This window comes from Parasteatoda tepidariorum, chromosome 2, assembly GCF_043381705.1.
Source record: "Parasteatoda tepidariorum isolate YZ-2023 chromosome 2, CAS_Ptep_4.0, whole genome shotgun sequence".
NCBI classification, from domain to species: domain Eukaryota; kingdom Metazoa; phylum Arthropoda; class Arachnida; order Araneae; family Theridiidae; genus Parasteatoda; species Parasteatoda tepidariorum.
In genome coordinates this window covers 69,196,320-69,315,701 of record NC_092205.1, presented here as the reverse complement: position 1 = coordinate 69,315,701, position 119,382 = coordinate 69,196,320, and the positions used below count along the sequence as shown (strand labels likewise).

The 119,382-nt window shown below is 28.0% G+C and overlaps 6 protein-coding genes across 6 annotated transcripts; all 6 read right to left on the bottom strand.

Annotated features, from left to right (window-relative positions):
• Positions 1 to 6,577: 6,577 nt before the first annotated feature.
• Positions 6,578 to 14,823, bottom strand: LOC107454129 (uncharacterized). The gene is made up of 5 exons (XM_016071200.3): positions 14,732 to 14,823; positions 12,777 to 12,915; positions 11,211 to 11,356; positions 8,067 to 8,202; positions 6,578 to 6,911 (listed from the first exon to the last, which is right to left on the bottom strand). The coding sequence occupies exons 1-5, from the start codon at positions 14,763 to 14,765 to the stop codon at positions 6,656 to 6,658; spliced, it is 711 nt and encodes a 236-aa protein (XP_015926686.1). The 5' UTR covers positions 14,766 to 14,823; the 3' UTR covers positions 6,578 to 6,655.
• Positions 14,824 to 19,036: 4,213 nt separating this feature from the next.
• On the bottom strand, positions 19,037 to 20,128 carry LOC107454121 (uncharacterized). The gene is made up of 2 exons (XM_016071192.3): positions 19,913 to 20,128; positions 19,037 to 19,678 (listed from the first exon to the last, which is right to left on the bottom strand). The coding sequence occupies exons 1-2, from the start codon at positions 20,126 to 20,128 to the stop codon at positions 19,037 to 19,039; spliced, it is 858 nt and encodes a 285-aa protein (XP_015926678.3).
• Positions 20,129 to 24,518: 4,390 nt separating this feature from the next.
• Positions 24,519 to 33,669, bottom strand: LOC107454127 (uncharacterized). The gene is made up of 5 exons (XM_016071197.3): positions 33,386 to 33,669; positions 30,150 to 30,288; positions 27,865 to 28,010; positions 26,188 to 26,323; positions 24,519 to 24,841 (listed from the first exon to the last, which is right to left on the bottom strand). The coding sequence occupies exons 1-5, from the start codon at positions 33,423 to 33,425 to the stop codon at positions 24,580 to 24,582; spliced, it is 723 nt and encodes a 240-aa protein (XP_015926683.1). The 5' UTR covers positions 33,426 to 33,669; the 3' UTR covers positions 24,519 to 24,579.
• Positions 33,670 to 46,031: 12,362 nt separating this feature from the next.
• Positions 46,032 to 51,463, bottom strand: LOC107454126 (uncharacterized). The gene is made up of 5 exons (XM_021145706.3): positions 51,304 to 51,463; positions 50,065 to 50,191; positions 48,789 to 48,931; positions 47,858 to 47,993; positions 46,032 to 46,507 (listed from the first exon to the last, which is right to left on the bottom strand). Exons 1-5 carry the CDS (start codon positions 51,338 to 51,340, stop codon positions 46,258 to 46,260), a joined length of 693 nt encoding a protein of 230 aa, XP_021001365.1. The 5' UTR covers positions 51,341 to 51,463; the 3' UTR covers positions 46,032 to 46,257.
• An 8,679-nt stretch (positions 51,464 to 60,142) lies between these two features.
• LOC107454122 (uncharacterized) lies at positions 60,143 to 70,324 on the bottom strand. Its single transcript, XM_016071193.3, has 5 exons — positions 70,219 to 70,324; positions 67,758 to 67,893; positions 63,843 to 64,009; positions 62,127 to 62,247; positions 60,143 to 60,441 (listed from the first exon to the last, which is right to left on the bottom strand). Exons 1-5 carry the CDS (start codon positions 70,256 to 70,258, stop codon positions 60,258 to 60,260), a joined length of 648 nt encoding a protein of 215 aa, XP_015926679.2. The 5' UTR covers positions 70,259 to 70,324; the 3' UTR covers positions 60,143 to 60,257.
• A 12,512-nt stretch (positions 70,325 to 82,836) lies between these two features.
• LOC107454125 (uncharacterized) lies at positions 82,837 to 88,915 on the bottom strand. Its single transcript, XM_016071195.3, has 5 exons — positions 88,460 to 88,915; positions 86,937 to 87,066; positions 85,608 to 85,753; positions 84,471 to 84,606; positions 82,837 to 83,165 (listed from the first exon to the last, which is right to left on the bottom strand). Exons 1-5 carry the CDS (start codon positions 88,494 to 88,496, stop codon positions 82,913 to 82,915), a joined length of 702 nt encoding a protein of 233 aa, XP_015926681.1. The 5' UTR covers positions 88,497 to 88,915; the 3' UTR covers positions 82,837 to 82,912.
• Between the last annotated feature and the right edge of the window lie 30,467 nt (positions 88,916 to 119,382).

The window sequence follows — 119,382 nt, the reverse complement described above, 5'->3', positions numbered from 1 at the left end:
AATCTAGTATATATATATAATGGCAATCATTTTGGTAATTTTGTTATGATACCTTTTAGCATGGTATAAAAACCATTAATTTAGTTAAAATCATTTACCAAATGTGTTTTAATAAGAACTGTAATTTTGAAAACCAGAAATTCCTATAATCTGTTAATATCTGAAGGGAAAAATTACCAAATGAATGGTTTAAATACCTTGTATTTATTAACTAGAATTATTGTTTATTTTTACCAGTAAAGCCATTGCCATAAAGAACTTTAATTTTATCAGAATATATTTTTCCGTGTTGCCTGAAGTAATTCCTAAAATCAGTAGACACGCCCTTATCGAATTTAAAAAATTATTCTGATAATTCATGTCCGAGAAAAAATTATAGTTTTATTTAATTTTTGTTACACGAGGCTTGAAGAATCTGATCATGAGGTGATATTTTAAAAAAAATAATAATTAAGTTCTGAAGAATAATGTATAATCACGCATATAATGTAAAAAAATTAGATTATCCAGTGATTAATCCATTTACTTAAGCTACTAGGAAAATAAATGTTTTGTTCATGCCACGAATAAGCATTATTTTTAGAAAACTTGCGTTTTTAAAATTTATAGTCTTTTATAAAATTTATTAAGAAAACTATTTTATGAATAAAATATAACATTTAATTGAAATATTGTGGAAGTTTTATGACTGATTCTCTTTTATAAGCAAATGTAAAAATTTATATGTTTGTACTTTTTTTAAAATTGTTCAAATTAAATTTACTTGTTGCATTTAAAATTTGTTGTCTGACTCATGTTTTCGCAAAATGTTCGTGCAGTGGATAATGCTAATATCTACAGTTCAACAACAGAATGATTATAGGCTTATTTTTGCATACGTTAAAAAAGAGAAATTCATAATTTTTCTCAGTATTATATTAAATCAATTTTAACATAGTTTACAATTAAAGAGATCCTAATTGTTTAAAATTAAATAATTTATATTTTCCTTCTTCATGATTTATAAGATGCAGATAATACCATTATTTAACTATAGTTTATTACCAATATCTATGAATTCATTGTCGAAAAAAAAATAATCCTCTATTTCGGCTAAATTTATAGTTGCTGAAAAATTATAAGTTCCCTAGCAACGAAATAACTTGGACCCTCATTGGACCCATATTTAAGAAACTTGGCTAAATAAAGTTTCAAAGGGTCGTTATTTTTCTTATATTGGCCCTTAACAGAATTGTCAGATTCATCTGATATTTTACAGTCACTTTACAACCGATATCGACCTTATAAAGAGTAATCAACATGTTCATTATTCAGCTAATATAAGCCCTATATTAGCCATTTGTCAGATATTCTAGGACCTATATTAAAAAATCTAGACATCCCAATATTCGGCCTCTCGGTTCACGTTCTTAGGGGAACCATATTGTGCCCAACTGGGGCCAAGGTAAAATTGTTGTTAGGGCTTCTAACAAGTATAAAATTCTACTGGATATTTCCTAAAAACTATAAGTTTTGCATTAAAAGATCACAAAATGTTAAAAAAAATGTTTTAATAATACACGAAGTCCATTTCTGGATCAATTCTCAAAACATACGAAGCAAAAAGTAAACTCAATATTTATCTATGGGTTTATTTATAAATAAATCTTAATTTCATTCATAAAACAAATTGTAAAATCTTACGCAGGGTAAACTAACCAGTGAAGGAACATTTAAGCTTCGTTTTCCTTTTAAATAAATCATATTAATTTCAAAATTCGTAATTTTAGTTAAATAACAATATCAGCATGTTTGTTACTAATTACAAATTACGTAAAAAAATTGTAGAGAACTTACTAATAATATTGTTTTAAAATTTTGGAGGTTCAAATAGCAAGTAGTAAGAAGACCAAGTGAAGGAACAGCTCTTACCCGTGAATGAACACCCAGTAAAGGAACACTTAATTTTGGTTATTTTTTAATGCTCTTTATGAATTTATAAAAGCCATACAAATATTTAAAAACAAGCCTATTCTTGAAATTATAACATATAAATACTTGGAAAATGCAAACTTTTTTTGTAATCATGAAATGAAAATTAAAGTGTCAACATATTAACACATACTGTTCATTCACTGGGAAATCTATGCCCATTATAGGAACATGCCTGTTCCCTCACTGGTTAGAAGTTTTTTTTCGTATTTTTAACATACTTTTGATGCGGAACATCACTAAAGGTACAAGAAAATTAAAGTTTATCTTTTATTTTCATTAACTTAGAAAAAAAACCAGTAAAGGAACACTTGTTCCTTCACTGGTTTTTCATCGTTTGGTGATCCAGTGAATAAACACCCCCTTATCTCAGTACTTTATTATGTTAACATGCTTAAAAAAATAAAACGTAACTTCAATAACTATATTTTGAATTCTCTTTTTCACGCTGAGAAAAATAAAACTATTGCATGCAATTAATTCCCCTTCAAACATATAAATACAAAAACTCACCTTATAATTTTTTCAAAGAAGCAAGGTGTTGCAGAGATAATAACAAATTCAAAAATTTTTCCAGAGAAGTCTATTTGACCAGGTAATCCAAAACATTGCTAGATGACTTCCTATTGTTTGACAGTAAGCTATTGTTACCAATCAATCTAAAGAAAAACTTTCAAATTCTTATTTTTAATCAATATATATGAAATGTTCCTTCACTGGTTGGTTTACCCTAAATAAGTTCAGTCAAAAGTTAATTTATTTGTGTTGCTTGTTCAAAGGCGTGTTGCTTGTTCTAAGGGAAAATGTGCAAAACTTGAATGAAAGTATAACAAGATAGATTATTTCACTATTGCACATGCGAACATAAAATACACTTGCTAAATGCAGCTTTGTCTTAAAATGAATTAGGCAAAAGAACAAAACAAAAAGAATGCAAGGAAGCGGGATTTTACATTACTTAATGGAATTTTGACATTATTTTTACTATGTAGTTTTGAAGTCTGAAACATAAAATTCGAAACGCTTTATGGAAGTTAAGTTTCCACAATTTTGTAACCATTAGCAGTGGGGTCAGCATTGCGCACGCTTTTTCTATTTTCTAGACAATTTGGTACCCATCAATCCGAAGCTGGGTGGGTTTCAAATCATCACTGAGTATAAAACTTAAATCTTTCACAATGACAGCTCAGTGCCTGAACCACTAATCCATCATGGTACAACGATTTCGCTTTTTAAAAAATTGTATTTTCTGAATTTTTTTAAACTTTTTAACTAATATTTTTTAAAGTTTGTATTTCAATTTTTAAAATTAATTAAGAATAATTTACGTCAAAATTCTATTAAAATCTGAGTTTCAGTTTCAATCTAGTGTTTGTTCAATTTATTGGTACCGCGTCTCATGTACATAGTGCAAAATAAAAAAATGGACTACACTGAATGAATGTCTTTTGATCTAATGTTTGGAATTTCGCGTTTTAGTACTCAGTCTTGCAGATTTGAAAGGGTGACCTCAAATATGCTAATCAAATAGTATCCACGATAAAGTTACGAATTCAGACGTAAAGATGTATTTTTTTTCTGATTAAACATACTTTATTTTTGACGGATTCGGATTTTTGACCTCCAAAATATAGGGTGTAACCGCAGTCAGGAAAATATGGTCCCCATAGTTTGGTCAGTCGAGCAGACTGTTTAATGTTAATTTAAATTTTTCGTATTACGTCATAGCTGATGAACTCTCTATGCGAATTCAAAAATTTTTGCACTCAATTAATAAAACCGTTTAACCAAAAATAATTCTATGCAATTTATAACTTTTAGTAAATATTTATGATTTTTTATTATTTTGTTTAACAACAGTCGAAGAAAATTTAAATTGTGAGGTTCAAGATTTTGTACATCATTTTAAAGGATGTAATTTCACACGAAAAAAAAATTTGATGGAAATTGGTTGAATAGTACCTGAGAAATCGAATTTTAAAAAAGCCGTATTTATATTTCTCAGGAACTATTCGACCGATTTGACTCAAATTTTGCTTTTTTTTCATGCGAAATCACATTTGTTAAAACGATGTAAAAGATATAAATCTTTCAATTTAAAATGTTTTCGATTATAATGAAATAAAATAATAAAAAATTATAAATATGCATTAAGGGTTATATTTTTCATGAAATTATCTTTGGGTAGAAGAATTTTATATTTGTTTTAGAATTCGCTTTAAAAGTTCTCAAATTATGGTGATATATGCAGAAAATAAAAATAACATTCAGTGGTTCAAACTTTGGACCGCTCTTCTGACCAAAGTATGGGCACCATATATCCTAGATTGCGGCTACCCTCTATATTTTGGGAGTCAGAAATCCGAATTTGTTGAAAAAAAAATCTATGTTCCAGAAAAAATGCGTTTTGTGTCTGATTTCGTAACTCAAAATATCGTCTGCGCTAAATAAATAGCATATTTGTCCCCCTCTTGAATCATTAAGATTGAGTCCTAGAACGTTAAGATCCTATCATTAAAACAAAAGTTATTCAGAATGGTCTGTTTTTTTTATTTTGTTCTCTGTATTTGTTCATCTCTACTTTTGTGACCATAAGTTTTTCTGTAAAAATGATTTTTTTTAAATTTTGTTCTCCTGTATATACATTGTATTTCTATACTGAAACAGTGGATTTTTTTTTGTGAATAACTCATTCATCAATTTTCATTTTATTATTGATAAACCTTCATAAATCATATTTTTATACTGAAACAGTGATTTTTTTTTGTGAATAACTCGTTCATCAATTTTCATTTTATTATTGATAAACCTTCATAAATCATAATTTGACAAACGGATTCTCTCTGATTTGTCATTTTTCTAAATATATTTGTTTAATGCGACATTTATTTTTATACTGAAACAGTGATTTTTTTTGTGAATAACTCGTTCATCAATTTTCATTTTATTATTGATAAACCTTCATAAATCATAATTTGACAAACGGATTTTCTCTGATTTGTCATTTTTCTAAATATATTTGTTTAATGCGACAGATAAATTTCATGCTGAAATTCTATTTTTAATGATTATTGTCTTGCTTTATATTTGAAGATATATACCATTCAAAAGTCACAGCTTCTAGAAAGAAACTTTGTTATCTTCAGTAATTTACTTTTTTCCTTATAAATAGATTGCTGATAACAAACTAGGAAAGAAATTATTTAAAATCAAACGAATGTCTGATAAATCAGCTTCTAATGATATATAATTAAATACTGCAGGTTTCATTCTTTTATCTCTTTGATTATACCTAAAATATGAATCTTAGTGCATTTTTCATCTCATCAATCATTTAATAATATATTTTTAAAAAGTAATCGCACTCTTTTACTTCAATCCTAGAAAATACTGCTTCTTAATTCGTCAACACATACTTTGTTTGATTATATATTCACGTAAATATAATTTTTAAATGAATAATAATAGTAATACTAAAAAAAGAAAATATGAGTAATAGTTATAATTGGTTTTTGAGAAACTAAGTAATAAAAATTTTGATAAATTGAGTAAAGAGAAGAATATAAGCCTTCATAAATGCTAGTGATATTTTATTCTTGAACAATATTTCATTTCGATATCATAAATTCTATTCATTTTTCACTAAGTACTCTCGTTAAAGCGCTCTTTACATCTTATTGCACAAAATAAATATCACATTGAGGATCACACAAAAGATTTATGAAGTTACGAATCATTAAATTTAAATGCTTTTATCATTGGCTTATAGGGAGCTTAAATGTTTTCTAAGCCAAATAAAGATTTGCCTCTAACATCATCATCCTTTAACGACTGCATTTTTTTCTTATTATGTATGTTGATACAATATAATAATTAGAGTGAGACTTTTTTTATACAATTATGCTTTTCAATTGGCAGACCATAATCTTGTTTTGTAAAATTATTTGGACTCCGATATTCTATAAGACCACAAAACATAAAATTAATGATATAAAGATGAGCAACTATTCGTAGAATAGCTTTTTCGTTTTTATGTTCATTGTATTAGTTGTTTTCGTTTTTTTTTCTGCGTATAACATGTCTTTTGTATATTCATTGGCTAATTGTCTTGATTAACAATTGAATACAAATAGTGCAAATTTTTTAATTCTAAACTGTTAAAAATAATCACGGTATAAGGTATCGACACTTTGAGTGTATCTGTGAAAGCCATTTCAATCTAAATTGCATTTTGACTGTAATTCCATTTCCATTTTAATAATCTATGAATAGGTGTAAAATATAATACGTAAAATTTTACAGTAATATTTTTTTCATTAGAGTCATTCTGTGATTTTATGGTAATTATTACTGTAAAAATTAAACTACATAAGATTGTTTGATCCGTAACATGTTCGCTTAAAAATGAATTTTGTGGAAGAAAGTACCAGCTTCCTGAAAACTGGTGCCTTTTATCGTAATCTGATGCTTAATTCATTACAGTTTAGCCAATGTTTGTTTGTCTCCGCAATATTTTATAATTTTTATTTTTTATTTTATGTGTTTCTTAAATTGATTTATTGAATAGAGTGTTTAATTACAATTCGAATGAGAGAAATGCAAAAAATATTGACATTAAACTATATTTTATCTTTTGTAACATCAATAGAATCTTCTAAAACAATTTGATAGTGGGTAGTAAATTTCATTCAATCCAGTTTCTGAAAACTCTTTTTAGTAGAGTATATACTTCTGTTCCTTTCAGGCTTTCCGATGGCGTAGATCCAGGTGGTGGTAAAACGGCTTTACATTTTTCTTCTTTTCCAGTAAATCCATTGCATATGACTTCAGGCAATTGACCAAATATCATTTCAGTAAACTCCTTGTCTGTTTGTACTGTTGCTTCGTCACAATTATTTTTCAACAGGTCTAGGCTATCGTGGTGTATTTTTCCATAAGCACTAAAATATATAAGAACAGTTGAAGCTGAGACTCTATAAACACGCAATTTAGCTACAAGTCATAAGATGATTAAACATAACATTAATAATTTTTATAACATTTTATTAGAAATACGTTGAAAAAAAACGTGTTAATTTTTAAAACTGTGCACTGCTATAAAAATTCCGAATCAAACTTCAGTATAAATTACCAATACTTTTAGTCATCCGATACTTAAATTATCCTTAAAATCTATTATACCGTTAAATTCACGGTATCGTTATATATTATTCCACAATTTTCACAGTAATATAGAGTGGTAATATAGAGTGATTCAGTGATGTTACGATTATTACTAGTTTAAAAGTAGTATTATGTACACCAATTTTTTTTTTTGTTTCGTAACATGATCCGGGGAAAATGGATTTTATAGTAAAATCTACCAGAACCCTGAGTGCTGATGCTTTTACTTTTATCATACCAAGTTACTTTTTACCGTAGTTTGAGCGGGTATTTTTACAGTGTTGATTGAGTAATTTAAGTATATCACCATTATTTTCAAAATGCTTGATATTGAGAAAATGACTTCATGTAATTGAGAGATGCATTTTTTAATTATATAACTCATCAATCCTAAAACCTTACCACTTGAAACCTATTTATTGCAATTTTTGAAAAGAATTTTGTATATCATTCATACATTTCTTCATATATTCAAGCTTTTTAAAAGATTTTTTTTATTGTTGTCCTTCAATGGAACAGCAAATATTTTCAGATATTTAGCAGTTTAGCATCACCTGAAATCATATAGAGTAACTAGGTTTTCACAAAAAGTATTTTTTAAATCTATTTCAATCAGATGATTTAGTGATCCAATGAATGAATGAATTAAGTCTATAAAATCCATTTTGAGCACAAAATAATAAATTGAAACCTAGTTAGAAAAGTGGAACGGTACATCGTGATTCGTTACATTCAAAACTAGTTTTGGCATTTATTTTTCTTTATTTAAAAAAATCATATATATATATATATATATATANTGCATATATATATATATATATATATATACAGATTTTTTGTTACGTAACTTTTTTCGGCTAAAAATAGATTTACCGTATTTCCGTATTTCTTTCATTATGGTAACATACAAATAAGAAGTGTTTTTAACTTACCAGCATGCATAAGTTACTTTTTTATCATCAGGGACTTCTTTAAATTTCTCAACGGCTGCTAGGAGATACAGCATGCCCTCTCTCACTTCTTTCATTTGAGACACCTTATTGAGGCATGGTGCATGAGCTATGTATTCTGTCAATAGATGTATTAAGTATTATAGTATGTTAAGTAACTAAGCTTTTTGCATTGTAATTAAAACTTAGTCTAAAATGTAGCAAATAAAATTTATTAACAATTGTATTTAAAATATACTTTTTATTGTTATGGAGCTACAAAAGAAAATATGATTTATTGAAAAATGTGGTTGACGGAAATAGAAATAAAAAATTGGAGATATTTCATTATTTTATTGCTTTCCATCTTTTTTTCATAGTGCACAGACTAGAATACATTTTTATTTTATAACCGTCGTTGAACAGCCGACCCAATTCCATGGGTTTACGACTACTTACGTTCAACTCCGTAGCCTTGTAATTTTGAACCAATCCAGAAGACAAGGAAACTCTTGGATCAGTACCCCCAAAGGTATTGATTTGTTGTGGGCACATGGAGGACTTTGAGACTCGACAGATTTAACGTGCATCAGTCACCATTTACTACCCGTGAAGTCTTCGGCCGGCGAGGATCGAACCCACGACCTCTTGGATATGGGCCCAGCGCCCTTCCGACCAGGCTATCCCGGCCCAGACTAGAATACATTAACAAAATTTTAGTTTGAACAAAAAAAAAGTTCTTTCCAAGAAAGTTTATTTTATTTTTATTTTTAAAGCATATTCTCAACAAACGCTTAACGTTTGTACTGACACTTAAAGATTAGAATTAAAAATATTTTTGAATATATTTTTCTGTTACGTTTTTGATATATTTTTTTAATTGCGTCATTTCAATTTCACGCTATGAAAAATCTGTGAGAAATATAGATTAGTTAAAAACATTTTTTTTTATGATCATTGATACTATTTCCTCTTTGAAGATGAATGTATAGACTTCAAATGCAAAGTGAAATCTAACTTAAAATTATTTCAAGTGTGTTAACATTTCTTTATCAACTAAAGCGAACCTAATGCTATAATCTAGGGGCAAATGGTGCTTAATGAAACATGGGAATCGATGAAACATACAGTCTAAAATCACTCAAAGATTTTTTGCAGTTTTGATATGCGTCTTTCGACTTCATTTTCTAGGTGCTGGTTAGATATTCATGTATCCGTCTCTTTACATAAGTAGCAAATTAAGATTAACTTACTTCCATTGGAAGTATGTTTCATTTTCAAAAATTTTCGTTTTTTTCTTATCGTTAAATATAATGATATTTTTTTGTATACATTTCAATTTTACTGTTATTATATACATGCATCCAAAACCAGAATTAAAAAAAATATCAAATCTTGGAAAGCAACTTTTTTACCAAGTTAATTTCCCCTGGGTATAATGAAAAACATTTCCAGATGAATATATTCATTTGAAATAAAATTTTATGGGTAAATATAAATCCAGTGAAAAAAACCGAATAATAGTTTTCTTTAATAAAATTAACTTATTTTCGAAGAGGAAATGGAAAAATCGAAACATGCATTTTGTGATCATGGGAAATTTGAAATTAGCTGTAATAATGGGAAATTAGATGATTAATATAAGAAAAAAATAAAAAAATGAAAAGAATGGTTTATTGTTTAAACTTTTTATAATTTTTTAAACTGTAACAGTAAAGGAAATTGCATAGTTAAGAATACTTTTTATTGCATTTAATATGTATTTAGTATAAATTGCTGTATTTATTATGCAATTTATTATGTAATAAAATGCCTAGAAATCAAGTAAAGATGTTTAAAAGGCAATTTTGATGAAACTGACATAAGAAAACTTTTAAGAATGTTTTGGATGGAGAGAACAAGAGCCTTTGCTTACTGCATGAATTGTAAGCATGTTATTTAAAGTAGGTGTAAAAAGTTTAGAAAATATGCTTTACTAAGCGAAGAAACTGAAGTATCTTTGAAGTTTTCACTGAATATAGCGTAAACAGTCTATATTTACCAGTATTAGCTGTATAGTTACAAAACAATGTGATATTTGCATTTAAAAAACTTTGCGACCAAACTAGATTTAGATCAATGGTACAAATGCTACCATTGGACTAGAAGGTAAAAAATTAGCTACCTGATAATTAAGAAAAAAAAAGATTGTAAAGGTTGAGTTTTTGGATTTCATAAACATAAATCAAGAAATCTCAGATACTTACACGTTACGCTATTACAGAAATTAAATGTGATGGAGTTTTTAGAAGTAAAGACGTAGACATAGATTGCAGGAGATAAATTTAAATTATGCTACATGTATAATTTAGACGAAATTGCACGGATCATGCACAGAACTTCCCAATCATGATAAAGTTCTCAGCTGAAGAAGCAAAAAACAAGAAGGGCAAGAAACATCTGGTGAAACAATGTGTGAATTTAAATATTTCTGAAAATTTCTTGGGTTGTCCTTTATTGTTGTTATTTATAGTAAGTTCAAAGCTTTAGAAGTCAAAGGAAATATCATTTAAGTATGGGAATTTATTACTGATTCGAAATATTGGTCAACCCTTTTTTGTTCATGGAGTCAGTTTCAAGCTTTCGAGAGCATGGGCGTTTTTCCGAAGAAAATGCAGTGAAGAATTACGAATCAATCATAATGATTTCCAAATTATAGTTTCTTGCTGTTTATTGAATCATTGTTGTTACCACCTCTGCCACCTCATGAAAGTTAAAAAGTTGAAAGAGTAAATATTGCGACTAACTTCATGCGGAGATAAGGCTAATCACCAGGATTAAAATTGCGCAAGAGCCCATATCCATAAATACCATCGTAATTCAGACTAGAAAAAATAATTGTTTTCATTTTGCAATATGTTTTTCTAAATTATGTTTATTTTTCAATGAAAAAACAATATGCTTCAATCTATAAAAAAATGTCAAAGAATAATATTATTGGCTAGGAAATACTTAATCACTTCTCTCAAAAGAATCACTTTACTCAAAGTTAAGATTCATAAATGTTATAATTTATAAACACAAGGAAATTTATTAAAAAATTCAATTACATAAAGTTAAATACAATAATAGAAATTAAATACAATAATAAAAGATTTTGAAGCTTACTTGCAGCCAGAGGAGAGCCCTTTGCACAGAATTTATGCCTAAAGTCTTGCAAACCTTCAGTTGTCAGAGCGATTAATTCTTTTTGTAATGGTGTTACGCACGCATCAATGAACTTATCCGCACAAGTAAAAGCCTTTTCAAGTTCGCTATTAAAAATTTTAGTTGTTTTATTTTATCAAAATGACTGTAACAGAAATAATTAGAAATTTATGGCAATGGTTTTTTTTTTGTCATTAATAAGTACTATGTAATTTTTTTTCTATACATATATATTTGTTTAATTTATCTGGGAACGATTTTGTACATACTTAGCACATACTTAGAAAAAAAATTGTATCAGTTTATTTCATTAAAAAAATTATTTTCCCAAGGATATTTTTTTTATCTAATTTGGAAAATTTCATAGTTCAAAATTCATACTACTTCTATTGACATTACATAATTATGTAAACAAAAAACAAAAAAAATTAACAATTTTTTATAAATATTAGTTTTTAATTATGCATAATTTATCTTTCAATTATTTGTTAGCAAACATATGATAAACATGAATATAAAAGTAACAATAATGGATCACATTTTTCTTTGATTGATAAAATAATTGAACTGATTAATTAATATAGTAAAATATTTCTTCAAAGAAAAAGAGGTTTGTTGACACAACAATACAATCTAAAGTTACTCAGGTTTTTTGTTTACTGTATGCAATGCTAATTAAAAAAATGAGTTCCGGTGAATTGTTATTTGACATTCTGAAACAAAAATTTCGTTATGAGGAAATTGATGTTATTCAACTTAAAAGAAGGCAATTTTAGTTTGAAAAACTAAATGATTAAAACTTAAAGTGAGAGTAAAATTTTTCTACTCACCATATTTTGACAAATTATGCCACAAAAAAGAATTGACTCATAATAATAGGTCAGAGGTAATTGTTAGTTACTCTAACAAATTGAAGAATCAAAAATTAAAAATTGACGAGTTATCATTAAGCTGTTTATCCACTTATTCAAAATTAAAAACTTAACGAACTAATCCTGCGATTAAAAGAAATTACATTTAATAGTGTATATAGATAAAAATATAACTTTTTGTCCTGGTACCCAGGCTCATATAATTATATATAGAAAAATATTTGTTTTAGTAAAAGTTTTATTCTATAAATATTAAAGTAAATGAGCAATAATTACATCTTTTGTTTTTTACGCTATTTTTTGAAAGATACAATTTTGAAAGATACATTTAATTTACGATATCAGTGACATAATTTAAAGCATGCAGCAAAACTGGACACTTTTCTGAAATTAAGAAAGAATAACTTAAGAATGAATTTGTATCAAATTATTATCAATTAAGAAGAATATACTCATAGACTGATAAATATTGCCTTTTGCTTGATTTTCTCTTTCGTTTTCGCTTGTCTATTTATATAATTTTGTCAATTTATTCATATATTTAAATACATGACTTATATTATAATTTTAATTTTGTCAAATGAATTGTTGTTGAAGTTTTCTATTTTATCTGTGATATACGAGTATTAGAATCAGATTTTTTAAATCAACTTACGTGCACATTGTTTCAACCTCATTTTCAGTTACGGGTATGGATCCTTTATCAAGTGTGTCTAACCAATCAAGTGCTATATCTACGCATTTGCAGAATTCACTTGAATGACAGTTATCAGACAATACCAAACAAGGAAATGCTGCAAAATTTAAGAATATATACATGTAGACAGTCATAATATTGAAAAGTTACTTTTTAAGTGTTCAATGCAATGAATCAAATATTATATCAAATATAGTTTTGAAATATTAAGCTCCCTGGAGATTGGTCTTCTAGTGATTTGAGAGAAGGAGTTTTTGCTGTGAATTCAGCTATGTTTCAACAAAATCAACAAAATCAAATATCAATAAGGAAAATTCCAATTTTATCTAATTCTTAGAAAAAGAAAGTAGTTTCTAGGTTCCAAAAAATTGAATCATGGAATGAATTTAAACAAAGGATAAAGAAAAAAAAATTTAGGAAGCTTGACTTAAGGAAAAATTAAAGTGGTGCTTATGAAAATAAAGTTAGGGAAATCTACAATACTGTTATTGTACTATAATAAGTTTTGCTTATATTGTATTTTCTATAGGAATTAGACTTATAATATTGCATTTTATACATGGAACTACAATATAAAATTATATATAATAAGCATACAATATTATATTTATAATATTTTACTTAATATTTAATAAACTCGGATCAAATTACGAAAAAAGGTCAGGCAGTCACATTGACTGCATTTTTTTCGATACTTTCAACTTTTTTTCTAGTTCAATTATTCAATGTTGGAACTTTTGATTTTGAGTAAGCATTTTTCTACTTTCTTCAGTTAATTAGCCACTTAATATTTGATTTTGAATAAAATTTTTCAGCTTATTGTGATTACATGAAACTAGTTTCAGTTCATTTGTGGGGAAGAGGTATGGCACATTTAAGTCTTACATTCAATTAACGCTTTTCATTTTTTTAAAAAAAAAATGATTTATCTTCCACTTTGAAGAAATGTTTTTTTCTTAATTGGAGAGAGACGTATGATTTAATTTTATATTTTAATTACATCGCATTGAATCATATTTTCAATTAGTGCATTTTAAACTACCTAAAAAGTTAAAGAAAAAATTTACAAAATGTTTTATTAAATTGGTTTATTGAACGTTTGAAATCATTTTCGTTGCTGTTTCAAAATCATTAAATACGTAAAAAAATAGAATAGTATATGTGCGTGTTATTTGAGAAGAAAATGTTTAAGAGATATTTGCTGAATCTTTTTTAGTTGGTCAGCAGCGAGATTGACCAGCAACAATGCAGTACTAAAATTTTAGATTGATAGCTGACTTTATTATATAGTTTTATTCCTTTTTTTCCCTTTTAAGTATCTATTAACGTACACATTTAGAGCAGTATACTCGATTTTGGTCATCGTACGACTTAACTTTGCATTTAATCCCTTTCTCTTTCACTGTACGACAATTGAAAAATCCATATACCTCACCTAATTATAATAACTGTTTTCTAAATGATATCGAAAATAAAATATTTTTACTATTAAATAATATGTGATCATGAACTGTTGAATGATACAAGCAATTAAATAAACATATTTTTAAAGCTTATTATTGAATGTTTATTAAGTAATAAGCATTTGTTGCGGTGATGTATTTTATAATGACATAATGAGAATTATATTTTTCATAGTGAGCAATTATGTGTTTTTTTCTAACTAAAAACAAACCGTACATTATACTTTTTACAAAAACCCTTTATATTCAGAAATTATGCAAATTTCAAGCAATTTATATGTGATATCCTCAAATAAAAATTAAACTAAATGTCTTTGCAAAATTTTTAATCTGTAAAATGATTACTTCGCAAAATAAATAATATCATATGTAAGAAGGAATTTAAAATTTGAAGCAATTCATTATACAAAAGGATGCAAAGATTAAAAAAAATCTGCTTAAAATACATACCTATTGCAATTCCTAAAATTAAGAACAGTTTCATGCTTATACAACGAGAAATTTTTACCAAATAATTGATTATTAAAATGAGAAAGATGGTTTTTATATGTATTTCGCGTAAATATCATTTAATTGCAAAATTGGCGAAAATATCATTTGATACATCATTTGATACAATCATGTTATTTGAAAAATCATTCATGCATTGAAAATTTGAAAAGTGAATATCATATTTTATCTTATTAGTCATATTTGAATCAAAATACTACCTTGATTTCTTTTTTTCCTTGTTATTTTACTCAAAACTTCAAAATTGTTCGTTACGATTCCATCCTTTGTCTTAATTTTTAATGTCTCTAAAGTCCAGACAAACAAATTTGAGAAATTACACAAGAGAAGCTTTTTTTTTAATGTTTCATGAGATTATTTTATAAATCTTAGATACTTTCGTATCATTGATTGCAAATTCTGATTGGTTTCTCTCTCCAATTAGCACTTTAATGACATTTTAAGTCCAATTTTTCAAAATGCACAACATAAAAACGTTATATATTACAAGGGGTAGCATGAATGTTGCGACAAACTTCTAGGGGAGTTAGGGCACGTCATTAGGAATAAAATTACAAATAAATTTATGCACGGAAAAGTTATCATAAGCCACTGACGGCCTTTCCCTATTATAAACTGTTTTTTCGTATGCTTCTGATTAGATCACAATAGAAAAGTATCTGCGAACGATGACATTATTGGACATGGGTTCCTAGGTAATTTTATTCCTAGTAATGCATTCTAACCTCTAGAAGTTTGTTGCAACATTTACGTTACATATAAACTTTTAACTTCCTGTTATAACATTAACCTGTTATAATTTTTAACCTGTTATAACCTGCTGCACCATTTACATTATATATAAACTTTTAACCACCTGTTATATATAAACCTTTTTACCCACTGACGTTTTAGCGAAAGGGCTCTAATTGGGAGAATATTTCTCCCCTATACATTATTTCTCTATCAGAGTACATGGAAAAACAAGGTTTGTTATGCGGAGAAAACTGAAGTTTAAAATACAACTTTTTATGTGCAGAGCCATCTGTGGGTTAAACTTGCACATTTCGAGAAAAAAATGGACTAAATAAATCACTTTATTAAAAACTATAGCTTCATGAGCAAAACCAATTGTAGTTTTAAATACTCACTCCCGAATTAGGTAAGAATAATTATTCAGATAAATGCAACAAACAATTTGTTCTCTAGTGTTATCAAGCAAATTTGTGAAACACAATTTTATAATTTGAGGAAATTTTAAAGCAAGTAAATTAAAAATAATAATTGAATGTGATATAGAATTAGAATATTTGAATTACAATAGCAGTGAAAAAAAGAAAAACTGAATTTTTTTTTTCTTTTTTGGTATAAATAAAAAAATCAAAATTGTCCTAGGTAGAATAAATGGTAAAACTTTAGAAATACTTAGTAAAAAAACAAGTATTAAGAAATTGAAATGCAATTGAGTAGAGCATCACAACTGTTAAAAAACTATGTTTGTTTAAAATAATAGCCTATTAAAGCATCGAAAGGCAGAAGTTTTTTATTCTATCGTTCTTTTTCCTCATTGAGGTTTTCATCAGAGGATCTTTGCCTCTTTAAATAATATTCAAAAGTTTCTAACTTTGAAACTTTAAGTTTTTCTTTTTTTTTCCCTTGGATGTGTTCGTGGAAACCGAAAATTAACAAAATTTTCATCACACTTTTCATAGCATCATTACTCCTTCTAAAACAGTCATCTCATTGAACATATTCCAGCATTCTGATATCGTTTATAAAATTCTACGGATTCATAAGGCTCCCATAAATATAAAATAATGTAGTTGCTTACATTTATCTTATATGAAAAAATATTTCTATTTTTTTAATTGTCAACTGCCAGTTACATTAGCCGTTAGGCCATTAAACTTCTTGCTTGCCAATAGCGTTGGAATATACAAGAAAATTCTGTCAGTGCTTCACACTCGTCCAAATGTTCTGCCGTTATTGGCCGTCCACTATCACATATAACACGCAAAGGTGAATCGGCTAGTCCAATGCGAAATAAATGATTCTGTAGACAGTCATGCCCCGTTAATAGTCTAAAAGATGCAACCTCAACTGATCGCGGGTGGTCAGGAATAAAAGATGAGTTTGTTAAAAGAACACTCCAAGGCTTGCCAGCGCAAGCCCGAGTGGCAAAATTTCTAAAAGTCATTTGATATATGAGTGATGTCAGCAGTTTAATGGAATGGAGGCTTGCTTTAGTTTTGGGCTATTGGAGAACTGCAGCTCCTCTTTTGGCAAGCATATCTGCCATCTCATTTCCATAAATACCGCAGTGTGTGGGCACCCATTGAAAAGATATCTTGTGGGAAAGTCCTTTTATGATTTCTTGGCACTGCTTGACTAACATGTTCTTACACTCTTGATAAGAGGATACGGGGCCGACCGGCCTGTGTAGGGGGCAGGGAACTATCCTTGCATCAGAAAGGTCCTGGGTTCGAATCCCGGGAAAGGCATGAATGTTTCTTCTTCTCTCCCTGTGTTATATGTCCTTTCTCCTTTGTGTGTGAATGTGACCCGCCCTATAAACGGGTTGTGGTTGTGTAAATAGCGTGGCAGAAGTCGAATTCCTGGCCATAGATGGCGCCACTGAAAAACAGGAACAATCGCACCCCCACTGCTTAAACAGGCATACGACAATAAAAAAGAGGAGATGGCCTGCATTGCTGAAGTTAAATCTGAAAGGATAACTGTTTTCTTGAAAGAGTTCTGTATCAATGATAGTTGTTGAAGAGCCATCTGGAGGGCTTTCATTTCCCGATCAAAATGCGTGGAGTAAGCTCCTACGGGTAAGTAGAAACAGGAAAGTTTGCTAAAAATTCCTTTGTTTGCCCCTTGGTCCCTAAGGGTCAGAGAACCATCCGTGTATATATGTATCTATTCCTCAGCAGGAAATCGCTGCTAAATTGTTTCAAACACAATAGCTTTTATTTGCTCTGGACTCATTTCTTTCTTATCTACTTTTATATTCAGGTGGTCCAACTCCACATCAAGAAAGCTATAGTCCAAATGGTTTGCCAAAAACAGCAGTGCCGTTTTCAGTGATCTTATGACATTGTATTGTTCAATGCGAGAGACACACTGCAGGAAACCATTTTGCGTCTTCAAATTTCTTTGTCTATTATTATCATAATTCCTCCAAATAGAATTACTTGGCAACCGAATAAGTCTCTGAAGGACAAAAGCATTTTTCTGAATTAGGTTGATCATTGGTTGGTTTGCCGAAAGCAACTGCATTGCCAAAATGGGAGTAGTTTTAACAACTCCGGTTATAATGTGCAATGCCTGATTTTGAAATACCCCCAGACGTTATATCACATCTCCCGTTTCCGAGATCAATATCTCACAGCAATAATTTAATATTGGTCGAATATACATTTTATACGTAGTGTTCAGAGTCTCTCTATCACATCCCCACTTGACGCCTGCTAAGCGTTTAAGAATAGGTAGCATACGTTCAGCCTTAGAAACAACATGCTCTGCATGCCTTCTCCAGCTTAAACGCATGTCAAAAATACAGCCAAGATAGGTAGCACCACCCGTCTGCAGTAGAACCGAATTCTTATACATTACACTTGGAGTAAAGCTTTGTCTGTTAAGAGTGAAAAACTGACGCGTGGTTTTCCCTTGATTCACTCTCATATTGTTAGTGGAACACCACTTCTCTAGTCTCTGGAGCGCAGAGTTTAAGGTTTGGTTTAAACCGTCTTGTTCTTTTTTAGAAGCTCTGGCCCATACTACAAGGTCATCGGAAAAAAGGGTGGTGTTTACGAGCCCCTCTGATTCTAAGATGTCTGGTAAATTGTTGATAAAAATGTTAAAATGAATGGGGACTAATAACTGTGCCCTGAGGCAAACCAGTCTCAACTTGTTTATATTTTGAAGTACTGGTGCCATAACGAGTAGCACACAAACGTTGGGTCATGAAATGTTTTATCCAAAGGAACATTTTTCCTCCAACACCCAATGTTTGAAGCTTTCTGACTGCTTTTAACCTCCAAACTTTATCATACGCAGCTTTGAAATCCACATAAACATCCAGTACCGAATTTCGTTCATCAAGTGCATCTTTAATAGACTGGCTTAAGGATACGACTTGTTGGCTTGTAGAATGGTAATTTCTAAATCCCGCTAGTTTGGGAGATATGAGGCCATTGGTTTCCAAGTACCATTTAAGACGGGCAATTATCATTCTCTCCATTAACTTTGACAACACACCGGTCAAAGCAATTGGTCTAACTCCTGCTTTGGTGTGTTTTCCTTGACAATTGGAGTCAAGATGACCTTTTTCCAGACAACAGGAACAGTCGAGTTCCAACTCTTATTATAGAGCTTAAGGAGTACATCCAGGGTGTTTACACCAATATTCTTTAAAAACTCGGGGTGGATATTGTCTGGACCTGAACTTTTTTTGCCTTTCATTTGTCCGATAGCTCCCCGTAATTCTGAAATAGTGAAATATCTATTAAAAACTAAATGTCTCTGAGGGCATGAAGAAAATTCCCTGATGATTGTTTTCCTAAGGGTCTTCTGACTCTTCTTTAGATCGCTTCTCAAGCGTTGTCTTTTGCAATAAAGGGAGTTAAAAGCATAGGCAATGTTCATGTCATCCGTCAGTATTTTTGAGCCCACTTTCATAGGTTCTCTTCTCACACCACTCTCCTCCCTTTTCACTTCATTGACAAAATTATAAATCCTTTTTCCCTCCTTTCTATAATCCATATTATTAATGAAATCAGTAAAACACTTTTTCTTTGCCGCAGTAACTTCTCTTCTAAGGATAGCTACATCTCTTCTCCATGTTTGGACGTCTTTAGAATTTTTAGTTTGTTCAGCAACATTTCGAGATTTAATGGATACGCTCTTTAATTCAGTCAATCTATCATTTCAGAAAGCTCTGAACCCTGTTTGTTTACCTCTTGGCATCCACTTCTTGGCGATTGTTAAAATCAATTCAGAAAAACCAGAGAATGATTTATCGACGCTCATCTCAGGATCTAGAAATTTGGGTGCCTGCAAAAGGATAGCCTCAAGCTCCAAGCAAAAGTTTTCCCAGTTTACTTTCCAAAAATTTCACCTATTTCTGACTTTATTTACTAAAGGGAAACAGGACTGTAATCCAAAGCTGGTCGTAATCATGCGATGTCCAGAACCTGGATCATAGATGACCTCTCTTCTTGCATCTCCAGTTAAATCAGCAGCGACTAATATCAGATCGGAATTTGTACCATTTCCATTATAATGAATATATGAAGGAATATCCGTGTTCTGGAAAATTATTTCTATTCTGCTTGAGTTGATCAAGTCTTCCATTATCCTCCCTGCATGGTTATAGTCATTATAATCCTATCGAGGGCTGTGAGCATTGAAATCACCACGGAGGATAATTTTATTAAGGTAGGACAGGCCCTGACAATTTAATTTATTATTGTTAGGTGGGCTATAACAAGCATAGATGGTGAAATAAGATTTTTGTTTCTAACGTCGATTTTGACCAGCTCAGCCCCAATAAGAGAGGCTAAATCATTGGCAATGTTGAATTTGGATGTCAAGTTCTTTTTAATACCAACCAAGATTCCACTAGCGATTCTTCTTGATTTAGGCAAAAAATGTAAATAGTAATTATCAAACATGAAGTACTTTACAGTTTCTGTAGATAAATTTGCCTCAAAAATAAGAAATACATCTATTTGTCGGCCATTTAATTCAGTCATAAGCTGCGTTATCTTTTATTGAGAAAAACCACCCGCATTCCATTGGACTATCACTAAGCGCTGTTTGTTCTTAGAAGGACAGTTTGAAGGATTTCTAGGAGCCATTGGCAAGCGGCAAAGCTGTAGCAGATTTTGCGTAACCCAGGGTGCATCAACGAGGTGGCCTGCTACTTTACACCCCCTGGTTGATCTCACTTTTGAAGAACGGTGTTAAAACTGATTAATCATTAAAAAAATTCTTTTTTGGATAAAACTCAGAGTTAAAATACGGAAATATTACGAAGTGGATTTAAAGTTGTTTGCTTAGGAAAATACTAAGCAAAAGTATTTATTACCTTTCCATTTGCACATGGAGTATTTTTATTTCTTGAATAACCTTTGACGTTTATTATAGAATTTTTTTATCCACTTTTTATAAGTCCTGAAAAAGCAAATCAGGCGGAGATAAATTAGTTGAAATCCATTTTTCAATCAGTTAAATGTGTCAAATATATGTAAAGACGGATTTTAACTTTTTAACGTAAATATTGATTAATTTGGCTGTACTTTCTTTCAGTTTCTAAACAGCGCCATTGATGCTTAGTTTTTGCTTTGAAAGGTATTGTGCATTCTTTTAACTTAGAAAAAAATTATAGCAGCTTCCTTTTAAAAAAAAAAGATATAATTTATTGGTTTGCGAATTAATCGTTGCAAATAAGTGGTCAGTTCGATTTTGGAAATAATGCTATGATTTGATTTATTTAGAGAAAAGATTAATTTTGGTACAAAAGATGTATTTTTTTAGTGCCGACAGAAAGATAAAATTTATATTTCACCCTTATAGTTATGTTGTACTTAAAACATCACTCTTGTAATTCTTTTCAATTATCTTACTACAAATTTGGAATTATACATGAAAAAGTGCAACAAATACCCGTTTACTTATAAAACCATGTTTTGAATAATATCCCCTTGAGAGGGTGTCATACTATGGGAGAAACTTTTCATTTCAAATTCACCCCCAGAAGTAATTTAAAATTTAAAACATAAAAAAATGAGTTCAGGCAAACCTACAGTTCGTCATGAAATTTCAATTGCTGAAAAATAAACTAAAAATATCAAAAGGCAGACAAATTCCTGAGAGAGAACTTCTACATTGTATAATACTAAGCTATCTTCTCAGAACTTTTTTTTTTTACATTTTGATATTTTGAAAATTTCTTTTCAGTATTTGAAACTTTAAATCTTACTCTTAGTTTTTCTGAATTCCCTTTTTTATATACTATAACTTTTCAATTACTTATGGAGATAAAAGGGACTTTGCAATAAAAAAATTTTCACATGGTATAGAGTCATCTTAATTGTTTTTATCTTCTTTTTTTTAGTTTTGGTACATAGGATATCTTGTATGTGCCTGGCTAGAACACAAAAAATGAGATTTTTTTCTGTGCCAGCAAAAAGATAACATTTACACTTCAGCCTTAAATTATGCTCAATTGTAATTTTTCCCAGCACCCTATGTTTTTTTTTAACCTGTAAAATATCATTCCTTATAAGTTCCTTAAAAATAATATCAATTATCTCAGATTTTTCTGCTTTACATCACGTTTAATATTTCATAGTTTTGCCACCGTTACAATAATATTTAATGATATAATGCATTACTCATATGTAATTCAGTATTTGTTTACTTCAAAACTTGCTGTGTTCGTTAGGTATTGGGATATTGACTTTAATAGAGCCATGTGTCAAAATTTCGTCAAACATTCATTTTACTGTTTGCCTGTAAATTAGCACTGTTGTTTGATGATACCTTTAATTTACTCAGTCCATGTGTTTTGCATTCGTTTCCACTAAAACTTTATAAAAGGCATATCTGCCACACTTTCTGAAATGCATTTTGAAAAAATAAATAATGAAAATACTCTGTTTAGTATATTAAATGCTGGTATATTACATTTGTCACTGTAATCATATAGGGATTTCAAAACAACTTTTTCATAATCGTTTTTTTTTTATCGCTCTACGTATTTCTTATCAAAACTTACACAACGATTAACACAACGATTAACGTACGTAAACTAATAACTGTTTCCAAGAAAAAAAGAAAGAGTACTAAATTTCTTTTACTACTTACTAAATAGTTTGCCACATTATTTATATAAATATATCTTTAAATTATTCTACTACTGTTTTTGTAATTCTGTAGCCTGTTTTAATTCTAAGAAGTTCCACCCATGTTAGTATTTTTCGCTGATTCGCATGTCCTCTCGGAAAAAAATGAAAATTCGACAATTCTAAGCTAAATTTCGCTGTTTTCAAGAATTCACGTGATTCGTAACGAAATAGGAGTTTTCCAATCTATGACGAAAATATTTCTTCGTCTCAAAACCTCATCATTGTGGATTGTGGAAGATTGTTAACTGGAATGACGAAACTAGATGAAGATTAGACAACCGAAATTTAAGTAACGAATTAAATGGTGAATGTATGGTGGTCTAGGAGTTGGCCTCGTATTAGAAAGTTCCCGGGCACAAATTCCCCTTCGGTTAAGGGATTAATTTGTTATTTTTAAATATTATTGACTCTGCTATATGGTACTCAAGATAGAGTTATAAATAGAAATTTCAGATATATTAGTCATAAAAAAGGAGATATTTTTTTTTTAAAAAAATTAGAAAGGTGAAATATTATTTTACTATTGACGAAATTCTTTTCCTCAAATAAGTAATGATAGTTATTTCGTCATTTTGTGGAAATATTCACTTGAAGCATATACCAAGAAACGGTTTCGTCAAAAGCCAAAGAAGTTTCCTGAAATTTGAGTTTTCATTTTTTACAGTGTGATTACTTTTAATTACCCACCTCTTAAATATATAAGTTGTTGGCAAGATTGAGGCGCATTTCAAACTACCAGACACCAGCAATCTTTCAAAAAACTATTGTCACATTGATGATATTGTTATATGAAAGATTACATGGGTTAAAATAAACTAAATAATGTTTTTTTTTTTTAAAATGAGAATATTATATCGAATTTAAATGCATAGCAGTTTTATACAATGAGCAGGCTAGCATTAATCTATTTTAACTATTATTATTTATCTCCTATAAATGTACAATATTGAAAAAAATAAGCGGACCACCCCGAATAACTTTTGATTTAACGACGTTTTAGAACTCATGGTTCGAAGAGGTAATTTTAAATATGTTAATCAATTAATGCATACAATATTTTAAGTAACGAAGTCAAACACAAACGCGTACTCTGAATAAACATACTTTTTTTCAATGGATTTGGATTTTTGACTCCCAAAATGTAATGGGTATCTGTGATCTGGGACGTAGAATTCCAGTAGTTTTTTAGGAGAGAGGTCGAAAGTTTTGACCCCTTAATGATAATTATATGTTCACGTTTTTTGTTAAATATCGAGAACATTTTAAGCAAACTGAAATACTTTCGCACGCAGCTATAAAATTCGTTTACACAAAGATAAACCTATGCAAAAAATAGCTTTTAGTAAATATTTATTATACTTCATAATTTTATTTCATATTCGGCAAAATTATTTTGTCTTGTAAAATATACATTTTTTTACATTATTTTAAACAATGTAATTTTATATGATAAAATACAGAGTTTAAATGGAATCGGACGAATTGTTTCTGAGAAATTTTTTCTTAAAAAAGTCGTGTTTTTAAGTCTATTAAAAATGCTATTATTATTTTGCAGTTAATTAAATAGTTTTCAAAAAAAAAGATTTGAGCCTTAACTCATGCAATGTGTAATGATTTAACAACCACTTTTAACTTTTACATTAAATTTAACTATGATATTCAAGATGTTTTAATTAAATAGGAAAAATTCAATGTAAAAAGTGTAACCAGTTCCAACAGAAGTTTGTGATTCCCTGTTTGCATGTCATTTTTTATTTCTGTATGGTTGCTTTACATCTTTACTTTGCCCTTGTTATTTTGAACCCCTTATAGTAACAAAGAATACGTAAACGTTAGAAAAAAATAACAAAAAACAGTTTAATCACAATAGCTTAGTAAAGGATGTCACAAAACTCAAATTTCTGTGATATCGTTTAGGTACATAGAAACAAATGACTGTGCAATGTGTGAGTTCTTGAGAGTTCCTTTCGGTTGTGTTCCTGGAGGTGGAAGAACAGCCTTGCAAGTATCTCCCTCAGGATCGAATCCGGAACACAGTACATTTGGAAGAGTTGAGACAGCCATTTCTACAACCTTATGGAAAGAATCAACAGCTCCTTTTCCGCACTTTGCTTCGCCAAATTCTCTTGATTTTTCAGTCATAAGAGCATACGCACTAGACAGAAAAAAATGCTTTATTAAATGCAACAGATTTAAAATAACTCAAAGCAAACAACTGGGTGTTTCAGCTGTTATAAGTCACTGCTTGTGGATATTTCTCATTGCTACGGTAAGTATATAAATTTATAAATTTTTACTGAAATTTATAACTATATAATTTCATTTTAACTAATATAGCACTATGTATAAATTTTTATTTTGAATTAATTGTTTAATGTCCTATTATTTTATAACTATAAACTAATAAAATTTCATTAAGGATAAGAAAGAGGCTTTGCTTGGTATAATACATTTTTAATAAATTTTTTATAATCGCAACAACTAAAATTTTGCTAAATGGTTAAAATTATTAAATAAGCTTCTCATTAAAATTAGCACCTCTTAATCTATTTTATCTAAGGCTAATGACGTTGCCATTGTTACATATTCGTTAGAGAATATTTTAATTAATTAATCTTCCTCACTCCGAGGCTTGTTAATTTTTCATTTTATTTTTTTGGAGAAAATGATTGTGTGTGCATTATGAAATTAAAAATGAAAGGAAAAAAATAGGAAAGTTTTACTCTAAAGATTAGAATTTCTCCTGTGTGATTATTGCAAACTAATTTTTTTTTCAACATAGAGAAAGAAAATAAAATAGAAAGATTTTTATTTTTTTCCTGTGAGGAGATTATAGTGGGAATGGCAATTAAAAACTATTTTTAAATAATAGCAATATTTTTATGCATAAAATCATTTTATGTCTTGAAATCGCTTAAATCCTCGTAAAGAGTAACTTTAAAGGTATCCGATTGGATGGAAATCAAATAAAAAATCGTTTTGTTTTTTTTATATATTTTCAATCTTCAAAATCAATCATTAGCTTACGAAAACCCTTAAAAAATTTTATCTCTGAATTTTAGATAGGAAGTTCCAGTTGTTGTTTCGTAATATGACAGACGAAACCGAATCGGAACTAAACTTACGAAAATGAAAATAGGATTCTGTTTTGTTTGGTTTATATGAACCCCTATTCATTTGAAGAAAAGAATATTTTTAAGAAAAATAATATTCATTTCCATAAACTAATTTTTTCGTGGTTAGAAGTTTCTTACGTTTCAGATTTTTCTTGCTTTTTAAATTGGATGAAATTTTAAATTAATTAAAAATTTTATCCAATGACGGTTTTACAGTTTTTTATTATGGATGTCAAATGATTTCAGTGTGTTACCTCATTTTAACTTGGAAAATCAACCGAAGTTTAAACCGGGCATAAATTCATAAAATTTAAAAAAATAATATATTTTTAAATAATTTTAAATATTTGCAACACGTGCTTGGTAATTAAAACAAAAATCTTACCAGCAGATTGTAGGAAGTCGATCCTGAGGGGCCTTCACTGACATTTCCTCCAAAGTTGCTTCCACGTATTTGGAATGTTCCTTTGCTTCCGGTGTCTTTGAAGATTCGTCAATACATGGTGCATTCTTCAGATAATCTGTTAACACGGATATTTAAGGGTAAATTTCTTTTAAAAATCATTTTGGAAAAATTAATTACTGATTTTTATCATAAATTTTCATTATTTAGATTTCCACTCACTAAAGAGTAATATTAATGCTCGAAAAGAACGAGAAATTCTTGAAATATTCCAATTAATTAATGTTGTGCTCTTTCTAATATCACATGGATAAACCAAGCTCGCCAGTCATCATCATTTTGTGAATTAGGACAAAAAGGTGCTCTTTCCGTTTGACAAGAGAGCACCACAAGGGTGAAAGTATGCTTTAGCACAGAATCCAATTGATATTTGGCAGCACTACTCATTTGTCAGGTCATTTCATCAATTCAAACATAGATCTGAAGATAATGAAAATTTTCTCATTCCTGTACAACACATGACTTTCAATAGTACGGAGGACTTTGGATTTCAGAAATTTTATGAGCATGTACTCGGGCTAATTAATTAATTATAACTATTAATAGTTTCATTATTCGATGCAAAAATCTTTCTATTGCTAAAAATATTTTTCTTATTTATAGCTGCAAATGGTCCAAATTGTGAAGTTGGGATTGCGAAATATTATTCAGAAACTTCAAAAACTTTTAATTATCAAAATTTTAGATTGTATTGTTTTTTCACTTTTAAGTGAGAGGGCATGAAATTATTTTCATGAAATGCAAGAGATACAATACCACTGCATTTCATTTTTTTTTTTAATTTTTTGTCTAGAGGTTAATTTGAAAGTATAAACTTTCAATGTTACTGAAGTTGAAAAAAAATCCTATAACTTAATTAAATACCAGAGCATTTCTTAACTTTATTGATTTCGGATAACTTCAACTGCTTATTTTTAACTTTCCTTGACTGTTTATTTGTTGATTTACTTGTGAATATGCTTAATATGCCATTTGACACTCTTGAAACTGGAGGATCACTTTAACTGACAATTATAACTCACATTTTGCTGATTGCCTAGAGATGTGGTATTTTCCCAAGCTTTGGAAACATGCATTTTGTACTTACTAAATCGTACGATAATGATCTGCTATATTGTCTAAGCAAATGAAGTGTCAGAAAAAAAGACCTAAGCCATGCTTCAAGTAGGAAGATAGTGTAGGCTATTATCTGTAGCCTGGATCTTTTATTCTATCAATTAGAAATTAAATGGGTAAAAGCAGGGTATCCCAACCTCGGGTGCATGATATACCACTTTAGATGCCCAAATTGCATATCATTATGGTCCACATAATACTCTACTGCTCCACCTACTAGAGTTTTTTTTTTGTGTGTATGCTCTTGTTTAAATTTCTGAATATACTCTGCTGATTTTCTGAATGAATCTGCACATCCGACTGAGTTGGAATAAAATTAATTAAATCAACCATGCTCTCAATAGCTAAACAATATTGTAAAAAAAAGAATTAATAAATAAATAGAACGAAAAAATTGATTCCTCCATTTAACATATTAAGTATTTGATATTTAAAATAGAAAAGTTAAATTTATAGCTTCTAAATACTAATGAAATATCTCACCAGTTCTAATTTCTGATCCTTCTGTACAGAAGTCCTTATATACTTCAAGAGATCCTTCGGTCAAGAAACTCATAGTCTGAATTTGCATTGGTGTCATGCATTTCTTTTGAAAATCTTCTGCACATGTCTTTGATTGTTCGATTGCACTGTTGAAATAGGAAAACAAATAACTTATTTTTAACTAGACATTAAAAATAAATCGCCCCCAAAAAATCTATCTATTATATTTATTTATTTATAATATTTTACTATTTTAAATCAAAAGTGAATCATGCTTATTCTTATAAATAAATTGTGAATCAAGAATTTCTTTCAACCAACAGATTTAGGGATATTTTAAGAGCAGCTTAATGATTAAATATTTTGTCTTTTAATTTACCTTTTACGCTATATTGATTTTCAATCCAAAGAAATTAAACTTCTACTTGAATTGTTTAAAGAGATATCTTAGATTCATTTTTAGTTTACCTTGAATTCTTTCGTAATTTGCAGAGTTGTCAATCGTTTCAGCTTCATTTTTTTACTCAACAAGTTCGACATTTTCCTGGCTCTATGTTACCTTGACATTGAAACTTTAAAGCTATTGTTAGTTTTTGTTAGTATTACCTACTGTTACGCTTCTGCTTGATATTTCCAGTAATTTTAAAATATCAGATACTTTCCTTCGATTGTGTTGCAAAAGCAAGATCTGCGCTCTTTTATACTCACTAATATGTCCCGTAGCTCATCTTAAAACAAAAACTGACAGTCTTACGAAATCCAAGGAGTCGTAAATTTCACTAACAGAAGACGTTGTTTTTGACATTAATTTTGAAAGGTAATAATGAAAGTTTTCAATATTTATAATTTAAGGAAAACAAAGAATTACAAAAAAAACGACAGGTAATAAAATATTTTTTTGGTGCTGAAAAATAAATTTTAAAATTTGGGAAAATAAATTAAATTTGATTCTTTGTCTTTCATTTTACTTCCATTTGTACTATAAATTGTACTTTTTCATGCTGTTGTTCCTTGTGTTGCAAATTAAGCAAGATTTCAAGCTACGGATATTCTTCTAAAAGAATTATAAACAGTTAGTAATTTATTGTTTTCACATTAATGTTTATTTTTTGCATATTTTTCAATGTTTTTTCAAGATCTACTGCGCATGTCTAAAACAAGAATATTTTTAATTCATATTTAAATTTTTTTCTGTGTTGAACAGGAAAATCAATGATTTGTTTCAAATTAAACTATATATTTATTTAAAAAATAATGAATTATACAAATTTTAATATTTTTTAAAGTGTAACAGAGAAGTAAATGATTTAAAGAAAAAACAGAGAAGTAAATGATTTAAAGAAAAATACATTTCGATTGAAACAAAAATACATTCGATGCATTTACAAGATTTTGGTTTTCCCAGACAAATTGCCTTCAATACCTTCAATAAGCCAGTAATTTTCCAAAAATGTTTTTTTAAGCCCTCGACAATTGAACAAGCAGATATTTGGGATGCTCTTACATATTTCATTTTAGCATCAAATGAGGATATAAACTTTTTTTACTCGAAATTAACCTGGTATTTATGGTTAAAATTACATTTATGTAGACATTTCGGATACTTAAACTTTGTCTTAGGAGTGTTTCGTAGTTATCTTGAATTTTTGCAAATACCTCATGTTTCGAAATTTCAAACTGTTTTTTGTTATGCGTATTGCATAATGAGTTACATTCTTGTCAGATTGTAGAACTCCTAAAGTGCATCATTAAAAAATTGGATTAAAGTTATATGAGTAACATTAATAAGTTAAAAAGTGTTATAAAAATATATTCTATCTGTATGACCTAAAAGGACATGAAACATAATTTTTTTGGTGTTTCAAAACTGTTTTTTATCTTCCAAAAAATTGGTTATGGAAATGTTTTGACATTTATTCAGGTGTTTTGTGCGTGACTATAGTTAAATAAATTGAATATTTCTAATTACTTTTAAATTACAATCTAAATATTTTTCCTCTCCCAGTAAACTTTCTCCAGCACAAACATGCATTGTGCACTGAAACTTCTTGAAAATTTCTCTTTTTGTTAAACTATTTTACATATTATAAGATTTTTAAAGAAATGTGTAGTTTTTGAAACCCTTTCTTCATTGCGTTTTCTTAAACAAATTAAAAAAGTAACAGAAGAGTAAAATGAAGTTTATTATTTGATGAATGATTCCGTGCTTATTCAGATATTAAATTTTAGTTTTTTGCTACAGCGCTATTTTGAGCTATTTTTCATAGCTATTTTATTATAGATACCTGCATAATTCATTGACTTGGGCATTGTCAAGAGGGAAACTTGTTCCCATCTTTTTACGGAAGTCTGATATAGGGTCTCCACATGCTGCTAACACCGACGAATGGCATTTTTCAATGGCCGCTCCAAGTGTCTTGGCAGCTGAAAAAAAAATTAAGAAACACATTTTTTTAAACTTTTACACAAAATAAAAATCTTAGTCACTAATCTAGAAATAGATCATGATAAGCAAATTTTTTTTAAAAAAAAGCGTGTTTCCCGGGCTAATTAATATGCTATGAGCCACTGGAAAGTTGGAACATTTAGTTTGTCAAGTCTTTCAATAAGAAGTTTTATAATGTGAATATAATGTTTCATTTTTAATTTCGGGATTTTTTTTAAAGTATTTTATAGCTGAATCCTTCAAATGCTTGTGATGTCAACTTTAAAAAATTTTTTTCAAATTTTTTTAATGTCGTTTGCGAAATAGTTCTAAGAGGGAGTCAGAGATAAACATTTGATACATGAGTACAAAAATAATTTGTGAAACTATCGGTTAAATATAAAGGAAAATACAGCATGTGACATTTTTCATAATTGTTAGGCTATACAAATCACTGTTAATTGGTGGTTACATAAAATATGTTTTAAGAGAACTTTACATAATTTTTTTAAACTTTTTTATTCGTTTAAATTTTATCATCGGAAGGATTTAAATTTTACTATGCACCAGGAGTTTCGTTAATGATGCAGCTTTTCTTATTCTTAATCAAAAAATTGTTTTTCAAAACATGAAAAAAAGTCTCAAGATTAAGGAATTATTGTTTATTTTACCAATGTCTATTTATCTTTGTTAATTATTGTTTTTACTGTGAAATCTTCCGTGATTTTAGGTTGTGACTGATTTTTCAGGCATGATATTGAGTCTTAAAATTTAATTTCCTTTCTATCTATTTCAAATAGGGCAAAATAATTTCAAACGAAATATATTTTAGTAATTCAGTTCTTATTTTAATTTACTGCACAAAACTTTATTAAAAATTTCAGCAATGTCATTAATCCGTTAATTTTAAATGGTAAGAATATATAAATAATTAAAATTGATAATAAAAGTTAATAAATAATAAAAGTTGATATTTTTAAATTTAAAGCGCAATTCTTTTCGCAACTCATTTTACAGTTTAATTCTTATTATGGAACTGCAGTTTGTTGTTACTACGAGTACCATAAATGATTTACCTAGACTTAGTGAATACTTTTGAAATGTCTTGAGAATCTTATTTGTTGAGAATCTTATTTGTTTAACCGAATACTTGTAACATAAAAATATTTTTTGCTGACCTTTTCGGGCCAGGTGTGGGCATAGAATTATGAAGAATGTTAAAATTCAATATGAATGTTAATATGTTAATATGTTCAATATGAATGAGAGCAAATTGCAATCATATATAAAATATATTTATTGAAAAAAAATAAAACAATTTCGAAGATCATTTCACTGAGAAAAAAATATACTCGAAACTACTAAAGTATAATTAAATTTCCAGAGTTTCTGGTTCTATAGGAACACTGAAAGTCTCGGCACTTTTTACCGAAGGGTTTTTAAAATGTTTTTGGTGAAATTTACAATGAAATGTGATTCAATATTCTATGAAAATATGGGCAGTTTATTTATAATACCTTAGTGTAAGGAATAAAACTATTTATTCGGTTTAATTTACTTTTTTATTTATTTATTTTATTTTTTACTAAATGTGTGGTAATATGAACTATAATTTTTTGAACAGGAATTTTAGGTAAACCGTTCCCATATATTATTATTTTTAAATACACTTATATTTCATGTTTTAAAACTAAAGATGTGTTTCCCTTTTTTTCTTTCAGAAATATCATGTCCATACAGTACGATAATTATATTAGAATTTTTTTTCTCTGTGATATTATCAGTTACTAGGCATCTTTTTATTATAAAATAAATAAATAAAATAATTTTTTTAAAAATTATTATGACAAATTTCTTGATAGTTAAAAAGAAAAAGTAAAGCATCAGTTTCGGCATTTTGATCTACACTGTAAAAAATCCCACATCAAATTGTGGCAAAAATGTCTCCCAAGATGTCAGTATAATTTACCGGAAAATTTTACCATTTAATATTTGATCCGTAATTTTTACAGTAATATTTACGGTAATTTTACTCAATTACTGTAATTAAATGAATACTGTAGACATTATGGTATAAAATGTTGCAGGAAAAGTATATGATATAAATTTTACAGATGTTGCGCTCAGGGTGCTAGAATTTTCATCGTAATTTGATCTCGATTTTTTACAGTGCACTAATATTGTTTAATTTAAAATTAAATTTTATGCATGACGTATTCTATAAACAATTCAATTCATCACTTTTATTTAAATATTTAAGTAATAGACTTTTACTAATGAAAATTAACTATTAGAAAACATACCGAACTGCAAATTATTATTAGATGTTAAATGCATGTGTAAAAATTATTTTTACACTATATATTAAACACTATATAAAAATCTATTTTTTAATATGAAAGCCTGATTTTTTTAAGCGACGAAATATTATTATTCAGTCGACAATACATTTTTTGCATTATTTGCCGCACTTAATTTTATCTTTATACTAATTATATCTATTATAACTTTATACTAATTTACTGCTAAATTTTAACAGACTCAATACTTTATTAACCTTTTTAATGTAGTAAATGATCTATAAAGTGTTTCAAAAATGACTACATATTTAAAAAATTCCAATCAATAAATTTTATTTGGCTACAACCGAATATTACTTTATAATCGAAAATACCTATTGCAATTAAAAATAAGTAAGATTATAAGACTATTTTATTAAATAATATGACATGAAATTAACTTGCAATAATTTGATTTGATTTTGGGGAAAATAGTTATTCACATTATTCTCAAGTTTGACATTATCTAGAAAACATCAGTAATTTTTACGTCAAACTATGCATACATTGTAGTTTAAAGGATTTGTCAATTTGAAACTTTGGAATTAAATGTATTGTGAAAGAAATGTAAATAAATCCAGTTTCTTTAAACAATATTTTATATTTGATACCTAAAATGTTACTTAATATTTATAATTATGTGTTTTATAATTAAAATGTTTTTTAATTTCTAAAACTTTTAATAAAATATAACAAGGACTAATTATAATAATTTCTTAATCATTCATCTAATCGATAATCTTTGATTATAACTTACCAAGGCCAATAAACAAAACCTGGAGTATTAAAAGTTTCATATTGATCCTAAAGAAGTAAACTACTGAACTACTATTCTAATGCTTCAGTAACATTTATATAACTTTTAAGCAATGGATGGGGATGATATCATTAAGGCAAATTAAAAAAAAAAAAGACAGCCATGTTTTTTGTTAGATTCTGTTTGAGGAAAAGAGTGATTGTCTTTTGTTATAATCTACACGAAATTTCAATAAAAGGAGTAACGCCCGCAGGTCTTAAAGTCGACAGGATTTTCCTTAGTATGACCACGTGAGGCAATATTCAGTTAGTAGATGATTGCGCAATTTCAGCGTTAATGAATGCTGTTGTTTAAATATTACTTTAAATGTCCCCTGTCAATTATTTTGATGGGCATTTTTTTTTCTTTTGCTAGGTGTTGCAATTATTAACATTTATTGAAATTATTCTATCTCTTTGTTACTGACGTCAAGATGTTTATTTGCTTTTTCAATGTAGTTTTATTTTTTTTATTACGATTAAAATTTATATAAAAAGGGCTGCGTTTGTACATTATATTGCATCTGAGCAACGGTAATTTTTCAGAAGATTATTATTAAATTTCCTAACATTAGAAAAATATTACTATTTTATTGCTTAACTACCGGTCAACACATGAATTGCTAATGTTTTAGAATAAATTTTAATAATTATACATTAAAAAATAACAACTGAAATGAATTACTAATTGGATTTGGTATATGTTTCTAAATCAGCTATATGGACATGTATATTGAGAAAATATTTAAATAATGTAATTATATTAAGGTTACTTCTCATCAGTTAGTAAATAAGAAATTTTTCATTCCGTATTTGATTGTATCTCGATAATCTATTTAATTTTTTAAGCATCTGTATCCACATTATCTCAACATATCACCATATATTTAAACAAATATATGATGATATTTAAGATAATTAAACACAATTATCTATGTGTTTAACATGAAATATTTATTTAAATATACACGATTATAATATATTTACGTTTAAACAACAATCCATATTTCTATATAGCCAGGTTCAAAGTCAATTTGAGTGTTTTCATCAGTTGATGATCAATTTCTAAACATTTTTGATGCATTTTTCTAACGTAACTTTTATCTTTCTTTTCTCATTTAATAACATATTCGTTTATTAAGGAAAAAAACCATAATAACATTTTAAAACCTACGATAAGGGCAAAACACATGATAGATATGATCATAATTTAATAAAAAGTGCTTCTAAAATTGCGCCTTTTTTAAAGTATTGATCTCTAAATGATAATAGTATTTCATCGCATTTGCTGGAAAAATGTTATAGCAAAATACCCAAAATAAAATATAATAATTCGAAGGCCATAAGTTTCATAAATGAATGTCAGAAGGAATAAAGATAGTTGAAATAAACAAAATCTTAATTTTTTTCCGTTATGCTTAAATATCACTAAAGGAAAGCTAGATAAAAATCATTGTTTTTTATTGCAAACTTAGCGTAATAACTTAACTAAATTGACTTATTTTTTAAGAAACGTTTTCATACAATAGCTAGTAGATAAAAATATTGGAAAAGGAAAATAAATTTCGTGATATGGTATGGAAATCAGGAAACTTACAGCATTCGAATGCAGTTACTTTAAAAAAAAAATATTAAGAAATATTGTGTTTTTCCTTTTCATTTCATGATAAAATTATGATAATTGTTATTTCAATTGTTTGAAATAAATTTAAAAATTAAATATCTGAGTAGCAGAATTTTAAACCGATATTTACTCAAAACTTTTTTAAGAAAAATAAAAATAACTTAACATTATTTCTTGACGTTGCTTTCAGACTCGCAACCTTAATTTCCATTTTGAAAAAGGGTGAATATTAAAAGGAGAATTTTTGGCAAACTCAGTAAATAGGGACCATTATGTATTGTTTTAATTGATAAATTTGAGGCCTATATATGTTTATTTATTTTATATATCATCTATTTTTGCTTATTAAATAATTTTAAAATTAAACATACCTTTCGCTTACAGCACTTAGCCAGTCATTTTGATTCACTTGCTGCACCAGTCGTAAACAAAAAGTTAATAAGCAAACAAAGCAGTAATAAAAATGTTTCCCTGACTACCCAATAATTATTTTGATGTATACCGTCACATCTTAAGATAGTTTGCTGCCTAAGAATTTCATTTCTCAGATTATGATATTGTTGAGATCCATCTTTTCCGGCTTTCTTAGGTTTTAGGTTAGCTCATAGTTAGACAAAAATTAACAATTTAATATTTGATAATTTTTGTCATACTAATAATATAAAAATGACTGTTATCATATTCTGATATAAATGCTACATTGGCTAAACCCTCACTAAAAATGTGAATGTTTCATACTAAAACAGCTTATCAGAAAATTCTGACGGTATTATATTTCTACTAAGAGTCCTCTTTTCTCGCCATCTCACAGATGACAGGTTAAATCTTTGATTTTAGTTTTTTTAGATGTTTTATTGCTTTTAACAAACTTTTAATATTAGTATGTCGTATGAAAGTTTGATACTTTTCGATGCATGTGAAAAAAAAGGATTCACTTTTTTGGATTGGGTGCACTAGCATTTAATAATTTTTACAGTTCCTACGGATTTTTCACCAAAATTTATTGTTGCAAAATTAAGTGATTAGTAGCTATGGACAGGTAGTTTTGTAACACACATTTTTCTGCATTTCAATTTTTAAAAATTTGCATTTTTTGTTTGAACTGTCAAAAGCAGTTTTAAATTAAACTAAAATCTTTCTTAACGTAAATTAAGCTGCACGATAGTATTTTGTAAGAAATTGTAATTTAGACAAATTAATGAAATTGAAATTTTGTTATAAATTGTTTTATAATAATTTCGTTGAACCATAAATCTGATAAAATACTAAAATACCAAAAATTTCTGATTAGCATTAAAATGTTTGGTTTGGATTCGGTAGCAACTATGTATTATACATTTTTCGAAAGATATAGCCGTGGAGATGAAATAGAAACTATCAATTCATTTGTGGAAGTTTTAATGCATTTGTTTTCTAATCAAACCCTTTAGACAGTTGAATTTGGTCAAGAAGGGAAAAAAATCTTTCCAGTGTTGTAGTGGTTACATTTTCAGTGGAGAAATATTAAAAAAAACCAATGTTTTATTGTAATAAAATACAATAAAATAAAATGTAAAATTTTTTATTACTTTTTGTATTGGATTTAAAATTTTCAAAATTATATCTAACTACTTTTAAAAAAATGTAAATATTTTGAAATCTTCTTTAAATTCAAAACAAAATTTAGTGCTGAATAAGAAAAGAGCAAATAATGGTAGCACTCATAAAATTTTTACTTTTTAATCATCTTTAGGGGTGCAAATAAATATATAAGTGGACAGTAATAAACATAAAAATAATAAATTAAAAAAATTACAGAAGATAAAAAATTACGGCGATAAAGTAAGTTTACAACAGACAAAAACACATAACAAACGCATAAATATTCCTAAAATATTCATGGAAAAACCGTAAAATTGACGAAAAATTGAAATATTTATAAAATATTTACACAAACACTGTAAATTGACAAAAAAGAGAGATTTTCTCGAATAACAATTCGTTTCCTTGCGTACCCCCTTAATAATGGAACTTCTCAATCTAAAACACGTTGTGTATTATTGTGTTTTACTTTCATTTGTATCTATTGTTAGTTTTCTGACAGTTTTCTTTCCTGCGAAAGAATAACTTGAAATACAATATTACAATATATTGACATTACAATAATAAAAAAGTGAGAACAAAAATTAATCTCTATAAACTCTTACATATTGTATTGTCAACTACACCCCTCATATAAAGTATCATTTACTTGGGAATGATGTTAATTCTTTGCTAGGGTCAAATTGAACCCCGATGGTGGTTCTAGTACCTATTCATTCAATCGTTGTGATACTAGAAAAATGCATTTTTGTTTTATCTGTGTTCAATGAAAAGGTAAGGAAAAAGACTTAATAAATCACAGCACCTTATTGAGAGATAAAAAACAACTTTAAGTTACAGTAACCGCCCTTGAAAATTGTTGTCCGGTCGAAAACCTGTTTCATACCATCACGAGATGAGAATTATAACAAGTGTCAAAAAGGCAATGGGGAAAAATGGTTCCAGGTAAGACATCTATGTCCGAAACAAAAGAACATTCTACAGAAACCGAAACACATGATGCTTAACTGCAACTTTCGTTGTATAGACAATATTCTTAATCACTAAATCTTTTGGTGAGTTAATCATATTCTAGTTTTCTTCCTGCAAAGTGACCTTCCTTTGACTGATTCAAGGTGCTTAACCAAAAGTCCTTAAATCTTTTGACCTCTTTGTCCCTTCGGATTGCCTACTAAGAAGGAAAAGTGACGAAAAGTGGTCTTTTTCTTTTTTTCGTAAATTGTGATGTTTTTGTCTGACCATGAGTCAATTTGATGATCTTTGATATTATTTTTCATTTGTGTCACTTAACTGTGGTATCCAATTAGAGTTTAAATAAAGAAACAACAGACATCGTAAGAAATATAATCGTTAATAATAATGGTATGAAAAGTGAGGTATAATTTATTTGATATTCTCACAGACACAATTCGCTCATTTATACTATCGATACCTATCTTCTAAAATAATATTGCTTATTATTGTATTTTTTTTAAAAAATAGTCGATATTTTTATTATTTCATATTATTTAATCTTATGTAACTATCTGATTGCAAGAAATAAAATGAAAACAAAAAAGACAATAACTCTCAGAGATTTAAAAAAGATTGCGCAAATATATGTTTTAAATTAATAAGTTTTCATTCAATCCTTTTAAACTGTTAGACGGGTTTAAATGAAAATAGAGTACTTTACTATATTATAAATTATAAATATACTCTATTATAAACGAACGTAATAAAAACAACCCGATGTTATACTCTTTCTTACAGTTAACAAGTTTTTATGGATTTATTATAATTTCTTAAAATATCTATATACATATGTATAAGTTAATTTTTCAATTTATTTTATAAGTTCTATTTACTTTCAACTTATGCTTCAGTAAATAAAACTGATTACTGTTTTTCAAAATTTTCTTCGTTAAACTCTCTTTTCTTTCATCCTTTTTGTCTTTACTGTGTTATAAGATTTCAAACTAAGTTTATCGATGGAGTTTCAAAGGTAGTCAAGCATATGATTATTTTTAAGTTTGGTCCGAATAGATTCGGATGTCATAAATAAGTTAGGAAAATATTTTTGCAAATTTTATTATTTCAAACTGCTTATCGCGAAAAAAGAAAAATAAATGGGAAAGTAGAGAGAAAAACCTGCTGGGGGTAAAATTTTCTCAATCTAATCGTTAATTCAATCATATGAATAATTCATAATTTCTTTTAAGGACAGAATTGGGATTTAAATATTTCAAATTAAATAAATAAAATAAAAGATATGTCATTAAATTTTCAGCAAATGTAAAGTGTTGAAATATTTTAAAGAAAAATGAATTTTAAAATAAATGTTATATGTCAACGAAGAAGATCATATTTGCTAACTAGGTTTCCATGCTTGGTATTAAAAAATAATACTTAAATCTAATAATTGCTTGTTTGGTAATTATATTTAAGACTAATATATTGAATAATTTAATTATCTCATCTAATAGCAAGCATTCGATTAGCTCTAACACATCATACTCCTTAATCTCCATACACAGCAAAAAAATTGTACAAGCTGAAAAGTAACTATAATAAAAGGCTTATTTAATATATTTATTAATTAGCTGAATATCCATTCTTCGAAATGGGGAAAATAACAATCAATGAACCACATAAATTTAAACAATTATGCATAACTTATTACATCTATATTTATTTATAAACACAAAATAGAAGAATTGCTTGCAAGTTCACTTTATACTAACGTGCAATTTTGAATCGATTTTAATACAAATTTAGTGTACTTCCATTCAAATGCATGAAAGTAATCACTTTAAAATGAATAGTGCAATTGTGTTCTGGTGAAAAATAGTGAGTCACTCTAATTAGTTCTCGAGACTGCAAGTTCACATTATACTAACGTGCAATTTTGAATCGATTTGTATACAAATTTAGTATACTTGCATTCAAATGTATGAAAGTACTCACTTTAAAATGAATACTACAATTGTGTTCTGGTGAAAAATAGTGACTCACTCTAATTAGTTCTCGAAACTGCAAGTTCGCATTATACTAACGTGCAATTTTGAATCGATTTGTATACAAAATTAGTGTACTTCCATTCAAATGCATGAAAGTTATCACTTTAAAATGAATAGTGCAATTGTGTTCTGGTGAAAAATAGTGACTCACTCTAATTAGTTCTAGAGACTACCTTAAGTATGATAATCAGTTAGAGCAGGCGATACTTTAAACTACGGAATTAAACACAAAAATGTAATTTCTCTGGATAAACATGTCTGTTTTTCGTCGGGTTTGAATACTTGTCCTTCAAAATATGTCATCTAGAAAGTATGTCGTCTAGATATGAAGATGTAATACAGAAAATGAGACTATAATAGTTTGGTCAAAAGAGCTTTGAAAGATTGGACATTTAACGTTTTAAATTTATTTTTTAAGTGTTTAGCTGAATGTCGAAATTTTTTAAGCGAATGAAAAAATTTTTGCACATAATAAAACAATTTTTTGATCCAAAGATAAAAAAATTTTTTTTTTATAAGTATCATTGTATTTATTAATTTATTTTAATAAATACAATTATATTAATTAAGTGCCAAAAAAGTTTTGAATTGCAAAATAAAAACAATTTCATAATTTAACAGAAATTAAGTTTAAATGCCAAAATACAAAATTTGGGTCTATCTGTCGCATAGTTACTGAGTTATTTTATCCTTAAAAAAATTGTATAGTTAATGCTACTCAAATGTGATTCGACTATTTCGTTCAAACTTTTTATTTTTCCACGAAACTTACGTTCTTTAAAATGATGTAAAAATTTGTATACCTTTAGGATCAAACATTCTTCGACTAGTATAAATAAAATAAAAAAAATTAATAAATAATTAGAAATATTTTTACATGGGATTAGCTTTAAATAAATGTTAACACAAATATGAGTTTAGCTAATTAATTATAATATTTTGTGATTGATTCTCGAGCCAATAAAGTATCCATCGTATAGTGAGCAAGAAAAAAATATAAGGGCATGCGGAAAATCACCAATTCAAAATGTTTTATTTACGGAATCGTGGGCAAATCTTTATAAAATAAAAATATACCAATTAGTTAAAAAAGAGTAAAATTAAACTGTTTCTTGTATAAACTAATTAAAATTTCCAAATATGAACCTAGTTTAAAATTACCTTCAGATTTTTAAATCCAAATGATGTGGGAAAAAAGCATAAGGATATCGTTTTTCTGCCCTAATTACTGAAAAAAAATTGCATATTTGAAAATAGCAAATGGCAATCAAGATTAAATAATTGGTTTGTGAAAAAAATTTGTCCTCGTCAACTTTCAACTTGTCATTTGAGTGATGCCCAAAGGAACTTATCTTTGTGATATGGAAAGGAAAAAGAAAAATTGTGAACCTCAAAAATGTGGATTAAGTGGATCTGAAATTTCAAAGAAAAATCAAGAGATATAAAGCAGTAGTTTATAATTTTCTTCGATCAAAAAGACCAGAAATTTGCACTCATCAACAGTAAAGAATGTTTGCCAGGAGAGCTTGCCAGAAAAAAAAATAATAAACTGCAAATGAGGTTAGACAAAATTTGAATTTTCCATGCTCATCAAGGACTGTTCAAAATGTTTTAAATAAACATCCTCATCCTTTTGTATGGAAAATTAGTATCACGTCACTTCTTACAAATCAACATAAGAGATGAGTTTACTTTGCTAAAAAAATACATTTCTCTCCGTCAAAACTGGACTGATGTCATTTTTTTTCTGATGAAACCTGGTTGATGATTTTTATTACTTTTAGTTTAGTCCAAAGAAGCATTTTCCAAACTTAAATATGATGGCGGTTCAGTGATGGTTTGAGGCGCTTTTGTGGCAAATGGAACCTCTTTAATAGTATTTATCAAAAGTAAAATTAATTCCAACATATATGCTATGCGAAACTTTGTTACCAAAAGAGCCACTAATTACTTCAGAGGACTATATTTTTCAGCAGGATAATGCTGCGATACACGTTTCTAAGAGCGCGAAACACTGGTTTGAAGCTTGTTCTGTAAATTTAATTGATAGGCCGGCTAGGAGACCCGATCGTAATCCAATCTCTTTAGACGTTTGTAAAAATGGCACCCAATATCAATGCAAACAGGATTTTGTCTACGATGTCAAAGACACGTGGGAAAAAATTCTGTGGACGGTATTAGAAATCTTTCAGGATTCATGAAAACGCAGCTTATTTAAGTGATTGAAAAAGTTTTCTTGATTATCGATGTAGTTTTGAATATGTCCTTTTTCCATATTCCCTTTCGTGTTAATTTTTGTAAAATTCATATTTCAAAGCCAAATTTTATTTTTTATGCACTATTAGTGTTAATCCAAAATTATGTAACTGAAGTCAAACAAATAAAAATTTCATATAGATTAAATAAAAAAAATCATTTAATTTAATGCTGTTATACTTTTTCGCACACTGCAGTACGTAAAAATCCGATCGTTAGACCAAAAGTTATTCAGGACTTTCATTGCTTTCTCGTTTCGCGCGCTGTTTTTAATTTGTTGAAATGATTTCGAAAAATTATCCGACTAGAATTTTTTTTTAACTTAAGAAATATAAATATGAACTTAAATTTTGTTGTCAATATAATATAATTTTAAAATTGTGAAAGTGATGCCCCTGATGAATGTGATATTTTAAAGTGATGCTTTTAAGTTCAAGGCGTGAAAAAAATCATTACTTTCATGCAATAAAAAGACGTATTTTTTAAAGTAAATTCTTATTCTAAATTTTTATTTTCAGTTTCCTTATTTTTTAAATCTTTCTTTATATTTTAAAATGGTACAAACAAATATACAGTGCGTAAAAAAAAATTGACGACCCTGAATAACTTTTGATCTAATGATTGGTTTTTCCCGTTCTAGGACTCAATCTTAATGGCTCAAGGGGGTGACTTCAAGTATGTTTATTCATAACTGAAGACAATATTTTAAGTTACAAAAAAAGACACAAAAATGTACTTTCTTCAAACAAAAATAATTTTTTTTGACGGTTCCGATTTCTGACCTATATAATATAGAAGGTAGCCGCAATCTGATAAATATGGTCATAATAATTTGTTCAGAAGAGAGCTTCAAAGTTTGGGCCCCCTAATGTTAATTTTACTTTTCCATATTTCTCTATATCTCGAGCTGTGTTAAAGCGCATTGAAAACTTTTTACACAAAATTATAAAATTTGTTTACACAAAGGTAATTCCATGCACCGACTGATTTTGCTCAAATTTTGTATCTTGCCAAGTAAAATTGCATTCTTTAAAATGATACCGAGTAATTCAAAATTTCTTCGACCATTCCTAATTAAAATAATAAAAAAAAAACATTTACTAAAACTTTTTTTTTGCCGGAAATTATATTTGGATGAACAAATTTTATAATTGTGTGTAAAACGTTTTCAATTCGCTTAAAAAATCTTGAGGTGTAGTGAAATACGCAAAAAAATAAAATTAACATTAAGGGGTCCAAACCTTAAACCGCTCTTCTGACCTAACTATTGGGACCATATTTCCCAGATGGCGGCTTTCTCCTACATTTTGGGGGTCAGAAATCCGAATTCATTGAAAAAAAATTTATGTTTATTCTGAGAAGGAGCATTTTCGTTCCTGAATTAGTAACTTAAAATATCGCTGTATGTTAATGGCAGCTTTGGTTAAGAAAAAAAGGATAATTTTGGTCAATAAAACCATAGTATTTGTGGATAATAAAACTGCATTTAAATTTATTTTTATATTTTTTCCCTTAATATGGTTATAATTTGCCGGAAACTCTGGTATTAAAAATGTTTGTTTTTATTACCACACTTTTGGTAAAAAAAAAAAAACAAGAGTGAGGAAATTTTTTAACCAAATAAATGGATTCTATGCTATTCTCTAAACTATCACGATAAAGTTACCAAATTTTATCACACATTATGTAACCATATTTTATTTTTCACTTTTATCAAAATCTCTACCAAAACGCATTGATTAAAACTACCAAAGTTTTGGTGTTCCCATAGAGCCAGTAACGTGGCTAATTTTATCATATTCTGGTTGTTTTGATCCTACTTATTGCCAAAGTGCAGTTCCATAAAAGTCTACTCATGTCTTATAATCATAGGCTATTTATAGCATCAAAATAATTATTTAATATATCTTATATACTAAATACATAATAAGTTTAGGAATTCTATAACTGTTTCAGCGATTTATTCTAAGATTTATAAATTTTATTACATCTCATTTATTATAATATTAATTTATAATTATAACTGTTTTTTAATATCTCATGCGATGTATTCAATACCTATAACAAAAAAATGCGAATGAACATTTTTTTAAATAAAAGAATTGATCTCTTTTTTTGACGTAAAATAATTGCATCCTTATTGTATGAATATCGCAGTATTTACTATTATGTGTGTTTATAATTTTTCATTGGAATCTGAACAGAATTATCAATATAGTAACGTTAAAAATAATTTTCTGTGAATATACCTTCATTAAACAAATTTAATTTACAGTAATATGTGATTGCAAAATAACTAATGATGCATATTTTTAAAAATCTAACTCTATACTCTAAATTCATTTTTATACAAATGTATAGGTAAGTTATTCTATGATAAGAAATAGCAATTTCTAAGTGCATACTTTCTTTTCTTTTTAATTATCTAAAGAACGTTTGTTTTTGATTTCATAGATGAAGTTTTCTTTTTATAATTTTAAGTCCCAAAACTTCGTTATTAAATGTGTTTAAAAATCATATTATTATATTTTGTAAAATATTTTACGGGATACAAATATTTATTTGTTAAAAATTAATGATATATTAAAATAATAGAAATAGGCTCAAAGCTTTTGTTTTCTTTGTCATTTATTGCATGCTCTTTTTGACTGAATGCTTGGAACTGTTGCCCCATTAACGCGACTGATATTTCTAAGGAAAAAAATCATTCCCATAAAGTTGATTTAATAAACATGCACAAAAATAATAACATAATAAAGAAGTAGCTTTCAGATTTTTGTCAGAAGATACGGAGAAGTTTGATGTGGTTAGTCTAAACGTTTAGTTTAACGGAGAAGTTAGACATTAGATATTTATTAAAAAAAGACGTAATATTTAATTTCTTCTTTTGAGAAATTTCCATTGAACCATATTACTTTAAGAAGTTTAGACACGAGTGTTTTCGTAAAAAATTGGTTTTTAGAAGGCGAAAATATTATAACAATAATTTAGAAAATTTAAGTATATGAACTAATAAATATATTTGCCTTTGACGCAGAAGATTTTATATTCATGCTCAATATTTGTACCCTTGGACGAAAGACGTTGCACACATGAAAAAATATTCGAAATAAACCCAGAAGGTAAAAGAACTTAACTATTTAATGAAGTATTTGAGTACTTTTTAACGAACTATTAAGCATAAATATTCATAGCTTTAAGTAACCGACAGCCTTTTCAAAACCAATTTTGACTGAAATGTCAATTTCGTTTTGCTTTCGAGATAAAATAAAGCTATGGACCTATCTCTTTCAAAAACATTTGAGTTTTCTTTCTACGTGAAATGGAACAAAAATTATGATCATTTAAAAGAAAGAACATTTATATTAATTATTAAATTGATACTATGTCTTTTTTTTTAGATATTTCTTAGAACTATTTTTTTAGTTATCTTCCTTCATTTTAAGTGCAATATCTTAAAATATTTTAGTTCAAATTATTTGGAATTTTTCCTGAATGCTTTCTTTACATAAGTCTAGGGATTACGGACTAATAAATTAAACTATTATTTTATGTTTTATAGCTAATGTAAAAGTAATTAATCGCATTTTTTAGCCTTTTCTGTTAAATAAATTTCGATGTATGCTTTAAATTATCTAAATGCAAATATTGTGTATAATGCTTCGTCTATTCCCTAAGTTTTGAGTTTATAAGTATTGTGAAGCTGGAATAATGAAAAAAATTGAACAATGTTTCATGATTTTGAAAAAAAAGTCAATTTTTGGTCTTTTTTTATTAGTTTTTCCCCTGAATTTTTTGAATATATTTTTTTTTCATATTTTTTTAGTTTTCATACCATGTTTAAAGTATTATACACGCGTCTAAATGAATATTTATTTTATAAAAAATTAAAAACTTTGTCTTTCAAGATATTAGGTGAACTTAAATTCCTACTCTTAATTGAAAATTTTCTGTTTTTTGTCTTTAAGAAAATAGATGAAATCATTATCCGTTTGAATTATAATTTTTTCGAAAAAGCACTGTAGAAAAGGATTTTGTTCACATCAGCTCACTTAATAATACTCAAAACTTTGCACTATACATGAAAACTTCATAAGACTGGAAATGTAAGTAAGGAAATTATTTCTAAGAAAAAAATTAAAAACAAATTTAAAAATTATGAGTTTATTTATAAAATCAATGCAACTATGACTAAATTTGAATGTAACAGAATGCTTACTATTTACAAACTGAGCAATGATCAATTTAAAAACAGAAATATCAGTTTCAACAAAAGAGAACAACTATCACTATCATAAACTTCGATCAATGACTTCTGAGTTTCCTTCCATACGATAATTGTTACTTATTGTCTCTGATATCAATCACAGATTCTTATATATTTCCGAGGACGGTATCCAAAAGTTTGGCGATTTGGGACTTGCTTTCTCCACCCTTTGGTGTGGTGCCACTGGGCTTCAAAATAGCTTTGCATTGATCGCTTTCTGAATCGAATTGTTGGCAGACAATGTCGGGTAGGTCGGTGGTTACACTTTTCATGAGGTTCTTAACCATCAGAACAGCATCTTTTCCGCAGTCTCTCTCAGTATTGGCATCAATATTTTTGTGGAATCGATGGAAAGAGCTGGAAAAAAAAGTAGAAATGATTTAGTGAAAAGAATAAAATCTATAAAATTCTTATCATATTTTACAAATCATTTAAAATATTAAATGTTATTTTCAATACAGTCAAGGTAAAATAATAACCTGCTACTGTTTCGTAATTTAATTGTAATTTTAAGGAAACGAGGTACAAATATATGATTTCAATTTAGGTTTCTTTTAATCAAAATGTCTAATGCTTTTTTTCCTGGACTCCAAATATTTTGTTTATTTACGATATCCGATATCATAAAACTATTTAACACTCTTTTTTTAAAAAAAATGCAGAAAAATAGTTTACTATAATATTTTTAGTAATTATTATACGTGTTGTTCTTTTTAATAAATTTACGATCCTCTGTCTAAGTGAACTATGTGATATTTCAGTTCGTTTGCAAAAGTATTATTGTTACTAATACATCTAGTTCAATATTAAATTTTTCTATATCTACACAAATTTACTTATTAGTAAGTTTTTTTGAAAAAACTATTTTATGGTGTTTTTAATAAGAAAAAATGTTGACAACAGAGAACAGTGGCAAATTTTGAACTCTGAAGTACCAAGCAATATTTTAAGTATCAACTCCTGCTATTTTAAATTATTGTTATAAACTTCAAGATTGAAATAAGCCAAATCCATTCTGAAGAGAATTAACTGTTAAGTTACGAAGCATGTTCAAAGTGACAAGTTCTAAGCTGAAAGCTTACTTTTTACTATAAAATTTATTCATCAGTAGCACAAGGCAATCAAAAAATGAAATACCTTATTTCTAAATTAATCAGTGCCACCGATAGTTTTGTACTAAGGTAATTAAGTTAAGATGAGAGTTATATATAGTAAGAATTAAGTTATATAAGTACCAAGTTTAATTAAAATATTTACATTAATTGGTAATTTTATAAAATTTAAAAAAAAATCAATATCTATGCAAAAAAAAAAATCCAGGAAGAAAGGAACTTCAGCAATAAGAAAATAAATCTTCAATTTCGATATTTAAAATATTTATGTCTAATGATTGTTCTTTCTAATCAAATAGCTGCACATGAATCTAAATTTAAAAATTCATGTTTTTTTATCAGAAATAAAACATTTACGATTTAAAAAAAAACAATAAAGTAAAGAGTTAATTTCAAGTCCTAACTTTTTAATTATTTTTCAGAAACGTGATCAGTAAATATGAAAACAATTTAACAGTTTTTTTTTTCTATGCAATGGGCCGATAATGTGGTGAAAAGATTATGGGTGCTTTAAAATACAAATATAAGGCAACTTCAGCTCCTGCAGCTAATTTCTTTTGCAGTTTAATTTGAATAAGCTAAGATATTCTCTTACCAGCACATCAATTGGAACCTCTGTTTGAAAGGAACATCGAACAATTGTTCAACCATAACTTGTAAATCTCTGACTTGAGTCTTGAAATCGTCTTTTTCAGCTCCATCAGCAAGGCATTCAGCATGAGCTAAGTAACCTGAAAGTGAAAAAATGGGCGTCATTTAAATTAGTTTCAGAAACTATTGACACGTGCGGGTAATGGCTTCTTTTTTCTCTACTTTAATTTTTTACTTAAGTTATTATACTCGTGATCATAGAATAACTTAACAGTAAATTGAAAAAATAATAATAACCTATTTAACAGATTGGTCATCAAATCTTTTACAGAAATGATATTTTAAATCACTATATAATTAAAAAGTTAATATGTATTATTTTTAAAACTATATTTAAAATTGTTCCAAAAAAATTATAATATATTCGTTAAATTATAATTAGATATACTTCGAAAATTGAGAAATAAAATGACATATGCACTGTAGAAAAATAAACCCGGATAAAATTACTGTAAAAGTACCAGCACTCAGAATGCCGGTACTTTTTACTATAAAATTTATTTTCCGAAACATTTTACAGAGCCAAAAAAATTAGTTTTAGTAGGTTTTACAGTAATGATTACCGTAAAATCACTGAATCACTTTTATTGTATAAATATTACGGTAAAAATTAATTCTGTAATATTTTACGATAAAAATAGTTTCATGCACCTAAAGTGCAGGTACTTAATTTCATGCGGAATTTTTTGCAGTGTGTAACATTTCGAGTAATACCGTTAATAAAAAGTTTTTTAAGAAAAACTTTATAATAAAAATACTAGGTTTTATTTGTAAAACTTTGAACGAATTAATGAAAATTATTGAAAAAAATAATAAATGAAATATTTAATTAAAAGAATACTATTAATGATATATTTCTATAAAAATATTCATACTTGTTCTTTCTTCTGATCCGGCAATACATAATTTCTTAGCTGGCTCTTCTGATCCGGCTAAAAGACTGATTAATTCTCTTTGGACTGGAGACAAGCATTTGGCTGAGAAATTTCCCATACATTCTGTAACTTCCTGCATGGTTCTAAAATATAAAATATATAGTCATATATATATTCATTTTTCACTTATAAATTTGGTTAAATATAAAAGGCTTAAAATAATGAAGAATTCAAAGTATGTACATAGAGAAAATAATTTGGTATATTTGTTGTTCAAAAGTTTACCGAAAATTCTGGTTTTCGAAATTATAGATCTTATTACTACACATGTAGTAAAAAATACAACACTGATAAGTAAATTGCACTAAATAAATGGATTTTATGCCAAGCGCTAAGGTATCAAGATAAAAGTATCAAATTTTACTACATTTACCTAATTTTTTCACATATTATAAATCCATATTTAATTGTTAACTTTACAAAGTCCATTACCAAAGCGCTTCGGTGAAATATACAGAGCTCTCATAGAGACAGTAAATTCCATAGTAGTCAGGTAGTTTTGACCATACTTTTTTGCCTCAGTGTGAAAAAAAAATTATTACAGAATCAAAAAAATGTGTATTTCGTGTAAGAATTAAAATATTATTAATTTTTCTTCCCTAAAACAGATTCCTAGATTTAAAAATTTAAGTAGCTTATAACTTATATATATTTATTTTAAACTTAAATAAATAACAAAGGAATTCGGAAATAATCTATTTTGGTTGGCGATATTATTTTAAAGCATTGCCTTTGAGTTAATAAATTTGATGACGCATGTCCTAAGCGATTTAGAGTGTTACTTTGTATAATTATTCTATTTTGTTTAATTTGTATTTACTTTCGTTTTTTAAACTTATTAAATGGAAATTTCTTTTGTTGTTGTTATTAGAAGAGCAACAACATAATATGAAATTTCAGACACACGAGATATCTTTCGAGTTTTTTAAAAATACTAATTTTTGGCCATACGAAACTAAGGACTTTTAAAAAGTATACAACTAGTACTGACTGAAGATAAAATAAGGCAACATTTTTTGCTGCTTGATCAATGAAACAGTTCATACAATATTAATAATAAAAAATACTGTTAAAATATTTGTGATAACTGTTTGATACATTTTTAAATAGTTTCTAAGGAACAATGCCAGGAAGTAAAAAAAAAATAAGTGGAAATTAGTTCAAGATAGGAATAGGAATTAGGAATAAGTTTCTAAGATTTTTAAAAGATACTCACTCGCACCATTCGTTAACTTTTTCTTCATCAGCTGGGACTCCATTGCTTTGATAATGGAACATACCTATGGCCATACATAGATCCACTTCCCGCATATGACATGCTTGGGAATAGACTTCTGTGGCAGCTGGAAAAAATTATTTCATTTTCAGTCTTGCAAGAGATTAATTTAATTTAACGATTTCTTAAATAATGTTCCAAAAGTTTAAGCTTTTATACCATAATAGCATTTTTGTCTTCCTTTAAATTGCGATTTTTTTTTAGAATAACAAATTTATTTAGAAAATGAACATTTATCAGGAAAAAAACATTGTTCAAAATTAAAGATTGAAAAATACAATTTCTCTCTATGCTGATCTGTGAATTGTTAAATATAATAGTTACGTTTCGTATGTCACATAATTATGGTGTAACTCAAATATCTCCAAAAAATGATAAAATATGCCTTACGGAAGTTCTTAAAACTTCAGAGAAGACTAAAAACTTTAGTAATTATATCGAGTTAATAATTTAATTTTTAACGAGCATTCGAATGAATATTCATTGTGTAAAACGTTATTTGAATGATAATTCCTGGTTAAAATATTACAAAAGCTAGTTTAAGGATAAAATAGAATTCAGCATCTTATCGTTAAAATTTTAACTTATCCTATCTATCTCATATCTCATGTATTCCTCTCTATATTTTTAAAATATCCAATGTTTTAAGTCAATAATTTGCATCCAAAATTATGTTTTTGAAGCCAACTAACTATGGAATATAATTTTTGTAAATGCTGGATCGTCGAATTTTTTTGACAATAAAATTTATATATTGAAATATTTTAAATTTTTTCTTTGCTTTTTGAAGCTAAACTAGCTACCAAAATATGTAAAATGTTAGCATATATAGTATATTACGTTGAAAAGTCTAGATGCTTGGAAAAGAAATTTTTTTGTTTTACCCTATTATTAACAAAATGAATGTTTTTAAATATTGTAACGTTGCAAAAATTCGATGCTAAAATTTTTCTGTAAACAAATTATTTAACAGCGATTAAAAGTGGTTTCATTTAAAATATAAAATTAATTTACAAACTGTCAAAATATTTTTGAAAATGTTAAACAGAGCAAATGTTACACGTAAGCAAAATAAATAATATTCCTTATTTTTAAAAAAAATGCTGAAAATCTGTTAAAGATATTCTTAAATAGGCATACTAGCATTTTTCATCTAGCTACGAAAGATTCAAAACTTACCAACGGCCAAAAGAATTCCTAAAATAAATAACTTCATCTTTAAATAATTAGATCAGTTATCCGAAAATGATGATTCTGAAATTCCAGCCAGCCGCTTTTATACTCTTTCTTAGATGTTATTCTATTTATTTATTCAATACGTCAGAAAATTTCACCTAAGAAAGTAAAGCAATTAATATAAAATAAAAAAAATTCGTGCAAGCTATCAACGTCACAAGCTGTTATGATTCGTCACTTTTTGAAAAGTTAGAAAAAAACTGACAAATAAGTCTCCCTTTGATCCCTGTTGGCCACCATGTATATGCAGTACATACTCTACTGCCCCTCCCATACGTTGCGCAAATGTCAAGAAATATAACGATTGCTTGGATCAAAAAATAAATTGTTTCTTGGCCTTAGGCCCTGGACCTTGAGAAAGTTGAAGATAGCACATTTGATCTTCTGTTAGTAAAGGGGTTGACCTTCCAAATACTTGCACTGTTCTTAGGTTGGTACATTAGGCGAGACTTTTGACTTTCGTCATACTTAAAAGGTGATTGTGTTTCAGGCAGATTACAGCTAAAAAAAGAATTGGATTTCTTGTAAGAGACATGTCTTTATCATTGACATTGAAGATTTAAACATTAGTTTCAAAGTATGGCCTCATAATTTTAATGATGTCCTCTAAAGATGAGTTTTTGTTAGAAAATGAGCCAAATTGGCCATTTAATGAAATAAATGCATGTTGTGAAATGCTGGTTGAATGCCATTAGAGTTTTAATTTAAAAAATTTCATATGAACTCATTTTACTGCTAATGAATTAATTTAGTAAGAGTTTAAAAATCTATGCAAAATTTAATTAGTATTATCTACTCCTTCAATTCTAAAGTCAGATACGTTCTAATTATTTATAGTAAGAATTAATTAAACTTATTACCCAACATTTTCTAATGTTATTAAAAACGAATCGACCTATTTTATGAATAGTTTTGGAAGAAATAATTAGATGTTTAAGGATATAAATAAACAACTGTGGTGAAAGTTAAAACCAATTATGAAATAAAAATGTTTACCAAGAAAAATATTTATTAATGTCAGATAGAAAATGACCATCTGTTAAGTCCCACGAGTAAATAAAGATCTTTTTTGAACTATTTATGCCTCAAATTAATTAATTTTGCATACCTAGAGTACGGAAAAATTAATTAAATCTTATTTGCAATCATAGTTATTGTCCATCTGGTGCTTCTCAGTTTTTTTCACGCAAAGGAATTATAGTTATGCGAATAAAATCAAGTTCCTTCTTGTAACATCATAGTGGAATATCGTTTTTAAATGTTTTGTTTTGTATGGAGTATAAAGAAAAACATAGAGTTAAACACCTACATATATCGATTCTCCAATTCTCTTTGCAAACAACTTTTGAAAATAGTTTTTTTTCCTTTAAAAAAATAATTTAAGAGATTTACCTTATAGATATTTTTTTAAGCAATAGTGTAAATAAGAAAAAAGTATGGTCAAAACTACCTGATATGATAAAATTTACCACATTTCTGATTCTATGGAAGCACCAGAAGACTCGATAATTTTTGCCAAAGCGCTTTGGTATTGATTTTTGTAAATTTAATAGTAACATATGGTTTTACAATGTTTGATAAAATATGGTAATTAGTGGTAAAGTTTCTTAATCTTATCATGCTACCTAAGGGCATGAATTAGATACCATTTATGTGGTTAAAGTTACTTTTTCGTTGTGTGCTTTTCAGTAAATGCTTGTTAATACGAACTATTATTCTTAAAACCAGAATTTTTAGCGAACTGAAAAAACTGCCAAATTAATGGCTTAAATACTATATGTGTTAGTTTCTGTACGGCTGTAAAATGCTTTATGTTTGTTTATAAAAAAATAAAATCTTCTGAAAAAGCATAAAAATAATATAGCCACACGCTGGTGCACTGAATAGAATATTTTGAAATTAAGTACTTTTATATTAACTCGCCATAAATTTCCTTAAATTTGAAAATAAATTTGGAAGTAGTTCAAATTTAACTATTTCTTTATTTTTTAATGAAATAAATTATATTTGTATGTTGTCTATTTCGTTATGATCAATTACTATGCAAAAAATAATTTGGAAAAGAATGAATGTTAACGAAAATAATCAACGTAATGAAACGTAAGTAACGGAAATTATTACGTTTTTTAAAAAAATTATTCAAGATCTCAAAATTGTCATTCCAACTTTCACGAGCAATTACATATCTCTTTGAATAATACAATCACAGGGAAATAAAAAATTTTCATGTCCGTTGAGTTTATAATTCAGACACGACAGTTTAACTTTACACACAAAAGCACTAAAACAAATAAAATATTCTCCTAAAAATTTCTTTCCTTAGGATTTTTGGAAATAAGTGTCTACCACCCAATGTATCTAACATATTTCTATGACTTTTTTTTGTCTCAATCCACCCTGTAATTTAACAATAGTTTTTTATTATGACTTTTATTAAGATAACTCAGATAGCTCTGAATCACCAGAATTACTGAAATTGCCAGTATTTAATTGGCAATTTCAGTAATTCAGTTTAAGTTTACATTTAATGATATTTATCTAAATTTATAATAATTTGATGGAAAATATAATCATTTGATGGAAATACTATATGCTTAAATCAACTAATACTGAATAAAAAATTTTTAGCTTGGAATTATCTTTGGATAAACGAATTTCATAACTATGGACGAAAAAATTTCAATTTACTTGAAAAGTTTTTGAGACATAGCGAAATACGCAAAAAGTAATATTAACACTAAAGGGTCCAAGTTTTGGATTGCTCTCCTGACCAAACTAGGGTGACTATATTTCTCAGATTGCGGCCTCCCCTATATTTTGTAGAATCCGAAATCCGAGTCCGTCAAAAAAAAAAAAATTTTTATTTAGAGAAAGTACGTTTTTGTGTCTGATTTCGTAACCTAAAATATTGTTTGCGCTGGTTAATTGGCATATTTGAGGTCATCCTCTCGAACCATTAAAAATGAGTCCTATAACGCGATGATCTGATCATTAGATCAAAAATTATTCAGGATGGTCTGTTTTTTTGGCTCTTGTAGAGTGTACAAAACAATTAATGGTCCACCAGAAATCACTTTTAATCTAATGATCGGATCTTCACGTTTTTGGACTCAGTCTTCATGGTTTGCGGTAGTACCCTCTAATATGCTATGATGATAAATTAATGCAAACGATAATTTAAATTTCAAAATCAGAAACACGTACAGTCCGCAAAAAAAAAAAAAGATATCACCCTGAATAACTTTCGTTCTAATGATCAGATTTTCACGAACTAAGTGTTAATCTTAATGGTTCCTGGGGGTGACCTGAAATATGCTAATTAATTAGTGCTAACTATTAATTANTTGCACAGTGTACAAAACAATTAATGGTCCACCCTAAATTGCTTTTGGTCTAATGATCGGATCTTCACGATTTTGGACTCAGTCTTAATGCTTTGCAGTAGTGCCCTCAAATATGCTATGATGATAAATTAATGCAAACTATAATTTAAATTTCAAAATCAGAAACACGTACATTTCAGTATTAGCATTCTTTTAGACGGATGACGTTAACTAACCCCGAAAGTATAGGGGGTAGCCGCAGTCTTTATATGGTCCCAATAGACAGGAGAATCCAAAGCTTGAACACCGTCATGTTAAGTATTTTTTTTTTAGTATTTCCCCATGTCTCAAGAAATTTTCAAGAGAGTTGAAATAATTTTGCATTCAATTGTAAAATTCCGGTATCCGGAGGTAACTCCAAGCAAAAAATAATTATTTGTAAGTATTTACCATTGTTCATTATTTTATTTGATAATAGTTAAAAATATTTTGAATTGTTAGGTATTCACTTTTTTACATCAGTTTAAAGAATATAATTTGAAATGGCAAAATACAAAAAAATGTCCAAATTGACCGAATAGCTCATGAGAAATCAAATTTTAAAGAAGTCATATATTTAATACAAAAAATAGATACAAATAGCTGTGGGAAAAAGGATCTGCTGCTCTGTTTTGTATATTCTTATATCTAACAGAGACTATCTGCTTAATAAGGCTGTAAAAATATTCATTTTATTCTAAAATTTGTTTTTTGTTAACATTATTTTATTATAAACACAAAATGAAACAAAAACAATAGAACTTTCTCAAGGGACCATTCCTTGCGATCGACAGATGCGGGAAAACGACGAATTTGTGCCCATGCCAAAACATAAAAGGGATATATATGAAAAGTACTAATGAAGTAACTGAATCAAAAATTAGTAAATTTGCAATCAGTATTAAAAATTTTAATTGAAAAAGTTATGTACTTTATTCTGAACTATTTCTGACAACATCTGCTTAATTATGCAATTTGACCTCAATTACTAGTAAACAAATTCTTTATTTTTCGAAAGATTACTATTTAGGAGATGGAATAGGTGAAATAGTCTTAAAGAAAAATTTTTGAAATCAAAATTTTATTTTCATTTATTGTAGTATCCAATTTTTTTGTTTAATTCTAAACAATGGAAACTTTATCCAGTATAAAATATAATTTGTTTGATTACCTAGTTTAATTTCCTTAGGCAGAAAATCTAAAACATTTAAGACAATTTTATTGCATGTTTTTCTTACTAATAAATTGCTTTTTTTGAAATTTTTTTTTTAAAATTAAGTGTTAAACATTGTTGAAGAATGGGAAAATGAATTAGATTCAATTCTTAAAATTTCACCCCACATTCACCTATCACAATTTTTGAGTGCTCCTTAAGCCTTATTGTCATTCATATTTTCCTAAGACAAAATAAAATAGACATGAAATCAATAACATTTAAGAAGAATTTTTAATGCTTTTCTGATCAATAAAATGTTGTTTTTTATTTATAAATTTCCAGAGAAATGAAGAAAGTGTTTAAAATTGCTAAGGAATGGGGAAGTGATTTAGATTTAATCGTTTAAATTTTGCCCATCAATCATTAATTGCAATTTTTGAGTGCTCCCTATACCATATTGTCATTCATATTTTCAAAATCTGCACGACATAGGAATCTCTAAATTAAAAAAAAAGAAATAAACAGCCTCGGGTTGAAAATTACATATTGGGAGTTCCCATTCATATTTTTTTTCTAAACCTTTTACTGAATTCTTAAGTAGCATTAAAACGTCGCATTGTAGCCTTCTTTCTACGTCATTTACAATTTAACCTTCTGCCTTATCACTACAGGTGACCCATTCATTATTTTGCTGCCTCTGATGTTTCTAGACGGAGTACATTATTATTATATATTACAGACGTGTATATAGTTTTAAAAAAAAGGAAGTGCATAGTAACAAAATAATATTCATTAAAAACAAATTGCCAGTTGATTACTGAATTAACAGTGAGCAAAAAAATATTTAGGTACAGTATTTTTTATTATACACGAATAGACATTTTTTTAATGTTAAAATTAACTACTGTTCAAAAGTTTTGCTAACTTGGGTAAGTGAAGCATAGCATGAATCAAAGTATGGTTCAACTTAACACTTTATTAAGTTGCAGAAATCCGACGTCTCATTATGGTTCAAGATAACAATATCATTGTTTCAAATTGTTCAGTAGGCGAAATTAAAAAAAAATGGGCCACACTGAATAACTTTTGATCTAAAAATCGGATCTTCACGTTTTCAGACTCAATCTTAATGGTTCGAAAAAGGTGACCTCAAATATGCTAATTAATTAGTTCAGAAGATATTTCAGGTTACGAAATCAGAAACAAAAACGTACTACTTTCTCTGAATAAATATGCCTTATTTTCGACAGATTTGGATTTATGACACCCAAAATATGGCCGCAATCTGGGAAATATGATTTGGATTCCTTAATGTTAATTTTACTTTTTGCGTATTTCACCACAACTCGAGAAATTTTTAAACGAATCGAAAATTTCTTGCACGAAATTATAAAGTTTGTATGCCCAAAGATATTTCGTTATTAAATATAACTTTTAGTAAATATTTATTATTTGTCGAAAAATGTTTCAATTTCATGGTATACAATTTTCTGCCCCATTTTAGAGGTGCAATTTTGAATGGCAAAATACAAAATTTGAGTGAAATCAGTGGAATAGTTTCTCAGAAATTAAATTTTAAGAGTACGAAAAAAAATACTTGTATCAAATCTTTTAATGATATGCTGTTTTTCATCAAAGATTATTGTATTTGGTGAAGCAAATGAAAATATGAATATCTCAAGAACTAAGGTAGAGGAATTACGCAAAATTATATTCTGAATTGCACAGGGTTTTGTATTTTTTGTACACTAAGCTGCAAAGAAAAAATAAAATTCCAACATTGGCTGATTTTTAGGCAAAATTGCATCCGGAATCTAAATATGACCCCCATTTTTAATTATAAAGATCCATTTTTTAGGACCGACCCATGTTTTTGATTATTTCACAGACACGAATTTGATTTGAAGGAAGGAAAAAAAAAATTCGCATTATTCTTCTCAGAGGAGTAAGAGCGGTTAAAAGTTCTTGCAAATAACCATTTCTTCTTAAATTTTTTTGCAACTTTTAAAATATTTACCTGCTAATTTTAAATTGCAGATCCTCCATTCTTTCCCATATATCCTCAAATAGCAAAAATACAATAATTTTGGCTAAAAGTAGGGGTCAGGAAGCCCTCTTACAGTGAATCTTCCAAGCATTCCGCGTGAAAGCTCTTGGTTTGTTTTAAGTATTAAACGATTAATAATTAAACGATTATTATTTTAATAATTAAACGATTTTAAGTATTAAACGATTAATAACTATCAATTTTTATTATTATTTAACTGAAAATGCTTATTTTAATAATTATATAAAAATATTGCTGAAATTAAAATGATAATTTGCAATATTAAAATTTTATGAGGTGAAGCATCACTTAAATGCATCACATTTTTGTAAGTGAACAAATTTTGAGAGGATTTGTTTTTCGTCTTTATGAGGGGTAGGGGGGAATTACAATGACTGATATTTTCTGTTTTTTTTTGCTTCTGCAATATTTAATTTCTTTTAGACATTCAAAATGTATAGTCCTTTTTTTGCAAACCAATCTCCAACCGTAAACAAGAAATATTTAGTAGCAGTTTTGACTAAATAAGGGTGAGGATGGAAAATTCTCGAAACTTTTCCGAGAAAGTTTGAATGATTCACTGTTTTAGAACTTCCTGATTCTCCACCTTATTTTCAGCAATTGTTGCGAAATATTTTTGTTATCAGAGGGTATTAAGGGAAGGAAAGCAGGTATGCAACAGGAAATTGTAAAAATTAAGTTCAAAAATTTAAAAAAACAAAACAAACAACACTCATTTTTATGACTTTTTTCCCAATTTATGAATGTGATGCTTCAGAAATATATTATTTTAAACCTTTTAATATCTCCTCTTGATTCTTGTATGAAGTTTGGTGTGCCGAAAAAAAGAGTGTTGTTAAAACTACTAGAAAATGGTTCACTTTGCTATAATTCTGACTCTACTCCAACATCAGAAAGCTCGGTGATTTTTACCAGTAATGATTTCGGTTTAATTAAACGTAAAATATAGTTACATAATATTTGATAAAATATAGAAAATGTAGAAATTTTATCATTATCTGAATTCATTAATCTGATTGTATTTACTTTTCTGTTTTGTATTTTTTTACTAAATGATTGGTAAAAAAGAAACATAATCTTAAAAACCTACATTTCCAGCAAACAGTTATCTTATGAACTGAAAAATTACAACAAAAAAACGGTTTAAATACTGTATCTTTTGGCTATTAATGTCAGAAATATATTGCTTTTTCATACCAGAAATGATATTACCGTAAAGTACGGTAATTTTACCAGATTTTTTTTCTTCGTGTGAAATTGCACTTTTTTCTTTCATTCAAATAAATTTTATGTCCAAACAATTATCGAAAAGTGATTATCATAGAGGGAAGAGAGGATGGCTGATTAATAAACTGAGGATAATTGGGAAGCATCGTGGTCATATTCGGATTCAAATGGCCATTTTATTCAGAAAACTACAGAAATGACATTTTGTGTTTCTCATGCAACGCATGTTAATGGGAAAACATGAGGTAAATATTAGCCCCTTTTTGCTTTTATTGTAAAAAAAAACAACAAAATGAAATATTTCGATCACGCTTGTAAAGTATCTAACATTTATATATTAGATGAAACAAGAGTGGAAAATTAATAATTAGATGACTATTCAGTCAATTTAGACTATATAGTCATATTACTACAAAAATAAGAACAATTAATTTAAACTAGATAATTCCTGAGGCATTTCAATCAACAAGCAATTGAGCCCAAGTTAAAAATAATAATACCGATAGCATCCAATTCTGTATAGCGTGATAACAGGATTTGAAATAACAGGTCCAAATAACATATATTTCCTACAATGAAAAAGGAAAGTATGGTGAAATTTGCCAAAATAAAACGTGTTTCTAAAACTATGGTAACACCAAAAAGCTGGGTAAAATTTAACGAACTTTTTCAGTTATGCAAATTTTACTAAAAATGGGGTAATAAGAATAATAATTTAGAAAGGCGAATTCAGATAAACCATAACTATTTGAACGGAAAATTTGCCATCCCAATGGTTTAAATACCTTATATTATGGCTTTATTCAACAGAATTATGATTTAAAGAAATGTCATTACCATACATCAAGGTAATTTTACCAAAGTTTTTTTAATTCAAGTAGTGTTATGTATATTTTTTTCAATAAAAAAGTATTAAAAACTTCACTTTTAATTTTAATTGTGTATGCACAAAGCAAGGAACTTAAAACATCAACTGAAAACTTTTATTCAAAAACATTTATTGACTATTCACTTCATATATATTTTTAACAGCTTGCTGCACAGTTCAGTTTTTACACTGTATTGTTCTTGTGACAGTTTAAAGTTAATCTTCCATTTCAGCTAGACATTGCTGGCACACATCCATATCAGAATCTATTGGGCCACAAAAACCTTGTACCATTTTCTTTCCAATTTCGTCAACTGACATAAGGATAGTTTGAGACATCTGATCGCAGTCTTCTATCAGTTTGTCTTTCTCATCACATTTTGACAATTTCGAAAGGGCGCTGAAAATATCAGACAAGATGTCAATCATTAGCATGGATTTTATTTCATTGTCAGCTATGAACACTAAATTCTCATAACAGAAATGTATTTATATAAGTTATTAACACTAAGACCTTCTAATTTTGAATCCAATTAATTTAACTATGTAGAAGAGTTTTGAAGTATGAGTAACCATTATTTTCATTGCACGGAAACTTCGCGCTTTCTGATAACGATGCGACTTTAATCTATATTTTGTATACTTGGGGGTGCATTTTATCTAAATGACTTGCAGTGGGAAGGTATAAAATACAAACACTGTGGAAAATGAATACACAAATTTCACTGCATACACAAGTTTCCCGGTATATGCTCCGAGCGAACGTTTCGTCAGAGTGACGAAATAACTATCGTCACTGTTTTGAGGAAAGGAATTTCGTCAAAAAAAAATATTTCGTCATTCTATAGTTTCCAAAAGAAAATAAATAAAATCACCTACTTAATGTAGAGCAAAATTGAAAGTAAAAAAAATAAATAATTCTAAAAAAAATTATCAAACAGCAGCAGTCGCCACAGCAACGCATGCAATGACGACGCATGTGCTCTGTTTATTATTACTCTTGAACACGATTGAAAAGTATGATGACGTCCAAATAAGGCGTGCACGTCAATGAACCCAAAGCAATACCCATTTTGTAAATGGGTAATAACATCATGCGGCACCAGTAGTACCTCATGGTATCTAACTATTGGTATCTAACATTGATTCATCATACAGGTGAATCAATGTCACGCCAATAACACAAGGATAGATAGAATAGAGCGAGAAATTACACCAGCGCCTGAAGGAGAATTTGAACCCAGGATCTTTCCGCTATAAAGCAAACTCCTTGACCAACCATACAGCCGGTCGGTTTGCTTCGCACATTCTAGTTTCATTCTTTCATTCTAGTCTCCATTCTAGTTAACAATTTACCACAATGCACTGTGATAAATTTTCGAGTTGAGGATACATTTATTTATACATGCATATTTTATACATACATTTATTTGTGATACATATATTTGAGAGTTCGCGTTTCCTCAAATTACGAAATTTCGGGACGAAATGATTCTCAAAAAACATGAAATGCAGCTCAAGGATTGTTGAATCGTCAAAAGTGAAGGCTTTATTTCTGAGAGGGCAGAAATCTATTAAAAATTAAATAACGAGCAATATTTCCTCATTATATATATACTATATATATATATATAGCACATTTCAAATTACTTATGCATACTTATATGGCAATTTTGACTACCAGGTGAAGTAGTTTTATTTGATTTTAGTATTAAACGTTTAAAAGGTTTAAAGCAATTCAAAGAAGAAGAATATATACAGAGCAATTCAATTGCCCTATTTAACTCGGGTGGCTACCACGGGCGATTGAAAAGACAAAAACTGTATCATGTTAATACATAATGCTTAAACAATCCCTTACGTTACTGTTTACTTTGTATTCCCTTAAGGACACACAGAAGCATTAAAAACCTAATATGGGTACGAGTTAATGATTAAAAACCAAAGATAAGTAAGAGGGGAAATTATATCCTTGTGGGTCCCATTGTCAAATGCTGCAATGCATTGCTCAAAAATGGGAAAAAGAATAGTAGTTTACTTCCGATAGCATAATGTATGACAGCGTACCCAATGTATTTAACTTACCAACATATTGGTACGTAGGCTTTTTCTACTGTTCGGTGGATAAACGCTTCATATTTTTGAGCCTCTTTGTATTCTTCTTTTTTCTTAACTTCCATGACGCACTCCATTAATGGCTTTGCACCTTGAAATGAGAAGAAAATAACTATTATGGCTCTATAATAGTAATGTTTTTTTCAATATTAGTGATGTTTTATATATATGTAAATAGTAATGTTTCATAAATATTATTGTATGTCTACAATAAAATCAGAACTGTTATAAAAATAGCATTGTATGTAGCGTTTTATAGAAATATCCAGGTTTTTTTTTTTACAAAATAGTAGGCAAATATTTGTCTATGTCCTAGAATTAAGAAGAAAAGTAAATGTTATAACTATGAAAACTGATGGCTGGAGCTTCTATAACCATTAATTTATTATGTTATGCGAATTGTTTATGTTGTGAATATAACATACCGATTAAAGTATAAAGTGAATTTTAAAGTGGCTATGCTACTAGAAATAACAAGAAAATGATCTAAGAATTATTTTATAACTGTTATGTTCTATCTACAACAGAATAGTATGTGTTATGAAAATATTTTTTTAAAGATTTTTCTTCATTGTCTCATTTATTTATGAAAATAACGTCATTTACAAAAAAAGTTTTTGCAATACTACTACTACTAATTTATACTAGAAATAACAACAAAAAAAACTAGGAATTATTTTGTAATTATTATGTTCTATCTACAACAGAATAGTATATGTTATGAAAATAACATTATTTACAAAAAAAGGGTTTTTACAGACTATTAGAAGAAAGTTAGAAAGTAGATATCCACCTCAAAATAAGAAGACAATGCTGTGGCTATGAAATAGATATGAGTTAGATATATTAACACTAGTTATATATCTACAACAGAATCGTGTATGGTATAAAATGCGGCTATGAAATAGATATATTAACACTAGTTATATATCTACAACAGAGTCGTGTATGGTATAAAGATAACATTGTATACCATTTTTTAAAACAAAATGTAAGGAAAAAATGATTTGTGTGCTTTAAACCGTACTAACTTGTTCAATTTACTAGAGAAAACACACTAAAAAGAGCAGACAAAATAATGTTAATTATAACAGCTTAGTATGGGTTTGCCAATAAACGCTCTCTTAAAGAAACACGCAGGACTGAATGCGTTTTATCAAATGAGAAACTCAGTTGGTGGATCAATTTTTTCAGTTAATTTGAGACGATAAATGCATTTGTTAAAGCTTTTCGTTCAATGAAGAAGTTATACAAAAACCGAGGAGTCTTTTTGCGGATAAGCCAATTAAACCCCAGTCCACGATTCATTTGGTAAAAGACAACTTAACTGCAAAACTTCAATGCACATAACCTAACGAAAATCCTAGCTCCAATGTCCAGTTAAATTTCTTTCTTTACGATTCATAAAGTTGTAAATAGCTGAATACAGTTAATAAGTTGTAAATGACTGAATACGGTTAATAAGTTGCAAATGGCTAAAAAACCGTGTAATTTTGTATTCATGCTTTTTAAACCATACTAGTTGTAAACGTTTTCAAAACCGTAAAGGTAAAATATGATCTTTACCGTCAACTTTATAGTTAATTGGATAAACAGACTACTGTCTGTTGCTTTACCTTAATTTTAGCCTAACAATTCCAATGCAAGAGAATTAAGCGAAACCAAATGTGACACCAAATGACATACTTTGTGTGAATATTTCAAGTAATGCGCACGATTGCTCATCTGTCAACATATTCTTAATATCTTCCTCTTCCAATATCGAAAGTATTAGTTTTTTTGGACCTTCTGGCATGGCATCGATACATCCTTTTTCCATATTCTTAAGGCAGGGATGGAGATTATGGACAGCGCTATAAAATAATATGTAAATATTATGTATTGTTAAGAAAATGTACGAACTAAAAGTGCTGTAATTTTACTATTATATATTTGCTGAACAAACACAATTTTTTTTAATCAATTCCCATTCCCAATTGAATTTCCATCAAATTGTCACCACGACGAAAGAAATTAACGAATGAATGGTTTAAATACCATAAATTCTGTTTCGTCTTATGATTTTTTTTACTTGAAATATCATTACCATACAAGTACGGAAATCGTACCAAACTTTTTTCTACTAGCTTTATGAATATCAAAGCAAGGTGAACTTTATTTTGCGATAAGTAGAATTTGATCACCATTCAAGTAAGTCCTTCAATTTTATTTATTTTGTATTTTTTTTTTTTGAATTTGTTATATTTTTAAATATTAATACTTCATTAATAAATAATATAAACCGGCATGTTTTGAAATTGAAATTTATGCTCTAATTTTCTTCGAGAATGCATTTTTAGATAAAATTTGAGAGGCTATAAAGAATAAATTTCCACATTAGCAATTAATAATCTCAATTTAAAAAAATGCATCGTTTTTAATGGTAATTATTTTTAAATATGATTAACAATACGATTGTTTAACATATGTTTCTATAGAACATTCTCGAAGCTATTTTATTTAAATATCAAATCTTTGACAATTATTGAACTTCATGAAATAAAACAGCCATAACTTCTGAGCGGCTTGCGCGATGATCTTCTAACTTTGTGGTTTGACGCAGGGCATGCTGGGAATAAGTTTGCTCATACGCACTCAACCAACTTGCTGTTGTCGACCATTTTCATGGGGAAATGTCACGATAAGGTTTGCTAAAGCGTATATCGCTTGTGAAGGCCTACCATGTGAGCAATAAGCCCGATTGCGGCTCAAAGGAAGTTTGAAACCGTATAAAAGCTGAAGACGTCTGGTTCAAGTGCTCTAACAATCAATAATTTAATTCGCAGCTTGAGAGAATTGGTAGTGTTTGTGACGAAAGTGTTGGAAAAGTCGTTCGGCATGCAAGTGCCAAAGCACCTGAAAATATCAAGAAGACACGATCCATGTTTCAAAATAGACCAAGGAATTCGATCAGACGAGCTGCACTACTGGTGACAATAAACCGGGATACCCTGCGACACATTGTAGCAGAAGAGCTCAATTTCTTTCAAGACAAAATTCAAACCTATCAGCCATTTAAGCTCATGATCATAGAACTGCGGTTATGTTTTGCGAACACTGCTGTCAAGAGAATTAACGAATAGGAATTTGATGTGAATATGGTTCGGTTTAGTGACTACGCCCAAGTAAATTTGGATGTAAAAATAATACATCAGTAAGCAAATAAGCAAAAGCAAATTTGCAAAATCAATTGTAATAATACAATCCATAAGCAAAATCAACGCATTTGGGAGAATCCGCGTTTCACGATCATGAAATCGCAACGCGTGACTGTGTGGTGCGCAATATCTAATCATGGAATAATCTATACGATATTCGTTGACAGCATAGTGACAACTGAATGATACGTGAAGGTTTTGGAAGGAAGGTTTCCATCCCCGTTATCGTAAGCACCCCTGATTTAAGATTTAGTTTTCTGAAGACGGAGTTCAAACTCATCAGACCAAAAGATTGTTTGCGATCTGGAGGAGCACACTTTTGGGACCGTATTCTGGTGCTGAGGTATTCACAGTCCACTAAAATGGAACTCACTTGTTCGTCCTATTCTCCTGATCTGAACACATGTGACTCATTTTTGTGGAGCTATATTAACGACAATGTGCACAGAAATAAATGCAAAACCATTTTTAAGCTGAAAACTGCCACTCAGGAGGTTAAAGACAGCATTTATGTTTCGACACTTCAGCGAGTGATGCAAAATTTTGCTATACGTATGAAACCACACCAAACCCAATTTTGGCATTCATATCAAATGTTGTAACCTAAATCCCGAATCTGAATATTCGTGGCAACAGTTACACGTTGAATAAAGTTTGTGTATACAGTAGTTTTTAAATAATCTACTTTTTATTTCAATAATTTCCACCAATAATTCTTTTCAATAATTTCTACCCTGTTTGCTTTATATTATATATTTACATTTTGGAAGCCAAAGTAAAAAATAGCCCATTTAAAATAGCTCTGAATCTTCATTAGAGACTTAATTTTAAAGGAATACTTGTTTGTATTTTTAAAAAGTAACACATTTTTTTTAAAAACTGTTATTGCATTCATTAAGTAAGGCGAATTTCTAACACTCAAAATAAAATTTCGTATAAAAAAGAATGAAAAAACCCCCTTTTTTTTTAAAAAAAAGACGTTTTTAGATTTTGATGCACCTGAAAATATTATGCTTCGATACTAAAATTACATAACTTACTTTGAATAAAAGTATTCATCAAATTTCAAACAGTTATTTTTTATTGGTTATGACGTCTATTGCTTCATAATTGAAAGAAAAAAATAGCATTTGTCATTTTAATATAATTTTAACTTTAATATGGGAATAAAATGGAACCAATTTTTATCTCGTATTTTAATTGAGATGGATTGACCATACGAATGATACTATACTTTAAAAGTGATGATGATAGGTAGAAAAAGGAAAACAATTGTTCAGCGAACTTAAAACTAAAATAGCGGGAAGTTGAAGGTTGCTTACGTCTTTGCATGAAAGCGATAAATGAAACTTTACGTATTAAGGAAACTTTTTAGCAGTGCATAGAAAAGTGAAATATTTAGAGTTCCTAGTTATTGATAAATGTTATTGGATATTGTTAACATAAATTGTTCATTTATTTAATAAAATAATTTTATCAGAGACACTCTTTCTTAAATAATAACTTAAATTTTTTTTAAAACATATTTTGTTTACTTATTGAAGATTGGGAAAAAGCTATTTCAATTTAATTTATTTTTATTTATTAAATTTCTTTTTTTCTGTGTTTACATTTACTTGTTCTTTTATGTGTTGATTGATTACTTTTACTAACAATATAGTTGAATATCAGATATCAAGTCAATTAGACCCAAAAATTCAAATTTTCGGTTAGTAGCCAGTGGCCGGTAGCTAAATAACTTAGTAGTCAGTTTTTCTCATAATTTAAAGGAACTTTGACTGATATCAATAAGTCCTTTTTATTTTAAACCCCTTTTTTCAAATTTTTTTTATTGCTTGAATTAAATTGCATTTTTTTAAAAATTCTATTAGAAATCATTTAGGGCAATAAAATGTTAACTCATCGGCAAAAATGAAATGAATCTGTGACAAAATTTAGTTAAGCATACTGATTTTTAAGAACTGAAAAAATAATTTTAATTTGTACATTACAACTTTGAAATACTTCGATTGTTAAAGAACTCTCCTTCGACGCGAATCTTTTCTTAACAAATTGCTGGAGTCTGAAGGATCAAAGTTTTGAAAGGAGAGATTCCTTTTTCCAGAGTTTTTTTGCATTGGTGTATTAAGATCATTAAACGTTTTATTATTAAAAAAAAACGATAGAGTAAATGATGGGTTGCTTTAACTGATTCTACACGTGCTGAGTGCTTATTTTTAGGTCTTATTAGGTCTTTATTACTTTATTCTTGAAGTTTACTAAGTTTTTAGTACAAACTTTTCTGCTCTTAAACAAGGCATTCAGGCAAAAATTAGCTCAAGCTAAGTTCTTTTCCAAGAAATATATAGCATAGGATAAAAAGCATTCAGAACCTTAATATATTAAAATTTAATTTTCAACTTACTTGCATATGTCCATATCACTAAGTTTCTTCATGAATTCTTCCGGTGAACCGCAATCCTTTAGGTCTTGCATCATTGGATCATTCATCATGCAGTCTCGAGCTTCATGCCAATTACAGCTTTGAACAGAACTGATGACTAAGAAAATACACAAAGCATAACATTAAATTATTTCACTCATTTTTGAAATATTAAAACAAAATTAAAATAATATATCCTGATTTTAAAAGTTTTTTTTTAAAGAATGTTGAAGTTCTAATGACGTAATAAAAGCGCGCATTTGGTTGAATAATATCTCACACAGCTGGTAGTGAGTTCGATCCAAGTGGCTGACAAAACAACCAGTGTTATACGCAGCAGGTTGCAAATTAAATCTGTCGTGGCTGCGAGTTCTAACGTCAGTTGTGGTGTGGAAGCTTGGAGAGAGGAGTGCCAGTTTAGGCACTGTCCACGTCGTCTGAAATGGATCAAAATAACGTAACGTCCTAACCATGGCCATGATAAAGTCCTGATTATTGGGTGACGTGCTTGGCCATATTTGGGAGATGATGATGCAATATCTGTTTGCAATAATATTTTTGCAGAACGTATTACCTAGGCAATTTTTTAGTCTACATAACATTTTCTTAATACCATTTCTCAGAACAACTTAAATCTACTTTTGAATGTAACATTTTTAACTTTAATAAGTTATAACAAAGTGATTTCATGAAGTTCTTAAAAATTTTTTTAAACTACTTTTAAAAATAATAACAGTTACTTTACAAATTTAATAAAAGCGTTTTTTAGTAAATACTTATAAAATATTTCTTTTTTGAAAATATCCTAATAATTATAAATTACTTTCCTTAAATGCGCTGAAGGTTTATTTGAATAACTTTAGAAAATCTCGCAGAAAACCACGCTTCAGATCAATAATTTTTTTTTAAGAAGATCTTCCAAACAAAAATCCTTTGGGCCTCATTGAATTAAATTTTATTTATGTCTCAGTACAAAAAATAGGAAATTAATATTAAATAGACTATTAAAAATAACATGCGATGTTTTTAATGAATTTAATATGTTATGATATTCTTTCTAATGGTATTCCAAAACGGTACAACATCACCTGCTGTCATTTCGTAAAACATAATGTCAACATTGTGTTTCGATGTTATTTAGCCAAGTAAAAGCTATAATTTAAAGTTATAGATAAAAAATTTTGCCGCTAAGAATTATGTGGGCTTTAAAACGGACAAATAGCTTAAATATTTACAAGTAATTGAATATTAAAAAATGCAAATTTGGAGAAATTTTTCCATCCGGAATTAATGAAATCAATGAATAATAATTCAGTTTTGTAATTTTTTTTTGTACCTAGATCATGCAACGTTGGAGTAACTTGATACTAAAAATTAGATCAAATACGCAATTTTTATTTTCATAAAACTGCAACTTTTCTTCGTATTAACGTTTTGCACCATTTTCAGAATAAACATAAATGATGCTGGGTCATGGATGAACTAAACTTGACCAAAAAGTTGTGAACAGCTGTTGCAAACTTGCAGCTGATGTAAAAAAAAACATATTCGCCAAAACGCGTTATTTCATGTTAAGACACAGCTTTCAAAGAACACTCTTTAACTTAAATTAATAAAATGTTTTTCTTATCGTATTTGATTTGTTATCTTTTCTTGGGAGCAAAAATAGGCTGAAGAGGCAAAGATTTGTGTGAAAGTGAAGCTAATGTATTCAGGCATGTAGTTGGGTCACTAATCAAATAAGATCAAATGCAATTGAACAGTCATATTAAGATAAGTTTAAATATATTTTTATTAGTTTTATATTCTTAAATTTGTCATTTTTTAATACCTCATAAATAAACGTAATTATTTATGCTTTTTCTCAAAAAAAAAGTTATAAACAAAAAATTAATAATTAAATAAGGATCTAAAATTAATTAATAATGTAGATAATTAATAATATAAAATGCAGTGTTAATTCATATTTTATCATAAACACGTTGAAAGTTATAAATAACATTGGGAAATTTCACGAAATTTTTAAAAAGTTATTTTTAATATCCCAAATGAAAAGATTACTACTGAATTTAACTTCATTAACATCATTAGCTTCCCAAAATATCACATTAAGTAATATTTTCAGTTACGAATATTAATTCATAACACAGTATATAATATTTTTAAGCTTTTCCTTGTGATTACCTTAGTTTATGAAATCTAAGGAAAATTTCGTTTTTTTTTTAAATTTCGAAAGAAACTAAACAAAATTCCAAGCAATTAATTTTTCATAATTATACTATCTGTAATATATCAAGGAAGTATTAATAGTACATATTATAATCCATTATAACGTTATAGTCCTGTTAAATTTAGTATTAAATTTTGTATTTTATGCGAAACTCTTAATTATAGTATAACAATAATCAACGTGAAATAAATATTTGGAAGAATATAGTCTTACCAAAAGCAGTGAGCAAAATTGCATTGAATAAAGAATTCATGTTTGAGGTATGGTATTTCTAAAGAAATATCAAATAAAGTGTATCTTTTTTGAGAAATTTCTTGATTTTTATAGCCAAAAATTTTCTAAAATTTGTTTAGCTGCTGAATGTAAAATGTACGCTCCTTTTTTTCTACTGAATGAAACAAAAAAATTTGCATGTGCTATTCATATAGCATGAATTTTTGCTTTCAACATAATAGGAATATATTGCGTGACATTATAAAAATATCGTAGTCAAATATAAAGGCCTTTATTATCAAGATAGATTATCATTTATTTCGTGAAAAAACGGAAGGAATTAGAATAAAAAACTTTTCCTTTCACTATTCTAAATATAGATCTTGCCTCTCAATAACAATTTAGTTCCACATCATTACTTTAAATCTACAAAAAGATAGAAAAACTAATTTACAATCAAGACATTTAGAATTTTTTTAAAGTATAAAAAATATTTTTTTAAGTGAAGAGACTGTAGGAATTTGATTAAATGAATGTGGGAAATAGGAGTATATGCAATTATAAAATTGGAGTATGAGAATTTATGATAGGGAAGGAAACCAATCAAGGGAATTGTGATGTTTTTGAGAGTAAAAAACAAAATTATATATATGTATGTATTTTTTTACCCTAATAAATTTTTTTTCTCCACTATTAAATGTGCATCAATATTTTGATAATGCAATTACATTGATATTGCCCATATGTCAATTTTATTTTGTCATGTTCAACAATAGTTATATTTTATTTAAATTTTTAGCACTTATTTCTTATGTTTGTTTATTTTTTAAAAATCAATTGATGTACAGTGAACAAAACAATCTCACTCTTAACACAACAAATTTTGATCTAATGATCGAATCTTCATTCTCTAGGATTAAATCTTGATAGTTCAAGGTGTTGATCTCAAATATGCTAGTTATATAAATATATTCTAGACAGATGGATGTCACTTTTTTGTTTATAAAATTCTAATTATAGAACTTTGAAATTTATGCAGATCAGTAACATTTCAATTTCTTTTTTAGCTTTAAAGTTATACAGATATTTTAAACTTTGAACAATTATTTTTTTACGATTCCTCGATGAAAGCTTTTTTTTTCAAACTTTTAAACCTACCGGCGAAAAAAGTTTATTTTTATTTTTTTATTTTAAAAATGAAATTTCCAAACCATAAAAACTCAAAAATTTCAGAAATTTCTAGAGTGCCTGGGTTTGTTTGAAAATTTTCACTACTTATTTCAATAAATTTCTAAATTACTATTCAGAAAATGTTTGATTATGTCATCAGTTATATATATATGTATATAAAGTCAAATATATATATAACTTTAAAGTTATATATATATTTTAAATTTTGACCAATTATTTTTTTACGATTCGTCTATGAAAGTTTTTTTTCCTTCAAACTTTTAAACCAACCGGCGAAAAAAGTTTCTTTTTTTAAATTTTAAAAATGAAATTTCTAAACCGTAGAATTTCAAAAATTGCAGAAATTCTTAAAGTGCCTGGGATTGTTTGAAAATTTTCACTGTTATTTCAATAAATTTGTAAATTAGTATTCAGAAAATGTTTCAATATAGTTACATTGCTTTCTTATGAATGAAAGGAAAGTCCTGGGTTTTAGACGAAAACCAAAGCTTATAATCTACTACGAAATTTTAAAACTTCAGCAATATTTATTATAAAAATTTTTAACATCCATTTTAATTCAGTTAAGAATTTTACAGATCTCTTCCAGTTAAATAAAGAAATAAATTTCTAAAATTGTTTTCAAAATTCAGTAAACCGCAACCGTCTAATACATCGGAATTTTTATAGTAATTAATCAACAAAAAATCACTGAGTATGTCTAATTAAATAAATATTACTGCAAAATTTAAGGTATAATTTTTTTATGGTTAAAATGGAATTTATGTTGAGATAGTTTTTACGAATGATGTACCTAAAGTGCCGGTACTTTAAACCATAATTTGATCCAGAATTTCTTACAGTGTCTGTCATTTACGTCGTTTCATAATTTATAAATGAACTTTTATACGTTATTAGTTGCTCTGGGCAAAGTTATTTATGGGTCCTCTTTTTATTTTTATCACCTGTGACTCCAACGCCCACTTTATTTTAAAACCTTCAAACTTTCTCAATGCAACTCAAATACATTGCCATTTTTTGCTTATAATTTAATATTGTATTTTTTACCCCTTAAAATTAGTTCTGAAATTTTAACTATGTGGAATCATTTCTCTCTTAAAAATCTTCCTTAAATATTTTATTCCTAAAAATTTGAGTTTTTTGCATGTTTTGATTTTATTCTACTTAAGGTTTCAACTTAATAATTATTTCGCATTTACATCGAATAGTTTTGCTTAAATTTGAGTACGATAGTTTTTTTTTCTTCCTTAAATCATTTAGAATAGAAAAATTTTCCGAACTTTGTTTTATTTTTTTATGATAACTATACAAGTTAACTGCGTGAAGTATTTAACTTCTTGATTGAAAAATTAACTATTTAAAAGTTGTTTTTTCATTTGTGTAGGTTTTACTTTGTCAGAAACGTTTTGATTAGTGAAGGTCTCGTGTATTTCTAGAAAAAATTATTCAAATCTCAAAAACTCTCTCTTATAGGTGAAGTTATATTTTCTAACAGTCGACTGGCCTCTTATATGGTCAGAGGGCTGATCTCATGTCAAAAAGCTTCAGCGGGTTCGTATCCCAACTGGCATGGATGCAATTTCCCTTTGTCATATGTCTCTTTCCTATATTGATGGGATGACGTAGGTCTACCTATGGGGTGCCATGAAAAAGAGATCTACTTTACCGACAACTTAGTACTGCAATGATATATGTTGCCAAATGTGGTTGGCATTGGAAAGGGAAAAAAATACTATTTCTTGTGAAAGCAAATGAAAAGCAATAATAATTCACTACTTTTCTGTATATAGATAAAAAATAATTTCAATAATGACATGTAAAGTATGAACAATTTTGCTTCCTTTTAATGTAATTCGCAATGGGCGAATAATTTTAAAAAAAATTTTGAGTTAATTAATAAATTATAATTTTTTACCTTATAATGCTTTCGTATCAACGTAAATGCAAATAGCTTTTGATTTCGAAATGAACATAACAGATTAAAACGTTTACTAAATGAAAAGTAAATCTCAGTACGCAGTTGTTTTTAGTTATTTCGAAATACGTTTTGACAGTTTGCTTCTAAAATATTGACAACTAAACAATCTTCATTATCATAAATATGACATATTCTAATGTAGTTTTTGTTTTCTTTTTTGACAAAAGTTCCTGTCGTATAAACGTTGAGAATATTTCAAAAAGTAAATAATGCCCGAAATTCATTACAAATTTTGCAATTGTCCGAAACTTTTTTTCAAAAAAATTGATTTTTATATGTAAAACCAACGAACTTCTATGAACTTAAATGCTTTCTTAAATAACGAAAAGTATTATATTTGTTTATTTATTCAGAAAACATCAACATATCATAAGGCATTTCTAACAAAATGCAAAGATGTTTTATATATTATGAGTTAACATTAATTTCAGAAAAAAATAAAGATTGTCGGTGGTCCGGGAGGTTAGACCGGGTACCTCAATTGCCTCGAAATAAATTTTTTTTCTAACGGATAAACTCTTAATTTCACTTTATCAATAAAAAAAGAAGGACCTACGGCATTGGAGTATTGTTGTTGACTAATTCATGACATCTGGATAGATAAATTTTTTTTAATTTGCGAGCTCTCTAATGTTTCGTTGCTTCTGACTTCTTATTTATTGTTCGTCACAGTTAAAAAATTATTTTTCGATCAGCTTATTGGACATGATTGCTTAAGATTAATACCTTAACAAATAAAAAGAATTTTGTTCAATATTAGTACTTTTCTGTTACATTTCGATAAACTCTGCTAGACCGGAAGCTGCCCGGTTTCCCCCCACACACACACACAATGCTAGGCTTACGAAAAATACAATACAGTAAAGGAAGAATATAACCACATCCAAGTCTGAACAAAAGCAAAAGTTACTGTGGGATCCTTCCTCAAAGCACAAAAGTTTTATTATATTTTTTATATTTGTAGAATTTTTGAAGACCCTTCATATAAAATTAAAGTTTTTATATAGATTTAACGAAATTCTCTGCAATTTTCTTTTAAGAGAACCAATTAATAAAAACTATTTTTTGTAAAATTTTTGGTACGGCCCTAAGCAATCCTGGGCCTCGGGAGAATACCCCATTTCTCTTTTACAGCCACTTTCGAGTACTGTCCCATTGAGAACTATCTCTCTTTTGAGTGCATCACATATAAATTACATGCATAATTTTCTTAAATTGTCATATAAAAGAGGAATACCTGCTACTTCTTTTACTGAAAATCTCTTATTTCTATATTTTCCATAGAATTAATATGTGTATCCGGTGTTACCCCATTAGCTGGGTAAGAGAAGAAGATTTGAATTTTTTTACGAAGAAAATTTCTTAAGAAAGCTGTGTATATCTAGAAATTTCAAGGAATATATTGCACACAACTAAATAATGTATACCATGATTGAATCTGATAATTTTTAGGTCGAACAGTTTAGCTCCAGCAGGTCTGCGAATCTTAAATACCCTGTCTTTCCCTATTTTCCCCTATATTTCTGCATTTTTCCTACTTTTGCTCTGTCTGGCGTCTTTTCATCCATAAATGCTCATGTGGGTAATATTATTCTGTTCATTATTGGTCATATCTGCTTTTATAAATTTCCTTTATTTAAAAAATTGTCCTCATTGATATCGATATAAAGCCTTTTTACTTAAATATATTATATTAGTAAACACTTATTTAGTTATTATTTAGTTTAAAATAGATAAAAATATAATTGAATTATGAGTTATACATAGTTTGTTCCATTTTTAAAAAAATGCAATTCTCACCAGATGAATTTAATGTAATATAGTTATTTGCCTTATAAAATTCCTTATGTGACTTATTAATATTTGACTTAATATTGCTTCAAATTCAAATATTTTACGCTGTTGAACCACCCATACGAAATTGAAATACAGTTAAAAAAACAAATTTAAATGCGCAAGTGCTTATAGTTCTTTTTGCTTTCAGCTTCTCTACAATTACTCAAATTTTACTTTAAAATTTATATTAATTAAACTTATCATCATAAATATTTGCATCTTCTTTAACTCAAATAATAAAAAAGGAAAAGCGCAAAAGAAATTATATTTTTTTAATCCTTATAAATAACTGAATTAAACTAAAAAAAACAGAAAGAAATTAAGAACGAAACAAATGAAATGTAAAAGAAGAAAAATTACTTAAAAAAATATATATTCTTTTAATTGCAGTATAAAATATCTACTCAGAATGTCTGTTTCAAAAATGATTTTTGTAAAGAATGCTTTTTCTTACTATTCTTTCAAGGTATATCCCATTTCCATATTAGCTCTAATTAAAATCCCATTAATATTTTTTCTTACGCAAAATTAAATTTTTGGAATATTTTAGGGTTCTTACACTGAAACTCATTTTGTTACAGGGCGAAAACTAATTAAAAAATATCATTTAATAAAATATTTTGATTCTAATTTAAAACCTTTATTTTCTAATTTAGAATCCCCCATCCTTTATTTAATGGATAATATTTTTTATAATCTTTTTAATTGCACACAGCAGCTGAAGAGACGTTAAGTTTTTTTTTTATCCCTTCAGTTTTTAAAAATTGGTATTAGTGCGCCGAATATTGACTCAGTTTAATTCGATGGTTCCAATTGAATTGCCTCCCATAAACACCAATCATTATACCGGTTTCTCACACTATACCAATTTAAACTATATACTGGAAAAAAAGGATTTCTAAAAATAACCAAAAATGTGGTGAAAATAGCTTCGAAACAAATAACAATCGAATTTGAAAACCGCATGTATTCAACATTGTACACCTCAATCCAGTGAGAATTAGGAAGTTTCCTAATGAGGCTACCGCAACATTGCATCAAGAGACGCATTTATTTCCAATTTCAATTGTTCAAAGGGCTTTAATTTTGTAAACATGGTCCCTATAGATTAAACAGGATATTTTTTTTCATTTCACTTTTTGATTACTTCGCTATATCTTAAATCTTAAGCGGATGGAACGTATGTCAAAATGAGTCTCTGCAGTGGCAACTATAGCCATCTAACTCGTTCTGAACTGACGTGACCAACCTTACAGCATTCTATTCGAACATAGAGGTACGTGGTTCGAAACCTGCAGTCAGCCAACGTTCGTCTCTACTACTTATTTCCCCCTCCCCACTCACTTTTGTTTCAAAAAAAATCCATTTTTGAATAAAAGTATTTTACATGTTATTTCCAAGTTGACTACATGGAGTTTTCATATTCGACTAATATTTGTTTAGGAGCTATTTTGACACATTTCTGTTGAAACATTTTTTGAAGTGCAATGATCTGTTCAAAAGAAAGTGTTCATAATAATCCTGTTATACCTATAGAGTTTTTTTTTTCATTTATACTGGTCAAATTGAATGTTAATCAAAACTTATTTTCGGAATGCATCGTATGCTAGCTTTTCAATAGTTTTTACGTAGTTTCTTTGGGTATTGTAATTGAAAGTATGAAGACACAAAAATGAATATTATTACTTCAAATCATATATTTAGAAGTACCCTTTTATGCATTTATTTATTAACTTTTTTATTAGTGCTGCTATTAAATAGTGCAAAAAATGCCATTTACAAATATCATTTTTTTTCTTATCATCAACACTGTTAGAAATTTCTCGGGAAAAATGGTTAAATAACTATTTATTGAATGGTTATTTTACCATATTTAATAAAAACAGTCAAATAATCATAAATTAAATGGTTATCAAACTGTAAAGTTTGAGAAAAACTGTTGATAACTGCTTTCACCTAATACGGTTAAACAACCAGAATTCTATCGCACCAACTAATGAAGCTACTTAGTTCCTTGCAACTGTGTGCATGTCAAAGCGGAGCGGGCTTATCTGTCAATCTCATGACAGTCAGAACTGGAGTTCGAGTCCTAGTGTTGACACCACAATATTTCCTCCATTCTCTTGTACACATGAAGAATTTCCAGTGCCCAGCACTCTCCAATGCTCATTACTTTACGAAAAGCTGAGCTCCTATGTCTAAATAAATCAAATAAAAAAAAAATTACGTTTTTGAAAATTGCTAGTTGTAAATGGTTAAAAAAAACAGTATAGATTTTTATTCATGGTTTTATAACGATATTTTTAGTAAATGGTTTCGAAACCATGAAGGAAAAAAATGCTCTTTACCGTGAACTTTACGGGTAATCGGATGGGCAGACAGCTACCATTTATTTTCCAATAATTTTCGAATGAAAATTTTAACAGTGTAATTACAATTATCAATTCTCCTACATTACAAGGTTTTGTGAATGTGCAATCATTTCTTAAATATGTTAAATTTGTTCCTGTAGTTAAGATTAAAAGTTTAAAATCATTTGGATTTCTTTTTTTACTAGGCAAACAAAGTACAAAAATCTATCCTTTTGTTGTTCCACTTTCCACTCATTAAATATTCTGCTTAAAAAGCAATCCAATAAGGAAATTAGATAATTTAAAATCAAAATTTTTTTTTTCAATACTTCATTTTCCGTCTGTAGAGGAAAAGTAATGTTTGAACAGCTTTTTTGATTAGGGATGAATCAACTATTGCCACTTTAAATTTCCTGGAGTGGCTATTGCTTGTCTATTACCAAGGTTATTAAAATCACGCGGACCTCGGCATGCTACTTTTTAAACAAATTTTATGTTATTTTTAATAAATCACACTTAATAGTTTTTAGAAATGATTAATAAAATTGTATACAAAACTTCACCAAAATGTTTAATCCAATAATAAAACTACTCATGTATATACGTATGATTAGCTTATTTGATGGTTGCCTTAAAATTAAGAAGACACATTGTAAAAAATCCACAATTGTAAAAACACATTGGAAAAAATTCAAGACTCATTGTAAAAAATTCGGGATCAAATTACGGTACTTGAGAGGCAGTACTTTTTTAGGTAAAAAATATTTTTCCCTGGGCGTATTTGGGAACAAAAAATCTGATTAACCGTAATTTTTCAAGTAAGAATTACCGTTAAAATCACTGAATATTAAAAAAGTCTTGTTTTTGTACCCGGCATGGTTTCTGGCATAGTACCCTGAGTATTTTATATCTTAAGTTGTCTTAACATTAGACTTGGCTCACTGGAGCTCAATATAGCTTTAATAAACTGGGGTAACTTTGCGGCTTAGCCAGTGAGATGGATTTTATTTTTAGTTGAGTGTGAGAAAATATATCTCTTAAAGTATGAGAGATATATTATTGCTTAAACAGATGTACCATTGATATACATAATATTGATATATTTGATTGAAGATATCTTACTCATAAATTATACTGTCATCAAAATTTTTATTTTTCTCAAATCTAAAATTATGTAGTATGTATTTCATTCAGAAACTATTTGATTATTTTGAATATTCTGCCTCATCTGAAGAATCATCGAAGAATATTCTCTCATAAATAATTTCACAAAATTATTCTAGTTATTGAGACGCCTTCTCTTTTGAGATATTTATGATAAGTTTTCACATAATGTTTATTCAGCAAATAATCATATTATTTTTTTCCTTGTATTCTGTGCAAATCTTTCGATTTATGTATCAAATTTCACAATATTGAATTGTTATTTGGCGTGCAACATAGAAAAATTAGTAAAAAACACGAATGTTGACTAAATTTTATTTTTTATAAGCATGGGGATAATTATTTGAACACACAATAAAATGCATCAGTGCCTTCACAGAAAAATTCTAGAAAAATTACCGCACTGTATAGTAAGTGCATTTCTGGTAAAATAAATAAATAAATAAGTAAATAAAAATCATAATTTTGGTTAATAAAACTAAAATGTACAGTTTTTAAACCATTTTATTCCGTTTCGGTAGTTTCTTTTCCGTTCATATGGTAACGGTATATCGAAAATTCAGCCTTTGAAAATTATACTGCATATTTTCACAACTTTAGTATAAAGTACGAAGCTGAAAATTAAATTTAACCGAATAAATGGTTTTTGCGCCGCTCCCTGTGGTATCATGGTAATAGCGTTACAAAATGATCAAATTTTCCCACATTTACCAAATTTTTTCCCAGATTATAAAACCATATCTTATTATTAAAATCATTACTAAAGCACTTAGGTAAGAATTGTCGATTTCTTTATGTTCCTATAGAGCCAGACACATAGTACGCAGACGGCATTTACGAAGTTTTTAAAACTACAATAATATGGTATTTTTAAAACTCTATATTATTTACTGTAAGCCGTACGAATAAATTTCATTAAAAATTTTAATCAGTCGGAAATAAATCTATATACTTTATTATATATTTAAAAAAATTTTTTAACAAAAATGAACGATCTCTAATTTGATTGTTAAATTAAAACGTTTGAAAACTAGGTTTTGGAGATCACCAAATCCAAATAATTTTTAGAACTTTGCAGGATAATTATATAATTGTTAAAAAAAATATTTTTTTCCCTTGTGGTTCTATAAAAATTGTGAAACTACTCTGGTTTTATAAATAACTTTCCGCTGTTGTTTATAAATAATTATGAAGTTGCATAATTAAGGTTTTAAGAACTTCATATCGTGATAAATGTTTTTCAAGCATCATGTTAATTACCTAACGTAATTGCCTTGAAATACTAGCCTTATGGAAAGAACTCAAAATTTATTTACATTTATAACAATTATTTACAAATTCGCGTTTACAAAATTTCTCTAAGATGAAAAATTAAAAAAAATAATAAACTACATAAACTACATTTGGGTCTTTTTTCAAAATATAAAAAATGAATTTCCCAATCTTTGCTAGCACCTCTGGTTAATTTTATATCTGTAGATTCATATATGACTCAGTGCTTCGAAATTATGGGTTTAAGTCTCTCAATGGGGCAGACCAGCCAGTGTAGGGGTTAGGGAACTGCCCTTGCATCAGAAAGGTTCTGAGTTCGAATCCCGGGCGAGGCATGGATGTTCCTTCCTTCTCTGTACTATCTGTCCTTACGGTGGGAGCAATATTCACCCGCCTAATACGGTGCCCCTGAAAGAGTGGCCAACAAATCTGCACTTCAGGTGCCTGTATGACCTAGGTCATTATTCAGGTGGGTATTGAAAGAAAAAAAAAGTCTCTCAATGGGTATAAGTTTATCAATGTTCAGGTGCGTACTCCCTAAAAACAGTATCCCTGATTTAAGAGATGAAAGTGTTACGTATTTGTCTCCGTATTTAAAAGGTACAATGTTCCTTTAAAATTTAACGGCAGAATGTGCTTCTAATTTTACACTCTCGTACCATTTATTGAAACTCATATTTCAAAGGTACAATATAAATATGTCCCTCTTAATTTGTGTATGTTTTTAAGAGATAGATTGTACTAATAGTTTTAACTCATTTGCATAATTTCGCTCCTTTTTTTATAATCAGCTGCATTGGCTTAAAAGGGACAAAACTTCGCATAACAGATTTAATAAATAAGTATTAACTCACAAAAGTTATACGGTGGCTAAATTCTCAAGAAAGTTTCACATTATAGTTCAATGGCAATGAGTTTCTAACCTATGATTCGTCTATTATTGAGGATATTTAACATTTGCACTGTGGTAAGTATGTGTCAGGATCAGATTTGAATCTACCAGTTACAGCTGGGATTCGAGCCTACGTCACCTTATTGAGAGTCAGGCTCTTTTTTCTATCTGGTACTGAGCCTTGCAAATAATTATAACTGAACCAAAATTTATTCATATTAAATTAAACTAAATTAAAATTAGTGAACTGAATTAAAATCAGTGAAGAGTCTTTTTAAAGATTTCCCAATAGATCTTCGCAGTGTGAATCGTGACACGCTTGTTTGCTTTATATCACTTGTTACATTTTTATAACCTTCGTTTTTAATATTTTGGTAACATTTGTAGTAAAAAAGATTGACTAACATTGAAAAGCCTTAGTTAGCATTTAGAAAAGAGTATCATGCCTTATCAATTATGTATTCGTAAGCTAATGTTCAATGAATTAAAACGTAAAAAATTTATTTTTTGTTTCGAAAGTTAAAAAAAAAAAAAAATTGATTGAATTTTCTCAGTTAATTAAATTTACCTTTTTTTTAAATTTGATATTTATTATAGTTTATTTTTCGGTATGAAAATAAAAAATAGGAAAAATAAATTATTAATACGATCATGAATATATTATTTTTTTGAAAAATAATTTCTGCGAAATAAAAAATAAAAAACATTATCATGTTATCGTTATAAATGTACGAAAAAAATAAACATAAATTTATTACTTTGGTTTATTAGTGAAACAGAAATTTACGATGCTTTTTAACAAACTAATAACTGCCCTTTTAAATTATTTGGGCTTAAATTGCGATTTTGCCCAAAAAACTGTTTCAAAAAATACAGCTTTTCTAAAACTTCATTAAAAAAAAAAAATAGGGAGGTTATAAATTTTTGAGCCTGCACTTTGCTCTTTACTTACATTATTAATTATTTTTTCGGATCATGCAACTTATCAAAAATTTTGTCAAATTGAAAGAGTAAGCTGAGATTCAAGCATATAAGCAACTATTTTATTTTACTTCATATAATGATGGTTTTGAAAATCGACTAAGTTGAGAAAACTTTTTCTATATACTTTCTCGTTTTTCTACCGTAATTTTGAACTGAATTTCATTGAAAACGTCATTTAAAATTAAAAATTTAAAAAATTGTATAAGAAAAAAAATGTTCTCTAATTTATGTTCAGTGCACATTTATTTTAGTTACTGTATTGCAGTAATTTGTGTTATGTACAATATTTTACCATTTTTTAGTTAAAAATTAAAAATGAATGAGATGTCTGAATTAAACATTTTTTCAAAATAAATTGAGTTTAGTTAATCTTAACTTAGTTTTTTCTAAACATTTTCAAAACTAATCAAATGCTTACTTTTAAGACAATATTAAAACTGTTTCTAACAATAACTGCACTATAAAGCAAATATTGGGTAAAACCAAAGTAACTTTAACTATTCACCTAAGACTTCCGCAAAACTATCCTTTGGGGAATTATTAACTTAATTAGAATTCATTTATTTATTTCTCATGAAAAACAAAAATTGCTACAGCATTTTAAATTATTATGAATATTATAAGTTTCATCAAATCATTAAACAGAAGAAAATATTAATGTAGTGAAGTATAATAAAAAATGTCAGAAATATTTTTATGTAAATTAAATTAAAATAATGAAATATTACATAGAAAAAAAACGTTTTATTTGTTCAAGAATCTTTTTATTCATTAACAAATTCTTGTTTGATCAAAAAACCACAGTTTCTCTTTTTTTTAAAAAAATGGTTTTTATTGCCAGTTGGCTATGTTGGCGATATTTTCAAACTAGATGATCTGAGTTTCAGACTCTCCGTCTTTTGAATGTGTACCAGGTGCTATGTAAATTAAATTAGAATAACGCAATCATATAGAAAAAACAAAACAATTTTTTATTTGTTCAAGATTGGAAAAAAAATCACAGTTTCTCTTTTATAAAAAAGGTTTTTATTGCCAGTTGGCTATGGCTGTATTCATAAACTGGATGATCTGAACTTTAGACTCTCCGCCTTTTGAAGGTGTGCCTGAGGGTGGAAGGATACCATTGCATTTTGGAGAATCGGGTTCATAACCTCTGCAGAATATATCTGACAAGCTAGAAACTGACATGCCAATCAGCTTGTCGCCTTCTTTCAGAACTTCATCTCCACAGTTTGATTTCACTATACCAAGCATGTTATTGTACAATCGTTGTAGACCACTGAAAAAACGAATTTATAGTTAGTTCAGATAAGTTTAAAGAAATGTGCAAGAGTTTAGAATAAAGTTCGATACAATAAAGTACATAATCACAAATAAAAACAACTTGTTTGGGAAAAGCAGTGTATCGAGTTTGCATGCCTATAATAAATAATCAGCACTGTATTTAGGAAATATTTTTGCTTTTTTAATAAATAAAAACATATACAAGTTCTTATGTAATTGGGAAAAGCAATCTGTGGCTTTTAAAGTATTAATTGTGCAAGTTTTAAGTACGATATTGTTCCTAAATGCAAAGAAAAAAAAAGTAACAATAATAATCCCGTCTTCTTAAAATAGATCCGCATTGATGGTATTGTTAGAGAGTTTATTGTAGGGCTCTCAAGTTCAAAATGAACCTTGCAAAAAATTAATTTTGTCATGAAAAACATGGTGTTTACTACTTTTCATTTTTATCTAGCGCTACGTAAGATTATTCATTTAAAATACATCTGTATATAAAGGTTTCTGAAACATCTAAGTTTATTGGTTTTTGAAACGAAAAAAAAATGTTCTGGGAGACCATACTGTCAAAAAGGAAAATTTTACAAACTTTCATAATTATCTCTGATCTCTATAAATTGCACTTTTATACATTTCACAGAAAATTTTTGTAAAAATATTTATGCATTTAAATAAAACGTTGCTCATAAATAATACAAACTCTTTCGAATGATTTTAGATTGCTTTACTTCTTCAGCATCAAATTACTTATTATCTTGTACACTGATTTCTGAGAATCTTCTATGAATAATATTTTTTTTTCAAAAAATAGCAGAATTGTGCAACTTATTTATAAATTTTTTGTTATTTACATTTTTGTGACATACATATAAGTTGTTGAAAACTAAATAAAGTTTCTTTTCATCATTTTTGCTTTTTAATACACCATTTTTAATCTTAAAAAATTGATTAAGTACAAAAGAGGAAATTCAACAAACTGTAAGAATTTTATATTATTTATATTAAAACAACTAAAGCAATGCTATCTAGACAGTAAATTGTTTTAGATAGAAACAGACGTTACTAATTAATTATTATAAAATCAATTGACTTTACAGAATTTTTTGTTAACACTAACTTGGTGGCTTCCAGCTATACTCATTACTTGTTTCAGAAATTAGTTTTAAACAGCTGTTTGCATGTTCATAAAAATAACAATTTATTCGAGTGTTTTCAATAGTTTCTTTCGACTGAATAGTTTTGAATAGTTTCTTTCAACTACATTATTTGTAAGTAGTTTTTACGATTTTGTAAAGATACATACCAACACATAGTGGGGACTCTTTGTTGGAATTTCGCTTCTGCAGCAGCTTCAAGAGCAGCCATTAAATCTTCTAAATGTGGTTTTACATTATCGGTTGAAAGAGCCTTTTGGAAGCAAGGTGCATGTTTTAGATATACTGAAATGGAAAAGGAAAAAAAATTAAAAATATTGAGACAGTTATTTTACTATTCATTATTCCTTTATAATTCAGTATTATAGTATCAAAATAAGATCACTAAATCTGAAATTCAAACTTGAGTTTTTAAATATATCGTTGCAAATAAATAACTTCATAAAAATTCTAAGTACACACCTTAATATCGTGATATTAATGGAAATTAATTTGTCTTTTTCATAAAAATCTGACGCTAATTTCAGACGAACGTGAATCAAGGTTTGAATTATGTAACGTTCACAAAACATTGAGGCACCATTTATGCAATTATATTGCAAAAATAATAACCGCATAGAACAGTAAGTCATTAGTATTTCCAATTACTTTTGTTAATCGTTTGAGTTTAAAATTTAAGCATTTAAAGAAATTATTTAGGATTCATTGGCATTGAAAGTTTGGAGCAATATAGTTATACATCACTTTTTTTCCAAAAAGATCAGTTTCTTATTTTTCTCTCAAATTTTTGAATTTTAAACGGGCTAATTTCTCGCCATTCCTGATCAATTATTGCAAAAATATCTTAATTGTTTCTTTCATCAACCATTGTATATTTTTATGAATGCAGTTACAAATTGAAATTGCTTAATTTCCATAATTTAAATTTTTTTCATGCTATGACTACATTCAATATAATTTTACAGTGCATAAATATAACATAAAATTGAACTGTCTTAAGGCTTTTCGCTCTCCTCTAATTATAGAAAATTTTTTTTAATGGAATTTGTAATAAATAAATTTCAAGTGTATTTAAAAAATAATTTTGATGAATTTATTTATTATCACAAAGAGGGAAAAGGAGAAACATTCCTTGAGGCAATACATTTTGTAAGTAGTTTCTTTATATATATTTTATATAGTAAGTATTCATATGTATAAACAGTTTTAGAAATAGCTGTATTAATGGTGTGCATTAAGATTGGAAATAATTGTATGAATATGTATAAATAGAAAAATAAACTCACGTGCTCGCTCATCAGTTCCTCTTGAGCAAATTGAATTTTGATATTTCTTGGGTTCTGCCATTAGCATGTCGTAGACTTCTTGGAGTAATGGTGTAAAACAAGAGGCGGAATAATTACCCATACATTCCATACCCTCCTGAACTGGCCTAGTAAAGGGAAGTTTAAATTTTAGATTTCATCTAAGTTACTGTATTATTCTGTACTATACTGTAATTTTGCAGTAAGTTCAGTTAAAATAGTACAAGTCGACAATTTTGTCTTAAATAAACTGCAAAAAAAAATTACTATATCAGAACAAATTCGTATTTTTTCATCAACTAATTTAAAAGGAAAGTTGAAATGTGTGTTAGATTTATGTTTTATTAAATGAAAAAAATAATAAATTAAAAGGATATGTTTATGTTTTTTTCTGTTTCGACGACGTTAATAAGATGTTATTTAATATTTAATTTAATAAAATTATTTTGCATATTGAAAAATATATAATAAAAAATAAACTAAAATACATTGCTAGTTGAGATAAGAGCAGACTTAATGTACTGAAAGAACTCAATTGACTTGAACGTTCAAATAATTTTCGATTGCCCAAAACCAATTAAAGTGAACATTATAAATTTCAAGGTAATATTAAATTAGCTGACAATGTTATAAACCTATAGCAAGTTATATAAAATTCAAGACGAATAACTTAAATTTCAGGGTAATATTATAAGATTCAAAAGTATGTTTTACGATTTAAAGATGTCTTTAAATCCTAAAGTAATTTAAAATATTAACAGCATAGTATTTTTGTTAAGAAAAAAATTAATAATCGTATATAATAAAATAAAAAATATCGTTAGAGAATTTTTTTCTATAAACAACATATACTTTTAAAATACCAATTAAGTTGTCATAGAGATGTGATTTTTCAAGTTATATAAATACAATATCATTCAGCCTTTACCTCAATTACTAGTTTAGCGTTTTAACCAACAAAATTTTAGTTCACAATGCTAAGAAATATTAACTAAAATTATTGTATTAAATCTTGCAAAACTTTTTGAGGTTCATATTATAACACTAAAAATAACATTTTTGTTTCATTAAAATTTAAATTTCAATATTTTTAGCAAACTATTTTCTCAAAGATGTAGACTAATGATAAAGTTGAGACTTGCACCTGATATAATTGCTAAATACGCAGAATATTCCGTGGTAAAATACAAGGGAATATCGTTGCACTAAAATAGACATTGTTTCAATTAAAATAGGTATTATTTTAAGTATAAGGGTCAATAATCTTTAACTAAAGTATTTTTCTTATGCAATTTAATGACAGAGACTTACTCGCAAATTCTGTCAAGATCATCATCATTTCCAGGTACTCCTTCTGTAGCTGATAGTAAAACAGTAGCTAAACAAAGATCTACTTCTCTCAAATGGCAACTAGCAGCGTCTGTAGTTTGAAGGGTAACCCCTATAAAAAAATTAAGAAATAAAAGTTACAGATGGTTGATGATGAATATGTATTTAATTTTTTTTTTAATAATTTACTTCCCATTGAATACATTGGGGGATCTAATATTGTGTTTTTTTTTCTTTTTATTTGTCGTTTTAAAGAGTCTATAATAATTTTCTTGAAAGCTATAAAGTCATTTGAACTTTTATCAACAGTAAAAATTTATTTAAACTTTGTAGCTTTCATTGGATTATTTAAACAAAATACATAGTATCCGAGACAATATGAAAAATTTACAAACTTTTGAACTTTAAACCAAGAAAATTAATTAAATATATTTGATGTTTAAAGTCATTTTAACTGCAAATAAATGTTTACTGTAAATTTAATGAATCAATAACTTTAAAATAATGTAACTAATTCATATTACATATTACAGCAAAGAAATTAAAAATTGATTTAAAATTTCAACTTTTATATGACGTGATTTCTGAATTCCAAATGATGGCAGAAAGACGTAGCTGGTTCAAATTTAGTTATGAGTAACTTTGTTGTTTTGAGATTTACACTGAACTTCAAATTTGCAAAAAACATGTTTTAATCAGCTGCGTTGGAAATTTATTCATAAACGTAACCCGTTTTCTAATAAAAAAAATCTTCTTAAAACTAACCAGTGATACATATGTAGGTTGCATTAAAGCTATAAAAATAAATAATGAAGTTGAATAAAAATGATTTTTATTATAATTAATTTTTAATTTCAGGTATAAACTCTTACAATTTTCCTTCACTGAATGTTTAACTTATAATTAAGATCATAATTAATTTTAAAATTATGAATTTGATTTCATGCAAAATATAGTTTGGTTTATTAAACTTTAAATTAATATATTTCAAAGTAATTTGCAAAAAATAAATATATCTTTTAATATAAATGATAAATATCTTTTTTCTATTGCCATTTGTATTTAATATTAAATTTTACCTCTTATAATTTTCTGTAATTGAATATTTAGCTAGTAATTCAGATTGTTATTATTTTAGATCATATCATTAGATCATATAAAATGCTATTGTTTTATTACAGTTCAATGTTTTTAATTGATCACATAAGAATTAATTAAATAAAAAAATAATTACAAAGCTTAACTAGTGATAAAAATAATATGGAACATTTTGCAAATTAAAAATGACATTTAAAACTAAACATATATGCTAATATAATTTTCTTTTATTAAATGCTAAGCAGGTAATTTTGATTATAATTATTTTTTAAAAAGACAAGTTAGATTTTATATAAAATGTATTTTTGTTCTATTGTATATCAAAAAACTTGATTTTAATTAATTTACTTATAATTATTCCACTTATTTACAACATAATTGTTTAATTAATTATTCTATCAACTTACCCAAAATACACACGAAACCCGTAAGAAAGAGCAACATGTTGATAGGCTATTGAGGGAACTAAAAGGGTCTTCTTATTTAAAAGTTTAACCCTCAAGCCTTTTTATGACTTGCATAAGGAAATTTTCTTGCAGTTGCATCAAATGGTCATCTAAATGAAATCGTCACGTGTCACGTGATATTTCTTTGTTTCATTCTTCCAAACAAAGATTGACAGTAGAAAAAGGGAAAAATTTACTTTTTTTTTTGCCTTTGCCTTTCCTGTTAAAGAAATAAATTATTTGAAAGAATTTAACGAAGCGTAAAGGTAATCAGACATTTATCAGTGTTAGTGTGTGGGTCTAATTTTACGATTAAAAAATGATTGATTTAAAAATTTAAGTTTTTTCTTTTTTAAATTTAATATTTAGAGTTACGAATACGTCATGGACTAACAGAAAATTAAGAATATTCACCATAACTAAACAACCTATTTAATTGTTATGTAAAAATGCAGCATTTTTTTTATCAGAAACCCGAAATGACCTATTACATAATTTCGTTTCCTTGTAGATAGTTTTTTTCCTAAATTTGTTTTACCTCTTGTTGCACTTCATTGAAGAAATAACCAATTATTCCATGATTTGAAGGTTAATTTATACACATATTGGAGAGACTTTTTGGCTTCCAATTCACGTCAGATGTTAACGCCTTGAATAATCAAGTAATTAATGGTTGAATTTCATGCTTGAATGGATAATTGAGTTCATTATCTCAAGTTTTAAGTCTTGATATCTAATCATAAACTATTCTAAAGTCGATTCAGAACTGTGAATTAAGTCAGCAAAACAATTCGTATTAAAAAGTCAGATTCGGTAACTTAACATGATTAGTGTTTTATGATTTATACTATGTATGTAATCATACAATTAGATAAATTGAAGTTTATACAAAAAAAAAATGCTCCTGATTTTAAATTTGTGAAAATGAAAGGTCTAAAGACACTTTATTATTTCAGACATTGTTATTTTTTGATATTTATTACAATAATTACCCTGTTACCATTTTTGGTTGAATTTCTTATGATTATCATCCTTAAATATAAAAGTAAAAATGTACGTTTTGTCTTAAAATATATCTTACTGTATAGTAAGTGGTTCATGGTTAAATATGCCTCATGGTTAAATGTGCCACAGTGTGAAAATTACTAAAAATATTATTTTTCCATCAATTTTTAAGAAATCTTAAAATTTGAAATGATTATAGTTCTAAAATGTCTTTAGCATAGTAACAATAGCAAAACAAATGCAAAACAACATAAGTACTAACATCATTTTTTCAACGTTTGTTTTTATCCTTTACTATCTTTAATCCTGAAATATTTTTTTCATAACCCTTTTTAAGCCCTTCCTTTTGTTCGACAAAAGTTATTAATCCAATCTTCATGCCAATACTATAATTAGTAATGAGTAACTTAGAAAGTAACAACGTAATGCGCAAAAATAAAAATACTTATTTTTACTCATCGAGTTGATTTCTCACTTACTTTATGTGGGCGCAATTTCGAAGAGATCTTAGTCAAATAATATTGCAATATTTAAAATATATTTTTCTATTCTTTATATATTATTTAAAATATGTAAATATGGAAACTGTTTAGTTTCAATAGTAAACTCATGGATGTCATTTATTTTTATAAATATTTAATAAAATTGTAATTTGATAATAAATGCAAAATTTAATAATAAAATACTATACAAAAGCGAAAAATCGCAAAACTCTGATTAAAAAAAAGGTTCTATATTTGGAATTTAAAATACAGAACATAAGTACTTAGTATTCTGAATAATATTTATTATTTTAAGCCTAAACAGGCTAGATGAAATTATTTTGGTCTTCGTTTGTAGATGATAGATCTATTTTAGCTTAACAAAATGGCATTCAGTTCCATTAGGACTTTGATTATTTATCTTAGCAAACAAATTAATTAAAAATTCTGGTTTTACAACTAATAATATTAACCACTAACAAAATGGCATTCAGTTCTATTAGGACTTTGATTCCTTATCTTAGCAAACAAATTAATTAAAAATTCTGTTTTTACAGCTAATAATATGAACCACTAACAATATTGACGCAGTGCTTAAACAGATCTAAACATTTCACCGAAATGCAGTTTTCTTGTAGAGTTCTAATCTTTTAAAGAATTAGGTAATTTGCGAGCATCCTGACCACTCACACATGACACTTTTTAAATTCAGGACTAGATGCTCATATTTTTTTCATGAACAAACAACTTGATCATTAACCCAGTCATCTCTGCCTTTCAATTCAATCTAAAACACGTAAAAATAATTTAGAGATCATCTTGATTCATATACACGATTTACTCCGAATTTTTGGTCTTACTCACGATTGAACCTCAACCATCTTTCCACACGCTCGTCAGGCTATTTGCACCATTACTACGGTAGCGCAAGCGAAGTTGGAAGCATGATAACATACCAAAGAGAGAAAATAATTTGATTTGGGATTAAATAGCTTTAAAAATAATAATGAAATTAAAATCAGAAGAATAAATTTTATAAAAAATTTCAATTTATTATTATTATTATTAATTCTAATAAAAATAGAATCGATGGTTTACATCAAGAGATAAAAATAATTACAGAAAAAAATTATAACAGCTATTGGTGTAATTGCTCTTATTAGTTAACAACCAAATATATATTCACAAACTCTTGTATTAATCAGAAAAAAAAGTTTTTATATTGTTGAAGTGTAAATTATTATTTCTCTTAATATATAATCACACAGACGGAGAGTAATATTGTGTTTCTTTTTTCTTCCTTTAAAATAAGAAGAAAAAAAAAGAATCCTAATGTCAGGATTGTAAAAAAAAATCGTTAATATCTAGGTGGGGTGATATCCTTTAGGTGTTAGGATGTTATTTCAATTCCTTGACTGTAGCAGATATTTTAGTCATGACGTTTGCTCTGCCTTAACTTAATTAGAAAAAAAGTTTAGATTTCATTATTTTGTTTCTTATACATCAAAAATACAACAAAAAAATATTTATCTTTTTGGCAGTTTGTCTAGAAAATAAAACTTCTCCGAATAAACTATATCCTGAAGTGGCTCAAATTCCTTTATGTATTTGCAACAAGTTTATTATTTTAAATCAATACAACTGAAAATTTGTAAAAAAAAAAGTGTGAGACAAATAAAAATATGTATCAACAATTGGAACGTAAATAAATGTTTCATTGATGAAAAAGAGAATATTCTTTAAAGCATTATTATAAAAAGTAGAAAATGATACATGAGAGTATGTATCAATTTCTTATTCTCATATGTTATAAGAATAAGAAAATAATGCATACTTTCAAATATTTTCTGAACTTAGAATGTGGAAATATACATAAAGTGTGACAAAACTATGTAAGATTATTTTTTTTACATACATTGCATTACAATGACGTAAAATATAAACAAATTCAACAGAAAATTAAAAACAACGGAATTATTCAGATAAAAAGTTTATAATGACTTTTGAAAATTAGCCAATAAATTAATAATGTGGTATTTTATAAAAAAAAAAGTGAAAATACAGTATTTTTTACGTGTGCCAATAAGAAAATTTTATTACATCTTTTTTTTTCTTTTCTTTTTTGCATAAATTGCATTACAATGGCATGAAAAGTACTTAAATAAAATCAGCAGCATTATTCTAATAAAAACTATATGATAATTTTCGAAAATCAGTCAATAAATTAATAGTTTGGTGTTTTAGGAAACAAAAGTGAAAATGCAGTATTTCGTCTGCCTTGATTATTAAGACAAAACGTACATGTTCATAGCTAAGATGGCGTTGAGTTTAAGGTTAACGAACTATTAATTTATTCAAACTGTCAATCCTCAAATTCAAAATTAACGCTCATTCAATTCGAACTGAAAGCGCGTTGAATTGTAAGAGTTGAAGACCTAACAAACCTTCTCAACCAAAGGCATTTTAATAAATGCTACTCCTTGTTTTTCAGAAGGTATCCATTACTTAACTATGTCTTTCAAAACATTAATTCTCAAATGAAAGGGCTTATCTGATGATGAAAACAAAACTTGTTTTCAAAAGGAAGATCATATTTGAATATTTCTGTTGGCCTTTTTCCTCCTGTATGCTTGTTTATTTATTTCGTCAACGACTTTCTACAGAATAGAAACCAGAAACATCTAGAGATTTGGTGGATGAACTGGTTTTTTTCAAGGTCCTCTTAAAAGACGGTAACAAATTTCATACCATTCAAACTTTTTCTGATAATTCGATGCAACGTATATGCTAATCAGGAAAAATTCGACAAACAACATTTGTATTATCCATTTTTACCGGCATAGAATTATTTTAATAACAATTTCAATTAATTATGAATTCATGCAAGCAGATGTGACTAGACTATGTCGATCAATGGAAGACTTTACACGTGATTTCGCTAAGTACGCTGTCCCTGTAGTCACGTTTTTGAGTAGGTGACTAACATGTATTTTGTTTTTCTTACTTAATATATTAATTAGATAAATGAATCATCATTTTTCAAGGACAGTAGTGAAAAGTTAAAAAAAAGTTTAAAAACTATTTCTCCGTTGTTTGAAAGAATGGCGTTATCTTAGAAATGTGATTTTGTCTGATTTATTTAGGTATAGGTTAGTAATTATTTATTTCAGAATTTCCAATTATTTTTCCTTTGAAGTTATTAATGCCGTACATCTGAATACCAAAGTTAATCAATAATAGGGAGTGCTCACGTGGTATTTTCTTAATCAGGCTAAAAATTGTTGAAATTTAAGAGAAATCATCAGAATTTTACGAAGAAATAACGTTATTGTTTTTGAGGAAAGATTTACGTATCTAAATCAGGGTCAGAATAATCGCCAAGTCTTAGCAAATTCCGGGCAGCAGCCCCCCGCAAAAAAACTTAAAAAAGTTACACAGAAAGGAACCAATTCGAAGGGTATAATACGTAGCTACCCTAATGAAAACATTAACCTTTATAGGTTTTTTTTTTCGTTTCCTTTATTTTTCAAAAAAGCAAGTTAAAAATCCATTTGGTACCTTAGTGATTGTAGTTGGTGTGTCAGACCACGATACAAAAATATCCCAGTTTTTTTAATGAAGATAATATTTTTGTAATCTGGAGACTAAGATATAAATCGCAATTGCGTTTTTAACAATGTATCTCAAAAAGGAATGTTGAATTAAGAATTAAAAAAAATGTAGAAGTACGGATTCAAAGAAATTTACTGTTTGCATCGATTTGCTTCGGAAACAAGATATATATTGAATCCAGTTTAGAAATTAGTTAAAAAATTCAAATTATTGGATACAACACCTTTAAAATTTAGTTTCAAAAAAACTGTAACTTATTATAGCAATCGGGCCAAATGTAATGTATGTATGTTACAATGCATTAAACAAGTACATTAATATATTAATAATTATAGTTAGTATCAGAATTCACGTGTATTTAGCAATGTTATAATCACATCTTACAATAGTTAGGTCAAAAAAAATTATAAATAATTAAAAATACACCGTGTAACAAAAACGACAACAACGAAGACTTTTTTTAAAAATTCTCAACTTAGATTTTGTTAGAATGTTAGTATATTAATTTATATTTTGTATACAGAGTAAACCTCAAATTTAAATAGAAAACAAAATACACTCTATAACGAAAACTCTGTAACACTCTATAACAGACGCACCAAGAAAGAGTTGTCCGATTGAAACGAAAATTGGTGGATAGGAAGACAATGTACAGAATAGTAAATGATTAAAATTTCAGAACAATTGAATAATTTATTGCAGAGTTACAGTAACAAGTTCAATAAGGTGTTGACCCGCCTCTAGCCTGGATACAAGCTGCCACACGGCGTGGCATAGACCGATAAAGCTCCCGGATGGTCTCTTGCGGTATTTCCTGCCAAATTCGATCCAATTGTCGAACGAGGTCATCAACATTCCGTGCCAGATGCAATCGCCTTCCCATCATATCCCAGACATGCTCGATGGGAGAGAGATCTGGTGATCTGGCAGGCCAAGGAAGAGTTTGACAAGCTTGCAGATAGTTCATAGCAACACTTGCCATATGTGGTCTGGCATTGTCCTGCTAAAAAATCAGCCCAGGGCGCTGCAAAAGGAACGGTAGCAAAACAGGTCTTAGGCTGTCGTCGACGTACCGCTGTGCAGTAAGTGTACCTCTAATGTCGACGAAAGGGGTCCGACTGTCAAAGGAAATGGCACCCCAGACCATAATGCCTTGTTGAGGGCCGGTGTGGTGTGCAATAGTGAAGTCAGGATCCCCCCTCTGCCCTGTGAGTCTCCAAACACGTATTCGATGATCGTCAGGACACAGTTGGAAGCGGGATTCGTCGCTAAAGACTATACGTCCCCAGTCGGCATCATTCCAGCCTGATCTGTTCAAAACATTCATGCATACGAAATTTCAAAGCAATCGGATGATTTCTTCTTGGTGCGTCGATTTTTTTGTTACAGAGTGTATTTTTACTCGNAGTTGGAAGCGGGATTCGTCGCTAAAGACTATACGTCCCCAGTCGGCATCATTCCAGCCTGATCTGTTCAAAACTTTCATGCATACGAAATTTCAAAGCAATCGGATGATTTCTTTTTGGTGCGTCGATTTTTTTTGTTATAGAGTGTATTTGATTAATACATTGTAATTGTCTCAGAAAATTTTGAGATAATTACAAACAATCACATTTGATTTATAGTAATTGTCAGAAGGAAAATGTCACAAATTTGATTATGAATCGATGCTATTGTGACAAAGATGAAAGTCAGAAATACGAAGAATATTTTAAGATCTGTGTGTTAGCAGGACAGCACTTCATCAGGGGACATACTGCTTGCCAGCACACAGGATCCTTTCTGTCGTCAGTGGTAATACCAAAACTGACACGCCCCATAATGAATAAACCAGTAAGAAAAAGCAATTAGAAAATTGAAATGTAAAAGCAATGAAAAATTAATGATAAACAAACACAATTTAAAAGCACACAGGGTATAAGACTTAATAATGAAATGCCCACGTATAAGAAAAATAAATAAAGATAAAGTTACTGATAGAATTCAAAATAAAATATAAATTGACAAATCATTAAGAAAACTTTAGAAATAAATCAAGTGCTGATCTCTTTTTAAAACCTTCAAAGGGAAAAAAAAACATTCAATGAGTAAAATTTCTAAAAAGGTGCTGCCATCTATATGCTTTAGGAACAAAAAATCCTGAATTTCGCAGCATAGGCCAATTTATGCGAGCTTCAATAGCGGACGATTTATTTGAACGTCTTTAAAATATTTTGAAGTAAAATATCATAATTACGGTAATTCAAGGAAGAATTATTATTCTCTAATATAATTCCGATAGCTGAAAGAAAATCTGTTTCATTATTACAAATAAATGTAAACCTAATAATTTAACCAATTTAAATATTATTAAAAATCTTAAAGTATAGGTTGGAATTGAAATGTGTTAAACTAATAGCAATGAACTTAAAATATCTTCCTTTATTATATAATCCGATGAGAATTTTTCGGCTATGAAGTTTAATATCAAGATCTAAAAAATAAGCACCATTTTCATCTGGATGAGTTTTTATTAAATTTAGTTCTTTAGGAAAAATATCTTTAATTAAATGAAAATCATTACAATAAAAAAAAATTAAATGATCAATAAATCTGAACCTAATTAATAAATTATGTTGTAAAGATTTTGGTTCATAAAAATGTAAGAAAATATTAGCAAATGCACTTGAATAACAATTTCCTATTGAGATACCTTGAATTTGTCTGTAAAAACAAATACCATTAAAAAGATATCCAAAAAGTTTTCGTCGGATAATACGATAAAAGAAGATATTTTACATTCAATGATATGAGTTAAGCACATTTTAATACACACATCTAACACACATATCTTAAAACATTCTTCGTATTTCTGACTTTCTAAATTAAAATAAGAAAAATTTGGTTTTTGCTGCTTCTAGCTCTTTTCCATTTTGACTTATTATTTTAAATGTTACTTACTTATTTTGTCTTTTTCTAAATTTGTGTAAATCAGTTTCATTCTTTGATTAGACAGAGATAAGTCATATGTCACAATAAATCAAATTTAATTCAACAAATAATCTGGTTGTTGCAAGGACGAATCAAATTTTACAATAAATCTTGTTAAATCACTGTGACATTTAGAACATAATTACTTTTTTTAAGTATTCAATAAAATATTTTCCCACATAAATTTTACTTCCGAGACGTCTACCTAGCACTTTCACAAAAGTTAAACAATTAAGAATTCAATCAACATTATCTGTGACGTAATCTTTGTGTAGCTTAAATTTTTTCAATATCATGTCTCAAACCTAGGTTAAATTCTAATTTTGTGAGAATCTGATCAATTGGGTTTTTAAAGTTAAATACTAATTAATTTCGCGATGATATAGTTTAATATTGCAGTTACATCATACCTGGCTTTACAATTTTTTAAAGATATCATCTAAAAGTGAAACAGAAGCTGCCGTGTAATTTTAAATTACCTAAACTAAGCATACATCCATGGAACACACACACGTGGTCAAGATTTAACAGTATGACAAAGATAATGCATTCTCAGAAAAATTGATTTAGTAATGAATTACCATATTTGTGTTTGAAATAGATCACCTAAACAAATTTCTTCTTTAAAGAAAATCACCATTAATAAAATTTTTAACTGATTGTTAAGTTTTCTTCTCGTACAATGCATGACTACTGACTATAAATTAACGTTATGCCCGCAAGAGGTATATTAAGTTTGGTTCTTGTAGTTCTTTGAGACTTGCTTGTCGAATCAAGACGGATTGTACAATAATGTGAATTAGTGTGGTGCTGTCGTCTGTCAAGAAGTTAGATATTTGTGTTTTCTCCATACGGGAACATCAATGTCGAAAGAATGCGAGAGAAAAATTCTTTGGTACCGACTGGGTTTGAACCCGAGACCTTTATCACAGTAGCTTGATGTTCTATGGAAAAAGGGTGTACACTCTCGTGCAAGGGTTTACAAATACGTGTACACTGCGCTTTTTTGTCAAGGGGAAAAAAAAGGAGATGGCTGAATAAATTAAATATCAAATCTCCGAATTTTACGGAGATTTGTTAGAGTGTGAACAATTACTTCAAATTTAATAAAAATTAGTAACGCAGTGTTCAGAAAAAATAACGTAAGTTGTTTAATGATGTAGCGTATTAATAATGCATAAATAAAGTAAGTTCTAAACCAACTATACATGATTTACTTTGTGGGGAAAAGGCAAGGCAAATAAATAAATAAAAATAAGAACATGTTCAGATAAGCATGCGATTTCATCTCTTAAAAATAATAATACTAACAATGTTACAAAATAATCTCTGTTTAGTCGAAATACCGCTTCAAAGTTTATGCTAAAAAAGTTATTCATTGTTACACAGTTCACAAATATTTAATATTAGACTATTAAATTTTAACTACAAATATTTAATTTAGACTATTTAAGCGTATACGCTTAAATAGTCTATATTTCTCCTATTGATGACTTCTGTTATTGTTATTTTTTGAAAGTTTTTCTTTCTACCGAGTGCTTTGCGTGTTTTAAAGTATTAAGCATCTCACAATGTTTTACTTCTTCTAAATTTTGCTACAACTTCGATGGAAATTGGTAATTAAAAATACTATAACTTGTTGACATGTTTAAGAAGAAATTATAACAATGTATTTTTATAATTAAACATTTTTTTTTCGATATTGTGGTTCAATGTTCGGAATACACTATAGTAACTGCATAATACATATCTTAATAAGACATTAGTTATAATTGACGTTATAATTTCACACAAGTCACAACTTATTTCCAAATTTAAAAAAATATGTTTTAAAAAAAAATATTTAAGAAATCCTAATTGTTTTTTTAACTCAATTCTATTTGTACTGTCACATTAAATTTCTGGGTCCGCATTTAAACTGACATCAATTTCATTCTTTCGCCGCTAAACTTATCAAGAAAATATAAAGCATTTTATTTATTTAATTTCATAATATTCTTTTTACTGGAAAGGTGTAAATTCTGGAGGCTAAATAATTCACGAAAAGCACTTCGAATGCATTCTTTTACTCAAAAATTATAATTTAAAGGTTAATAATATATTATTGGATAGATTAATGTCGGATTAATTAAAAATGATTTTCGTGTGATAAATTTAAATTTCTTCCGTAAAATTAGTGAGTAGTACAGCAGAATAGTACCATCTTTTATTTAATTTATCCAATAGCATTTGCTGTATTTATTCCATAAAAAAAAATCAGAAAAAAATTATTTCTCGCCTTTTTTTTTTATTTTGTTAAATTTATTTCTTTTCAATCGAGAAAAAACTTTGAATACATGCACAGAAATAGTTTCTATTACCAAAGATAGATGGCGACATGAAAGCGTTAAATTTATTTCACTTCGTTTAAATTGTTCGTCACGATTCGAAAGTTAATAAAGAACAAAATAAAACTATTATAACCGGAAAGTATACAAGGTCAATTTGTTTCATTAAAGTTTTATTTCTTTCATTTTAAATAACTATAATCACCTGTCATTTAAACACAGAGGTCGTTTGAGCTCGTTAAATTACTTGAGAGAATCAAACAAAAAAATATACAATATCCAAGAAGAAAAAAAAAATAATGGTATTTCAATTTAGTATCATGTTATTCTGGTCCATAAATTTAGGTATCTCTTTAGATATCTATTTCAAAAGCTTTTAATATTTTTATTCTTTATGTATGTATAAATATTTTTTTTTATTTAGATAATATACTTTATTTCAAGATCTCAATTCTGAGTATTGTTTTTTTACATTTTGAAATAAATAGCATATATTAAGAATGTTATTCATGTATTTAAATAAGGGAATTTGTTACGTAAAACGGTCTTTTTTTTTTTACAAAGAATGCATGAAAAAAAAATATTTTAATGAAGCTGACTCTTTAGCATTGAAATATAGGACTATACGAGTAAAGCAAAAACTGAGTTAAAATTTACAAATTCAGGAGTAACTCTTTAATAAAAGCTTTTTCAAGCTTTTATTCAAGTTTTTCAAGCAATTATGTTATGATGAGTATAATAATATGATTACGATAAATTTTCGTCACAAAACATTGTTCACAGTATATAGAATAGTCATTATAGTGATCTGGTCGTTATAAGCAGGCATACTTATTTAATGTTTAAATAACAATAAAAAATGGAAGAAATTAAAAGATAATTTCCAGTTTTTCTTTTTTTGAAAAATATTCTATTTAAATAGAAAAAAAGAAAATAAAAACATCCATAAGAGAAACTGAGTACAAGCAAGCAGGGCTCGAAAAACGTCCGCCCGTCCTCGGCGGTCAAAAATTCCCAGCGGACAGCGAATTTCTCGAATCCGACGTCCGCGCGGACGGCTATTTTCCCGTTAATGGTCGTGATATATTTTCAATTTTTGTTATCTTACAAGAGTCTAGCGCCTCACTTCTAAAATGAACCTCTAATCTAGAAATACAGCAACATTCTGCGCATGGTGAAATTGATGTTTCTCTGTCTGGGAGTACGGCAGCTGTCGAAAGGGGCTTTTCAGCAATGAACTTACAGGAAAAAAACACACACACACATTGCGTACTGGTCTGAAACAAGAAGCGTTAAATGCAATTATGAGCATCTACCTAAATGGAAAACCCCTTTCAGATTTCTGAGCAGAAACCTTTGTAAATCATTGGCTTGATTGTGAAACTGACAAACGTTATTATTTGATTCATTTAAAAAAAGCAGTACTCTCGGATAAATTGACATTCCAGATAATTTGACCTTTGTCATTTAAATTATTTCATAAAAGAAGTAAATCATTTCATGAAAGAAATAGTAGATTACTATTAGCAACCTTGCATTTCTTTTATTACTGTATAATGTAATCCTAGTAACTACTAATTCATTGTGCAATAATTGTCCTCGTGGACGGGTAAAATTTCTGAGGTTTTTCGAGCCCTGCAAACAAGTGACGTCATCGTAGGTAAATCGTGATATTTGTCAGATTAAATCAGGTTCAACACATGCGCATGACGTCGCTTACTGGTTTAATTAAATCTGATTTGAGTCACATGGTTAATCATAATCTCTTCACTTCTTCTCAAGTTGAAAAAACCCTATTGTCACAAAAGCGGCTATTTTAAATCGATCTAAGCGTGGAATTTTTGTATCTTTAATATGAACATTTTAACGGTGGTTTGATAACTTGTCGTATTAACGCGGTTGTTGTTGTAGTTCTAGTTCACTTACGTCGCCCTAGAGCTGCACAATGGGCTATTGGCGACTGTCCGGGAAGCATCCCTTTTAGGATGATCCGAAGTCATGCCATCACAATTTTGATCCTCTGCAGAGGGGATAGATCTCGTAACATGGCGCGATCGTAACATTAAGCTTTTTTCTGTATTTTGCGTATAGTTTTTATTTTCTATGTAGTGTTTTACTGAGAGTGTTGTTATAAAAGAATAATTGATATGTTGAACAAATTTGAAAGTTAGGGCTATACAAAACACAATTCTTACTTAGTATATGCAATAATAATAAACTTAAGTGATTATGCATTCCAAAGTAAAAAGAATATCTACTCAATGAAAATCTACTCAACCAGGCAATCAGTTATTTTTCAAAGTTTTTATTTTTTTTCCTGGTCATAATTACAGTTATTTTTTTACAGCCATTTAAAAATACAATATTTACACCGACAAATAGGGGTAATAAATTTTTGAGAAGTTCAATTTCGGATGATGTAAATTTCCGTGAGTTTATATTTAGACTGTTTTTTCGGCAGAAAATACTACTCTGTTATATAATAAATAATACTGCTTACTGTTTTATAACCTTGATTATTTTAAATCATTATTACATTAACATCTCGTTATTATTTTTGCAATATTCCTATTTTTAATTTAAATTTATAAATTATGAGAATAACGAAGAAATATTGCGTTTCATTAAATTTAAACATTTTATTTAGTACATATTGTTATTCCTAGATGTCACCACGAATATTCCAAGCATGCACTTTCAATTCAATTACGAAAATAATTTTTGCGCTTATGTATTAAAATAAAATGATTTCAGTGTATAGAAGGAATAAAATAAAAAGGTGACATTGTTGTTTAAAATTAATATAATAATTTAAAAGCGAAAAAAACGCTTGTCACATTTTTAAAAATCTTTCAATAATTTAGGTTAAGTGTTAGGATTAAGTGAAAACTTAGATATGAAGCAATAAAATAATGCAAGAAATAAAAGGAAAGACAATATAAAAATGATACAGATGAACAAGGTCGAAATAAAGACTAATATAAAATTATAAAACGAATTAGATTAATGAAATCCTAAATGATAAATATAGACTACTAAGAAGTATTGAGTTTTAATTTTGCATCTAAAGGGCTTAATTTGAAATTTAAAAATAAAATCCTTTACGAGATTCTAAAACATCAAATATTTATAAATACATTTCTTAATTTAAAAAATGTTTTAATTTTTCCTGATTCTAAGAAACCATTTAACCGCCTGATTTCCCATTGTGAGTTTGGTATGGTGCAAAATGTTTGATTTTGCACCATACCAAATTATTTTTAATTATTATCGAATTTTAAAAAGTTGCTGTAATTTATTTTCAAAAGGAAGTTACGTTTAGTAAATGCTACTTCCTTTTATGATTGGGTTGTAAGATTGATGAAAATTAAGTTGTTTTATTACTGTTAAAGTATTACTCTTTTTTCTTATGAAGAGAGATGTTAGTTAGAAATTTGTTTACTCAAAAAAGAAATAAAAAAAGAAGAGAGAGACAGGACGAAATTTTTTGTTGAAAAAAAAATAAGGATCTTTCAAGTCTATATCCAGAATAAATTAGACTAACTGAAAATTGATAAAATTTTTGTGAAAGATATAACTTTGCCAGGTGAATTAAAATGCGAAGATTATTTTTAGAAACCTATAACTTCTCCTTATTTTGCCAAGATTACAAACAATTAAGAAAATAAAAGCAACTCACTCAATTGAAAAATTTAAACATATTTTATTATCGCTCTTTGCTTATTAAATTTTAGTTTTCAATTAAATTTTGATAAAAAAAAGTAATTAGACTTAATTTTATTTTAGTTAATATTATTTAGCAAGATTATAGGCATGCTTGTTTAAATCATAATTTTGCAGTATATTTGACCAATGTAATATGCTATATTTTTATTTATTACTATTATTATTTTTATTGTGGAATAACCAATTTCTTATACATTTGCTATTGTCAATAAAATATAACAGAGGTTTTGTTAAAATATCAAAACCATTAAAATCTTTCTGCATATGTTACACACTATAAAAATTTGCTCGCAGGGCTCGTATAATTTCAAAAAAAAAAAAAAAAAAGTTNGTGATATTTGTCAGATTAAATCAGGTTCAACACATGCGCATGACGTCGCTTACTGGTTTAATTAAATCTGATTTGAGTCACATGGTTAATCATAATCTCTTCACTTCTTCTCAAGTTGAAAAAAACCTATTGTCACAAAAGCGGCTATTTTAAATCGATCTAAGCGTGGAATTTTTGTATCTTTAATATGAACATTTTAACGGTGGTTTGATAACTTGTCGTATTAACGCGGTTGTTGTTGTGGTTCTAGCTCAGTTACGTCACCCTAGAGCTGCACAATGGGCTATTGGCGACTGTCCGGGAAACATCCCTTAGGATGATCCGAAGTCATGCCATCACAATTTTGATCCTCTGCAGAGGGGATAGCACCCCAGCTTCGGTGACCCGCACGCGAAGTCGAGCACTTTACGGTAGAACAGTGTATTAACACGGACTTCTCGTAACATGGCGTGATCCTAACATTAAGCTTTTTTCTGTATTTTGCGTATAGTTTTTATTTTCTATGTAGTGTTTTACGGATAGTGTTGTTATAAAAGAATAATTGATATGTTGAACACATTTGAAAGCTAGTGCTGTACAAAACACAATTCTTACACAGTATACGCAGTAATAATAAACTTAAATGCTTATGCATTCCAAAGCAAAAAGAATATCTACTCAATGAAAATCTACTCAACTGGGCAATCAGTTATTTTTCAAAGTTTTTATTTTTATTTTTTATTTTTTTTTCCTGGTACTAATTACAGTTATTTTTTCACAGCCATTTAAAAATACAATATTTACACCGACAAATAAGGGCAATAAATTTTTGAAAAGTTCAATTTCGGACGATGTAAATTTCCGGGAGTTTTTATTTAGACTGTTTTTTTTGGCAGAAAATACTACTCTTTCCGACAGTACTGTTTAAAAACTGTTTACTGTTTTATAATGTTGATTATTTTAAGTCATTACTACAATATCATCGCGTTATTATCGTTGCAATATTCCTATTTTTAATTTAAATTAATAAATTATGAGAATAACGAAGAAATATTGTTTCATTAAATTTAAACATTTTATTTAGTACATATCTTTATTCCTAGATGTCACCACGAATAATTTGAGCATTGCACTTTCAATTCAATTACGAAAATAATTTTTGCGCTTATGTATTAAAATAAAATGATTTCAATGTATAGAAGGAATAAAATAATACGGTGACATTGCTGTTTAAAGTTAATATAATAATTTAAAAGCTAAAAAAATGCTTGTCACAATTTTAAAAATCTTTCAATAATTTAGTAATGTTAGGATTAAGTAAAAACTCAGATATGAAGCAATAAAATAATGCAAGAAATAAGAAAAAGAAAATATAAAAATGATACAGATAAACAATGTCGAAATAAAGAATATAAAATTAATAAAACGAATTAGATTAATGAAATCTTAAATGATAAATAAGTACTAAGAAGTATTAAGTTCTAATTTTGCATCTAATGGGCTTAATTTGAAATTCAAAAATTAAGAACTTTAAAAGATTCTAAAACGTTTAACATTACATTTCTTAATTTAAATAGTATTTAAATTTTTCTTCATTCTAAGAAACCGTTTAACCGCTTGATTTCCCATTGTGAGTTTTGGTATGGTGCAAAATGTTTGATTTTGCATCCTACCAAATTATTTTTAATTATTATCGAATTTTAAGAAGTTGCTGAAATTTATTTTTAAAAGGAGTTACATTTGAGTAAATGTTACTTTTTTTTAAGATTGAGTAGTAAGATTGATAAAATTGAGTTGTTTTATTATTGTTAAAGTATTACTTTCTTTTCTTATAAAGACGGATATTAATTAGAAATTTGTTTTCCCATAAAAGAAAAAGGAGAGATAGAGAGAGGGAAAAAAAAAATAAAAAAAGTAAAAAAAAAGGATCTTTCAAGTCTAAATCCAGAATAAATTAAATTAACGGAACAATCCTAAAATTTTTGTGAAAGACGTAACTTTGTCAGGTGAATTAAAATGCAAAATTTTTTTTTAGAAACCAATATCTTCTCCTTTTTTGCCTAGATTACAAGCAATTAAGGAAATAAAAGTAACTTACTCAATTGAAAAATTTAAAAATATTATTGCTCTTAATTAATCATTGCTCTTAGATTATTAAATTTAGTTTTCAATGAAATTTTGCTAAAAATAGTAATTAGACTTAATTTTATTTTAGTTAATATTATTTAGCAAGATTATAGGTATGCTTGTTTAAATCACAATTTCACGATATATTTGACCAATGTAATATGCAATATTTTTATTTATTACTATTATTATTTTTATTGTGGAATAACCAATTTCTTATACATTTGCCATTGTCAAAAAAATATAACAGAGGTTTTGTTTAAATATCAAAACCATTAAAATCTTTCTGCATATGTTTTCTGCACTATAAAAATTTGCTCGCAGGTCTAGTATAATTTCAACAACAACAAAAAAAAAAAATAATAATAATAAGTAAGCGAAACATACAAGATTAGATCATCATTGATACACTAGTCCAGTTTAGGTCATTCTCTTCTCCACATTATTTCTTCATGTTATTCTTTTTGTATTCATCAATTTGCAATTGATCTTTCCGTTTGCAATTGATCTTTCCTTTTCTCAACACATAACATGATTAGATGAATATACAATATTGAATTTAAATTAATTGAATTTAAATGCTTATTTTATTTTGCTAAGTTTGACTTTTTTTTTAAATTTGTTTTTTATTTTTTAACGGAAATTAATAATTCGTACTTTATAGAAAGAGTAATGCTTTTATTAATTCAAAGTAATGCTTTGAGTTTGAAAACTAAATTATATCATTTTTATTTTAGATTAATTTCTTGAAACTTCAAAAAAAAAAAAGTTGATTACCTGTTCTTGTTCAGAATCAGTTCAATAAATAATGAACTGGTAAAAAATAAACACGTATCTATATTATTTTTTCTGTAACTTTTCTCTATACTTTTAAATTCCTTCGATTTATCGTTATTTTTCTGGTTAATAAAATCCCTACAATATTATTATATTAGACTTTTAAAAAGATTAAGCACATCTAAAGGATATTTCAGTTGAAGTCTGAGTAGAAAAAAACTTGTAGAACTTCGGTCAGCGTTTACACTGTAAGAAATTCCGATTCAAATTACGGTACAAAGTATTGGCACTCAGGGTCCCTGTACTTTTTTACTATAATATCCTTTTTTTACCGGAACACGTTACGGAACAAAAAGCTGATAAGCTGATTTTTATTGTAATATTTATCGTAAAACTATTGTATTACTCTAATTAAATAAATATCATTGCAAAAATCACTGTATAGTATTTTAGGCTAAAATTTGATTTTAAGGATGATGCACTCAAAGTGCCTAAATGACAAAGTTCCTTATACTGTAATTTGATCCGAAATTATTTTAAATTTTACTTTGGTTTGTTGAAAGTAAAGCCCTGCTGATTAAAAGAAGAGGAAGAAAAAAAGATTTTTTTCTCATAAAAATTATTTCTCTATGTTTAAAAGAAAAATCGTAAGTACAGTTCCGGCTGTTTTGGGTGTTCAATTTTGCTTTGTTACGCAACAGCTATTCGATTTAGAAGCTCAAAAGTATGAAATTGTGAAAAAAAAATTAGAGTAAGTACGACAGAATTAAAAAAATTACAATAGTATCCTATTATCTGTGATATGTAGTAAAAAGTAGCATGTGAACCAAAGGTGGCCAAATTTATTCAGCTAAGTCGCTAGAAATATGTTAACACATTTAGTGCTTCATTTGTAAAAGTTTCCGAATTCATGAGTATTTCCTATTCATTTTTTGTGCTATAAAGCGTTTATGTACGTGCATGTGTGTGTGCGCAATTTTTTGATCTTAAAATATAAAATAGTTTCGTACGATTTAAACATTTTCTACAACTATATTTTTTGAAATTTATTTTTTAAATTTGCTGGAATTTTGTAGAAACTTCAATTGGGTATTGATTCGGAGTCGAACATTTCTAATTTCAACTCCACAACTCTGAATCCGCTCCGTTTTCGGCACAAGGTTTTATAAAAGGCTAGATAATAATAAACTGAAGATTAGATACTTTATTCGATATTGCCAATACTTAAAAAAGCATACTACAAAATAACTCGAACAAAGAGGCATGTTATATCAAGGGAAAAATTAATTACATTAAGTGGAGAAAGTTGGCAACGCTGCAACTGCTCTGATCAGTTTCATAGCACACAATGACCATTTGCTTCTTCTTCAAGGATGGACAAAGTGACTCCAGTGATACAAAGTAACCCCAGCTTGAAATCAAGCGTTTTTATTATCCATTTTAGTTTATTTTCAGAATTGCATTATTCTCTTTTACCTAAAATTTGCATTCGACAATAAGAACAGTTAGTTTTTCCAAATATTGGAACAAGTTCTGTTTGTTATAATATCACAAAAGTTTCCAAAATTGATTACCAAAACGAAATAAATGAAGAAATAAAGAGAAAAAGAAAAACAGACGTCATCCTCTAGTGAACATACTCCATCATCTAAAGCGAGAGAGTAAATTGTACTTATACGTATTTTGATGTTGGTTATAAAATAAAATAGAATAAAAGATAAATTAAATTCCTCAAAATATATATCTGTAAGTTTATTTTTCAATTTTAGACTTCGCAAAATTAAACTATTCATTCGAGTCCTCGGTTTATTCTTTTAAAAGTAAAATAGGTTGGTAAAACAAAAAGGAAAGTAAAACACGCGTTTACATTAATACTTCTGAAACTTATTACATTATTTCAAGTAAATGAGCAAAATATACCTTATTAAACTTTTTTTTTATTTTAATTAACTATATGTGTAAGTTCTTTAATGCATTTTATACAATCTGCAAATTTTAATACTCGTTAAAGCTTCCAGTTTAATATATCTTAAAAATAAATTATCAAATTAAAAAAAGAAAAGATGGTAAAGAAAGAAAACGCATGTGTCTTCGGAATTTATTTCATTACTTCAAGCGAGAGCATTAAATATACTCAGCTGCATCGCTTATTAAACTTTTTTTCTTTCATTTCAAGTTCGTAGCAAAATACGCTAAAAATAATAGTCAAGCTAAGTGCATAAATATTTCATTCACTATAACTACACATTTCTTAACTCATAATGTCATTTCAGAAGCCCTTTCTCTAAACTGTCCCTTTCAGAAGTGATTCGACAAGCTTGGATGGGCCCCTATAATCAGTGGACGTTCTATGAATTTAATGACTCTCTGTGATTGATGGCATAATTTGCCGTCCAAGGATATTTTGCTTTCGTTTTTTTCTTAGTCGTTTAATGTCATTTTTTTTAGCATCCATCAACTCTTACTTCAGAACTCAACATTTTGCAAACTACCAGAGATAACTCGGCAAAGAGTGATTACTTTTGAGGGAGATTTAGACGTACTACTCCATTTGATAAAAAAGAATATATTTTTATTTATCTGGTTGGATGCAATACCTTGGGGTTTTGAAAAAAAATATATGCGAAAAGATAAGAGAAATTTTTGATTTTTACGTGGTTTTATTTTAAAAAGTTACTTTGTTTTCTTTATATACTTTGTTCTGTTCCTACGAAACTGGGTGAAGGTTCCAGCTTATGGCATAATATACTAAATGCATTAATAAATAAAAGAGTAGTCTATACAGGTTTTGTTGTTTAGTTTAAAAGGAGGGGGTGAGAGATTAACAGTAAGATGGTATAGATATTTAATTATGACACCATTGAAGGTTGTAAATTATTTTTCTTGTTAGTGGCCAAGAAGATTTTAAAGTCGGTTACTGTGCCTTGTCTCACAATTGATTTTAAATTGATTTCTGTTTTGAAAATTTATTCAGTATTTGAAATAATGACATATTGTCAATTGAGATTTTTTAGAATTCATTCAGTGACATCAGTGTGAAATTCATACTGAAATCAATAACCATGAAATAAATCACACTACACCAATTGAGGTTTTCAGAAATCTAGAGCAAAAAACGTAAAGTTTGTATCTTTTAATGAAATTTATCAAAATACGTCAATGACGTTTTCAGAATTCTACTAGAGATGAAGGAAAAATAATTTGAAATTACTTAGGTTACTCTAGGCTATAGCATACTGGTGTCACTGTTTAGTTACCAAGATTGCACAAATTGAGCTTCATGCCAAGACGGCACTTTGTTGCGAAAAATTTGTTGCCGAGAAGGCACAAATTTAGCAAATCCAAGAAGACTTTGGCGAAAATTACAGCCATAAAGGTCGCTTTTGGTTTACCTCTGAAGATGGCTAGGAGTTTACATCTTAAAACATGTAGAAATAAAGTCTTTTTTTTATGTACTATATATAATCCAGTATTTGATGCTCTTTTCTTGCTTTCTTCAACAACCTAGCCCCTAACTTGAATAATTTGAAAAAAATTGCAGAGAAAGGTAAATGAATAGCAACATAAAAAATTTTGTTCTACTTTTTAAAAATTTTCCCTGATAGGCCACACTTATCAACTTTTACCCATTAAAACTCAACATTTTGGCTACCTAGCGGAGATAACTGAGCAAGACTTATTACTTTTAATTGAATGTAAATACATCGTTCATGTAAATCACGGAGAAAAATTTTCGATTCGATTAGTAATAAATATAAAAATGAAAAATTAGTTTAGGGAGTTAAATAGTTCTTATACAAAGCTTTAACGTATGATGATAAAATTAACAAATTTTAAAGCATTTATCGAAGTTTATCACATATTTTGTTAATTTTACCTTACCATATTTTGTTAATTTTAAACCATAAACCTAAAACCGTATTTCGTTAATTTTACCCAAATCATTACCAAGGCGATTCGGTAAAAAGTGCTTAATATTTTGGTGCTGCCATGAAGCCAAAGACACAGCACAATATATCATACTCTAAGGTTTTAACCATACTTTTTTCCTCAATCATAAAATGTCTTTATTAACATTTTTTAATTATTTGAAGGGATGTATTAACTGGAATTTAAAAAATAAAATGCATGGAATAATATCATTTTTTAAGTGGCTTTATTTCAAAGTGTTACTTTTTCTTTAACTCTTCTCTATATGCTTTGTTTGGTTTTTGTAGAACTAGGTGAAGGCCCTAGCTCATGGCATACTATACTAAATGCATTAATAAATAAAAACCGGTTTCTGCAGATTTTGTTGCTTGGTGAAAAAACAAGGTATACAGATATGAATAGTTAGATAATATAGGAAATAATTTCTGACTTGATGACTTCTGACTTCTGAATAAATGTCACCATTTTTATTCACTTATCTAGCATATATCACAACTTAGATCTTATTTAAATTTATTTTCACCAAATAATATTATGCAAATGTCATTATGTCAACTATGATTTTTCAAAGTTCTTTTTTGTGAAAAAATGAAGAAAATAAAACAAAAAACCCGAATAAAACGATTCGTCTTTTATAATTAGCGATAAGTTTTTGCACTAAGAAAATCCAGAGGTATTTACGAAATGCTTCATTTCAGTTTTCTCTTTTGGAAAGTGACTGTTTCATAAATGAGTTTATCAAATCTTTCAGAGTAATAATTTTTTTTTCTGTTGCAGCTGAGAGAAAGTTAAGTTGGATAAATGAAAAGTTTTAAAAAATATCTGAGTTGTGTTAGGATTTTGTTTGCTGAATAACTTCTCAGTATAGCTACAACTTAATCAGGCTATTCTAGGCTAAATTGTGAGTAGTTATTGCATAACTTTAAAGTTACTGTACAATGCGCTAAAAGGGGAGCATTCTGAATAACTATTGATCTAACTATCGTATTTTGACGAACTAAAGCTCAATGGTCAGTTATCCTGTTTCATTTTTGTAATGATTATGCACATTTTTTTACAAATTAATTTCTTGGTAGATTGCGACCGGTTAAACTCAAATTTTTTATCTTTTATTTAAAGTTGCAAAAAGATGTAAAATTTGTATATAATTAAAATTCAAAATTGTTTTGACTATTATTAATTAAATTTATTTATGCAAATTTTTTTTAAAATTAATTTCTTGGTAGATTGCGACCGGTTTCATTCAAATTTTTTTATCTTTTATTTAAAGTTGCTAAAAGATGTAAAATTTGTATATAATTAAAATTCAAAATTGTTTTGACTATTATTAATTGAATTTAAAAAAAATTTAAATAAATATTGATTTCTTTTTATGTATGAAATTATCTTTGGATAAGCAAATTTCTTCTTTATTAGCAAAAATATTTCAACTCGCCTGAAAAGTATTCAATATGTAGCGAAATACTCAAACAGGGAGATAAATACTAAGGGGTCAAAACTTTTAACTGCTCTTTTTTGCCTTATCCTTTGAAAAAATGTTTTTAGATCAGAAATTCGAAGCCATCAAAGAAAAAGTATATTTTATCAGAGAAAACAAAGTTTAAGCGTTTGCTCTAATTAATTAGCATATTTAAATTTACCCCCATTAAGCTTAAGTACTTGAAAGACCAATTATTAGATCAGAAGTTAATCACGGTGGCCACTTTTTTGAACACAGTACTATAGCACGAAAATGACACAGTTTACGCATACCCTTAGGAAAATTCGTAATGGTAATCTATGGCAACCTATGGCAACTATATAAATTTATATGGCAAGATACCTTAAGCCTATGGTAGCCATATAAATTCGCATGGCATTTATTTGATCAGACACCATAAGCCAATGGTAACCGTAGAATGTGCATGGCATTACATGGTGTCCCAGCTTATAACGCCATACAAGCTCTATGCTATTTCTAACTGTATGGTACGATTAGAGGGAAGTAGCATAGAATGCCATTCCATCTCGATGTTTTTATGTGTGGCTATTGGTGCGTACACAAATGTTTAGGGGTTCGTACTATAAACTGTTATACTGAGGGCAACTTTCATAGCTTTATCTTTAAATTAGTTTTCATAGTAGATTTTCAAAAAAATCATTCAGGCTATTCAAAGATTTTAAATAAATGAAAGTATGAACAATGAAATAAAACTTTTAAGCTGTATGACAGACATGCAAAAAAATTGAGAATATTTTTTGAGTCTTTAAAAATTCAACTTTTATGAATCTAAATTTTAACTATTTCCTGAAATATTATATTTATCAATTATATTTGCTTAGTTAATAGGATAAATTTATTGTATAATAAACTTGAAACTTCAATACACTATATTTCTTATAAAACATGATACATTCGAATATTTTAAAACTCATTGAAATGTTATTTCAAATATTAAATAAATTGAGAAAATAAACGCATTTTTTTTTAGTTGTGATATAGGTTTTCTGCCATTCTGTGCTTCCTTTTAAAATAAATATGAATCAAAGTGTTATCTTAGTCATTCCGTAGCAACTACGCTGCGTAGATGTTATCCAAGGATAACATAACATAATGAATAAATTAAAACTATATCACTGATCAGACTTTTCCCTTGACCGCATTTAACAGAGTAATGATTATTGTGAAATAAAAGAAGACAAAAAGACAGTTCGTTCACCGCAGAAATAAAATGCCTTAAACTATTCATTCATTTGTTACATTTTATATTTTAATGGTACCATTACAATTTGTTTATGCACTACAAAGCAATGTTTATAATTAATTTTATGTATTATTAAATAATAATTATCTACCATAACTGTGGGGAAAGAAAAATGCTTGTAGACTGCTGTGAAATGGAACTGCAATTTTTTTTCTAATAAGTAACTCTTATTACAAAAAAACATTACCAATAATTAGCAAATGGTTAAGTGACTGATTGAAAACGTTAATTTCAGTACGTTTTCAGAACTCAAAGTTTTTTTCAGTACAGACAAATAAAGACACTATTTTAAGTTCGATGACGTGAAGTTTAAAAACCCTCACAGCATTTTATTAAGAAATTTAGTCTTTTTATCTTATATTTTAAATTTTCAACTTTAAATATTCTGAATCGCGAATATATAATAGATAATTAACATACATAAATATAGATGGATACCTAATGGGATAATTAAAAAAAGAGTGATCATATATGTTGTAATTAAACCAAGCATAAAAAATGTACACTGTTGGATATGTCATTCAAAAATTATGGTAATATAACCAGCATCAGTCTGTTCATCGGATTAACAACAAAGTTTTCAGTAAAGAACATTTTTTACCTTTATGGCTTTGAAGCCATTTACAACTAGTACGGTTATAAAGTCATATGTTTTTTAACCATTTACAACCAGCATGGTTTCAAAATTCTAAAAAGAATTCACATAAGAGCAAAGCTTTTCGTTAGGTAATGGTTTCGTTTCTTTTTTCGTTTTTAGTATCATTGTATAGAAAAAATGTGCAAGTGTTTTGTCTATGATACTTTGTTTGTGTTGTGTTTTTACGTTTGTTTTGTCATTCTTTCTTGTCTTCTCTTTTCTTTCATATTCTTCCAAATTACTCACTTACACCAGTGTTATCAATTCTTTGAGTTGTCAAATATATTCTTTTAGTACGAAGGGGGTCCTCATTGGCCATGTACTCATTGACCATGCACTCATTGAACTATACGTTGTTTGTGCAGTTTCCTCATTTATCGCCATTGCAGCCATTGGTTTAAAGTTTGTGATGAATTCACTTAATAAGAAAAATAGTAGAACCACATTATATTATAATCTTGAATTTTAGTTACATACACAAACATAATATTATGGGCTAACTGTGACTTGACGTTTTTTTGGTTATCGCCAAAAAATGATAAGCTTTAATTATGTAATTAATGACTAAATTCAATAATTAGTAATAAAATTAAATTATCAATGATTAAATGCATTTATTTATAATAATAAGTTAATATTAAAGGAAAGTTATCACTTCACGTTAAAATTTATCATACTGATCCATACTTTTGACAACATCTTAGGTAATTATTAATGAAAATCAGAAATTTAATTGGTTTATTTAGCTATGATTAATAGCCACAGACCTTAAATAGTAAACTATTTAGTACTAATAACTGGTCTTAAGTAATAACAAACTATTTTTCACGCAGTCCCCAACATTAATGTTCTTTATCTTTTTACATTTTGGAAATTCTGCTGTGCAATAATGAATAGTGTGCAGTAAAAATAAAAGTAAAAGAATAATAATAAATAAATAAAATTATTTTGAAATAGTAAACAAACTAATGCCTCTTTTAACTTCAATAATATCATGGAAATGCATGAAAACACTCACAGTTTTGAGTATAAAAATAAAGTTTTTACAGAGTTTGTACAGAGTACTTTAATTTAACTGCCTACTAACACACACAATATGAATGGAACACACGGATATTAAGACTCCATAACTTCATGCTCAACGGCATGATTGAAGTAATGTTGTCGTCATTAATTGCAGGTCATCCCTGAAAAGCTAGTACCAATCTGAACCTGGTTGGGATTCAAAATTCATCTGAATCAAACCCAAGTCCTTTACAAAGGAAGCTCACTACCTTTGAGCCGCTATTTATTTCGCATGTGTGCGCTTTAAACACATATCAAAATTATTAAAGTAAGTTAAGCAGCTGTTTATTAAGCAAAAATATTTGAATATATTATTTCAACTATAAAATTAGTTTTAGAAATTCCATCTCACTAGAGGTGCACAATGGATGATTAGCGACTGTCAGTGAATCCCTAAGAAAGATCCGAAGATATCCATCACAATTTTGATCCTCTGCAGCAAGGGTAGCTATCCCACCTTGGAAGTCCAATGACCTGCGTGAGCAGTCAAGCACTTCGCGATAGAACAGTTCCGAGTCACGGTGGCTCAGGGGAAAGAGCGTTTAACTCCCAATGAGGTGACCTAGTGTGAATTCCAGTGGTCGCTTCTTGATAAACGGATCACGGGTTAAAAATCCCTTGTCGTCTTGATAACCGGAGATTTTCATGGTTTTCATCTCCATGCAAAGCAAATGTGAATTAGTTCCATCAAAAAGTCTTCCACGAAGGCTAATTTGTCCTTATGCTTGATCCAGGAGTTCCTTTGTCTTCTGAACTGGGTTAAAAATTATAAGGTTATGGATTTTAGCATTGAAAACTCGTAAACACAGAATTGGGTCGGCTATTCAACCCTGGTTATGAAATAAATAAGGTAGAAAAGTTCACCGAGGACTAGTAGTGCTCACTAGCCTGATAAAAATAGTTAACTACCCGCACAGTGACCGTAGCCTATGTTGCTTGACTTCGGTGTTCTACTGGGAACCGTGTCTCACAACTTAGTCCACAGTGGGACATCATGAAACTGAATACGAAATTTTCTTTCAACTAAATTATTTTGTTGTTTTATTCGTTTTCAAAGAGATAATTCAAGGTGTTTATTGTAGTACAAATTTGTAAAATCAAATTTTAAAAAAAAAAACACGATTAAAGGTTATCTTGATGCATCTGGCATTGAATTCCGTCACTTTGTGTCTTATAATGTTTAATATTATACGTCATAAGCTAAAAAGAAATAGATCAAGTGAAGAAATAACTCATAAGTTCAATGAAATAATTAGAATTAATATCTTTTGCACGTCTCTTGTCAAAATTCTCGCAACAAACTTTACATGCATTAAATTAATTTGCATATCGCGTATGATAGATTAACCTTGAAAAGCGCCTTCTTCTTTTGAATAAAATATCCTTTTCTTGATTAAAGCACACTCGTTTTGAATCATAATAGTTAAAAACTTAAGAGTGAGAAATTTTTACATCGATAAACTTTACGTTAAGAATGGACATGTTGTATGTTTACAATGCATGTATGTAGAATTTTAGAGCATTTTTAGAATCTTTTGAAAAAGCAATTAAACATAATATATTTTCTTAATATTGCATACAGTTTTAGAAAACCAGCTCGGGCGATTAACTTTTAAAATTTTGTCTGTGAACATATATTTCAGAAAATTGTTATAAGATGTTTTTTAACATTTTTTTCCAATTAGAAACAGCTTAACTTCATTTTCCGTTATACTATTTTTTATACCTTATTAAGTATATGAAATGAAAAACTACGATAACAATTTTTATTTCTTTAAATGAAACACAAAAAAGCAAAGTAAGACACGTAATATATGGTTCTTTGACTTTTTATCTTGATTGCAAAAGCATAAAATTCAATGTTATTGCCAAAATCTAGTTCTATTAGAAACTGTACATTTAAGTTACGTATAGTGAAATATATATTTATCACTTTTCAGGCTAGTATATCGATATTATTGAAAATAAACTGCACTAGATTTATCTAAGTTTCTAAAAATATCCCAACATTAGGAGTTCTTTTCGGTTCCATAAAAAAATTATAACATTTAAATACAATGCAACTTAAAAAATAAATATAGAATAAATCGGAATATTCACACATTGAAATAAAAAAGCATGACAAAATTGCTAGAATATGGTTAAATTTAATCGTTTTCCTGTCTCTACACCAAAAATACGCCGACCGGCTTGTGTAGTGGGCCGGGAACTGTCCTTGCATCAGAAAGATTCGAATCCCGGGCAAGGCATGGATGTTCTTTCCTTCTCTGTACTATCTGTCCTCATTGTGGGAGCGACGTTGGCCCACCTAATATGGTGCTCCTGAAAGAGAGACCAACAAAATCGCCCTGTGTATGCCTGAATTGACGGATCTTACAAAAGGTGGGAATTGGGGGGAAAAAATCAAAAATAGCGTCAATTTTTACCCCAGCATTTTGATAATGATTTATGGTAAGTTTAGCAATGAAATTTGGTTTCGTAATATAAAAAGTTTGTGAATGTGGTTAAATTTGGTAATCTTATGATGATATCTTAGAGCACGGCATTAATATAATTTATTTGGTTAAGTTCACTTTTCAGTTTTATAAATGTGTAGTAATAAGAACTATAATTTCTAAACTATGAAAATAAAATTTCTATTTTTTAATCATAACTGCCTTTACCATGTGATACAATAATTTTAATAAATAAATTTTTTTTCTCCGTACAAGATTAGAATAATAATTCTTCAAAGAAATCAGACTTAACTTATTAAATTTTATATACTTTCGGTTTAAAAATTGTGGCTTTTTTAATACAAAACATACTGTCTATAAATGATCATGATGAACTTCTAAAAAATGATCTAGTTTGAAAAAAGATCTTATTTCTACAAACTATTAAATGTTAAATCTAAAATCATGCGTATTAAGTCAATTTTATTTTCAGTAATTTTTAATAACTGAAAATAAATACCTTTGCAAAAAACTGAGATAAGTTTCATTGCTTTATAAATATACGGATGCAGTACATAAAGAATAATAAACTTAACATCTTATTAATTTACTTTTTATTATTAAACTGACAAAAGATTTTGTATGAAATATATAAATTTTATCACAAGTTCTTATAAAGAAGTTTCAAAATTACTTCCTAAATTTTTTAAACTAATTCTAAAAGCATAAACTAAATTTTATTGAAAAATAAAATAAAAGACATAACAAAATATGAGTTTATGATTATTATATACCAATTATTAAAAGTACAGAATTTTAATTATTAGTTTAAAAACTAGTTGAACGTTCTTAAACAAAAGGGTTTTGGATTAATGTTAAATCTACATTCGTAATTGTTAAGTAAATTAAATTTTTAATAACTGAAATTTTTTTCTCTCCTCTGAATTGAAATAAATTTTGCTGCAATATACTGATGTAATACATAAGAAAAAAAAATATTTTTTATTTTTTCAGAAAATATTTAACTAAACTTCTTATTATTTACCTATTTTTTATCAAACTTTCAATAGATTTATTAATTTTATCATAAATTTTTGTAAGATATTTTCAAAATAACTTCTAAAATATTTTAAATAAATTCTAGAAATATTACAAGAGCAAAATAAAATACATAATGAAATATGAGTTTATAATTATGATATGCCAAGAGCTTTAATATTTTATATATCATAATTTTGAAACGTTATTAAGTTAAAGAATTTTGAATTAAAAGTCATTGTTTCTCAAATAACTGCATAAAAAATGTTTTCCTTATGAAAATTAGAAGGAAGCAAATCTTTTAACTGAACCATTAAAATATAAACTAAATATTTTACGAGATGTTGTATCTCTGGGCCTAGGGCACTCGCCTCCCAAAGCGAATTTCGCACCCGGCTTGTCCCGACAACAGTACAGAAGTAAAATATCATGATTGGTAGACGGATCATGAATTTGAGTCCCCTTGCTGTCAGGCTAACGATGGGAGGTTTTTATGGTTTTCTTCACCAGGTACCGCCGATGTGGGTTAATTCTATCAAAGAGTTTTCCACGAAGGCAAATTTCTCTTCTTATATATTGATTCAGGAGTTTCCTTGCCCCCTAGACTGGGTTCAAAATGGGAGTTGAACATTGGTAGTGGTAAACTCAAAAATGCTTGGACTGTTCAACGACGGTTATAAAATGAAATAAAAACTAAATGCTTTGGAAAAATAAGATTAAGTATGTAAGAGAAAATATTAATCAATTGGAAAATCATAAATCTAAAACGTTTCGAATTGAAAATAGTTCTTGTTCAAATTGTAATCGAAGAAGCTTTATATAAAAACAAAAATTTTGTGATGGAAATGATAAGAAAATAAATCTTTTAAGTTGAAAATGTATGCAGATAAAACAATGATATAATTCCAAAGAGAGTGTTCGAAATACTTGAAATTCATACAGTGAGAAGGAAATATTTTATCATAAGTCGACTTTTATAGTCACTGAGGCGTTGCTTCATTAAACAAATAAAAAGGTGTATAGCGCTATGTCTAACACGAAAAACAATAGAAATAATCTACAAGAGAAGTGCTGCGGAAACTTTAGTCTAGATTAAAAGAAAACAAGGTTAGGTTTGCTCTTTAACCTTTGCTTATTCAATGCAGATTTTCACGGTTGTATTATTTTACACCCGGAAGTCTTGCTTCTGTATCCCTAATAGAAATTTTAAATATTTAGAAACATGATTGCTTCACTTTCTTTTTTTAGTTTGGAAAAGAAATGGTATTTTTAAAAAAGTGATTAATGTTTTAATCATATATTTACTTTTTTTTTGCCTATGGGTGAGATTTTTTTTTTTGTGTTGATAATTAAATTTATAGAAGAGTCCTAAAAATTTAACTTGCATATGCGTATAAGGCAGATTATTGAGGTAAATTTATTTTTACCAATACATTTCAAAGGAGTTACAATTTCAGGTATTATTTAAATAATGCAATTATTATGCAATTAAGTATGCAATTTTTTTAAACATTTAGCGTAATTTTAAAATTGATGAAATGCGCGCATCTTTGAGAATTTTTGAAATAATTAAAAAAATTGAAAAAGAAAGGATGATTTTAAATCTGGAATGATCAGAAATTCACCGTAGATTTTAAATATCTAAATTTTCAGGTTTTCACTTTTTTTGAAAGATGGAAGTTTATGTATCAAAATTTGA

Bases quoted from the DNA above. Each gene is read 5' to 3' on its own strand.
- LOC107454129 (XM_016071200.3), bottom strand. From the start codon at position 14,765: ATGAAACTGTTCTTAATTTTAGGAATTGCAATAG. The intron at 11,357-12,776 runs GTAAGTTGATTT...AATTTTTAATAG, and splicing joins GAGGTTGAAACAATGTGCAC to CGAACTTGAAAAGGCTTTTA. The intron at 8,203-11,210 runs GTAAGCTTCAAA...ATCTATTGACAG, and splicing joins GGGCTCTCCTCTGGCTGCAA to AATACATAGCTCATGCACCA.
- LOC107454126 (XM_021145706.3), bottom strand. From the start codon at position 51,340: ATGAAGTTATTTATTTTAGGAATTCTTTTGGCCGTTG. The intron at 48,932-50,064 runs GTGAGTATCTTT...TTTATATTTTAG, and splicing joins AAAGTTAACGAATGGTGCGA to AACCATGCAGGAAGTTACAG. The intron at 47,994-48,788 runs GTATGAATATTT...TTTCACTTTCAG, and splicing joins CGGATCAGAAGAAAGAACAA to GTTACTTAGCTCATGCTGAA.
- LOC107454125 (XM_016071195.3), bottom strand. From the start codon at position 88,496: ATGTTGCTCTTTCTTACGGGTTTCGTGTGTATTTTGG. The intron at 84,607-85,607 runs GTGAGTTTATTT...TTTCCATTTCAG, and splicing joins AGGAACTGATGAGCGAGCAC to TATATCTAAAACATGCACCT. The intron at 83,166-84,470 runs GTATGTATCTTT...TCGTTTTTTCAG, and splicing joins AGAGTCCCCACTATGTGTTG to TGGTCTACAACGATTGTACA.
- LOC107454121 (XM_016071192.3), bottom strand. From the start codon at position 20,128: ATGGAAGACTTGATCAACTCAAGCAGAATAGAAATAATTTTCCAGAAC. The intron at 19,679-19,912 runs GTAAATAAAGTC...ACTGAATTAAAG, and splicing joins TACAGTCCTGTTTCCCTTTA to AGCGTATCCATTAAATCTCG.
- LOC107454127 (XM_016071197.3), bottom strand. From the start codon at position 33,425: ATGAAACTTTTAATACTCCAGGTTTTGTTTATTGGCCTTG. The intron at 28,011-30,149 runs GTATCTATAATA...CTATTTCAACAG, and splicing joins CAAGTCAATGAATTATGCAG to TGCAATCGAACAATCAAAGA. The intron at 26,324-27,864 runs GTGAGATATTTC...CCGTGTTAACAG, and splicing joins AGGATCAGAAATTAGAACTG to ATTATCTGAAGAATGCACCA.
- LOC107454122 (XM_016071193.3), bottom strand. From the start codon at position 70,258: ATGAATTCTTTATTCAATGCAATTTTGCTCACTGCTTTTG. The intron at 67,894-70,218 runs GTAAGACTATAT...GTATTTTCTTAG, and splicing joins AATTTTGCTCACTGCTTTTG to TCATCAGTTCTGTTCAAAGC. The intron at 60,442-62,126 runs GTAAGTTAAATA...TGATATTTTCAG, and splicing joins GCCTACGTACCAATATGTTG to CGCCCTTTCGAAATTGTCAA.